At 38.2% G+C, this 144179-nt stretch overlaps 1 protein-coding gene across 2 annotated transcripts; it reads left to right on the plus strand.

The window, feature by feature from the left end:
• The first annotated feature begins 48072 nt into the window (after window positions 1-48072).
• LOC114659193 (protein BCAP-like) lies at window positions 48073-112388 on the plus strand. 2 transcript variants are annotated; one of them, XM_028811516.2, is made up of 20 exons: window positions 48073-48209; window positions 49421-49511; window positions 50749-50859; window positions 54634-54774; window positions 55197-55333; window positions 56177-56306; window positions 58308-58439; window positions 59622-59696; window positions 62178-62249; window positions 64153-64269; window positions 66940-67125; window positions 74234-74343; window positions 76742-76877; window positions 77752-77862; window positions 80627-80731; window positions 92949-93107; window positions 93874-93974; window positions 94083-94245; window positions 103470-103595; window positions 111957-112388. In XM_028811516.2, exons 1-20 carry the CDS (start codon window positions 48184-48186, stop codon window positions 112116-112118), a joined length of 2391 nt encoding a protein of 796 aa, XP_028667349.1. In that variant the 5' UTR covers window positions 48073-48183; the 3' UTR covers window positions 112119-112388. The 2 variants fall into 2 exon arrangements, with proteins under 2 accessions (XP_028667349.1, XP_028667351.1); XM_028811518.2 differs by lacking the exon at window positions 92949-93107.
• The last annotated feature ends 31791 nt before the right edge of the window (window positions 112389-144179 follow it).

Below are 144179 nucleotides of genomic sequence, written 5' to 3' on the forward strand. Positions count from 1 at the left end.
TCCAAAACAGTCCTAATAAACAAAGAATGGTCAAAAGACAGAATAAAAGTTTCCAAAATCCAGTTATCACAAAATATCAAAAGACGGAGATGGGCAGGTGGCCCTGCCTCATGGGGGACCACCCACAGACAACAAACCATAAAAGAAGATACACAGGTGTACAGAAATTAAATGACCAACAATATTAACACAAACAAAGAAATCAAAAATCTGGAGTAGTCTCCCCTAGACATTCTTGTATACTCAGATAATGGGTTGGATATTTGAGGAGTAAACTGCAAGACAATGATTATATTTTTTTATTATGTACATTAAAGAACCATCAACAACAAATTAAATTAAATTAGTAATATATTGAACAATTATTATAAAAGTAAAGTTGAATAAATCGGACTCTGCAGCTGCATGAATAAAAGGTAAAGTACCATTTCCAGTTAACAAGAAATCTACATTTCATACCTAATACTTTGTGAGACTTGCCCGGACACCACCAGTCGGAGACCACATCTTTATAAAAAGACACACGTTTATTTCTCCCAAATAAACAGGATTTAAGTCCCGAACACCACACAATGCACACAGCAATTAATCACCAAAATAAATCTCTTCTTTTCCTCAGTCCTTGGCCACCTGCCTCCTCCTGGGAGCTTTGTCCTACTCCCACTCCCGACTCAAGCTCTCCAATTGTATGAAGGCGGCGCCTTTTATTCCCACCCAGATGTGCTCCAGGTGGCTGATGACGACCTTCCGGCAGCCTTCCTGGTGTGGTGGAAGTGCTGCCCTTTGCAACGGAAGCACTCCGGGCGTCCCTGGCAGGTTCATCCACCATCTTGCCTGGTGTGGTGGAAGTGACAGCTCTCCAGGTCCCACGAGGCTTGAGACGCCCCCTGGCAGTGGCCACGGGTCCCAACAGGCCAGAACCTCTTTGTTCCTCTCCCATGGTCCTCTCTTAGTCCAGGGCAGTTGCCCCCTCGTGACCCGGATGCTATTCATGTCCCTTTCTGGTCCTTCCAGGCATCCAGGCCAGGTAAGAACCCCAGAAATCTGCCACAACTTGTATGCAAAGTTTGGTTGACCTAAGTGAAAGCATACTTAAGTTATCGTGTTTACATATACACAATGTGAAGCCCAGGGGCGCATACAGCTTCCCTAACCCGAAACAGACAGACAGGACAAGACGTTGTCACACAGCACACATTTTATGTACTGTTGGGGAATGCTTTTCTTTCGTTCCCCTCAGCACAATACAGCCCAATGCGCTGATAATCAAACACAGTTCTTTTCCTTTCCTTCTTCCTCCACCTCCACTCCTCCCCAGGCAAGCTTTGACCACCTCCTCCCAACTCTGGCTCCTCGAATGGAGTGAGGCAGCTCCTTTTATTCAGCACCTGGGAGTGCTCCAGGTGGTTCATCAGGATTACCTGGAATCACTCCCAGGTGTGGTGGAAATGCAGTGAATGGCTCTGCAGCTCCCCCTGGTGGCCCCCATGAAACCCAACAGGGCTTCACCAAACTCCAGCTCCCAGCATGCCCTGTGGGAAACCATGGTGCCATAGCTGCCCAGAAGGGCTGCCATATAGGGTCCCAGTAGAGGTATTGTCTTAGCGATCTTCTCTCCCCTGGCTCTTCCATTCCATTGGTATCCCGGTTACATAATGGCCGAGGCCGTCCGTCACAGCACACACAGACAGACACAAAGACATAATTCCAAAAATGGTATTTTCAGACTCAGGGAGGTTTAAATGCTGAGATTCATCAAAATCTTGAAATGGAATTTTTGGAGGATTCCAATACTTTCCCTATACTTTGTATACAAGAAAGTAAAAACGAACAAGAAAGACATAAAAGAGCATTGGAATCCTAGCCAGGGGAGGAACCCCGGCTGAAATACAACACTCTTCTTATGTTAAACCTCTTACAATGCATACAAAATGTCATTCATTGTGGAAAAAGCCCACACTTTTTATTTGATGCACACTGATGTTTAAATACAGAAGTAAAATTTACCTGAATTAATCGTTGTACATGTGACTTTATACCTAATTTACACTAATGGTAAGATTTCTGACTGGAGTGACGTGATTTTAGGAAATAATTCACAAGATACTAAAATACAGTAAATATTTTAAATCTATTTGGTCTATTTAGAGGTTCTGAGACTGACTGTTTGAAGGGTGTAAGAAATCACTAGTTGAAGTTGCTATCATTTTAAACAAATAAATCATGGTAAATAAATTTAAAATTAAGAAATTCACAAAGTTGGTCAAGTAAGTCAAGACCAAAGTTTGCTAGCTACAATCAGTCCTTACTTTTCTGATTGCAGAAAGTTATTGAGCTTAGGAGCAAGCAGTGAGGGAATGAATAAAGCAGCAAGTGTCATGTTCTGATATTAGGAGACCTTTCCTTTTATAATCAGGCTGTATTGGGTGGATGTGGGACCAATTTAAAGGCACTTGTCCATTGTCATTTATTCCCCAAAAGCAGATTCTCTACTTGACCCTGCAGAGAAAGGTGTTTTACATGAACATGTGCATGTGATTTATGTGAAAAGTGAACCAAAACATGTTTATCTTCTTGTTTATCTTTTAAGATGTTTGATATTAAACCTCTGCTTTTACTAGACTTGATGCTCAACTTGTCTTAGAGGTAACTCAGCAATAGTAATTCTACATTTCTACTGTACATCTGCTGCTCTAAAAAGAGAGAAATTGAAGGTATGGATTAGAAGCCAGTCCATCACATGAACATGCCCAAGCAGACCCATCATTTACCCATTTACTGTACAGTACATTTGCCTGGAAGCCTAAGTGCATTTGTACAGTAGATGTACACCAACAGGAAAACTTTACAGAGAGGACACCCAGCCAGGGTCCAGCACTCTGCAGCACTCTGTGACGTATGATATTAAAATCAATTCAATCTTCAAAATTCCTCAAAGCTGTGGTAAAAACTGCAAGAAATTTAAAGGTAAAAAATCAAACATGCATTTCTCAATTTTTGAACTCTTAGCTTCTAATACAATGTAATGAGGATTTGGAACCAGTCATGGTCATATTGTGTACTAGGCCAGGATCCATTCATAGACAAGACACCATTTCATCATAGAGATTAATCACACATGACAGGCCAGTTTTGGGCCATCAGTTAAACTAATTTGAATGTCTCTTGGAAGTGGAAGGAAACCCAAGTACCTTGGGAAAATCATTAAAGGTACAGGGAGAAGCACACAACAGACAGAAAATATAAAAAGATTATTTACAATTTTGTGAGGCATGACATAGGTTTTTCAATAGCAACATTTAAACATAACACTGCAACAGGCAGCAAATCTTTAACAAGGTTTAAAAGATAGCCCGGACACATACAGACACTGAGACAGCTAGATGTCCAATAAGAACTCTTTTATTCTTCACAACACAACACAGCACAAACACAGTGCCCAAAATTCACAGTCCTTTTCCACTCCTTTCTCTGTATCGCCTACTCCACTCCACTCCACTCCACTCATCGCAAGCTCCGTCCGCTTCCACCCGACTCCGGCTCCCTGAATGGAGTGAAGCAGCCGCTTTTATAATACACCCGGATGTGCTCCAGGTGCTCCCTGATGATCTCCCTGCAGCACTTCCTGGTGTGGCGGAAGTGCTGCATTGGCACCCGGAAGCATTCTAGGTGTACCTGCTTCCTGGTTCGGCAGCACTTCCTGGTGTGGCTGAAGTGCTGCGGTCCAAGGCTCCTTAGTCCTTTGGGCGCACCCTGGCAGTGGCCATGGATCCCCACAGGGTTGATCCTTCCAGCTCCGTGGCTCCCACACAATCCAGGATGGCTGCCCTCTTGCATATTGGGGAAGGAATTGCCCCTCTCCTGGTCCCCTGCTTCTCCAGGCCTCCCAGTGGGGCAAGGTCCCCAGCCATCCATCACACTGGTTACAATATAAACGAAGTCTTTCAGTGAGTCAAGATAAGAATATGAGCAGAACCCATATTTTCTTCTTGACTGAATACATGCCCACTGTATTAGAATGAAGTAGCATGGTCAATAATGACAGATCTAGCTTTGAATTTTTTATGGCATCCGCAAAATTACAATTACACATTTTCTTGAGAGTATCAAAATTTTGGCAAATACCACTTTGTAGAACATCAGTTGTGATAATTGGTGACCAGTCAAATAAGAGAATGAGAGCAAAGAGTTTAGTTTTGTCAGATTTTTATATCAGATTGCAAGGAACTATCATAGTGTTTGAAACTCTCACTGTGTTTCTGGAAGATATGTGTCCTAACTTATTCTGTGGTCTTTAAATCCATGTCAGAGTTTAATTCCCCACAAGAGAGAGCTTGTTTCAAGGTAAAACACCATCTTGGTTAATAACTTTGCTCCATCAAAAGCAGTTCCAGTTTGTGCTTTATAGAGCCAATACCTGAACACAGTTTAAGGATACTTAATATTGATTTGCTGCTAATCTTAAAGGTGACGGTCTTATTAAATTACTGAACCGGTTTAGAGTTTACCAGTTAACATAGTGCTGTGCTCAACAGGTAGTGCCATACAGCCCCAAACCCCAGATATGCATACAAGTCCCAGGTTCAAAATGTTTATTTTAAAGAAATACCTCTGTACAGCAATAAGATCTTTTCTTCTTATTTCTTCTCTCCTCTACTCCTCCCAGACGTGTGTTGTCTGTCTCCTCTGTCTCCTCTCCTTGCTCTAAAATTGCCTGGAAAAGGCAATGCAGTTCCTTTTATTGAAGACCCTGGATTACTTCCAGTGCCAGGGCATTGCCTGTTGAAAGCACTTCCAGGTCATACGGAAGTCCCATAAAGTAAGGAGTGCATCTCCCTGCAGCACACCCTGGCAGCACCCACAGATCCTATCAGGGTTGTACCACTGGACTACTATTCTCAGCATTCCCTGTGGGTGTCTGAATGGGTTCAGAAGCCCAGGGGTGCTGACATCAGGAGAACATACAGACTTAATAAGGAGCCTTCCCCCGATCTCTCCATTGTGTTGGCCTCCTGTCCAGTTAAGGGTATAGGGCCAGTCCTGGCAAGGATGCCAGCCCATTTGTGTTGTTCATTACAGTGGATATGTTTGTGATATGGTAGGCAAACTGGAGTATCCAAATAAAAGCAATGCAGACAATAGGAAAATACCCAAAATCCATACAGCAGTCAGTTCTAGGATTCAAAACCAGGTTTCAAACAATTAGACATTACACTCCCATGCTGCCCTAAGCACCATCTTTAAGCGCAATTTACAGTGCAGGGTTGGTTTTAAAGAGAAAACATTCAATTTTCTAGAAATGCATTTTTAGACATTAAGGGAAAAGTATGAAAAAAGCATTTGAATATTTCCTTTTAAAAGAACTGCTGGGTAGTCAGTCTGTGGGCTCAGAGGCACTTTTGCTGCTGTGAGGCAGACATTCACCATGCAGCAGAGACTGAACACTTTTGGCCACAGAGGAGGCCCATAATGTCGATGGAATGCTGTAATACAACTAACAATGATTGATGCTGACAGCGCCACTCTCATGTTGCAGTATCCCCCATTCCCAGCTGTGATGAGCAAAGAAAGAGCTCTGTGGAATTCACAACATTTACCCCTATTAATTCCTAGCCATCCTGCTGGGTGTCTTTGAATAGCTTGTACTGGATATTCCTGGCTGTAATGTTATGGACTGCAGCCCCCCTCAGTGAGGAACTGATATAAAGAGTATCTGCCCAGCGTGAAGGACTGTTGTCGCGTCATGATCAGGACCCCGTGGAGAGTGCTGCCTTTGTACAACAACATTTACATTGTCAGCAGGGACCTATAGAAATGTTTTCACAGCAGCAGCAGCTAGGATCTCAAATTAAATCAAGCTTCTGCTTCTCACCACAGTATTTGAGGCCACCAAACAATTTAATTGGGGACTTGCGCCATAGAAATCAAATCCACAGTACACAGAAAGACACCTATTCTTCCTTTGCATCCCAATGGTCATTGTTTGAGGTTCCATGAAACAGGATTTTGTATCTAGCAGTTGTTTAAACAGCAGATATATAAATATCCATCTGGTATTTTTTTCTGATGTTTAATTAGTACTGAAAAAAACTGATTATTGTAAAACAGCTTTCAAAAAAGGATGCAAACAAATCCAGAGACCAGCATAGCTTCAAGAAAAAGAAATTTAACTTAACAATACATAAATCAAAAGCAAATTAATCTGCATGGATTAAATTACTCTATACTAGTTGGGAAACCTCAGTCCATATGGATAATACATATTCATCTTATTTCAATTTAGGACATGGAACTAGACAAGTCTATCCATTATCATCAATGCTGTTTGTGGTTGCTACTGAGCGCTTAGCTATCCATTTCCAGAATAAGATGTGTAATAACATAAGATAAGATAAAGATAAGATGCATCATAAGGAAGGCCTGTATACTGTTTATTGTTTTACTTGAGCAACACAGCATGAAAAAAAGGAGTTCCGGCGTGAAAATAACAAAAACCATAACAAGACTCTGCTAGGTCTGGACCTCAATAGCAGGCCTTATCCTGAGCAGCCTATCCCCAAACTCAAATAGCAAGCTGTATGGACCCAAAATGAGGCTCACGCTTTTAAATTTAAAAATATTCACAAATGTCTGTTAGGAGACAGAATGACCATAAATTTCTGGGTTAAAGGACAAAAACAAACAATATTCCTTTATATAAATAATATATGGAAGTAATCAAAAAGACATACAAATGGAAGGCAGGAAAAAAAGAGCAAAAAAGGCAATCCAAAGCAAACACATCCAGCCTAAAATCCAAAAACAAAATCCCAAAAACAGAAACAAAAATCTGCATTACCCACAATAATGAACCTTTTTCTCCAACAATCAATGACTCGCTGTAGGACACAAGCCTTCAGGCAGAATAAATAGGCTGGGGCAGCCTTACAGGAATGATACCATGGTGGGTCCACCTCTTGGGTTTCATCCACCGAGCACAAGGGATGCAGCAAAGAAACATATACAGTGGAACCTCGATTATCCGGTCTTCAATTAACCGTGCATTTGGTTATCCGGGATCGCCTAGAAAAAAAGTGTGAGACATCACAAGACCGCCAAGATTTCCCCACCAAGAATTCCGACTACAGCAATGTACACTACGTGTGTCACAGTTTAAGTTTTCTTTGTCGATGGGTTTCTGAGAATTATTCTAAAAGGATTGAAAGTACAGTATAGCATCTGTGCACCAGCCAGGCGATCCCCTGCTATGAAAAACCATTAGACTTAATCCGATGCAGAGGACTCATTCCGAACACTCTCCCTCCCCTTTAAACAAATTCAGATGACTGCCATTCGTCAATAAGTTTTGTATGGGTCGCACGGTCCGTGTAGGCGACGCCTTGTTTCGGGTTCACTCAGTTGGCGTCCACACCTCGAGGTTAGAAAGCGGTTTTGCGTAAGTTCTTGCCGAAATGTTGGGGTCCAGTGCGGGAGCAAAAAGAAAAAGAGTTGTTTTGTCAATTGCTACAAAACTGCAAATTGTTGAACGTACTGAAAAGGGGGAATCAATTGCTAAGCTTTCATCAGAATTTAACATAGGAAATCAAACAGTGCGTGATATTGTTCGGAAGAAAGATGAACTCTACAGGTTCGTAACTTCATCCAATACATTTAACGGGACGAGTGCGCGCAAGACAACAAGGGGTTCAAAATTTGACGATCTGGATAGAGCTGTGTTCGAATGGTTCAAGCAAAAACACGCCAAGGGATGTCCTGTATCCGGGCCATTGCTGCTCGAAAAAGCGATATGGTTTCACTGTGAGATGAAGATTCCTGAACCATTTTCTGCGTCTCAAGGATGGATGCAATGTTTCAAATCTCGCCACGGAATTAGACAGTTGGATATCCAAGGTGAGAAACTAAGCGGTGATTCTGATGCTGCAGCACTATACGTAATGGAATTTAAACGTGTTGTCGAGGCTTTCTTGAGCAGGAAGCGGATTCAAATTTTAGTGAAATCCTAACACTTCGCAAGCTCCGCACGTCAATAAAACTGAAGCGCTGCAAGAACACAAAGCAGCATCTCCTGTCTGATTTTGTCAAGAAAACTTCATAAACAACACAAGAAAGGTAAGAATTTCACTGTACAGCACCTATTCTAGCATTTGCAAATTTTTATAATTATTTTCGATTATCCGTGATTTTTGATTATCCAGATGACGGGCGCCAGTCATTAAACCGGTTGTACTGTATATATATATATATATATATATATATATATATATATATATATATATATATTGTGGAGTATGACCCGGACACAGACAGGCAGACACATTTAAATTACCCCACACACGTTTATTGTGGTCTTCCATTACAATTACTCAATCAAACCCCAATACCCCAAAGTTCTGGCCAACACACAATGGCTTTTCTTCAGACCACCTCCTTCTCTCCTCCAGAGACCTCGTCCTCTCTTCTCTCCCGACTCAAGTCATCCTCCAGGTGTGTTCCCAGCAATCTCCTACCGACACGCCCCAGTGTGGCGGAAGTGCCGGCTGTATCCCTGGAAGCAATCCGGGTGTCCCTGTTCGTCTTCCCCCCAGCATTTCCGGGTGTGGCAGAAGTGTTGAGGTCCAGGGTCCTCCAGGTATTGGGGTGCCCCCTGGCGGTGACCACGGGCCCCTACAGGGTCGAGCTTCCCAGCTCTGTACCTGTGGCCGCCAGGGCAGTTGCCCCCTCGTGGTCTGGAGGAGGCACAAGCCTTCCTCTGATCTTCTTGGGGGTCCCGGCTGGGTACCACCCCCATCCGGGTACCACAATATATATATATATATATTACATAAATACTAAGTGATTTATGTATGTATATTATGTACGTATATTATGTGTGTATATATATATATATATATATATATATATATATATATATATATATATATATATATACAGTATATATATATATTTTTTTTTAAACATTAAATACAAAAATTACAAAACTATAAAAATATGTAAAGTAAAAATCCAAAAACAACAGAAATGATCAAAGGGAAAGCACCTTTAATTAAGAGATTGGCCCCTGGCTAAAACATATCAATGTTAGGATGTTCTACATCTTAGTCTCATACTCGCCTTTGCCATTAGTACTGCATTTGCTATGAGCAGTTCATAAGATTAATGGAATCAAAATTAATTTGAACAAGGGTGTGCTTTTTAAAGTTAATTCTCTTGCATGCCAGATCAAGCTAGATCTTGTATCAGAACAGTTTAACCTCCTTAGCGTTATATTTGTTCTCAAAAAATATGTAAAATGCGTTGCATTTTTTGGCTTGAAAAATGACATATTTATTAAATCTCATCTTTCTACTGTAAAATGTGCAATACTATGTAGAAAGTATAATAATAATAATAATAATAATAATGCAAATACAGAGTGTCACTTGTGTGGTATATCTTGAATCATGGTGATATACACAATCCAACGTCACAGTTGGGACAATAGAAGCATGATTCCTTTCAGATTTTCTTTCCAGACTGATCAGCTTTTGAACAGCACACTGCACATTTGCGAGTGACACACTTTCGATTTCACTGTCCATTTCAATTTCACTTCCTGAAGACAAATTCACTTTGTCATCATTACTCGTATCACTGTCAAGAGCATGCAACACCTAGGCTGCTGAAAAATGTTTCTGCACCAGTTGCCTGAGTAATCCTTAGGCCAGTCGCTTACACAAGACACACCTATACTGTTTCTGGAACAACACTTGGCACTAGTGCTGTTGGCACTTTTACAGCCAGAGTAATCCTCAGGTCTAATGCATACGCAAAACACATCTATACAGTTGCCCGAGTTACACAAATGCTTTTAACACTGGTTTTATAGCCCAAGTGATGCTCAGGTCTAACGCTAACGAGGTTAAATATCGGGGAATCATTATTATGAGAAAATAAAAAAAATCTATTAAAACATGATTACTGTATCATGAGAGTGTTAGTACGGGGAAGTACCTCCATCTAACTTTAGATGGGAGAGATAATATCATCAAAATGAATATTCTCACAAGGCTTTTATACCTTTTTCAGTACATCCTGTCACACACGGGTGACTAGAAGGAAGCTAAGTGGACCAAGTGGAGGTAATTACCTGCCAGGCCAGGGGGTGACAGGGTGCACTAAACCTACCTCTGTTATCTCTGCAGGCCAAATATGGGAAAACCTGCCTGATCCAACATCACTTCCAGTTTCAGTGCTCAGACTGATGTCACTTCCGCTTTTCAGCTTATAAAACTGCCACCTTTTCTTAACCTCATCAGTTCAGTTCAGGACTCGAAAAAATGCACATGAGTGCTCTTTCAAAACCTTTTTCCAGTCAGGGACAATATATGGGTGGCTGCCCCAAACCTTTTTGTGTGTGTTGAGGCTGTTCATTTCAAAATCCATATCTATTATATTTTTTAAAAGCCAGGCTCAATAGTAAACAAATTAATCTGGAATTCAAAACAGAAATGCGTCAAAAAGGCAACTCTACATTGATCTAAAGCTGAAGGTGACATGCATTGCCTAACATTTAGTTCTATTGCTATAAATGTGTCTTGGACTTAGAACAACAACAACATTTATTTCTATAGCACATTTTCATACAAATAATGCAGCTCAAAGTGCTTTACATGATGAAGAAAGAGAAAAAAGACAAAATAAATAAAAATTAGAATAAGGGAACACTAATTAACAGAAAAAAAGTAAGGTCTGATGGCTAGAGAGGACAGAAAAACAAAAAAAACTCCAGACGGCTGGAGAAAAAAAAAAAACTCTGCAGGGGTTCCAGGCCACGAGACCACCCAGCCCCCTCTAGGCATTCTACCTAACATAAATGACCTCAATCAGTCCTCATGGTATTCAGGAATCTCATGGAAGAACTTGATGATGACGACGGTCATGTGGACTTCTGGCCTTTAATCCATCAATGTAGGGACATCACAGTGCTTTGATCAAGTGGTGGTGGCGCAGGTCGCCACCCCAAAAACCCGGAAAAAGAACAGAAGAGAAAGTAGGGGTTATTACGGATTTTGGAGCCACCATGAATAATCATGATAATTAACTGAATATACAGAGCATCAGGATTAAACTAAGCCATGTTAAAGTAATATGTTTTCAGCAGTGTTTTAAAGTGCTCCACTGTATTAGCCTGGCAAATTCCTATTGGCAAGCTATTCCAGATTTTAAATGCATAACGGCAGAAGGCCGCCTCACCACTTCTTTTAAGTTTAGCTCTTGGAATTCTAAGTAAACACTCATTTGAAGATCAAAGGTTACGATTTGGAGTGTAAGGTGTAAGACATTCCGAAATATAAGATGGAGCGAGATTATTTAAGGCTTTGTAAACTATAAGCAGGATTTTAAAGTCAATTCTAAATGACACAGGTAACCACTGTAGTGACATCAAAACTGGAGAGATGTACTCGGATTTTCTTTTCCTAGTTAAGATTCTAGCAGCTGCATTCTGCACTCGTTGCAATTGATTTATGTCTTTTTTGGGTAGTCCTGAGAGGAGAGCGTTGCAGTAACCTAGTCGACTGAAAACAAAAGCGTGGATTAATTTCTCAGCATCTTGCAATGTTATAAGGGGTCTAACTTTTGCTATATTTCTTAAGTGGAAAAATGCTGTCCTAGTAATCTGATTAATATGTGATTTAAAATTCAGGTCAAAGTCAATAGTTGCCCCTAAATTCCTTACCTCTGTTTTGACTTTTAATCCTAATGCATCAAGTTTATTTCTAATAACCTCATTATATCCATTATTGCCAATCACTAAAATTTCTGTTTTTTCTTTATTTAGTTTGAGAAAATTACTAATCATCCATTCAGAAACACAAGTAAGACATTGTGTCAGTGAATCAAGAGAGTCGGGGTCGTCAGGCGCTATTGATAAGTACAGTTGTGTGTCATCAGCATAGCTGTGGTAGCTCACGTTATGCCCCGAGATAATCTGACCTAACGAAAGCATGTAAATCGAAAAGAGCAGCGGACTCAGGATAGAGCCTTCTGGAACACCATATAGAATATCATATGTCTTTGAAGTATAATTAGAACAACTTACAAAGAATTTTGTACCTGCCAGGTAGGATTCAAACCAATTTAAGACACTGCCAGAGAGGCCCACCCATTGACTAAGGCGATTTCTAAGAATGTTGTGATCAATGGTATCGAATGCAGCATTCAGATCTAAGAGGATGAGAACAGATAAACGGCCTCTGTTTGCATTTACCCACAAGTCATTTACTACTTTAATGAGTGCAATTTCTGTGCTGTGATTTGTTCTGAAACACGACTGAAAGTTATCAAGAATAGCATGTTTCTTGAGGTGGTCATTTAGCTGCATAATGACTGCCCTCTCTAGAATTTTACTTAAGAAAGGCAGGTTAGAAATAAGTCTAAAATTTTCAAAAGCAGAGGAGTCAAGATTATTTTTCTTGAGCAGGGGTTTAACTACAGCAGCCTTAAGACAGTCTTGGAAGACCCCCGTATCTAATGACGAGTTTACTATGTCAAGAATACTATCAATTAGCATGCCCGATAAATTATTTTATATAAATCAAGTAAATCTATCCTGGTGAAAGAATTTAATTTGTTTAAAATGGAGTACCGGGGTTTAAGTGGTGTAGTACTGGGGAGATGTACTATATTATATCTAATATCATAAATTTTTTGATTAAAAAATACAGCAAAAGCCTCACAAGTTTCACTGGAAGAATTTTGGAGGCATTCCATCGAGTGACCTGGATTTAGAAGACGATCAATCGTAGAGAATAAGACTCTGGGATTACTAGCATTGTTATTTATAATTCTAGAGAAATAACAGCGCCTCTCAAGACGGACTATATTGTTGTATTCTGTTATTTTAACCTTCAATATTTCATAATGGACAATCAGTTTAGTTTTTCTCCTTTTACGCTCAGCTCTCTGGCATGTTCTCTTAAGATCAGACACTCTTTGGGTCTTCCACGGTATAACAATACTAGAAGATTTTTTAACTATCGTTTCAGGTAGAAGGCCCAAAGCCCATAAAGTCCCAAAAAGTTCCAAAATCACTTTCAGAAATGCACACTAGAGGGTGATATCATCATCAAACCCTGGATAGTAATAGGGGTAAGGACTGAATCTTTATTAAATCAAAAGTTTATTTTCACAAAAAAAGAAATTTACAAAGAACACCAAGGCAATCCAATGCAAACAAATTTCAAAACAGTAATCCAGAAACATAGTCAAACATAACATATGAAGATCAAAATTTTGATGCCATAAGCACAGCACAAAACACAAGTAAACTCACCACTTCCAGGCATGCCAGGAACTGTGGGATACAATCCAGGCTTATAGAGTAGAGGGCAGTTCCTGGCAGTGATTAGCAGGTGACCCCGTCTCTTGAGGAAAATAAACAATAACGTGCATAAACAACATAAATCAATGAATCAAAAATTAACAAAAAAAGACATTAAACATGAATTTGAACCTTGAGACATGACAAAATGTTTGTACACTAAAACAGTGGAAAGTGGGCAGAAATCCACTAAACCACACTTGGGGACATTGAGAGCCAAAGCAGGGCCCAGGGAAAAGGTTTTTACAGGGCCCTCAATATAAATAAATAAAGCAATTATTTGTATACTTTAGTGTTTTATTACAGTCAGAATAATTGAAAAAAGTATCAGACTCAAAGAATCAAAATAAAAATTATACACAACAATTTTCTTTGAGTCTTTTCATTATAACTCATAAAGTAAACTTATTTATAAATTTTTGCTCACTTTTTGTGTTAGCGGTATTGAAGAACTGGCAAAAACAAAAAAAAATTATAGAGATGTCAAAATATAACATTATTTGAATAATGAAGAATAATAATAATGCACTAACTAAGGAAACATTTAGAATGAAAACCTGCAACCACTGCAGCCCTCAAGGATTGGAGGTGAAATCCTCTGGTGTAAATCCAGAGGCAACCGTAATAAGGCTTCATTATGAGACACACATCTGCAAGAATAGCTATTGTGTCCTGCACAAGTGTTACATAGCAAATTTGCTAAATCTGGATCAAGATGATCCATTTGAGAGAACAACACAGATAAAGAGCTGAGGTACCCCCAAAGGTAATGCAGTGCAATAAAGTACTTTCCTTTGTAAAGAAAAAAAAAATGAAACAAAAATAGAATGACTGATGGTCCAAGAGCATCGTGCTTCTTTCTGAAGTTTTCTTTTAAGGATGAGGTATATCTTCATTGGGAGTAGAGTCCAAAGTTAACATTGACGTCTGGTGGATACTTTCCTAAAACAAGGTTCAGACAAGAAAGAGCAGGAATAACAGAGACAGAGCAAAAATGACATGATGGTTCATCTGCATTTTCTTTCTCCATTTTAAGGGAAAAGAGGTACAAGCAGTTATCAGTTATGTTTCATTCTTACCTACCCACATGTGTCCTACCTAGCCATGGTCAGTAAAACATCCCCATTGATTTTCCATTTTGCTGTTCACGTGGTCTCTCTGATTATTCTGGCTTTGACACCTTTTTCTCCCTTGCTATGTTTAGCTGTATGTTTTCATCTCCTGAGTACCTATTTTCTTCTCATAAAAATACCTGGAGCCAAACTGTTTACCACACTCTCTCTCTCTCTATGTATATACAGTACTGTTCTATGATTAATCAGCACTCTAAAGTTCAATAATGGCAAAAAAGGAAAAATACACAAATATACTCCCACGTTAATATTAAAGTTTTTTTGTTTTTTTTATGACAACTTCTGAGATTAAAATAAGACTGTTACATGCATCATAACCTAGGAGAAGTCCTCACTGGTTTTAAAATGTGATCAGTTTTGAAACATAATGGACCATTCCTCAAAAATTGTCCTTTATTTTTGTGGATGAGCTCTCTTAAATTAACAGCAGTTTTGTGAACAGAATGAACATGAGCTTTAGGTCTGATGTGCTAGCTCTACAGATGGTGCATGGAGCTTCCTACTTCCTTCCTATCTGTAAATGTACACCTTTTCCTCAGTGCCTACTAATTCACTTTCACATGTATGATGTTATCTCCTATTGTAGATTCTGAAGTTTTAAAAATCCACCTAGGCTTTTTGGCAGAAGCAGGCAGAAATGGAATAAAATTTTGTTGGTCGCGACAAGTAACAGTATAAACCTTTGTTGGGAGCAGGATCAAAAAATCAGTGCAGTGCAGACATCTGCTATAAAGCTCTCCTAGGCTCGATCTGATGGGAAAACCAATTAATCCATGTACAGTAATTATCTCCAGCTATAAGTTATAAGTAGTGAGTTTTTTTTTTCTTTGGTCTGTCTTTCACAATCATAATTTATTTCTTGGTATAATTATTATAATGATTGAACTATTCATTTAACATCTATGATTATCATTTATCTGATGACGTTTATTATGACTTTATTTTGTTTTCTAAAAGGAGACCCTTTCTTATTTAATGACTACGACCCCCATTTATTTTATCTTGAGTTTAGGAACAGGAAAATCTTTAACAATCTCTTGTAAATGAAGAACTAGCTAATTGCTATATTCAATCTTTGTCCCTTTTGCTTGTTTGCCCTCCCATACTACAAATCCCTGCCTGTTGTTATACAACATGGAAGAGTCTAGGAGAACTGAGGAAAACTGAGAAAGGCATGTGTCCCCATTATTCTTACCAATTTGTAAAGAATCTCTAGGTAGCTGTTATACAGTAGGGAGCGCTAGCTCCTTGGATGGATCAGGCGCAGTACTTAGAATCACATCGTGGAGAGGTCATTCAATTTACATTGCTGCCTCAAAGCCACAAAAGTGACGAAATAACTACACCAACAAGACAAATCAATCACTTCACAAATAGTAATTTTATCTTTTAGCATGCAAACCCACAGTCAGGCACTGAAGGGATACCCAAGATAAAAGTCAAAAGAGATGACTGACACAGTCAGCTGAGGTGCTGTTGGTGCTCTGACTGTTATCTTATCCAGGTGCTGTAAAATTGTGCAGATGTTTGGAGTGTGGAAAGTTATGGAGGGAAGCAATTCATATCAACTGCTATGGGGTTTCAAAATGCCAGGGTGTTGTAACACTTTTCATAAATTTAAGATATTTTTGGTACAATAAATCAATTGGTGTCTAACTAGGAGTTTTACTACTCCCTTTCTAGAGGTCTTTGAAAAGCAAACAACCTTCTCTGTCTTTCTGCTAGCAGAGCCCAATGAGTACTTTCTCACAGAGCAAAAGAATGAAATCAAAGGCAAGCAATGCATAATAAAAAGGAAAGTTGAGTATTGTAACATAGTGATAACAGAAATAATCAGAACAAAAGTGCATGTAAGCAATCCATGTACAGTATATACTACAAAGCTTAATAAATATACACACCTTTTCTGCCTACAGTAGCAGTAAGTGAGCTTTAGCTGTGTGGCACTTAGGTAATGACATACATGTCATTGTCATACATGTTGTACACTTTTACATCATTACTGCTGTCCCTTTTCTTTGGTGTGATGCCATCACAAGATAAGTAAAAGCTTGTGCTATAGGTGGCACAATGTTGCTGTGATTAACCTTGCTGCCTCATGGATCCAACATTCTGGCTGTTGTTGTCTTTGTGGAGTTTGTACATTCGCTACTTGTCTGAGTAAGATTCTCTGTTGGTTTTCTAATTTTCATCTCACACTACTAAACATTAATTGATTATTCTGAATAGGCCATGTAGGTGCCTGTGAGAGCAGGCCCTGAAGTACACTGTCCCCCTATCCAGGACTAGTTCTTGATTCACACCCAGTACTGCTGGTGTAGGGTGTGGCTCCCATGACCCTAAGTTAAATTAAGCAGTTTTGAGAATGTTATGCTATGGCACAGACTAATCATTTTCTCAAGAAAGAAAAATACATTATATTTCTATAAACCTTTCACAACCACAAAATCATTTTATAAACTTTTTATACACATTAATGCCTATTGTGTACAAGTATAATGTTACCCTTAAGGTGCATCAGTTCTGCTCACCTCCCTGCCAGTAATATCTAGCACCTCAAGTCTCTAGAGCCCTGGATTTCAGTTACTGACAATCACTGACCATTTTGAATTTGTACGTTCTCCCCTGATATGTCAGTTTCTTCTTACCACACCTTAAAAACACAAATGTTAGGCTGATTGGTAACACAAAATTGTCCCAGTAGGAGTGAGTGTTGGCAGGTGTGTGAATGTTCATTTGAATGGACTGATTGACATTATGCGTTGGTCCCTGACTTTCATTAAATGCTGCCACTATAGACTTTGGCCCTCTGTGGTTCTGCTGTGACAGAAGAGAATTGGGAAAATTAATTCCAAATAAATTACAAAAAAGATATAATCATAAGATGTGACGTTAGTGGCAGGCAATGCTAAGCAAGATCAGTGTTAAAGAGGCTAGTGAATACAAAAGTGGTTTTCCTCAAAGAAACATGGGAACGATTCTTGTGGAAAAGAACTGTTTATGGAAGGAAACATTTTTAAATGTTTTTGCAAAAAATGACTCACATTCAGGTTTTGAAAAGTTTTCCAGTAAGATTTTCTTGTTTTCAATATAAGTATGAGTCATTAGTGAAGTTAGTGGGGGAAAAAACATCAGAATCTGTCAATCGAGTACACAAATGTTTTTTCTTCTTTTGCAGGGAGAACTGTTTTGAAGTACTAAGAGAGGTCAGAATGGTCATAAACACAAGAATAATTTTCAGGTCATTCAACAATCCAACACTATAGGTTTCTCATCTATACTCCTTTACACACTTGTTGTCAGCTTTATCTTAAGATCGAGTTATTACAAGAGTCTACAGTGGACTGACAGAATCTTTTGGTCCAAGGGTTTGAGTTTTCCTGCCTAAAGAGATGCTAGAATCCAGAGCAACCTCAAAGCTGCTTAACTCTGCATACAATCTTTTAATATTTCTCTTTTGAATGAATGGCCTGTATTATTCTATGATAACACACCTCTTCTGGGACTCTCCAAATAGCAAACAGCCACCATTCTTTAATTCTTTCTTATTCTCAAGAAGGGTTATGGTTGATTGAGTAAAGGTACTTATGGACCTTAGCAGGCATTGCCACATTATAATATTTGTTTGATGCTTTTGGACTAGATGTCCTGATATTTATAGGCCTGCTAGTCTGAGGAAGGCCAAGAGACTTTGCAGGATCAGTGTTTTAGTACTGCCTAAACTTAAATTAGAAGAGGCAGAGGTTGAAATACATTATACCTGATACACAGATAAAATGGTCAGAACAAAAGAGAAGGAAAAATATATTCTGAGATCTTGAGAACAGAGCACATCAAGTCACATATCTTATTTGCTAAAACAGAGAAAAAATCATGCACAGCTAATTTTTATTGTAAAATTAACTAATTGTGCTAAAAAAAACGTTAAAATTGTTTCTATAGAAAGAGTGTCTCCATATACAGTACAGTATATGCTTTAAATGCTGATTAAAAAATAATAATCTTATAGTATATTTAAATAGGACATGCTGGAGGGACTATGTCTCTCGACTGGCCTGGGAACACCTTGGGATTCTCCTGGAAGAGCTAGAAGAAGTGGCCGGGGAGAGGGAAGTCTGGGCATCTCTGCTCAAGCTGCTGCCCCCGCGACCCGATCTCAGATAAGCGGAAGAGGATGGATGGATGGATGGATGGATATATCTAATTAAAATGGCACTAAGCAGTAAACAGAGATGGTTTGCCTCTGTGCAGGTGACACAGCAGTTGATGAAACACTCCATTCCTACATTTAGCACAGGCTACAACTGTGGTCTTTTTTGTTAAAGTATTCAAATATATTTACAATTCTCAAATGTTCTCTAAAAAGATTTCAAAACTCTTTCCTGGTATATTCAGATTGTTTTGAGCTGATTTGTTCTTGATGTCACCCAATATTTTTGTATAACATTTACTTAAAGGTTACTAAAGCCTGAGAAAACTAGATGTTTATTTATCTTCTGTCCTGGAGACTCTGAGCTCATGATCATAGATCACTGAGTTTAATTACATGCATTCCAGAGCATCTACCATAGGAGACAGTAGTCAAGTGAATATCCTTGAGCATTAAAATATGATTTTCAATTAGTGACGATATTGTTTAAACTGTCAGCATCATATTTTATAATACTGTCTTGTTTTTCTAAGTTACAAATTTTGATCAGCAAACCAGGATACAAATTCATTAGATTTTAATCCAAATATGTTAGCGCTGTTCACTGCTTAATTTCTTATTCTACAGAGCACATTCTGTGATTCCAGTTAATAGAACTGGACTTCTTGCTAAGAAATAAAAACAGTAGTCTTATCAAGTGTAGAGAGTCCATTACATTCAGGTACATTTTCCATTGTGCCCCTCCTAATGCAATTTGGTTTCCTTCTTAAAAGAGAGAAATAGGCTCTAACACATATAGATTTTTCAGTCCCCTTTCTGGAGCCTTTTTGTGTGCTCTAAGTGGAGGAGGTTTAAAGTGTGATGACATATATATACAGTATATATTCCAGCATGAACAATAACAACTGGATCCACGTTCGCTCCAGCCAAGAGCCTATCCACCCTTCCAGGGAGGTGCCATTGGACCTGGAAAGTAACACACTGTACAAGAATCTCTGTCTCTGTAACAAATCTGCATCTCAGTCTGCCTAATGAATGAACCCCACTAATTCATTAAGCAGATTGTACTTCTTTATTAGTGGTACTTCTTTCTTTCTGGTTTCTCGTTTTGAGGTGTCCTGTTGGGACTCCCCATTCCTACCTATCACCTCAGAATTATCAGAACAATTGTCCAGCTCCACAAGACCCTAAAAATGAAATCACAGACTCTGAGGCTGATGCCCACAAACAGTGTGTACATGTTGTTTTGCACTTATGTCTGACCATGACCCACTTATTTTTACCTCTGTGATCTAGGTTCTCCTCCAACACTGCTTTGGGTGTGCACATTTTCTCCCTAAAGGCTTTTTGAGCATGATCTGCCAGCTCCTTGCTGCAACTCAGGCTAGCCATCTCCTTCTCAAGTGACACTGATTTTGAGGAGTTAGATCAGCTGTCATCTCTGTCAGATATAAGAATACAGCAAGCAGACTTTGTTAAAGCCAGCTTCCAAAAGATCCACCGTCATACTTGACATGCATTATACTGGTCTCATGATTAAAATTTGCTTGGGCAACAGTAAAAACCTTTCTTCACTTCTTCCTTCTTTTTTTAACCAGCACAACTATAAATACTATAACTGTTAATCATCATCCTTTTTATCACCACGCTTCTTTTAACTTCACCTGTTTGTTGTCTGGTACAAATCTTGTAATCGATATTTAACCCACTTCCTATTGTCCAAATGACTTGAAATTTTGCACACTTACTCACTTCTGATGACAATACATGAATCAATAACCATAAATAAAATAAAAGCATGGAGGCTTTTCATCAATCAACATTCAAAAAACACTTCTTAAAATCTTAGCAAAAGCTCCCACCTTTTATATTATGAGTAATGTATGAGAGACTTATTTTTTACTTTTTAGTACACTTTTTAACTTAATATAAGCGTGGTTTTTAAAAAGCATTTTTTTGTATATATTAAATGTGCACATTTCCTTCCTTCTAGCAGCAATGCTCACTGGCTTGTGCTTCACATACTTGAGTTAACTTGTAATCTTTTATTTCCTTCTTTACTGGGAAACCTACTTGCTTACTTACTTTTAACAGATACGAAGCAGGCTAATTATTTAATTACTGCCTATCAATGAAGTTTATTTCCCGCATGGTGCTGTTGAGATGCAACGCCCCAAACACACTCACATTTGTGTTTGCTGTGTGGTAGTTTAAAGAAATACCAAATACACAAAAAAACTTTCTAAAGGGTAAAAATCTGAAAAAAGATCTACCTGGCCCCCTTTGGGTGACCAGAAACAAAGTTTTATGACCTAACACTAGATTTTAATCAAGTTTTACTCGCAGGTGGAACATAGCAACACTCAGTACAATCCACCATTAGGAATGATGGCAGCACATAGTACATGCTCTGTACGTCAGCTCCATATGTTTAGTTGCTGTTGTACTGGGTTTTCCTCCAAAAACATGAATCACAGTGTTGAGAAATGCTGATCCATCTTCCTGTATGTCAGTCCATTAAATGACAGATGTACTCTCATAGAAAAACTAGGCAGAGGTTTATGTAAGATGAAGCATAATTTGAATATGTGCCAACATTCATTATAAAAGTAACTATTACTGAAATAACTATATTAATATTGTGGTCAAAGTTTCAAAAGAACTCAGTTGATAGGAATACTCAATATTGTTACATGCCTACTAGGCCTTGTTTTGAATCTACAACCTTGGGTAACCAGGAACTGCACTGTGATGGCTTACATACTTTCACAAAAAAGATGCCACGCACAGGATATCGTCTGTAGCGGCAACTTGACAATAATCAGTAAATTAATAAAAAATGGAAGTGCCCAATAAAAAACACAATAACACCGTAGGTTATAGTTAAAGTAAACCACTAACCATAACAGGAGTTTAAACTACAGAATAAATTAAAGAAATTGATTCTGTATGGTAAAAATTAACCAACAGAAAGAAGGCAAATGCTTCAGAGAACAAATGGAGAAGCATGAAAAAAATATTAAAACAAATAAATTTAAGCAGACTTACAGTACATTGTCATTGGAAAAAAAGTGTTCAGAGGCAGGAGGCACCGTTCTTTATCTCAGATATTTTCTTCTCAATTGAGGGTGGAAGAGGAAAATATGCAGCTAGTCATGTTACACCTAAATCCTTTGCATTGATGCCAGTGATGTCCCAGACACTGCTTGTCTCTGTGGATGACAACTTTAAATGGAGTAAGATACGAAAATGTGTGGCCTCTCTACTGAAACAGAGAAAAAATAGAATTAAAATCCACTTAGGCAAAAGGAATGTTGCTTTAGTTCAACTCCTAATGCCTTGTGCTTGCTTATCATCCAATGGATGAACAGATTATATCTTAAATGTTAGTTCAGTCATACTGCAGTCTTTTCATTTTTATAAAAGTAAATCTCAGCCTGATGAACCCAGTAAAACAACTTACAGGTCAAAGTCAAAACTGCAGTTTAATTAATTGATATGTTCATGTATCCTATAAGTATCTTATGGGTATTTACCTTCAGAGAGAACACATATACGCTGAACCTTATGATTTGTACCTGCTGGAAATCCTGGGCTCTATTGAACAAAATTTTTTTATTCTAATCTGAATAAAAAAAAAAACTATTGCTAGAATAGTTTGAATCCCCCTTCTACCACTTTAGCTCCATATAGGGCTACTGCTATGACAAGTTTGAAGGGGAACTTCTCACTAGAGGTTTTAGTTCTGAAATCCCCATTCTTGAGCACAGAATAAAGAAAAACTCCTTTGGTTATTGCACCTGGGATTTTCATTCCTGTTTATGTTACTTACTGTTTTTACAATATTTCAAATGGTGACTCAGTACCTTGTGGCTGCCTTTGAACAAATTCTGATACACCTTTTTAGGTGCCCTGAACACACGTTTTTTAACCCTACACCTACTTTATATTGATTGACTATCTTAACCTGTAGTACTGATGATCCTAAGTTTTAAAACAGATGAGATTCAAGATATTTTATAGGTTTTAAACAAATAACATTCCCTATATGAAAATACATTGAAGTACATGGTGGGTCAAAATTGACCTGAAGTACATGGCAGTGTCCAAAATGCATAGAAATGTGGTAAAATGTGAATATTGGAAACTTTTTTTGTAATTCATAAAGTTAGTGCACCTTATTAAAAGCCGTTACATTTTTTAGCTGAAAAGATGACATTTAGGATGTTTTTATTGGTTGTGAACAAACAAAATACCCTAAATGCAGTGGAAAATCCACAGAATTCAGTGATGGGTCTGTTCTAAACTGACCTAAAGACAGGTCAAGCTAAACATTTTTAGAAACTGCATAAACCGTAGGTTGTTTAATTTGTTTTACTGTTCATTAATCGGGGGAATGTATGAAAATCACTTTTTATTTCCTGAACAAATGAAAGTTAGGATTGACAGATTTAAAATTCAGAAGAAGCACAATTGATGTAAGGGTTAATGGGGTCGCACAACTGTTCCTGGGAATTTATCATTACATTTTGTTACATGTGAACACTATTCCTATTCCAGTTTTTTGTTTTATTGTTTATTTTACCAAACTATAGTTATGTTTAAAATAAATTATAATTGATGACTATTATCTCTAAACATTTATTGTATTATATTTTGGTAAAGTCATCATCCAATGATTAGTAATATACCTTGATGATTTCCTAAAATTATTTGTGTGAAATGTCATAAATAAATAATTTAGTACAGTTGCATGTAACAAAAGAAAAGAGGAAAAAAAAGTAATATAGCAGTAAGGAACAAAAAGACACAGAATTCTTGCTTTAGGACACTATTTAAACATAAAAGGTATGGAGGAAAATACTGTACATTAGTATTTACAGCAAAGAGTGAGTAGCCTGCCACCCTGTGGACTACCTTTGTAGTTGCATAATGTCAATCCAATCTAATGTGAAGTGCTACACTATTACAGCCTGTTTATGGGGAAAAGGTTTATACAATGACAGATTGTTGAGCTTGGTAGTCTGGTCAGTCCCGTAAACACACTTTAGATTTATTTATGCAGTCAATTACAAAGAGACAAACAAACAAACAAAGTGAGGGGGAAAATGGAACTCTAATCAACCTAAAGAACCACAGAGTTTCAGGTCAAAGCTACCCAAAACGCACTGCATTGTCACAAGCAGTTAACAATACCATAAAAGATTCAATATACAAAAAGCAAGGACATTCATCTTGGACTAAAGTAATATACCCAAAGGGGTGAGGCCTTTATTTCTTATATAAAGATTTCAACTTTAAAAAAAAAAGCAACTAGATTAAGCATAGACTTTCTAGTTGACTTTTATAAAGGGATGATAGAGCTTGGCAAAACATTGGTAATTAATCTACATTGAATATACTATATGTGTAAAAATAATCCAGAATAATAAACATGAATGTTATTTTTTAAAACTTGTTTATGTAAATCAACAATGGCATTTCAGTGATTTTAATCACTAAAAATTCATAAATTCATTGTCCTTTCCTTTATATTTTGTGAACTTTAAAACTTGCAAACATCACAGAACTCACCAGACATTTAGATAATAATAATGCTTCAAATGATTTTATTGAACTAGAAACAATCCCTCATATACTATTGCACAATTAACTGAAACAGATACTGATAAGTGACATTTCAAGTGCAGTTAGAGTTATACTAAATAGCTTACTATTATATAAGTCATACATGTGAAAGGAGTGGAGACTGGTGGGTTTACTGAAAGTTTACAGGCTACTTTGGGCATAGCATTAGCCGGACACATTTATATACCCTGATCGTGTGACCAGTGAGTGTGCCTTTTTTGTAAAACAGAATGAGTCTCTAGTATATCTTTATATTTATTTTCTTTTATAAATGTTATTTTAAGTTTTATGTTATTACCGTAATCATGTTTTGGTCCTTATGTTTTGTTTAGTTATGTGCCTTGTCCCCTTAAAACTGAATTTTAGAGGGTGGTGAACAGCTCTCTGCCTATATATTTCAAGGTTAAGGCTCAGGTCTGTTAGAATAGCATTGAGTTTTGTAGTGGAATCATTGTTTGTAAGTACTTCTGTGGATATTTCTGGTTTTTTGCTTTTACTTATTCATATTCACTTTGTTTTGACACTACACTTTCCACTTTTTGTGTGTGCATAGACCAAAGCCTACTCAAAGTTTGCGGGAATGCCTACTCTGAATCCTAGGCCTCAGCCAGCCTGGGGCTAGGTTTGAGAGGGAAATCCCACATTTTTGATATTTTTATTAATACGACAATATTCAGGGGTCAATTGAGAGAGCAAATGTCTGTTAAAGTCTTGAAAGCTTATCAAGACCCATAACCCAGAATGTCCACCACAAGGGTAATGTATCATCTGGTCACATGTGTCAGGATGACATAAATGAGGAGTGGGACCTTAACAAGGCTGGCTGTACCATGTAAGCTAACTACACATCGCCTACAACAGAAAAATTTGGGGAACAACATTTGTTAAAATAATACAGACTCTACTTGCAAACACTTGGATGCAATACTGTCTGACTCCCATTAATCCTATTCTATCATCACAAGAAGACAGAAGAATTAAGCACACATACACACACAGACCCCATGCAGGATGTGCATGTTTTACCCTCAGATAGTTGGGCGTAGTATCAGGTGAAAAAGTAAGTACACCCCAAGAAAATTATTGACCTTTTCAACATTTTTGAACAGGCAAACATTATATCTTTATGCAAATAGCACCTACAGATAAAGGTGATATACATAAACAAATAACATATGAAATTGTTGTGGTGTGTTCATTCTCATGATCTAAATTAATATTAAGTGCAGATTTGTCACATGAAAAAAATAAGTACAACCATACAGTTATCACCACCAATCCTTAAAACTAGAGTCAGATGTTCTAGATTAGGTACCAATGATTAGAACCTCCTTAGGAAATATGCAGGTAAACCTTGTCTTATTTTGTCCATAGATGTTGAGGGTCTGGTGTTCTCTTTGCTACTGAAGTGTGTGGTGTCATCATGCCAAGATCAAAAGAGCTCACTGAAGCCCTCAGAAAGAAGGTTGTTGATGCCTACAAATGTGAAGGAATTTAAAAAGAATATCAAATTATTAAAAATCAATCATTCCACTGTAAGGAAAATCATCTACAAGCAGCACAGACTTCAAGCCACTGCTTATTTGTATAGGACTGGCATGCCAAGCAAATTCAGCCCAAGAGGTGACCATCTGATACTAAAAGAAGTCTCCAGGAACCGCAAAATTTAATTGCAGGATCTGAAAGTAATACTTGCATAAGCTGGTGTCAAAGTGCATGCATCTATGATCAGAAAGAGATTGAACAAATTTGACCTGCATGCAAGATTTGCCAGGAAAGAGCCTTTGCTGTTAAAAAAGAACATTAAAGCAAGGCTACAGCTTGCCGTTGAATATAAAGACCAGGGGCCTAATGTATAAATGGTGCATACACACAAAACATTGCATATGCCTGTTTCCATACTCAGTTCGAGGTGAATAAAAACTAAACTTGGCGTAAAGCCACACACATTTTAAGGGCAGGGTCCCCCCTTTGCATACACACTTTTCTGCTCGCTTTTGCAATCTGGCAATACCCAGCATCAAAGCAGTGCTACCATTTTTGTGGTCTACTTTTCTTTTTTAGATTCACATCTATGATACAGGTTTTATCAAATACACTGAAATTAATTGCATATCATTTACAAATTTAATTCACTTGATTGTAATCATTCTGTAACAATAAAATGGTGCACGGAATGACCAAACTATTCCAACTTCCATGGCTGCTTTAGCATTGTTAGAAGACATTGCAAATGGAAGAATGAGATGACAGCGCATATTTATAGATAATGATGACTGGCTTCTAAGTCGATTTCGATTTCCAATAGCTGTGCACTGAACTGGTGCTGGCTTTACAAAGGCAGACTTTGAGGAATTGTGCTCTACCTGCTCCTTTACAAGTTCTGTCCACTCTCAGGTTTTTAGCTGCAGGAGCTTTTCAACTGGAACTTGCTGACCGATCAGGTATTTCACAATCATTACTGAGTCACTCCATCCAGCTATATAGGATGGTATTATCCACATGTCATCCACACATATAATATTTCCTTACACTGTGGTTGAACTGGCAAACATAAAAGCTCAATTCACAGCAACGTAATGTAATCGGAGTGATCAACTGCACGTACATTGCTATTGCAGTGACACTGGACAAGTTACATCAACCTCTAATGAATCACCAAAAGAATGTGCTGACATTACATCATATATAGCTTGAAAACCCATAGAAACGTCAGCTCGGCATAATCCCAGGTGTTTTATTCAACTAATGCAGCAAAAGGCAAGCAGTCCTTTTAAGGATAGTGAGTCACCTCAAAGTAAAGAGCAGAGAATCAGTCCGTTGTGACACTTGGTGCCATCACTGCGCTATAAAGGCACCTTCAGAGAATGAATTTGCTTATGTAAATAAAAAGCATTTCCACTCTATTAATGTGCAGCTCTATAGTGCACAGAAAGTGTGTCGCATTGTGCAGGCATTTATCTGAAGAGATGCGTTATGATGAACCTGGCCTTGACCCACCAAATGATCTGCCAGAACTGCATTATAACTTTGTTAGAATGTAATTAGCAGAATGTAAAAACAGATAATTAGATGCAGCACTTATTTTTTAACCAATTCATTTAGTTTGTGGTCAGTATCACATAGTACAGCCCTTATGATCCGAAGCAACTCCACCAAGGAGTGGCTGAAATAGAAGAAATGGAAGTTTGTAGACGGGCTTAGTCAAAGTTCTGATTTGAATCCCATTGAAATGTTGTGAAGGGATTTGAAATGTGCAGTTCACACAAGAAAACCCACAATTTTCATACAAATAAAGGCATTTTGCATGGAGAAGTGATCCAAAATTTCACTGACTCAATGTCAGAGACTGGAGGGCAGTTATGTAAACACCTACAAGAAGTCATTTCTGCTAAAGGAAGCAATACCAGCTTCTGAGGTCAAGGGTGTGCTTACTGTTTCCCAACTAGACCATATCATCTATTGATATTTTTGTTCATATATGATTGAAAATGCACATTTTCCGGATGTTTTCATTCAAGAATATCATCTTTATCTGTAGACACTGTTTTTATGAAGAGCTACTGTTTGCCTGTTCAGATTTGTTGAAAAAGTAAACAGTTTCCATGGGTTGTACTTACTTTTAAATGAGTATATTCATTTACTAATACCTCAATACAGAACAAGCAGATCACTAAACTTCCCTTCTGTTAGGGGCCACAGGAAACACCACACAAAACAACAAATAAACTGCTCAACATTGGGGCAAGTCACATTTCACTTTATGGAGTCCCCATTGCACTCACATTTCTCTGTGCTGTTCTTAAATTTCACCAACATCTGGTTACCTCTTCATGATATTTTTTCCTACACATGAATTATCAGGGCATATGACTCTTGTCTCCTTGACAGCTTACCACATGCAAGATCCTTCAGCTCCTCCATTTAGCTCCTGTTTTCCACCAGGAAGTGTTCTCCTCATTCAGTCTGCTCCTCACTATTATCTTTGAGAAATGCAGATCCCCTGATCCTTTTGGCACTCATTAAAAAGTTTGTAGTGAAGAGTGGTGAAATCCAGCAGAGGGTTTTTTTCGAAAAAACTCACACAATTCCTTTAGTCTGTGCACTTTACACTATGTGTTAAAGTGCTGCGTTTATCATTCTGATATAGAATGTTTGCATTTCCAATTAGACAGTTATAGATGCGCAGTCAGAACTTTGAAACTGTGCAGACTTCTACGGTGTCATTAAGCAAATGTATTCTTTTGGATGTCGTCAACTCCCTTAATAGCAGTCCTCTGTACCTCCTTTTGAATGCTTATCGTGCAATTCACATTTTCATGAACACTGCCAGTTCTTTCAACTTTATGTTGCCTCCTATGCAAGCATCATAAGTTCTTCAACCAAAGAGCGTGCTCAGTGCCTGCAACAACATATCATTCACTTTTACCACAAGTCCATTGATGTCTTCAAATGCCAATGTACAGGATAATCTGATGTTACAGAAGGGTTTTTTCCTTGCAACAGGTTATGTTTATTTTTAACACGTGGAATGTGGTCTCTGTAGATGTGTCATACATTTATATATTTAAAAGGGGTCTTTTAGGACTCTTTTTAACTGTAGACAGTTCACTGTAATCAGAACCTTGCTCTCTGTCAGATAAGGTTAACAACAGTACTGTTATGCATTGTAGCACAAAATCATCGGCCCTATTTTGAGCACTGCCTTCACGAGGAATTAGATTGGTTTAGAAATGTGATACTCAGTGAGCCATCTAATTGACCCCATCCAGTTTTAAACAAAATTCACTCATGGTTGTCCCCAAATGTACAGTATATATTATAATGCTGTCTCAGTGAGACTACCCAGCTTCTGGACAGCACTCCCTGGAATGCAATGAAACAGACAAGGTGTTTCTAGTTAGACTGCTGTCAATCAGGAGGCTCGCTCCACATCATCTAAAAGTGCTGTACCCCTGCACTAAACGTGTATTTAATTGGCCCCATGTGATTGATAAGTGCTTCAGTCAGCTGGCTGCTACAGTATTATTTTATATTCTGCCTACTAGTGATGTTTGGTCTTAGCATCTGATGGCCTACAACAGCCTTTTACAAGATGTCTTCCAAAACACCAGGATGCTCCACCATACTCACCTTTACAGTGGCACTCCTTAAACTGAACACCCTTGATTCTTTATTTTCTTTAGACACAGAGTTGCAGTTTTAGTTTTGTTTTAGTACTGTTTACCTCTTGGCATGTTTGTTGTTTTATCTTATTTTTCATCCTTAGATTTTTATTTCCACTTCTTCCCTTATTTTGCAAGCACAGTGAGTTACCATTGTGAGCAGTTTTAAAAGGATTGTTTATGTGCCTGTTATGAATATTAACAATGTTTAATTTACTAATATACTCCAAGGCTGGTATTTTCCCTAATCACTGAACTCATCAGGATACATTTAACAACCTAGGAATATCTTAAACTGCATATTTAATACTATGTATGTTTTGTTTATATTACTATAATTATTATTATCACTGTATATTAGTATTAATATGAATAATTTATTAAATTAGTAAAGATTTTAGAGAAGCCCAATCATACAATGCATATACAGTATATGCAGTTGTGAATGTGTTTTGTGACCTGTAGGGGGCACCACTGAGCCCCCAAACCCCAAAACACACCAACACCAATAGAAGTCCTGGGTTCAAAATAAAGATTTTATTATTAACGAATACCTCTCACCGGCTTCTCCTATCAGTTGTTCAAACACAAATACATAAAATATTCTTCCTTTACTCTGTCTTTCCTCTCCTTATCACCAGGTGAGTTTCATCCTCTGCCATCCAACTCTGACTCTTGAAATGGAAGTGAGGTGACTTCTTTCATGCAAGACCTGGAGTACTTCCAGTGTCAGGGCATAGCCCATGGGAAGCACTTCTGGGTTAGGCTGAAGCTCCCAAAATAAAGAGAGCTTATTTTGGCAGCGCCCTCTGGTAGCACCCAGGGACTGCAATACAATTGTCTCAGGACTATAGGTCCCATGATACCCTGTGGGTGCTCAAACCAGTAGCCGATCGGAGAATCAACACCACATCCCATGTTGGGGAATAAACTGTCCCAGTCCATTCGTTACATTCCAACTGCCCTAAATGGGACAGGAATCATCAGCCATCCTTGTCCAGGTTGCTTCTTCCATTATACTGTCGATCTATTATGGCCTACTAGCCATGTAAGACATCTGTCTCTACAGCCCAGTTGGAATACTGGTCCTTCCATGTCACCATTCCCAGTATGTATATGCCATGGATGTGTGTAATGGTATATAAATATACTGTAGAACATGCTAGGGTTCCATACTTGTAAAGCAACTGTTTTTTTTTTTCTATAGAAAGATAGTATATAAAGTTTTGCATTTTATAGCAATGTGACATTGTTTCAATGGCATCACCACTGACTGCCCCATTAACTTCTAAAATTGTCACTGTGTCTCCTTTCATTATCCTATTTCCCAGATGCATTGCCTCATTAGCTATATTATTTCCACTGTTGTGAATATACACTACACCAGTAGTTCCTACGTCTGGCGATGGGGTCCCCTATGGCTACAAGTTCATGCTCCAGTCAAGTTAACAAATCAGTCATTTAGTACTGCTTTTAATTGAATTGGTTATTTAATTGGCTGGAATTCTGCTTTGTATTTTATAAGCAGAAGGATATTATTGTGTGTAATTTATATTTATATAAGGTCAGAAAGATAAGTATTTACTGCCATAGTTTGGAATTGTAGGTTTCTTTTTCATTGTTATCTGTTTAGTTTATTTTTTAGAGTGGGTTTTGCTCAATTAGTTGTATTCAAATACAGTTGTATTCAAATACAGTCAATTAACAAAGAGTGGAAATGAATGAGTGTGAGCAATGCTGAGTGCTACAGGGAAGTTGCTGCTTCCTTGTCACATTCATATGTGTGCTCATTAGTAAGCAAGATCTTAAATAAACATAAAATTGAGAAAATGAAAGAAAAATATTGATTGAAGGAAAACACTAATTCCTTTTAAAAGCACATTCATACAAAAATTAACAACCCTTTTTTAAATTTTTGAATTGATGCAAAAAAATAGTAACTCATGTCACACACATGCGAGCAGGAGAAAACTAAAGGGTCTGAATAATGGTAATTCCACATCTGACCATGCACTGTCTTTCTCAATCCCTTGCAGACCTTTCTCTGGAAATCCCGCTGGGTTCCAGCTCCTCTGATGAAGTCCCTTCCAGTTCCGGCACCACTGATGATGTCACTTCCGGTTCCGGAACCTCTGATGACAAAATAAAGACACCATCTTTACTGACAAGAATCAGTTCAGTTGTGGACTCCAATCTGTAAAGATCTGCGAAATACCATAACCTTTTCCAGCCAGAACATAATATATGGGTGGCTGCCCCAAAACGTCTTGATGTCTTTGTGTGCTCTTTGTGACACTGAAAAGTAACAATATCCTTAATTACGACAGAATTCTAGGAAAAGCAGAAGTTAATTTCAATCAAAACCTGCAACCACATTTTTCAGATGTCTCAGGACTAAGCGCAACCTAAAAAATTATTTGTTCCAACAGCAGATGATAATAAAGATGATGTAAAGTCAGTCTAACCAAGAACAGCCAACAGAACCAAACTACTAGCTACATGTTTATCCTTGGAGGTTAACATTAGATGTTTGGAAAGAGCCCAGAATCTATGAGAAATTTGGATTTAGCCATTAATTTTATAAGACAGAAAGTCCTGTTTTAGTTGTACTTTTATAACCTTACTGCTATTTTTTCTTTTGAATTATGTTTCTTTTCTTGCTTTTACTAAGTAATTCTTTTTAAGTTTTATTTGTCTTCATTGTTTAGTAGCTGTTATTTATGTAATCTTTTGTCAACTTCATTATTTTTTCTTTGTTACTTGTTAATTGTGATATTTTGAAGTATGACATGGAGTAGAAAGACCCCTGGTTAGCTAATAGGCCAGAGGTGCTTTTATTATTTTTTTTCGCAGCACCTGAGAACTAAATAAGCGTTGGTTAGTCACTGTGTCTCTGTAGTGGCAATAGTGAGTTCTAGTTGTATTCTTCTGTTCCCCTTTCGCACTCTTCTTGTTATGATGTGGGAGTTCTTCCTAAGAAAAATCTACAGAGACCTCCACACTGGCTGGGGAGAAGGTCTGGCTCTTTATTGGTACACCTAGCAGAGGCACACTTCTCAGGGGAGACCTGCTGACTGCAGGGGGTGCAGGCCTTCAAAAACAGATACTGACCACAACAACCAATACATCCCAAAATAATATTACCTATGACTGCAAAAGAGAGAGAGTAATTGTCAACCTTTAGCTGCTTATAATGAAGAATCTTTATAAAAATAGATTTATTTTCCAAAAGCTCATTGACAACAAATTGCTATAAACCACGCAAAAAAGGCATAAAGTATATGCTGAAATGGCAAACCAAAAAACAAAGTCCCAATACAAAATCCAATAATCATGGTCAAAAACTGAGCAGAGGTCAGAAATCCACAGAATCAAATATACAGTAATATTACAGTAAATACAAACTTGCCAAAACCAAACAAACAACAATGGATCACATTAGAATTGGGTGTGTCTCAATCTTTATAGGGCCAGGGGCCTGTTCAAACATGAAGACAGACAGGGGGCCCTGCCTCTTGAGGGACCACCCACAAAGTATAAGGGATCTGAACCACACATTGAAACATGACTACTCAATAATGAAAAATGGTGCACATTACATAATATAATAAACATATAGAAAATATTTGAAATTAAACAAAGAAACAAAAAAAGGAACTTAAAACAGAGAATATAAAACATAAACAAGGAGAACCATGACACATTCTTTGTAGTTTATCAGTCTTTTGATTATTTCATTTTGCTATAGTAGTTTATTAAATTTTCTTTTTTCTTGTTTTTTTAGGATTTGGATTATGTTTTTTTTGGCTTGTTCAATTAATGAAACGTTTTCATTTATTTTTGCTTTTTTCTAGTTCTTGAATTTCTTTTTTTGTCATCTTAATTAAATTAAATCTACTTTAAAAATGATTTAGTTTCGTAATGGCTTTCAACAGTTTACTTCTCATGTTGGTTCCACCTCATATCTCTGAGGGATTTTCTGTAGGTATTCCTGTTTTCTCCCACATTCCAAAAGATTTACATATTACTTTAATTAGTGGTTCTAAATTGGCCTCATGGCTGTAGCTGTGAATTTGCTGCCCTGTGATGGACTAGTACCTGGTCTAGGTCTGATCGTACCTTGTGCCCAGTGCTGCAAGTATGGGCTCCAGCCCCCTGTAACTTACAAGTATGGTAGCAAGAGACATATTAAAAGAAGTCTGTCATGCAGATTTCTTGCTTCCAGTAAATGTATGCCTTCTAAAACATAACATAAGGTTTTTAATACTTGGAGATTACAAATCTTAGCTCAGAGTCTCTTGCCATCTTATAGATGATGTTTAAGTTTGCTGCTTTTCCAACTTAGTTATCCTTTTCTCACTATTTATTAAACACATTTTACGAATAAACCAAAGCACTTAAGTCCCTATATGTTTTAAAAGCACTTCCAAAAATGCCCACTAATGGTGGAAATATCCATCAATCACTGGGTAGTAATAAGGGCAAACACAGAGTCTTCATAAATAAAAATATTTATTAACACAAAAATGCACTGTCTCACCAAGAAGCTCTGAAGACCACAAAAGGCATAAATGAGTTGCCAGCAACCCCTGATGAAAAATGTTCCAAAACCAAAGCAAGAAGTCAAAGAATTCATAATCACAGAAAGCACAGCTAAGCACAAATAAACTCACCACACCCAGGCACATTCTAAATGAACTGCCAAGAACTGTGGGAGACCCCCTAGATTTATAAGGCGGAGAGCAGTTCCAGGTGGTGATTGGGAGGTGGCCCCGCCTCTGGAGGGATCACCCACAAAGCACAAGGAACATACATAGACAAAATCAAAAACAAATAATAATACATATAATGAACAAAAGTAACATTAACATAATCAGCATAAATCAAAGAATCAAAAATGAACAAAAGAGACATAATACATGAATTTTAAACTGAACATGACAATAATCCCATTATCTGGTATATAAAAATAATAAATGTGATGCAGTCTTGAAGTAATAAAAGACCAAAACCAAATTTACCATTTTAAACAGTGAATGTGGAATGATAAGACAAGAATGATCTGAACATTTCATTCATGTGAAGATAGGATAGTGCATTGGATTTATAAATACTGTATATATAAATGTATTTAGAAAAAAAACACAAGATACAGGACTCTGACTCTGAGAAATACTGTCAGGCATTCCCCTAGCATAAACATATAATGTGATGAAGTTACCTGCTCCTTCAGCCTCCTGTTGAATGGAGATTATAAATAGGAAATCCAGTAAATAGTGGTGAGCGAAACAGCTGACAGAATACAGTTAGTTTCATAAAATTGGTCCAAACATTTGTTTTGTATGTAATGTTGCAATTGCAAGATACACAACTCACTAAAAGCGTGGTGGTTGTTGATGTTAAAGTTTAAACATGGAATTTTGTAACTTATTCCACTAAATTTGGAGCTATCCCGTGGCTAAAACTACTGCTTTAATTTTTTTTTTTGGCTATTAAGAATCCACTGGTAAGAATTTTTTTGTGTTTTATTTAGTAATTTAATAGTTTAAATATTTTCATGTCTTTCAGGAGCTTATATTGTTGGTGCCGCTCTCTTGTTGTCATTGCCAAAGCATTACTAGGTTTGGATAACCTAGTGCATGGTGTCTGATGTTCATCCTGTGATGGTATAAAGGTCAATGCTGTGTGCTTCATGGTTATTTGCAAGTGCAGATGAAAACAAACAAATTCTCTTAGTTGGTGTGTACTTAAACATCTGGACTCTTTGCTTGTATTTATGACTTTGATTTTTGGTTAGCATCATGATTTGTGAAAAAAGCAGAATGGAGTTCACATTGCTGCTATCTTTATTCTCTGCCTTCTTGTGATCGCATGACACCACATAGTTCCAGGTACCCTCTTCTCCTTGAGCACTACCTGCCATGCACATTCACATTACTTGCTCTGACTCACACCACTCATTTGGGGTTAAAGGTAACACCACCTGTGCTCATTTCACCCAAATTCCATAAGGCATATATACCAGCCAATTGATTTTATCAATGGAGAAGCACCGCTGAAGTGCTTGCAGGTAAAGTGCTTTTTTAACAGCTCCCACCTTTCCATGTTTCCATGTAATAATTCAACACCACACCATGAGACTATGTTGAGGTTAAAAATGTCTAAACAGTACTGTGTGCTTCTAGACAACACTAGACCATTTTCTCTGGTATGGCTTAAAGAAGACTACCTAACATAACAAGGTGATTAGACGTTTTTGATATAACATTGTCTGTGGCAGTGGCTCTTAATTGCTTTTTCATTATCATGGCTACATCATAAGTTTAAATGAGAAAATTAAAATAGGCAATCAAATTCAAAACTCTCAGAAATTAATTCATTTCATAGGTAATATTACTCACTGAATATTTTATGTAGAATTCTTCTGTTGTTATGGCTGGCCCCAAGCAAATCTGTAATGCTCCCCATACTTTGCTAGGTTAGGTTATAGAGGACCACTGCCTTTCACCTTATTGAGATAGTGGCCGTAGCATTAGTCTTGCTGAGCCAAATGTATACTACTGTATATACATCTGGAGACAATCATGAGTGGATTTTACTTAAAATTGTGTGGAGACAGTTAGATGGCCCTCGGTGTCTTATTTTGAAACCAATCCAATGCCAAGGTAATGCTCCAAGCAGGGGCAATGATGTCGAGCTGCAAATGATCATGTCAACTAAAGTCTCCTAAAAGGTCACTATTAAACCTATAAATGAATGTTGAATCCTTGGAGTGCATATTACATGTGTTTAAAATGAACAAAACCTGTTCCGGGAAAAATCTTTCTGTAACATCAGATTATATACAGTATTTGAAGACATCAATAGACTAGTGGTAGAACTAAATGATAAATTGCCACTGGTACTGTGTGTGCAATCTGTTATTCAGTTACAGTGATAATATAGAAGTCAAAAGTAAGGCTGATAGAACTGGCAGCTATGTGCGTGAAAATATGAATTGCAAGATATACATTCAAAGTAAATGGTGTGTCCCACCACGTCAAAAAGCAGTAAAGAGGACTACCGTTAAGACAGCTGATAACGAAGAGCCACAGGAGATATAGATTTCAGTACTCAAAAGACCCAAGTCGATAAATGTGCTTAATGTCACAAGTACAAGGCTGCACAACATCCACCTTCTGACTGCACGTCTAAATGAATAACTAAAGGAAGTTAACATTGGTAAATTCTAGATTTCTAATTAGGGGAGTAGTGGCTCTGAGGCTAGGGATCTGCACTGGCAATTGGAAGTTTGCCAGTTCGAATCCCGTAAATGCCAATAGGGACTCTGCTCTGTTGGGCCCTTGAGCAAGGCCCTTAACCTGCAATTGCTAAGTGCTTTGAGTAGTGAGAAAAGTGCTATATAAATACAAAAAATTATTATTATTATGAATTGGAAATGCAAAAGTGCCATGCCAGAATATAGACACAGTGTTTTAACACACAGGACATACATTGACCACAATGCTTTACCTAAACTCTGGTTGCTGTCTTTATGCAGTATAGTGATGTAATAGTCAAAATGATAGATATCATAGCAGACAGAAACACTTCTCAGAGACATGGAGCTAAGTAGCTGTATTGGCCTATATGTTTGTGTCTGTCTCTTCTGTTGCCACACTTATTACAATGTACAAATTAATCATTAAATGCAGTTACCTTGTGCTACTGTGCCCTTGAATGGATTACAATAATTTCAGCATTTAATTTTATCTCAGTAGCAAGTCTTTTGTTTGGTTTTTGTTCCTGCCCTGAAACCTCTACAGTTTAAAGTGCATGCATTAGAGGAATTAGGCCTGAGTCTTTTAGAAAAAGGCCCTGTTGGAGTAGCTTTGTAGTGGTGGATTTCCCTAAAAACCTCTTAACAAGTAGTCCCCAAATGTGTACAGTCATGTGCCTAATTACAGCTGAACAAATTGAGGCCATTTGTGTTTAATGGGCAATATTACCTCTAATTTTTTCACTGATCTGTGGGTGTGAATAATAGAAGAGTTGATACTTTCCTTTTATGACTGATTTCTTCAGTCCCAGTACACTACAACATGAAGTATTGATTAATTGCCGTGAAGCACCAACACATGGACAATGAGCAGCTTCCCTGTGGAGTTTTGGGAGCACAACTACATGGCACTTTCCAGTAGCTGCATGAGAGGGGAGTAATCATATCAGCTAGATAGTCAAATGACATAGAATGTGGATTGTGAAAATTTGGTCTTAGATTCTCTGTAAAGTCTTGGCTAGGAACCTTTTCATTTTGTATTATGAGATTACAACATGTATTTTTTCAGGTTTTTTTTTTTGTCTCCTGGTATTGACTATAGCCTGCTTTCTGATGCCCTCAGTTTGCCTTTACATTTCCTGGTCCACTTATTCTTATTCTTCTAGGCACCTTCATTCTTTTGACTAAAGTGTGTGGAGTTAATGAAAAAAATCACCAATATAGATAAACAGTCAGGCAGGCAGAATACAAATATAGTCTGAAAAAGTAAGGATGGTGGACAAGTCTGTACTGCCTTTAAAGAAGGGACAGGAGGACAAGAGGTGATTGACAATGACAAAGAAATGAAAGTTAAAAGTCAGAATCTTAAAAAATACAAAGGTCAAAGCCTGGAAATTAAAAAGAAACCAAGACACCTAACCAAAACACTAAGCAGAAATCAAAGTCAAAAGTCCAAAGCCTGAAAATTCATTACCCTAAAGTCTTTCAGAAATGATAATGTACCACGAATAAGTTTGAATTATCCACAATCATGATAAAGTTTGACTCACAATATCATTTTAAATAATGTTGAGTTGATGACATCACACAAGGCAACTACTGAGAGCATGAGCCTAGCAACGCATGTCAGAGTCTTAGTGATGGATACACAAAATGGTAATGTTTATTAAAAAACAAGAAAGCGTTGTAGTAACCAAAATTATAATGATAAAATAAAACTACAAGTCCAGAACAAACAAAATCATTAAACAAACATAAAAACGAAATTCAGCGTAGTTTAGAACCTAGCAAAAAATACAAAGTATCAAAGGAAAATGTATTATAACATGGGAAAGAATTACAAACACAAATCAAATAGCACGAATAAACTAAAGTCCTAAATATGGTATAAATGCAGAAAACCTCTAGATCATGGCAAAATCAGTCAAAAACCTACCCAAAGTGCAAAGTAAAAAGTCATAGTTAAAAATCATGAATAAGAGGTCAACAAACTTGAAAAGAACTACTAAATAAAGCTGTACTATGACTTAAGAGTTTTACATAACTATAACATTCAAGTTAATAATTCATTCTAAGGTACCAGGACCCACAACCAGTTGCTGAATTTGAGGCTATTGCTGTTCTAAGGAATACAGTTGGGATTAATAAAGTATCTATCTATCTATCTATCTATCTATCTATCTATCTATCTATCTATCTATCTATCTATCTATCTATCTATCTATCTATCTATCTATCTATCTATCTATCTATCTATCTATCTATCTATCTATCTATCTATCTATCTATCTATCTATCTATCTATCTATCTATCTATCTATCTATTTATCTATCCATCTAAAGCATTATATGCTGTAGTTCCTTGTTCCAGTCCTGATGATGGACTTGACATAACTTAATAGAGCTCAGGTTCATAATGTACCAGTCATGGTATGATAAAAAGTATCAGTATCGTCAAGTGTACAGAGTACAGTGAAATTCTTACTTGCATGTCTGACCAACATGCAACATGTACTGTAGATGTGGTCATCTATATCTAGACTAACAGCTAAAACAGGATGTCTTTCTGTCAACAGCATGTAGGAAAGACATAGGAAATTTTTCTAGTAATGCCTTTTTTAATATGTCATTGGTTGGAAACAACAACATTCATAATGAGGTGGGATTCTTGTGCATAACTTCATATTATTTTATGTAGAACTGCAAACATTATAGTTAAGATTCTCCATGCATTTTCTCCGTTTTTCATCATAAAAACAGTCTACAAGAATTTCATTTCCATTATAGAGCAATATCTGGTACTAAATCTCTGATGTGCATAGGAAGATAACAAAGGTAGAATCTGTAGAGAGGTAGGAGACTGCTAAGAGAGGAAGATGACATGTATAAATTCATTGAATGGATTCAGAAAGGAGAGAATGACACAAAAGTGTTAAAAGTGTCACATATTAACCAGAAACAGGAATGTAAGTATTCAAATAATCAATGCAAAAGCATGATCCATGCACATCTTATCAAATTCCATTTCTACTCCATTTCTACTCCAATTAACCCTAGATTACATTTATGGAGCACTGTTTGCCTTAAAATTTTTTGAAGCATTCATGTCCTGACAGCCATGGCTAAAAGCTGCAATATTAAAGGTAGACCCTGTTCTTAAAACTGTAGTCCTAAGAGACATTCATGAAGTCACCACAAACCCTAGTGTATTCATACATTAGATCTTAGCTTACTACATGGCAGCTCACATTTCACTGGGGACACTTTCTTAACAAAATGTTCACTAAAGTCACATCAATTACTTTAGCAAGAAGATGATACTGTAGATTTCTCTGTCTACTTGCCATTAGTCAGCCTTCAATTACTTGATGCACTTACCTCATGTTCAACTAGGGAATCCCATTACTTACATTTAAGTTTGTTCTGGTCTCTAGACGTAAGACAGAAGCTGTGCAGATAGAGGTAGAGGTCTGCATTTCATGGAAATCCTGTGAAACCCACGGGACCCAACTCAAGGTTTTATGGTGCGGGCCTAAAATTTAGGGGTTGTGAGCGGACATGGGAGGTTTAGACTTTATTCTTGTGGTTCCAAGTGGGCAGTCAGAGCATAGATGAATGTCTAAGAAAATTTCTGAAAAAAAAAATATTGTTTCACTGTAAAATTGCATTCAGTCATTAAAGAAGAAAAGAGAGCATGTGCATCTTCCATGTGGTGGTCTCTCTTTTTTTAACTGAGTTTTTAAATTAATCACTGTAGTCATTGTGGTGCATATACACAGGTGGGATTAAGCATATGGGCAATTGGTCAAGTGCCCAGGGGCACCAAAACCTTGGGGGGGGGGGGGGGGGCATAGGCATCAAACAACCAAAACACAAAACACTAGAGTTACGCTGTGCGTTTTTCACAAGCATCTCACAGTGGTGTCTACACATCTGCATTATTGCAATCACAAAGTCCTTACTAAAAACAAAAATACAAACTGTTATGTTCACTTGTAGGTGCTGGATTTTTATGCACCCGCTTTCAGTACGACTTGTGGTGGCACCAAGTAAGAAAACAAAACAGACAGACAGCATATGGCTGGCATATGCTATGAGATTTTCTCACATGTTATGATATTGAGTGTTTGTGTGCCCTTTCACACTTAAAAACTCATTTGTGTTGATAGCTGATCAGCAGCAGGCATGGACTGTGCAATTTTAATGGTGTCACAGTTTGAACAGTCTTGTGTGATTGTGTGGTCACAACATTTGGGAAGACTTTATGGTCCTTGTGCAGTTTGCCACTGTGAAAAATTTTGAGCTGTTTCACTGTATCTTTGCTTTTACAGTAGTCTAAGTGTAGCAATGTTTGCTGTCCATATTGGCTTCATTAGCTTTTGACGAGCAGGCTCAGAGGTGCTCGTACCCAAGGGCACCTTAGAGTCTTAACCCAGCCCTGCATATGATTAACAATTTGGAAGGCAGAGCACAACAGGGACTACTGATTCTGTACTGTTTTTTTAAGGGAAACTAAATTTTAGCTTTCAAAGAAAATGACCATCAAGGGATATATTGAAACTTGACACAGGCCTCTATGTATAGTAAAATGAACCTTTATTAATTTTTCTAATTTGATTAATTTAAAAATCTTAGTTTAAATTCAATTTCTGAGTTAGCATTTTAACATGGTGTCTATTTCTATTCTATAACAGCAAACAAGGAAAAACAAAAAATAGAACTACATTTTTTTTTAGCACAATAGAAGTCTTAATGTCTGAGGTAAAAGTGACGACAGCTGCAGTTCATGCACCATAACTTAGGAGATGCCCTCATTGGTCAGTTTTGATCAGGAATATTTTGAAACATTGTGTAACAGGTCTCCCCAAATAGTTTATCACTTCTGTTGAAGTTGGCGTTGAACAGTAATGTGGATTTGCCCATGCAGACTGTATTGTGAAAAATCAAAAATAGTCATAAACAGATTTACTCACATCTACAGTATATGATTTTCTTCTCCTTCTAGCTTCTGATGTTTTGGGACCTAAGAAGATGTGATATGCCTTATATGATCTCATCAGAAGAGAAAACGCCGCTCAGTCTCAGCTCCACTTCACCTATGTGTTGGCAGGTTGATATTAAGCAGTGTAGCTCTTCCCAAGGTTGTGGTAACCAGCCCCTTTGGCAGATTGGGTTGGTGAACTGATGAGAGAAAGGGGGTCCTGTCAGGTCAGCCTGGGGGTAAACCTAGATGCTGACTTGGACTGCATCAGCAACAGGTTGCATCACCTACTATGGCAAGGGAAGAACTGATGAATCAGTCCACAGTGGTATACAGAGACCAAGCAAGCTTTACGTTGAATGGGAAAAGAGACTCCGACACTCAGCCATAGTGAAGGCAACTCTCTAGGGGAAGTACACCCCAAAATCAAAGTTGCTGGTCCTCCAGGTTGGGGTTTGAGCACAGGGCTTACAACCTGGTATCAGAAACAAATTAATATAGTGAAGGAAAATTAGGTTGTTTTTAGCAACATAGGATGTGAGAAGCCTCTACAAAGCATAAGCAATAAGAAACTTAAAAGCCAAATTGAATAAATATAAAGTGGGTATAGCTCCATTGTAGGAAATCAGAACCCTTATGATACTAATGAATAGTAACACATGAGGCAGTAGAAGTGTTGGACAATCAGGAAAGCCATGACTGAAGGAAGTGGAGGCTGATCTGATGAAAATTCAAGGAGAAGAAAAGCAACAAACAGAAAACAAAGGGGCAGCACCTTTAAGGCAGCCAAGGCTCATTGTAGGCTTTAGCACTACTAGCATTAGATTTAGATTCTGCTGTTTTAAGAGTACACTTAGACTATACGCCAAATTCGAATGCCTTTTAGAGAGGAAAAAACGGGAATGAGGTTGGGAATGGAATGGAAGCAGGAGAAAGGTGATGGGAGTGGGCACAAATATGAAGGAATTTTCTCAGGAGAGAGTAGGAGCAGCCAGGAGTGTGATGACATTTTACTAGGAGAAGCAGGAAACAGGATACATGTTTGTGGGGAACAGTTGGGATAGAAGTTTAAAAAGCAGTTCCACACAAATCTCTACTTTGATACTCTCTCATATTGAACGTGCCTGCTCCCATGACAGCTGTGCAGTGTTCAGCAACACATAAGCCTCCATTGTGTCTTGTGCCTTTAAAGGATTGCCCACAATGGGAGGACTTAGCTGTGTTTATTAGCCAGCAAAGATGCACTTCACAGCACAAAAAAGCTCTTCTACTGATTTGAAACAAGCCAGAAATCTAGTACTCTGAGAGGGGATTACTTGCTGTTTCGATGCTCTTGTACTTTTAGACAGAAGATCCTGCCAATGGTATGAATGTCAGCTCACAGCACACAAACATTCCCTGACGGTGTCGAACTCATTGCCCCAGCGACTAAGCCATTTCAACAGCTGTGTTGTTGCTGGAGTGCAGCCAAAGTCGTTTGGGAAGAGTATTCATTTCTGTCCTTGTGTGAATAAGCTTTATTGCACCGAGAGGATATTGGACTCCTATTTACAGTTTGTTACCTCTTATCCATCAGTTCTTAACAACTATTGGGATCAGAAATCCTGCATTCAAAAGCTCAGCAGTTTGCTAAAAGAGGAAGTATCCTGTGCTCCTTGACATTTAAGTTCATCCGCTGTGGTTGAAGCAAAACATAGCTTGTGTCCTTTTGAAATACTGTACATGTTTTAAGGTACTTGAATGCTTTGTCAGATAATCTTTCCATTAAAATGAATGGACTGCACTGTGACTGCTGAATCACAAAGCTGCTAAGACAGTAAAGGTGTTTTGATTAACACGATTATGGAACTATAACAAACAAGGCTGTATTACAAATGTAGAACAGAAGACTGGTACATTGAAAATCAAACACCAGCACAGGCATAGGACATAGAAAGATTCAGAACATTGTAAAATGGAAGAGTGAGAAGAGGCAAAGGCAATGCTTCAAAGGGCAGGCAGGACCTCAAATATGTGTGTGCTGTCGAATCAGCTCTCTGGTAAAGTACATTAATAGAAATATTTATGAGCTCAGTATCATTATGGGTTTTAAGAAGTATCTGCCAGGCAGTGAATTTGAAAAGGACTGGAGGAGTGACATGCATTACTTATCTTTTGTATGTGTGGAGATATACATACAGGATGTGAAAACAGAGGTAAAATTGCTCCTTATGAGTTTAGTGAGGGTCACAATGGACTCACTACTATACCAAATCACCCAGAAAAGGCAAAGAGGATCAGAGTACACGTCTGCAGAAGCTAAACATTAAATGTGTAATGAACTTGTGAAGCCACATTTTGAATACTGAGAGAGGTTTAGGTCTTCAAATGATAAAATGGTATGTGTTATTATTAGTAAAACTCCTTGAAAGGATTTAAGTTTAAATTTAAAAATGTAATAGGAGGCGTCACAGAATAATTTCAGATCAGAAGAAGGACACAAACTACTGAAAAGAGATTCTTCTTTTAAAACATTTTTAATATACTATTTCTTTGTTAAAAAAATAATATGTGAATCTTAATGAAGCAGGCTTCCAGTTAAAAAAAAAAAAAACAGAACCTCTGCGTCAAACTATAAATTTGAGACATTTTGTGGTAACAGGTAAATTCTCAAAACTGTCCCTTAAATTTTGCTCCTACTGTACCAACGGTAGAATATGTAGAATAAACATTTGCTATTCATCAATGTCTAAAGATCTGCAGAGAATGTGGATAGGATGACTGTATTAGCAAATATAGCCTTTTTAAAATACATCTTTAAACTCAACAGCAACCACCCGGTAAATTGCAAAATACTATTACCTGTAGAAAAGCAGCATAAACTGAGAAATAAAGCATAATCCTCCAACCGAAGACCTTTTTATTTGTGAATATATTCCTGAAGTGTGCATACCATCTCTGTCTGTCACACATGCAGTAGTTCTGTGTTCAAACATGTAGCACATGCACAAGACTCATTAGGTTCTGTAGCATTGTAGGTCAAGTATCAGCAAGCTTCTGGTGTGATCCTGACACTGGATCTGCTCACAGAGCCAGGCAAAAGTGTGGCAGTTTTTTGTTGCCACTGACCCCAGATGAGCATTGTGAGGCAGAGCCAGGACTATGCAGGCACAGGCTCAGGGGGAGGCAGCTGGAAGCACACTGAGCTGCAAAAATCAAAGTGTCTGAAGATAGACAGTAAGTGTGGCTGGAAACTCCACACTGATCCTTTTAAGGCCCAGCTACTGCCAGTGCTGTCAGAGTACTAAGTCCATTCCTTTATCTCTCACATGATTTCCCTAAACTTCATCTTTAACAGAATACTGTATGCATTGTATGTCTGCCTCAGCCAACATACAGCAAACTGGTTTTGCCGCAGTTAAATTATAAGACATGTATCATTGCCTAAAGATAACATTTTCCTTTGTAAATCCATTATCAGCTTCAGGTTTTCATTTTAGAAAATGAAGACCATTTTATGAACATCCTGTGATTTAGAGCCCCCTGGTGGCACATATTCATCACTAAGCCACTCACTGGTTTGTCACATTATTTCCTGAGCACGTAGAAAGTCTAATGGTGATTTTTGTTAGCATGGATGAACTTCTATGAAAGACTGTTTCTTTCAGAGAAAGAAAGTAAATAAACTGTCTAACAATTATGGCTTAGTATCTAAAATAATATGATTTTGTTATTTTTTTTGTACATTTCTATCCAGTTTGGATTCCTGTCCAAATAATGCTTGTAATGGAATGAAAGACTTCAGATAATGGATGTGGACATTCCTCTATGCACAAATAGAGAATCCTATTCTGTGTTAATGCTGTATTCATAAAATCATTCACAATAACATTCACTAGTATCAGATTAACTCCATTAGTGTTAAAATTACCTTTGAAAGCATATATATGGAATACATATCATGTGGTAACTTAAAACTGTCAATTTTGCTGTGTTTACTGGTTTATTTTTTAATTTAAACATTATAATGACAAGTTCACAGTCAGCTATGGTGGAGTGTTGGACTCATTGTGGGACTCACTACGCCTGCCTGGACTGAATGCCTGTCTATCACAGTACATAATATTACTCTGCCTTACTCTTTACCAGTTTAAGTTTAATAGTAGGAAAAGTAGCTAAACCTGTGAAATATTCTAAATCATACATTTATGGATATGGTGGTGCTGCTGCCTTGCAGTTAGGAGACCCAGGTTCGCTTCCTGGGTCTTCCCTGCGTGGAGTTTGCATGTTCTCCCTGTGTCTGCGTGGGTTTCCTCCCACAGTCCAAAGACATGCAGGTTAGGTGGATTGGTGATTCTAAATTGGCCCTAGTTTGTGTGTGTCCTGCGGTGGGTTGGCACCCTGCCTGGGATTGGTTCCTGCCCTGTGTTGGCTGGGATTGGCTCCAGCAGTCCCCTGTGTTCGGATTCAGCGGGTTGGAAAATGGATGGATGGACATTTATGGATGACTTTCTGGTTAAACTTTACTGGTTTTGCATTGGTAAACTTTTTACAATTCAGAAAAATAAGAACGACCAACCAATCAGATCTTGGCAAAAAAAAATTAAAATGATCAGAATGTAAAGCTGTTCTTGTTATACTGGAGGAGTGGATGGCACTGCTACCTCACAGCTCTAAAGTCCTTGGTTTCAATTCTAGCCCAGCATCTGTCTGTGTGAAGTGTGCATGTTCTCCTTGTTTCAATGCTCCAGCTTTATCAAACATCCCAAAGACATGTAGCATAGTCTAACGGATGGCTGTAGGACGTCCTGAATGAATGTGTTAATGAGCGGTGCAGTTTGTTGGGCTGAATGGCCTGTTCTCTTTAAAAGTATTCAAATGTTCAAAAAGACTGTTCTTGAACTGCATCTTGTCAGTGAAGTGGCAGTAGCAATTAGAGCACTGAGTGCACTGTACGGTATTGTTACATATTCACAGGCAAGTGGTCCACCTGTATACACTACACAGGACACAAGTTCTCCATTTGTGACCCAGGATGTTCTTTACAATAGCTGTGGGCCGCTGCTGTGCTACAGTAGAGTTAGAGTTCTATGTAGTACAACTAACACCTAACTTTTTTCTCTTTAATTCAAAGAGCATTTCAACATAATATATAATGTAGCAATTAAAGAAGATGCAAAACATGAGTGGGTTCTATACTGCAGTTCTGGGGCACCACTGCTTACAATAATTAGTCACTCCTACAGTTTGTTAGGGGCAGGTACAAGAATATACAAGAATACTTTGAGGAGATCATACCGCTCATTATTTAACCTTTTTTGTCAGGCCTAACGGGTGCCATTTTCCTGCACATCAGTGTCTGGCAGGACTTAGCACCCACCTCCAAGAGATGCCAGTCTTAGCAGCACCTTTTCCTGGCCTGCCAATTTTCAGGACCTGTTTATGAATGAACACATGTGTCAATGAGCTACAGGCAAAGGCTGAACTGGCAGTTTCTTTTGTCCTACCCATACACCACACTGCCTGCATTAGTAGCATGAGGCATCACCAACCATGGAACTTTTATCCATTTTTGATATTGACCACATGTATTCCCGTGTTATTTTACACTGATTTTGTAATATTGACATGTGTGCATGTCACCCGTTCAGGATGACATTTTTAAAGAACATCGTCAGTCAAAATATACCCAAAAAATAAAAGGATTAAGTAGATAAATCCTGGGACACTCAGAGAAGAAAAGACATGAAATAAATGCCACAAGAGTGTGAAGGTCTGGATCCTATTAATACATAATCTTATAGGTAAAATAACTTTGGGTGGACAGAGTGTATATGTGATGTGGTACATGCTGTGGTGTGATCATTTTGTGGAAGATTAGATTTCCGCAGAGCCAAGGATACCATTTTAAGGGCCTAGACGCTCGATAACGTTAGACGTGCATAATTATTGTAAATCGGTTAGCTCACTGATTTCTTTATAAGCTGGTGCGATTTGATGGCACTGTATTAATAAAACAGTGCCAAAGGAGCAGTAAGAGGTAGACGAATTTGGCGTTGCGGTACTTGCCTAGGAGCACACAACCTACACACACACACACAAAATTCATCCATTAAAATAAGTTTCCTAACGAAGAGCCGTGTAGTTTATCTTTACACCATGAATTGTCAGTTCACAACTTTATCCCCGCGAACCTAGGGTGAAAAAGCGGGTACTGAAAGCAGATTAGGCAAATACCGCCGAAGAAAGCGGCTGCAGGTTGAGGAAGGCGTCTTAGCAACACATAGCAACTGCTCTGGGGTGTATAATTTTCCGCTCTACGTTCAACGTGACGAATTAAATATAAGAATTTGCGGCGCTGTTTAAAAGAATAACCAATCAGCTCGTGAGGCTCCTCTCAATTAACCGGAAGAAGACACTGGCACATTTGCAGCGTTTAGTACCGAATGCTTTTAATCGCTTATGCTTTGAAGAGATTTAGTTCGGCGAATTTTAGTTTCGAAATGGATTCTGTTCTGTTCGATCTGCAATGATAATCAAGACCTACGCGAGCAGGTATATTCCAGCTCATTTTCGCTGCTTCTCTTTTTATTTATATAAATCTATGTAGTCATTATGCAGTATTTATATTGATAATAAACAAAACGTACTCTTGGGTTACTTTATATATTTCATCATATTCATCTCATAAAGCTGTAGTTATTATGTTAAATGCTTGATACGCATGTGTGTCAGTGTGCAGCAACTGCATTTTTTTAATGTTGTTTTTTGTCCAAGTATTTAGACGCATCGAAAGTTTTGTTCGCTTGCGGAGAACTGTATGTCATACTATTATCCAAGTACCGTTGGTCGTTTTGTTTTTAATTATCTAAACTCAGTTATGGTTTACAAACTCTGCATTAAATGTTGAATGTCTGACGTGCTTTCCAGATTGTACCAAATCAGAGAGTATTTAGGACTTAAAACAAAGGAGCCAATCAGTAGACGAGGCTGTTCATAAAACTTTCACAAATTATCACTCGAATCACTTTCTCTCTTACGTATAATATAATTGCGCTGCTAGAATGTTTTACCCATTAACTATGAGTATTAGGAATATTGAGAACCCCCTTAAAACTGGAGCCGTCTCAGAACCCTTGAAAATCCTTAGCAGCCTTAGGGTCATACCAGTTCTGATGTGATAATTGGTATGCAGTGTATTGAAATAATACTAATAAAAATGTAAAAGGTCTATTGTCACTAAATAGGTTTATAAATAGCATGCGCATAATCCTTCAGTTAATTTAGTTTCAGTTAAGTTAATTGTATATGTAGGCATGTCTTTGTGTTTTTTAACATATTTAGGGACAGTTTCGTTTATGTGTATTAATTGCTGTGCTGTGTATTGCCAGAAAATATGTTGTAGCTGAAATATTTATGCATGTTACTCTATTTTATTTCATCCTTATTTTATTGTTTTAAGAAGCGTTCATAGCAGTGCCCATGGTGGTTAACAAGTTTGTCTTTCAATTAAACAGTTCTATACTGTATTATTAAATGCATATAGTTTTCATTTTTATTAAAATTTAGTGATTTGCTTGTTTTATGCTGCCGTTCTGCCTTACTTCAAAAGTAATAATCTTTTGAAATCGAATCTCAGGGAGAGTGAGTCAAAAAAGTAGTTTAATGCTTTACCTGCATAAGGCAAGCACTACATTGCAGAAATGTGATAATAAAATTACTTTGATTAAAAGGGATGTTAACAAAAAGTACGTTTACTTCCTCAGAATGAAGACTTGGTGCTCTTCATTTTTTGATGTGCCTGCAGGAAAATCTGATAGTGTGCAAGAAGGCAAACAGTTGCCTGCTGCAATGAAGGTGAGCGTTGTATTGTATTGTAGAGACTGTACGGTGTATCAGAAAGTTGCATTTGTGTTTAACCTGAACTAGGGCTATATGTAGTATTTGACTTAATTGAACTCATTATCTTTGTTGGAATTATATGCAAGAAAATAAATGTAAGTTTTTTTTGTTTTTTTTTTACAACTTTGATTAATTTATAGCACAAATAACATAATATGCTAGTGCTGGATTTTGTAACAGCTTGAAATTCTCATTAAAAATAATTAAACACATTTTTTTTATTTAATCTAAATGAACTAGAGTAGACCCAGAGAGTACTTTGGCGTAATTGGAATATAAAAACTTCGGACTTATTATGTAACTCAGAATAACATTTCATTTTAGGACCAGGCATGCTTAAATAATTTCTTTGTTCATCATATTTTAGAAGGAAATATTTACTGTATGACATTATTAAGTCATTATTTGAATGTGCATAAACAGTACACATCCTAATTTTAGCAGTTTTGTTTGCCTTTCTGTCAAAATAATGGTGTATTAACATCACAAGCTTTTTTTTTTGCATGGTCTAGTAAATATATGAATTTGTTTTATTAGTATGAAGTAAATGACTAATTACATGTTAGTTGTATTTTTTTTTATGATTGTGAGATAGTATATTGGTTCTCAGTGAATCTGAAATGGAATAAATAGATAAAGAAGAGGATGGAAAGTAATATGGAAAAGAAGTGAAGTTTTCAATAATTGTACAGTATATAGAATTATTAGACTTAGCTATTACATACAAATCCAAATTTCTGTATTTTTTTTATAATATACTGTAAACGAATAAAGCAACTGAAGTAGCTGCAGTTAAAATATATGGTATACAATTGCTTTAACTCTTGATTATTTTTGCAGTCCTTTTAGTTTATACAGTACAGGTTAATTTTTGGTTTTCTAATAGAGCTGTTTTGCCAGGTTGAACGTTTAGATTATGCTGCACTACATTTGTGTGACCGCTGGAAAAGAAGCTCTACATGGCCTTTTAAGATAAAGAAATGCATACAGTTTTTGTCTCTCCTCAGAAGGTTTTTAAGCTATATTTAAGCACTGATGGTCTTTAGCTTTTTCTTTCAAATATTTAGAAACATATTCATTTTGCATTTAATTAGTTGTTAAATAAGCATAACATAAAAGAAAATTGTATAATTTTTTTTGATGAATAGTTTCAAAAACCTATTTTTAACTTTTACAATTATTTCTCTTACAGAAAGCTCACCAAGTTACAGTGTCTGTCAGAGATCCAGAAACAGTTACTAAAAAAAATGTAAAGAAGACAGTTGTTAAGGATGGAGTAAGCAATAAAAAACAACAATGGAAGGTAACACTTTTTTCAATTCTAGATAGTTCTGTTTTTTCAGTTCCAGATAAGTTCAGTTTGTTAACCTTAACTTAAATGGGAGTAGGTAAAATTATATTATTAGGTGATATGTATGTGGTTTGTTTCAATGATTTAACAGCAGGGTAAGAGAGATAATAAAAAATAAGTGCTGCTTAACTTACAGAAGTGCATCAAAAATAAATGATTTCCAAAATTAGCCATTAATACTTGACTCTCTGTGATTGATAACTTTCTTATGAAGGGTATATGTTTTACATTTGATGGTTGGTTGGGAAACTCAAGCCCATAAATGAAAACATTTGTTAAAAAGAAAAGACAGCTAATTGTTCAGTGAGGAAGGAATATTTTTTTATTTAGTTTTAATTGTCCTTGGGTTTTTAAAGGTGTAAAATATACTGTACAAATCCCAAACACTCCACTAAGTGCTAGCCTTATAGTTACAGAGGGTAATCCACTCTTCCTTTCTCGCTGTTGAAATATCTGTTGATCCTGCATAAATCATACAGTATAATATAATCACTAAGTTTTCATTATATTATGCAAACTGTGCCAAAACGCATAGGAAATGACTTCCAATCTTCAAAATATTTCAGTTCAAATTTAATGAAATTTTCACATTCAAGTGATTTGTCCTGCCTATGCGCTGTGACTTCAAAAGGACTGTCAATACCTATTTTCTAATTACAATGAATTATTCTTGTACTAGCTGTGCTACCCATCTAAGATGGGTTAAAATCTAAATAATCAATGTAGACTTCGGTGTTAATGTTTACAGTGCACCATACAATGCCTAGGTGTCTGTTTATATGCCATGGGATTAATAAAAGCACTGTTAATGTTTGTGATACACCATATATTAGAATGAAAGAGACATAGCAACTGAAAGCATGCACTGACAGAGACAGACGGACACTTATCCTTTTATTAAGGTGAGTGTGGATGTGTAAATGAATGCCTCATTATTAAAGTAACACATTTTATTTACATACCCAAAATTTATTTTAAGGAATAAAAACAAACAATAGTTTAATTTCAAAACCGTGCTGTAATAGACATGTATATAAAAGCCCAGGTCAATCTGTTGGTGTAATAATCTGTCAGTTACAGCAACAGGCGTGGTGCTATTACACATGCCATCGGAATCCTGTAGAACAAAACAACATTACTTGAGCAGGTGCTCACTTATCTCTGTTTGTCTTACAATAGCAGGAGTGGTAAACTGAGAGTATGATGCCAGTCTTCCAAAACACAGTGCAGTACAACACAAGGTCAAACTGAAACAAATTCTTCTCAATCTGTTTATACATGCCCTTACCTTATCTTGACCCACGAGTGGGTGGGCAAGACTCTGGAGGGTGTCCACATTTCTACTCCATTAACTTAACTGGATTTTTCTGTAGTGAAGTAATAGTGGAAGCCACCTTCTCAGTCAAGTGTGAATGCCATTCAAAAAAGTGATGACAGTGAGCAGGTGCTGCAGAGTGTGCAATGGCAGCATGAGTGACAGTAATGTTCAGTTTGGACCATGGCAGCAGTTATGGGTCGCTGTCTATTTGCTAATTGTTGACAGCATGGGAAAGCAGGACTGCAAGTGTGAGTGTGATTTGTGAGTTGTACATGGTGCAGTCAGGTTTCTACAGCAGGTTGGCCTGTAGTTTCTTGCTGCCAAATAATCAAAAGAAGTTTTATGATGAAAATAAAGGTATTTACCTACTTAAAGTTGCTGCAGGTGGTATCTGTGTGGTCTGCTATCTGATATTGTAAGTAAATGCTTAACCCATTAACTGCCGCGATCCCCATTTGGGGATCATGTACTTTAAACCGGGAGGAAATCCTTCTCCAAACCAGCCAAGAGTTGTGTTCCTGTTGATATCAGAACCTCTGGAACTGGTCACTACATTGAACGCACAGAAATGGGCAAACAAAGGAAGTGTGCAGTGTGTAAGACTAACGCAAGAAAACAGTGCTGCAAATGTAATGTTGGACTACATGTTGAGTGTTTTGCAGTATGGCACCAAAACTAGGTAGTATGTGTCATGATCTCCATTTGGGGATGGCCAAAATTTTGAAATGTTGGAAAAAGTACAAATGTTGAGATTCAAAATATATGTTTTCCTTATTAAGCAGATGTTAATCTATAACAATAAAGCGAAAATATTTGGGGAAAAAAAATTTGGCAGTTAATGTTAAAGAGCTCACCTGGGAAAATACTAAAAAAATACCCAATCGCTAAGAGGTAACTAAATAGCAGTCTTAAGTAAAGCAGTGTATTTACTCTAACCCACTTGCTTTTTCCCTATAATAAGATGGGCTATAGCTAGTTTAACCAACCAGCTTTCTGTATCTTTTTTTTGTAATGCAGTCAATTGGTAATCTGCATAGAGTAAATACATTTAAGATAAACAGAAAAAGTCTATTCATGGCAGTGTAGAGTGGGTGACTGTAATCCTGGTCTTCGCTGATGTGTATCAAGGGTGTTTATGAAATGGGTACCAGCTGTACTTGGCACAAAACTTTATTTCTTACTATTGCCTATAAGTGGACAATGGTTATCCCTGACATTCCATAAGCGCTTTCAATTGGATTGAAATCTGGGTTTGACTGAACTATTGAAAGACATTCAATTCTATATCCCTGAGCTACTCAAAGGTTACTATGGTTTTGTGTTTGGGATTTTTTCCAACTAACAGATTAAGTTTTTCCCAAATTTCAGCAGACTGAAAGATTTTCTCCTGCAGCATTTTATTACTTTATAACAGTCATTAGATGCTCAGTTCATGATGATGAAAAGCCTGCCCCACATCGTAATGTTACTACCACCATAATTCACTATAGGTAAGGTGGTTTTAAGGTGTGGGATGTTAGATTTGTGCTGTAAATATCTCTTTGAAGTTCATCTAGAAGCCCTTATCATGGATGATCTGACTTCTGAACCTTTTAGCAGTTCACAGCTGGGTCCCCCTCATGTTTTACTGCAAACTCCAGATGTGGTTTTCATGCGAGTCTTTCTGAATAATGGCTTCTTTTTTGGCAGCCTCCCATATGGGCCAGTGCCCTACAGAGCTGTTGACTGATGCACCTTTAATCCAATCACCAATACTAAACTTTAGCACTAATTTGGGATGATTGTTGGCCTGTCTGTAGCTTCACTTACAAGTCACCTTTTTTTAAGGGAAAGCTTTTTTAGGCAACATTGGGTGTTTTTGTGTAGTTTTCAGTTCCTCATGATCAGATGAGCATCCACTGGGATGTTCAAGCCTTTACTGTTTTGTGCAGTTTTTCTAATTTATGCACGTATCTTTACATTCTGTTGAATACTCTGTATCCTTCATTTCCATAGCTGCCCTTCAGATTCACAGCCTGAACTTGAGGATTTTATTCAGTCAACGTGGCAGTTGTTTTGATTCACTGTTGGAAACCGATTGTAATGCAGTTATGTCCTCCTTAGGCAGGTTTTTTCACATGTGTCAATCTTTTACTTCCAAAACACAAAGGAGACATACTTATGCAAACCAAATATTGCCTTTTCCCTTTTTTTTCTTTCTTTCTCTAACATCACAGAGCACAAAATTTCATTGTTAGAATTGTTTTTCAGTAAAATTGGAGAGTTTGTCAAGTGATTGAATACTGTTACAAGGCACTGTAGATTTGTGCTTCTTAGCAAGTACTGTTTTAAATGAAGTATGTACCTATAAAATGGCAATGATAAAAGGTATTTTTGAGGATATTAATCTATTTTCCTCTCTTTAAAAGAGTCCCACCCCAAGACTCTCAATTCCCACGCAAACAGAAAAGCCTGTGATCGAAATTAGTAACTTTGGTCTTGAGGATAACTGCATGCACCATTTGCAAATTGACAGTTTTGAAATTGAACATCACGGTCTTGAGAATCAAGTAAGATTTATGTCTTCTTATATGTTTAGTTTCACAATTTGAGAAATTGAGAATTGTATATACTAAGATGTCCCTAAACCTTTAGGTTATTGTATGATTTGTGAAAAAAATTAACGTTAATGTAAGAAATTAGATTTTTTTTATTTTACAGATTTATTGCTAAAATTCTGTTAAAGTAGAAAGCTACTATAAATAAGATGATAAAAAAATTCAAAATTTTCTTTGTAGAGTGGTCTTGCTGATATCCTGCAGCCTTTTTATTTAATTAATAAGTGGCCAGTAGACTTTATGATACCAATAAATTTGTTCAGTGATGCTGCAAATCATAATGTGATTTGCTCAGTCTGTTTTTATTTATTTATATATGCATGTGTGCCTATGTATCAAATGCATATTGTAAATGAGTGGGTTTTTATTTTAAGGGTTCAGAGTGCAAACTGGCACCATTAGCAGAACAAGACCTAGAAGTCCCTGTGGAAAGACAATTATCTCATTCTGTCAAAAATGAAAACATCCCGCAAGAAAATGCTGATATGTTGCAAAGTCCAGAACCAGGCAGGTAAACATCTTATGAAATTTTACTCTTTAATTCTTTGATGTGTATTTTATTAATTTAGAATCTTTATTTTATGCATTATCCACTTTACTTTTGACATTGAACACTGAGTTGGACTCCTAGCTAGCATCCAGTCCTACTAGATTAGGCTCTAACCTCCACTACCCTGAACTATATTAAACACGTATATGAATATTATCTTATGTATGCTCACAATTCTTATTATATTGTTGCTGCCAAATTCCTTTAAATATAACCACATGATATTTTAAAAATATTACTTTTAGTTTATGTCTCTGTTATCAGTTGTCCGTTATTTGTACTTGCCATAGCTGTAATTTTGGTCTGCTTTAATCTTGATCAGTTATGGATGTCTTAGAAGAGAAATCTGTCAAAGGCTGATCTTAAAATACAATATGAAGTTGTGTTCTGTTGTTCATTACTAGTGTGAAAAACTGAGCCAGTGCTATATTTTAATTCATTAGTCATATCTTTTATTTTTCTCTCAAATTATCAGTAAGCAATCTGAAAAAATAAGTTTGTTACTGACATTTCATATAAATATAAGCATTAGATATGTGTTAATAAATGCTGACATAGAATATACAAGGAAGACTCTATTGAAATTAGCATTAATAATAACTAGCATGAGTAAATGTTTTAAATTTCGTAAGATTCTTATATTTTTAAATAATGAACTAGGAATGAAGTGTAAGATTTTTAGTGAAGTATATGTTTTTAATGGTTTAATTTTTGTGAATGTGTCTGTCAACTAAAAGGATTACATGGTCTTCTCTATCAGTTATATTTTACGTGCATATTTGATATTGATTTATCTAATTCTAGGCTGGAGAAAGAGGGTAATGACTTCAATAAGAGTGGTTTACTAAAATTACTGATCGAAGTTGAAATTGCTGCTAATTCTGCAGAAGTTCAACTAGTTTCCTTTAAGGACTCTTTTACTGGCATTTCCAATGTAAGTTTTTTTGCCTTCTCAGCCCCAGAAGAAATTCCTTGCTGTTATTTAATGTATTTAAAGTTTTGGGTTTTTTTTTTTTCATCTTTTTTTGCCCTATATTCTGTTGTTTTAGCTCTTATGAACTAAACATGTAGGTGGGAAATTCATGTAGATATCATGCCAGATGCCTACAGTGACCAGTTTGTACTTCAGAATTCTTAGCTGAAATAGGTTTGTTAGGAGGAGGGGGTCAGAATTTTGAAGACATGGGTTATCTATTGCTCAACTGAGAAAAATGTTTTATAGTTGTAGGGTGGAAATGTATATATTAATCGCACCATATTTAAAGTTACACAGCAAATTAATAAAACACTAATTTTACATTTCTGTATTTTAAATAAGATGCTAAAGGGCTGTCAAGGGAAATTTTCACTGTACCTAATATACTGTTTATTAGCTTAAGTATCTCTAATAGGATTTACTTGCATATTATAAAACTATTAATGTACAGTAGCAACATTTATTTTATATTTAATGGTGCTAGTGATAGTATTTTATTTTGCTGCTCTAAATGTGTGGTGTGTATATATAAGTGTGACATTTGTGATAAGGTCTGTGCTGTCAGCAGGTTAAACTGTGCAAATAGCGCCTCATTTTTTCCCGACAATAATTGCTGGTACCAAAGTTGTTTTATAGATATAACTCCTCCAACTTTTTATTTAGTGTACTACTAAATCTCCAGGTTGTACCATCCACTCTAGCACCACCTAATCTGTCTCTTCAAAGTGAATTGAACATTTCTGTTACACTGTAGCTGCCAAAATTTCCCCTAACACTCATGCCATTTTGGGGTTGTTCATAAGCCAGGAGTTCACTGTGTTATTGTATTTTAATAATTTCTCCCAGGATCAAGTAACCCCTTAGAGCCTTGCAGTTTCAGAGTTACCTTTTCATTCACAGTATTCTGCTTAGGAGGGTATAACTAGCTGGTTAAAAAATAGCTTAAAATGGTCTCACAAACTCTGTCATGTTGAGTGTTCCCTAATTTTACTAACACTCTGACAAAGCAACATTCTACCTACTAGCCCTGAATCATCAAACAGCTTGCCAGATCTTGTTTAATATTGCTTTTCCAAGCTGCTTCCACAAATTCAACTACTGCTGTCTTGATTTTTGTCGGATCTGAACACCCGTCTGGTACAGGCTAGTGAAAAATCCTAGTTTTGAGGTCACATTTCCTTGCATCCAAATTGATGATTTTCTTTAGCATGGTACAATTCAGACTGTCATTTCCCTGATCTTCACCAAAAGAGGAAAATATTGTATGGGTAGAATTCAAAATACTTCCCAGATAGATATTAGGTTTATTTGCTGCCCACTCACTTTGTATTTGGAGCTCCCAGGTCTGCCCAACTGGTGTTTAATTCGTGCCTTGACATAAGGATGTTATGTCACTTTGGGCAGGGCTCCACTGATCTAGAATGACTGCATTCCTTCTTAGCTAATACAGTATCCTTGTGCTACGCTCCTCTGGAATTTGTGAGTCTTTTCAATCTTTGTCATCATGGCAAATTAATCTAGGGGAGTAATAATTACAAAAACAGTTCTACAAATTAAAACTGAAAGAAAACTTTAAAATTTAATAGGTATTGATTTGTACTTAATAATTGTATGTGCTTCACCTCTAAATATATAAGCACACTTTTATTAATTAGCCTTTTCTATTAACAGATGTAGTTTGTACTACTTAAACTGTACATTTTTAACATTCTGAGCATGTAACTCACTGCAGGCTCATACAAGAGAGAAGGGTCACACTCACACCTGTGAAACTGTTCTTTCATGTCATCACAATATCAGAGCAATTTCATCTCTATAATGCACACATCACAGCCAAATGCTTTAATTTTTTTAATAGATTCTTTTATTTGTGTAAGTTTGTGTTTAGTTGTCCTATGTAAGAGTCTTGCCCTTTGATTTGTGATTAATGTAAGGAATTTTTATTTTTTGTTTTTTTAGGATGTAGTTCTTTCATCTTCTGATATAACAAGAATGTCAAGACAGAAAAAAATTTTGCTTGAGAAATTAGAGAAGTTTAAAACTTTAAATAAAACACTGCAGCAATTACTAAAAGATATGCAGAGCCAAGAAGTGAGTATGAGTGTAAATAATTATTGTCTTGTTAACATTTAAAAGCCAGTTTTATTTGAATTATATTTGGAGACTCTAAAAGTATTTGAGCTTAACTGTAAACTGATTTGTTTACTCTTTGTTCCTACAACTATTAGGACCTGTTTAGGTGCAAAAATTGAGGTTTTTCCACTTTTTTCTTCCCCAGATTGTCCCAGAAAGTATTGCTTTATTTTGCATTGTGGGGAAGAACTTTGATTTTAACTAAGAATAGTATAAATAATTGGGAAATAAGTTACAGAAGATCTTCAAATTCCACATTTTTTCAATACATTGATACTACAGTTGATTGCCTTTTAGAGTAACCCTTGCATAGGGATTCCTCTGCAAGGTGTTTTGTATTTGCTTAATTTTAAAAAGATATGTGAAGTACCAATCTCATACACTTTAGTTTGTTGGCTGTTTTATAAAAAAAATGCACCTTATTTATTTTTTGAAATTCATGACAGAACTGCGGTACTGTATCTGTGTAAGTGGATAATTTTAACATATTCATTCAGCAAGTTGTTGAATTCATTGGCTTTATTATTCAAAGTCCTGCATAGATAGAACTGACAGGTCTGCTATTTCCCATTATTTCCGATTACCAGCTATAGTTGCTAAGCTCCACAGACATAATGTGTAATGTATTTTAAAATTCACCAAGAAAAATATTCTTGCTGGTTATAGTGTATGAATTTTATGATCGAATAATCAGGATTGCTAATGTTATCAGTGAAAAAATAAATTATTTTGCTATGAAATGGACAAAAATAAGTGCTACGACTGATGTGGCCGTTACTTCAAATAGATGTCAACATGCTCTTTCAAGATTGGCCTTTAAGTAGTCTGACTCATGAAAAGTTTCCTGAAAGTATTTCAGTGTACTGAAAAAAATTAGAAACAAATTTTAATCCATGTGATGAAACATTACTGAATCAGATTAGTAATTAAATTATAATTAAATTAATATTTTAAGTTATTTTCTTTTGTGAATCAGTTACTACTGATTATAAGAAAACTTGCATAAATCATTCCTGAATAGTTGGAGTAGAGTTGTTAAATACTGCATGATTTTGTCTGACTAAAGTTAGCGATCATGTTGGTATATAGCTCTTGATTTTAATGAAATCTAAAGTTTTACATTATTAATCTCTCTATAAGAAAACCTATCTGCAAGCTGAAAAGCACATTGATGTACTCCTTAAGAAACTGTCTGAAACCGAGAATGAAAACATGGTGAGTTTAACTGTGTTTTTTTTTTTTTTTCCCCTTTGCCTCTTTTCACCATTTTCATTAGCCATTTAAAATAAAGTAGGCTCTTTTACTGGTTAGGTACACTGAATATGTAACTAATTAGTATAAAAAATACTTTTACACTCCTTCAAGGTACATTATTTATTATAGATAATTAATACAAACAAAAAGAGAAATACAATAATAAATCATTTTTACTTTTTCACTCCGTTTTTAGGGTCCTACATTCTCGAAAGATCACATTGTAGGTGGTTTAGGGTTACTTCACTTGACACCTCTTCATTTCATGTTTTGTCTCAGCCACAAAATTGTGCCTGTGGATATTGTATATGGTGAGGAGAAAAACATAAGAGGTCTGAAAATTGAGTAGAGACCATGAGCTAATAGCAAAGCTATCCCAATATCTCATCCACATACTTTTAAGTTGACATGATTTCTGCTATACTTGTCTGAACAAGTAGTTTATTCCAGATATCCAAATTTGTATTGATGTGGTGGATAGTTTTGATGACCCTGTATTTGATCACCATGCAGGCTTTTATTTTTGAAAATAAAGGTATTTTATCCGATACAAATATCAGATTAAGAAATCAATTTTTCCATTTAGTCATGGGTTGAATGCACTTGGTTGCTGCTCTCTACACAGCTGCAGTGTCTTTCTTGTAGCATGGCAAACAGAACTGTGCACAGTACTCCAGATGTGGTCTAACTGGTACATTATAAAGTAAGAACATAATGTCCCTTTCTACTTATTCAACAGATTTTACAATAAAACCCAACATTTTACTTGCCACTAAAATATAGCCTGTACTATGTGGTGGTATCTCTGTACCTGTACACTGTATGTTTGTATTCCAGTCAACTCATACAAGATGCAGCCTATGCTGGTAAGAAAGGATGCACTAGAATTCATCTTTCAGTCCTCACTCCCCACTCATATTGAAAAAATTACCACAGGCAATGATTAAGCTGAGGTATTAAAATTAAATACTCCAAAAAACATAGTGAGTGAGTAAGTTGAGTTTTTTCCTAGCTATTAAAATAGACTTGGCAGATTATCTCTCTATTATAAAAGGAAATCCTGAGACGAGAGTTTTTCAAAGAGATAATTTCAAGTCCCGCGAGACAAGACTTTGGCCATGAGGTTTTTTTTCAAGTCAAGCCCTCCTGTCAACCATATTCGACCACGCGCATGGCCCTCTCACCTCTCATTCATGTGAATGCTTTTGTCAGACACAGTTCCTGCGCTCTCAGCTCTTATAAATTTTTACATTTTCCTCACTTTAAGTTCCCAATAAAAGACTTATTATGTCCAAGTCTTATTGAAGAATTTCATCCTGAAGGGTTATCAACAGAAGAAATGAGTACACGGGCAATCCTAGCACCGAGAAACAAAGTCAAACGAATTAACGCAAAAATTGTTGGTCAGTTACACGGCAAATTGGTTAAATGTGTATCAGTAGACTGTGCTGAAACAGTTGGTGGTGATCATGCGGAAGATGAAAACATCAGTTTACAATATCCAGTAGAATATCTACAACTGTTAACATCGTCCGCCCATCCGGTCTTCTACCACCCGAATTACTGTTGAAAGAAGGATGTTTCCAAGAAAGGTTATGTAGTACATCTCCCGCGGATAACATTAGACACCAAAGAAAATCTTGATATGACCTTTGTATTAAAACCCTAACAGTTTCCCGTTAGAATAGCTTTTGCAAAGACAATTAACAAATACCAGAGACAAACATTCGAAAAAGTCGGTTTATTTATTAGAGAGAAAGAAACGCAATTCACTCACGTGCAATTATATGTTGTCACAATGCAAGTCCAAACACAAAATCAAAATTCAATGCAATACTGATGAAAATGTAATGCAAAAAATTGTTTTTACTGAAGTTTTACAGTAAAAGTGTAAGTTTTAAGAAGTATTTGCTTGTTAATTGCAAATCCAAACCAATGAAATCATATAACGCAACAAGTAACTCTTAACACAACATGAAACATAATTTTCTTTCAATTTATTATGTTTTACTATTTTTGAATATGGTTAATTACTCGCTGTAATGTAAAATAGTTAGTTCTATTATGCATATGTAACAATTCCCATGAAAATAACAATCTGTTTAAATTGTACATCTGTATACACGAGCAGATGAACCACAAAGTGGCTAGCTCTTAGCGCTGGCCTGGGGGTTGGCGAGCGAAGCGAGCAGGGGGCAAATGTTGTAACATTTATTATTAGTATCCAAGCAGAACTTAGTTATCCTAGTATTTGTACTGTTTTGTTCACCATGTGATTATTTTTTCTGTGGTTTGTGCATCTTCCTTACAATATATTAATAAGACTAAACAATACTTAATGTATATTTCTGACACAGTTTGATCAGTTTGATTTAGATAATATAACCAGGCATGACTGAAATATTCTAGTAATTCTTGTATTTTATTATAAATATTTTACAGGTTTTAAAAAGAAAAATGCAGGAAAAACAAATTGTTATTGAGGAGTTGACAGAACTTAGGAAGAAGGATAAGGTAAGTCTTCATGAACCAGTTTTACAGTGGGCAAATTGTCTTCCTTTCATTTTTATAAGGTTTTACAGTCTTGGTAATGTAAGTCTAAGATGGAAAACACTTTGTTTTATGTCATCAGCCATCACGTCCATCCACATCATCATCTTCAACCTCCCTATTTGTCATTTCCCATTAATGCATATTATTATTCAAAACCCCTTAACCTGTTCTTACCACAAGATTTATCTGCTCCATCAAATCCTTTATGTCAATTTTACCTTCTTGTTTTAATTTTATAACACCAACACATGATGTAAAATGTAGAAATGTAAACGGCTCAAAAAAATTAATGGAACATTTTTTTAATCAGAGTATAGCATCAAGTCAGTGAAACATCTGGGGTATTGATCTGGTCAGTTAAGTAGCAGAAGGGGTTGTTAATCAGTTTCAGCTGCTGTGGTGTTTAATGAAATTACTAACAGTTGCACTAAAGGGTCAATAATGAGACGAGTCCTAAAACAAGAATGGTTCAACAGGTGGAGGCCACGGACATTTTTACCTCCTTATCTTTTCTGATTGTTTGTTCACTAGTTTTGCATTTGGCTATGGTCAGTGTCACTACTGGTACAATGAGGTGACACTTGGACCCTACAGAGGTTGCACAGGTAGTCCAACTTCTCCTGGATGGCACATCAATATGTGCCATTGCCAGAAGTTTTGCTGTTTAACCAAGCACAGTCTCAAGGGCATGGAGATTCCAGGAGACAGGCAGTTACTCTAGGAGAGCTGGACAGAGCCGTAGAAGGTCCTTAACCCATCAGCAGGACCGGTGTTTGCTCCTTTGGGCAATGAGGAACAGGATGAGCACTGCCAGAGCCCTACAAAATGACCTCCAGCAGGCCACTTGTGTGAATGTCTGTGACCAAACAATCAGAAACAGACTTCATGATGGTGGCCTGAGGGCCCAACGTCCTCTGGTGGGCCCTTTGCTCACTGCCTGGCACCATGGAGCTCGATTGGCATTTGCCATAGAATACCAGAATTGGCAGGTCCACCAATGGCACCCTTTGCTTTTCACAGATGAGAGCAGGTTCATCCTGAGCACATGTGACAGAAGTGAAAGGGTCTGGAGAAGCCAAGGAGAACATTATGCTGCCTGTAACGTTGTTCAGCATGACTGGTTTGGTGATGAGTCAGTGATGGTCTGGAGGCATATCCATGGAAGGACGCACAGACCTTTACAGGCTAGACAATGGCACCTTGACTGCCATTAGGTATCGGGATGAAATCCTTGGACCCATTGTCAGACCCTATGCTGGTGCAGTGGGTCATGGGTTCCTCCTGGTGCACGACAATGCCCGGCCTCATGTGGTAAGAGTATGCAGGCAGTTCCTGGAGGATGAAGGAATTGATACCATTGACTGGCCCCCACGCTTGCCTGACCTAAATCCAATAGAACACTTCTGGGACTTTATGTTTTGGTCCATCCGCAAGGTTGCACCTCAGACTGTCCAGGAGCTCAGTGATGCTGTGGTTCAGATCTGGGAAGAGATACCCCCACCCAGGACACCATCCATAGTCTCATTAGGAGCATGCACCAATATTGTCAGGCTTGCATACAAGCACACGGGTGGCCATACAAAATACTGAGCATGATTTGGAGATTTGGAGTTGCTGAATTTTGGCAAAATGGACTAGCCTGCAGCGTCATTTTTTTCGGGGTTTCTTTGAATTCAGCCCCCTGTAGGTGAATCATTTTCATTTCCATTAAATGACGTGGCATCCTTTCCTTTCTAACACATTACCCAGTCCATATCAATATAGATATCCAGCATGATTTTTTTTCCCCATTGAGATCTGATGTGTTTTCAAAGTGTTCCTTAAATTTTTTTGAGAAGTATATTTTAAAAATCCTTTCTTACAGGATGATGTTGACATAGCTAGTAAACTTTTTAAGTCAGTAGAAGAAACTCGAGCTCACTTACAAGGGCAGCTTCGCATCAAGGAATCTGAAAATAACAGGATAACCGTGCAATTACGGGTAAGTAGATTACTTTGCAAAAACTACCATTGTTAGTCTTTTAATGAAGAAACTTTGACATTCGGTACATTGTTGTGTCTTAGGTCAGATGCATTTTGGGAATCTGTTTTTCCTTCACATTTGTATTTGTAATGCTACATGGGCAAGTAGATCTGTCTCCCAGTTTGACTAGTAACCAACAGTTGGAAATTGTGGCCATACAATTAATGCCATGGGTTCCCAGTTGTACAATTCTTGTGCAATAAAGCAGGTAGTAGGCAACATTTATTTATTTTAAGACAAGGTAGTCTGTTTCCTGCACAGAATGTTTGTGTTATTGTCTCTGTGATTCATTTAACCATGTTTTGTGCTGTTTGCTATTCAGATTCTAAGCACATACTGCAATGACTTACTGATTCTGTATTTGTTTTAACTAGGCTTGCATAGATATAGAGTGAAAGCTTAATAGTATAATTTTTTTTGTTCAGCTATTTTTAAAACTTAAGTTCATTTGCATTGGTAGACAATGAAAGCCAGTTGGAGGCTACTAAAATCCTAGATATCATGATGTTCATTCTTAATGTTTGCTGTATAGTCTCTACTGTTAAACAATTTTTTATGAGACATCTATCACAAGATACACACACATATCCCAGATAACAACTGAAATTAACATTATAGCTTGTTGTTCAACTGTGGGAGAAAAGACACATGAAACATGATTAAGATCTGCTGTACTACAGATACAAATTGGGCTAGAGTGTAAGTGTGATGAGAGAACCGTGCTACTAACTGCAACACTGCATTGCTGCTGCCTTCTAACAGGCTGACCTATTTTCCTGCCTGAATGGCAATTGAGAAACACCATAGTTGTGAGTCTGACACAACTCCATGAAACCGCAGAAGAGCAAGAAAGGTTTAATGTTTCAATTTAATCCCAGTGGATACTAATACATTGGTGTAATGTTCACAGAGCTTTTCTGTACCAGTTAGATAAAGCTTTCTGTCCTTCTTGTGCATCTGTTCTTGTATAGTTTACTTGACACTTTCATTTTTGCCATAACACATCTCAAAGTGGTGGCTCTTCAGATGAGAGAACCAGTGGCAGTTGCATGGTGATGGGTGTTGAAAATGGGTTGTAGGTTTTGAATCCACTGGTTCACATAGCAGCTTTGTAAGTCATTCGTGACTGGAGCCTTTGTCATGAAGCACTATGGGGATGTGTAACAGTTTTACTGCTGTTCACTTAGTGACTGCCTCAAATACCAAAGAAAATCTGCATTATATTGACCATTTACAGTACATCATGTGGGTCTTTTAAGACTTACAATCAATAATTACTCCACCATCAGCTTCATAACAAATGGAGCACATGATCTTGCTGGTACTAACTTTGTATTTCTTTGCTGTTGCAGAATCCCATGCTGCTGTTGGTTCAGTTGTCATTTAGACATATTTGGGTTATAGTGATTTATTCAAGTTTCATCCCCAGTTATAAAAAGCTTACTAAATTTCTTCAAGTATCAATTCAATAAATTAAGCTTTCCTTTGAACTTTGGATCCAATGATGCTTCATTTCAGAAGTCCATATTGTGGGCTTTTAGCACGGACAGACCTAGCTAATACTTAGTTGTTCTTGAAGAATGGATTCAACTGACTCATAGCTAAACCATATATTGTTTTATGTGTTATATCCTGCTTCTTTGGTTCTCCATTATGATTTTCTCCATAGTGACTGCATATTCTGTTATCAGTGTCGAAAGCTAGCCAATCATTGTGTCCTCAACTAAAGTCCTCTTGTCACAGTGGACTTATGTAGCCCATATCTTCACTGTGGCATACTGGAGGTACTGATTTTCGTACATGTTGACAGAAGAGGGTCATAACTAGATGAGGCAAACATAAATGAGAAATGATTCTCCCTTTGCTGACTCCGGTAAGCAAATTAAATTGATTATAATTCATGAAAAGAATGCAAATATAATCCTTGCTGTGCAAATACAGCAACCTCCAGCACAGAATAGTGGTTCTGTAATGCCATACTTTTGTCCAAAGATTGCCCTATATAAGTACCTAATATGCTTCAACAGATTTCAAAGCATACTTTTTTTTCCCCTTTTTAACCTTTTTAACTTAAATTTTATTGTTCAGTGATACACACTTGGTAATCAGATTGGGGTGGCACAATGATAGTGCTGCTGCTTCGCTAAGGGACTAGTTTTAATGTCCCAGGTACCCCCTGGATGTTCTCCCCTTATGTTCTCCGTGTGTTCATGTGCGTTTCCTTCCACCGTCCAAAGACATGCAGGTTAGGTGGATTGGTGGGGTGTGTGTGTCCATCCAGGAACTGTTTCTGCATTGCGCCTGATATTTGCTGGGATGGGATCCCACTTCTCCTAACCCTACTCTGAATAAGCAAGTTTAGGAAATGGATACATTTATATGGATAGATTCAGACTGATCTAGGCAAAGTTTTAATAATATGAAATTGGAAAAATAACAGGAAATAATATGTAAATTCATACTGATAACAGTGGCACACAGTAAGCTTTAGATAACTGAGAAAAATCTGTTAAAACCAATAGTATTATTAGTGTGCGAACATATGGATCCTTATGCTACATATTTCTTTTTTTCTTAAAGCATCTTGAGCTCATTATAGTTAAAACAGTGGAACTTGTATTTTTTTAGGGCATGGAAAGAAAAATTACAGAACAAAAACTTGAGATTGAAAGTCTAAGAAGTCAGATTTCAATTTTGAAAGAAAAGTCCCATGATGAGAAAGAAGCCCTTAAAAAAGCCACAAAAGCACAGAAACAAAGAGCAGAGTATCTTGAGTTGGCTGTGGACAAATGTCGTATTCAAATTGAAGAAAAGGTATGCTGTTTTCTTTGGCAATAAATGGTTATTTAATCAAGATATGAACCGAAAACAAATCATAAGTGGAAACAACTGCATAGACAGTCTTGGGTATAACTGCTTTTGTTATCCTTCCACTATGCTTGTTAATTTTAGTTTCTGAAAAGCAGCTTTAAATATTAACGTATATATTTGTCTGTATGAGTCACAAGCAAAACAAAGTTTTCATGCATTCTTTTACGTGACTATCATTCTTTATGAATAGATCACCCAGAATTCTAATTTTACAGTTGTCCATAGGTTGGAAGAATTAATTGTTCAGTCCAGATAATTATTTTGTATATTTTGTACTGGGACCTCTAAAGTACCTATTATAAAAATAAATGGCGCTAAATTAGATGCTGCGAATCAAATAGATGAGTGTACCTTATATATAGCACCTTCAAAGTCAAGCCATTCTGCAGCATAGCAACCACACAAATTTATGCATACCCAAAAATGACAGTGCAGGTGGTGGTGTTTTTCTTTAATTTTTTATAGTTTTTTTTCAATCTCTAGTTGACGCCATTTTGAGCCTGGGAGCACATGAACGCTACAGGTGTTGCTCCATCGAACGTCCATGAGCCCATAGAAGGCGTGGCAGTTTCAAGTGTTCAATGAAACTCATTGCTAATATACTGTAAGTAAACAAGGAAATATTTGATTATGACGAGGTAGATGCTTGTTTTTTATGTAAAGGCAGCTTTTGTACTTAGTTAAGTATACTGATTAGGAGATTAAATCAGCTGGATGAAGACAAATACTCTCATGATATTTGTAGGAACTAAATAATTTGAATATTTCCTCCAAAGCCACCTTAGGGCAGCCTGGGTATATTAAATAGCTTCCCATCCCTAATGTATGATGAACGTACCACAGAAGTGCAAAAATACAGAGTTAGTCCACTCAGCCATACTTTTAACACATTCTTTATCATTGTCATGTAAAGAAGTGGTATAATAGAAATAGTGGCTTAATAACATTATGCTACTGTTGTTTAAAACGTTTTTTGCTCAAGAACATAATCAGCTTAAACACTAAGCCAACAGAAGACTTTTTGCGTAAGAAAAATCGGGAAATGTCATTTACACTGACAACAAAGAAAATTAAAATATTATTATGAAGGTTAGTAGTCAGACTTTAAATGGTTTTTCTTACTAATGAACGCTTTGTTCCCCTGAGATGGCTGTAGATGTAAGGGCCCACAAAGTGATGTTAGTAATTCTGTTTCTTCATCTGAACTGTAAATGACCATGTAAAACACTCTTGCTAAATAGGAAGACTGATCACATGTTTGTGATAAATGATTTGGAAATCTGTTTTTTTTCCCTCTCTCTCTCTCTCTCTCTCTCCCCCCCCCCCCCCCATTCCCAACTACCCACTTCACTGTAAATGACTTGCACCTCGTTCCTAAGTTGACACCTCGATTTTTTGTGTCATAATATATAATTTTTTCCACTGAGTACCAGTTTTCTTAACACATCTCCAAAAGTGCTTGTGGTAGGGTGTTTGATGATTTTTGGCTTCTGTAATAGGTTAAGCAGGTATAAAGTATGTACAGTGAATTCATGAAGTATTCAGACCCCCTGACTTTCTGCACACTTTATTGTGTTGTAGATTTAATTGTAATCTTTGGCATTTTGCCCACCGGTCTACAGTCAATAACTCATAATGAGAAAGTGAGAAAGGTTTGCAAATTTTATTTAAAATCAAAAGCTGAAATCTCTCATTCATATAGAATTATTCAGACCCTTTAACTCAGGACTTTGTAAAAGTCCCTTTTACACCAATTACATCTTCAAGTCTTCTTGGTAAGTCTAGTCAAGCTTTGCACACCTGATGTGAACACTTTATCCCATTCTTCCTGGCAGATCCTTTTGAGCGCCTTTAGATTAGATGGGTAGCATCTGTAAACTGTCATCCATCCATCCATCCATCCATGTTCCAACCCGCTGAATCCAAACACAGGGTCACGGGGGTCTGCTGGAGCCAATCCCAGCCAACACAGGGCACAAGGCAGGGAAACAATCCCGGTCAGGGTGCCAACCCACCACAGTGTAAACTGTCATGTTCATGTTTTTCCACAAATGTTCTGTGGGGTTTTTTCAGTCTGTTCTTTGGCTAGGTTGCTCAAGAACAGTCAGAGGATTGCCCTGAAGCCATTTCTGCATTGCTTTGGCTCTTTGTTTCGGGTCATTTAATGGTGAACAGTCAACCAAGTCTTGTGCACTCTGGAGCAGGTGTTTTTTTTTTGTTTTTTTTTTTTTATAAAAGCCTCTCTGTAATTGGCTCCATTCTTACCAGTCTCCATGTCTCTTCTGTAGGAAAGCACCCCATAACATGATGCTGTCATCATCAGGGATGTTATTAGGCAGATGATGAGCAGTGCCTGGTCTTCACCCGACATAATGCTTGGAGTTCTGCCCAAAGACTTCAATTTTTGTCTTACCAGACCAGGCAATCTTTTTCCTCATGTTGTCGGACACTTTTAAACTGTCATATGCCTTTTACTTGATAGTGGCATCCTTCTAGTCACTGTACCATAATTGCCTGATTGATAAAGTGCTCCTCCCAACAAGCTGTCCATCTCAGCAGAGGACTGCACCTCCTTGACCAAGGCCCTTCTTGACCAGTTACCCGGTTTAACCTAACTCAAGGCTTCATCACAATTTTATTTTAGATTAGATTAGATAATTTTGGTATTCAGTAGAGTTTCTTGGAATTCTTGGCTTGGCTTTTGTTCTGAAATGCAGTGTAAATTGTGGGACTTTATATACATAGGTATGTACCTCTCTGAACTATGTCCAATCAATTCACTTTGACACAGGTGAACTCCAATCAAGGTGTAGACACAGCTCCAGGATAATTAAAACAAATAAGATACAACTGACCACAATTTGGAGTGCAACAGCAAAGGGTCTGAATACTTATAAATGAGAGATCTGCAGACTTTTCTGAAAACATATTTTCTCTTTGTCATTATGGGTCATTGAAGTTAGATTGACAGGCAGAAAGTACTGGGCTCTGAATGCTTTCTGAATCTATTGTATATACACCTATCTGAACATGCAATGGTCTAATTTGTAGTTTTGTGAAACAGAAGTGTACATTTCACCCATATGTTTATTAAAATGTATGTTGGGTTGAAAATGCAAAACATTACAAGCTCGCTGTATCAAATTCAGGGTAGTGGTAGGGTGGAGCCTATGCAGGCACAAATCGGCCCTTGGCAGAACACTAATCCATCACAGAGCTTATTCACATCCTCTCACTCTCACTTGCAGAGGGCAAATTTGGACCATCACGTCTGTGCTGTTGTGTGAGGGAAACCGGGTTTCCCAAAGACATCTCATGCAGACATCGCACAAATGACAAATGGGTGTGAGAATCGAACCCAGGGTTTTGTATCCTTGAAGCAACACTGCTAACCACTATGTCATAATGCTAAACTGAAAATGCATAGCATAAGAAAGTATTTTTTCTCCGTTTCAGAATTATGATGAGTTCAGCAGCCACATTTTCTAAACTCTTAATTTTCTGCTACTGCTTTTTCAAAAATGCAAGTCTATATATAGACACATTTTTACATATAATGAGCCAAAACAGAGTGCTAGTTCCTCCTATGATATATTTTTGTCTTTGGGATAATATACAGATCCTAAAAAGAAATCCGTATGAGACCCCATATGAAATCAAATGGCGCTATAGAAATTATAAGGCAGCAGTGTTATACAAAAGATAAGAAACTTAGATAAAAATTTCAATAATTAATTAAGTTTATTTGCTCTGATAAGATTAAATTACAGATACGCGGTTTGGTAGAGGAAGGACTTGGCATCATGATGAATCATGAACAGAAACTATACTTTTTTTTTTTTTTTTTTTTTCAGTTGTATTTTTAAATTGTCTTTATATTAGTGTATTGTCATTAGTGTATTAACCTGCACAAATTCTCATGGATTTACATAGCTGAAAGACTTGACTTTGAAGTTCGCTGTCTGAATATTTCGTTATTCTTTTAAGAGTGTCCCACAACAGACCATTTAGTGTTATAAATCACTAGAGGTTCATAATCAGAATAATTTGACATCAAATTGCAATTTTCCTTTCCTACTGGATTTTTTGAGGTAATTGTAAAATTTTGAAATTTGGGTGAATTAAATCTTTAAAACTTATAATTGTATAAATCAGTAACATTTACTGTTTTATATAGTTTACTGCAGTCACTTTGGAGTCTTGGGTATAACGTCAGACTGCATATGGCCCTGAAAACCGTCCTCCAACTTCCAGGGAAAACTTGGGGGTTGGTGGCAGGATTGGAACTCTAGCCATCATAAAAATTTCATGTAGCTCAAATGGCAGACAAGACTCCTTTCTGTTCTCTGCTGGAGTAGCTCTGCTGCAGCCACCCATAGGAAGGCTGCTCATATTATGATGGGGTTGCCCGCATTGTTGGACTTGGTACTCCAATACTGGTAATGCTGTGAAGGAGATTGACCACATCCTTGTGGGCAGACGCTGGAGGCTTCTACAAAACTGCATGGTCCACAGAAGTGCCCAGTTTGTGAATTCTGACCACAGTCGTCTTGTTGCTACTCTGAAGATCCAGCTTAAGTGCAGTAGGCTCCCACCTACTAGGAAATAGAGGCTGGACCTGGCCGGACTCCAAGATCAGACTGTTTCTAATGAGTTTGCATGCAGTTTGTGTGAGGAACTTGCAGACTTGGGTGCAACTGCCAAACCTAATGTGATGTGGAAGACCACCCGTGACAAGACCCTGTAGGTTAAGATTTTGCTGGTGTTGCTCATGTTCCCAGAATGAGGTATTTCATCTTGCAGGGCACCCTGGATATCATCAAGAGGAGTCGCAACACATGGCTTGATGGTAACTCTGGTTTGTACCGTTAACTGAGAAGGATGGCTGCGAAGGCTCTGAGGGCAGATTGTTAGAGATATAAGTCAGCAAGTGACACACCATTTGTGGTCTGGTGACCCACGTCCTGGCTACAGAGGAAAAGCATTCTGCACATCTGAATCTGTTCTTTGGGGAATCAAGTCGCGGCAGGCGATGTAACGGTTCTTACGGATGACCCTGCAGTTGTTACCCCAGCTGGGTTGGCTACTTTGATCAGCTGTTTAAAGATGATCCACTGGGTAGGACATTGGACATCTCTGGATCCACGGCTCTTGTGGCTGATCCTTCAATAACCTATCAACCACACAACCACCCAACCTGGTGAGATTGCACCGGTGGTGAACCAGCTGATGGTAGGGAAGGCTGCAAGGATCTGTGGTGTCTGGAGTGAACTTCTCCAGGTTGGTGGCAAGGTTGTCCTCCTGGCATTGCAAGCAATCTTTGCTTCCATCTGGGAGAAGGGCATCATCCCAACTAACTGGAAAACGTGACTTGTCGTCCCTATCTAGAAAGGGAAGGGTGAAAGCCTAGATTGTGGTAGTGGGGATAACACTTTTCTTAGTGCCAGGTAAGGTCCTTGCTAGGGTCATCCTCAATAGGATCTGTGATCACTTGCTCACCTACAAGTGTCCGGAGCAGTCTGGTTTTACACCTAAGAAGTCTTAACATCGACTGCATCCTGGCACTAAGGGTTCGGATGGAGTGCAAACACAAATATATACAGAGTTTCTTTGCAGCCCTTGTCGATTTATTTTTTTTTCGTAAAGCATTCAATTCAGTTGATGGAGCTGCCTTGTGAAACATCCTGAGACTTCATGGGATCCTCCCTGAAGTTGCTGGATGTCATGGCCAGCCTGTACAGTGGTACTGTGAGTGCTGTGCTGAGTGGAGGCAGAACCTCTGCATTTTTTCCCAGTTGATTCTGGGGTTCGTCAGAGGTGTGTTCTTGCTCCTACCCTGTTCAATCCGTGCATGGACTAGGTGTTTGGCAGAGGCATAGGGTCTGGTGGCCATGGGTCATCTGTTGGTGAAGAAAGATTTACTCATCTTGACTTTGCTGACGATGCTATGATCTTTGTGGAGTCAATGGAGGTTCTGATCGGGGTTCTTGAGACTGAGTGAGGAGTTTGAGTGTTTGCAAAAGAACAAAGGTCCAAATCTTTAGAGTCCTGGTGCTTCCTGTTTTGCTATGTTTGTGAGACATGGATGTTATCCAGTGACCTGAGTCGAAGACTAGACTCCTTTGGTTCTATACTCTTCAGAGAATCCTTGGGTACTACTGGTTTGATTTTGTGTCGAACGAGTGGTTGCTTGCAGAGTCCTGAATGGGACACATTGCCTACATTGTGAGAGAGCATCAGTCATGGCACTACAGCCTTTTGGCGAGATTCCCTGAGGCTGTTCTGGCTCTGAGCATACTCATTGCTGAGGACCTAAGCGGCTGGACCAGGCCAAGAGGACACCCACGTAACACCTGGCTGTGGCAGATAGATGGTCATTTCCGGAGAGTGAGAATGGACCACATGTCTGCCGGGGCATTTGCCAACCAGAATCTCTAGCTGTTTCATTGTGTGATGGGTGCAGCACCGCACTGTACCAGTGCATGCTCCCTGACCTAACCTGACCTTGGGAGTAACTAAAAGCATAATGGAAAAATTTTGTGTTTTTGTGCAGTTTTCCCCCAGTAATCACAATTTGAAATTAAAAATAGATGGAAATATACAAACGAGCATAATATAGCATCTCTCATTTTTTTTTCAGATGCAATGAGTTGCTGGGGGAATTTTGTTTTATGGATTTCAAATAAAGTTCATAATGAGCATAATGTATTTATGCAATGATGAGGGTAGTGCTAAGATAATCAATTACGTTTATAATTTATAATCTATAATAGTTGAACTTTTGTTAAATGATATGAAAAGGTTTTGAAAAGTTGAAAATATTATTTGGTACTTGGCATGTAATTTCATAATCACTGCATTTTTAATATAGTGCTCCTTTGCAGACATTAAAACAATACATACAATGTAAAATTAGACAATATATGCTGCCTTGATACCATAATAACTTAGAATGTATTTATCTGATTTAAAAATACTAAAATTAATATTGCTTGATTTTCTTGGAGATCTCCATAAACCACTCTAAACAGTCTCTTGTTTTTATATGAAGGATGTTTTGCTTAGTGAAGCACTGTCAGCGGCTAACAAATGGAAAAGCAATCACGCACAAACAGCAGCGGAAAAATTCCAACTAGAAGGCAAAATTGGAACTCTAGAATAGTAAGTAGAGTAAAAAGAAATTTCCTGAGGTGGGAGAGGAAACAAAACGAAAAAATGTCTAGACAGAGTTGATTTATGTTATTTTTAATAAATTAAACTGTGTTTTTTGTCACAGATACTGTATTACACACATAATTAATAATTGCTTATTTATTAGTAGACAGTTCTCAGATTTCCATTCAGTACTGTAATGTCAGTTGTATGCAGCCTAGAAGCCATTCTTATAGAATGGCAACAATATGCGGGACTGACTGTAGTAAACTGTCATGTCCTTGTCTGAACATGGTGATGACTATGTCCTGTCCTATGATGGATTGCAGCCAGTGTTGTAAGGCAGGGATACTCTCATGTACAAATGTACATTTGTATTTAGCATGTCAACAAGATTTGTTAATTATCATTTAAATGAAAAATTGCTGATGTTCTGGCCCCAGTATAACAAAAAAAATTGACTGGATGTACCGTACTTGGTATCAGTCAGGTTTATTTTGCATTTTAACGGAGAAGTTATTGAGATTAAGGGTAAAGCCAGTGTCTGTTATATGTCTTACGTCAAAAAGAAAACGGTCATCTAGATTTTAAAAAATGTCAAACAAAACTCCACAGCTGTTTCACAATTCACATGATAAGCAATCCTGTGTAAGGGATCTAGTCAAAATTAAATAAATTGATAGCTGAGAAATATGAACCGATTGTCATTCATTTTACTGTACCAAGAGGAAAATGTGATCTTGGTAAAAACATAATCTTTCAGCAGATGACATCCCAAAAAACACTGAGAACAAAATTAAGACATAGATTCATAAAATAATGGTACATTAATGGCACTATTTGGTTCTTTATTGGATTGTGTGGTTACTCGTAGAACAATTGGTTGACAAAGCACCATTTCATTCCGGGAAGATCTCTTTGCATATGAAGACTGTTCTTAGAAAAACTTCCTAATAACAAAATCTTTAATGTATAGTAGGTTACCTAGCAGGACACTAATAGATTAAGAAAACCTGTACTTTAGTCTATGTTACCGTATGCGGCAAGAGTCTTTTTAAAATCATCACTTATTGGTATTACACAACCATGTTGTCATCCATTCATGGTTATTTACTGTATGAAGCCTGTTACGAATGTGAATAAATAAAGGTTCTTTCAGGACCTTCCATGTGGATGGGTCTTTTTGGGAGCTACAAATGGTTCCCCAGTGGCATCGCTGTGAAGAACCAATCTGCACCTTTATTTTTAAGACTTCATGCAGAGTAAAAGTCTACAAATGCATCACTTATTGGTCACCTCAGATAACTGACATCACAATCAATAAAGCTGTATGGGATCACTTGGACAGGGAAAGGAAAACCTGCCAAAAAAGAATTCTGGCAAATTCTGCAAGAAGCTTGGGAGAATTCATCCTAAGCCTATCTGGGGAAAAATCATGTACCAGTGTACTTAAAAGAATTGCTTCAGTTTTGTAATCTAAGAGAGGCCATATAAAACAAACACTTGTTTTAAAGACAAAAATCATCCATCCGTCCATTATCCAACCCGCTATATCCCAACTACAGGGTCACGGGGGTCTGCTGGAGCCAATCCCAGCCAACACAGGGTGCAAGGCAGGAAACAAAGCCTGGGCAGGGCGCCAGCCCATCACAGGACGTGCACACACACCAGGCACAATTTGGGATCACCAATGCACCTAACCTGCATGTCTTTGGACTGTGGGAGGAAACTGGAGTACCCGGAGGAAACCCACGCAGACACAGGGAGAACATGCAAACTCCACGCAGGGAGGACCTGGGAAGCGAACCCGGGTCTCCTAACTGCGAGGCAGCACCGCTACCCACTGTGCCACCATGCCGCCCGACAAAAATCATTCTTGTCAATATTTTTTATTAATAGTTACATTTATTCTAATGTTCTGCAGTGTTTTATAAGCAGGTTAATTTGCATTTCTAGATTAGCCTACCAAGGGGTGATTGTACCTGGGTATCTTGAGTGCACATGTTAATTGACTGGGCTCCCATCTAGATATAGTTCCAGGTTTACGCATCCATGCTTTTACTGGAAAATGGAATATTTTATGTTTAGATAAATAAATAGATACATGCTGTTTTTATTTATTAGAAAAAAAGTATTTTAATATAATAAATATTTTAACCTAAAAGCAACAAAAGGTCATCACAGTAAAGAAATTAAATATTTTTTCCACATTTACAGTACAATGCCTTTTAAGTCTCACATAAAAGAGGGGTATTAGGAAAACTATGCTACTTTTTTTTACCAGCTTTTACTGTAATGAGCAGTGTAATGCTTCACAAAGCCTTTTTAGCTTTATAGCTCATGTACATGCTTAAAATGGTCTACTATCTTGTTACAAATGTACATTTATTTCCTTTTATTGTTAAAGCCAGTTTGCAGACTTGAATCAACAGCTGCAGAAAGCAAGTGATGGTGCCAGAACTTCAGATGAAGAAATGTTACAGAAAATGTCAGTTCTTAAATCAGAAAATACAAAACTTAATGTTGAAAATTCAAGACTTAAGGTATGCCATAGAGTACTTCAATATTGACTAAAGCACAACTTTGCTAAAAGTTTTGTTCAAAGAAAAATTTAAATGTTCTGTTATTGCCAGCTATACTACTTAGATTACATTAGATAAAACTTCATTAATTCCATGGGGATGTTCAAATGCATACAGCAGCAAAAACATAAACAAGAATACAGACTTCCGGGACAAATAATACAGCCGATTGATCAATCAGTCGATCAAATAAGTAAGTAAATAAACTTAATGGGTACATCAGGTGGAAGCTCTGAATTGCAGTGGGCAATAAAGATACCTAGATGCACTTCATAGCACACCGTGTTGCAATGACACTGTGGCTAAAAGTGCTCCAAGGGAGCATTTTTCACAATGGCATCCATATTTGCCACCATTCACTTTTCCCTATCAGCTTCCAGTGTGTCCGGGTTTCACCCTGTGATGAAGCAGGCTTTCCTGTTAAGTTTGTTCAGGCGTCGTGCTCCTTTTGTGCTTGGGTTACTTCTTCAGGCGACCACAGCACACTGGCTGCTATGGACTACACACATCAAAAGACTTTGACTATTAGATAAAAAACACATGTCTAGTTACATAGCATGATTTCTGTTCTTTCTCCAGTTTTCTGACCTTAAAAACCTAAACAGCATAAAGTTCAGTGAGCCTTTTTTTAAAATAAAGTAATGATGAATATTTCCTTAAGGTTTTTCAGATGAAAATATTCTTGTAAAGAATGTAAAATGAACCTTTGCTGGCTTCCTTCTAATGTTAGTTTGAAAGGTTATTGTGAATTACTGTTGAAGATGTAAAATAATAAGTTCTGTTGCCACTTTTTATTTTTGGATCTCATGTTTGTCTTTCTTATCATTAATTGCAGGTAACATTAGCAACTTTAGAGGGAAAAGTGGCTCAGTCTGAAGCTGAAGTTGAACTACAAAAAGAAGAAGCTAAAAAATATAAAGATCTTGTTGAACAATATAAAATGCAGGTAAGAATAAATAATTTTTAATTGTCTTATACAGACATTGTATTATAAATGTGATGCATCTTTCTATTAAGTACTAACTAATGTTGATCAGTGAAGCTCGTCAAAACATTTTTTACAGCAAATATGTTGTGTTTGCCGGTGACCATGTTCGCTGAATGTTTTCCTAGAAATTTGCCTTGCAGCTGGCTGAGGCAAACATATATTTATTTATCTCCCCCCAAAAAGTGTTCCATGATGCTTTGCAAGGCCAGTGTGTCATCACAAAGCTGTAGCAGCCATATGCAGGACTTTGCATGCCCACTGTACTGCCAGACATACACAATGAAATTTTTAGAAATCGTGGGCAAGCAATTACTTACACTGATATTTAGATTTTTGAAATAAAAAATGTGAAAATGAGCTTGACAATAGCAGTACTCAATATTCGATATATACTGTGATTGGTTCATTGCCTATTTGGCCATCACTGGGTCAGAAGCACACAAGGGAAAAACCAATGCTGTTTTAGGTGCTGAAATGCACTGAATCCACTAACCCCTGACTACCAAAGCTTTTGATGCTGCTGGGAGGTAACTAACTGCACCCATTTCACAAAGGGGAAACCTTGCACTTCCACTTATAGTCATTTCACATTCCCTAACCTTTTAGGGTGTGTTTGCTGTATGTCGGTCATCAATGAAAATAAAAACGTAAAAATGGATCCCAATGCCACAAAGGTTGAGGAACACTGCCAGATTTCCATCCTATATGCATTTAAAATTTTTTTAACAAAAATCTTTTATAAGTATTGTCATTTGAGGGGCACATTAGCTGACTGTAATGCAAATATTGTTTACTGCACTAAATACGTAACTCTGATCCGTGTGCCCTGGTAGAAGAGCACTGCATGCGTAATTATTTATGCAAGTAAGCCATGTGTGTAGCTGTGATTCCAAAAACAAGCCTGAAAGGAGCCCACCTTCTTTCCCTATTCAAAAAACAAAGGACATGCTATAAAATAAAAAAGACTAAAATTATAATTCATAAGGTGTTTTTTCTTTTTGTTGGAAAATGAAACTGCAAAGCATCTGCACAGACACATGGGAACAAAAGATGTTCCCGCTGCACCCAGAGCCGCAACTTCAAACAATGGAATCAGCCAGTTCCAATCTGCTGCTTTGTTAAACAGCAAATTTGTGCCCCAAGAATGGAACTCTATGAACGCAATGATCTAAATTTTATTTACTTAATGCTAGTTTGTGGCCATTTTGTTTGTGGTATTTGTTATGTCTATGTGTGTTCTTGTCTGTGGCATGGTGGGCCAGTGCTTAGCACTGCTGTCTCAGCACAGATTACATACCGTATTTGGCCACAATAATTGGTCCAGCATAGTTGACAGACTTTCCCTTGCCCCCAGGGACACTTAAAATACCACTGCACTATTATAATCCACTCAGAACTAGTTCAGTTCCTCTTTCCCCATTGGCATTAATGCATTCCACTGAGTTCGCCTAATATCACAAACACATTCACAGTGAAATCTGCGATGTTTGTTTATCACTAGTACTGACTACCTGTAAGTATCACAAGGGACAATTGGAATGTATGCAAGTTTTCTTATTATGTGATTGTGAATATTGGTAATTTGCAATTGTTTAAACATTTTTTTATAAATTTATTATAAATTATTTTATAATTTTTTTTTAAACACTTGCAACATAAGCATTAAAATGCAGTAATAACAGTAGAGTAAAAATGAAATGAACAGCAAAATGTGCATAGTTTATTTTTGATTCCATTTTGTTCATATTTTTTTTAATACTCACTAAATGTCAACACAATGTATTCAATACAATGTTTAATGAAAATGCACCTATACACTGTAAATGTAATGTATACGTAACAGTTTTGCAAACCTTGCATTGGTCCTTGGTGACACCTAAATTCTCTAAAACAGCTTTTGGTTGTTGCTCGATCTACCTCCACATCCTCACCTTTGGTCACAACTTCTGGATTACAACTGAAACAATACAATTGCAAGTACAGGCAGCTAAAATTACTTTTCTGAGTAGAGTTGCTTGACCCATTATCTGTCCAGGGTGAGGGGGGTTAGGAGCACTACAATACAGAATATTCTCAGAGTTCAACCATTACTTGTCTAGATCAAGGTGAGACTTTTGATACAGGTTGGGAATGAGGATGTCTCTGAGGGGTACTTTGAAGATCTGGTAGAAGACATACTATAAAAATTTCTTTTTTTTTCGGCCTGGTTTGAGAGTACCTGGAAATTCCCAGAGAGGCACTGGAGTCCAGTTGTTGAGTGAAGAGTTTCATGGTCCAAAGAACTTGAAGTGTTACCACCACAATACAAACCAGAACAACCTCATAAAAAAATGAAGTGGTTTCTAAAAAAAAAAAATCAAAATCTGTTTGTGTCCAAGTGACGTTTTATTGTGTTTTTAGTGTTCGTACATTTAGGTAATGACTCTGCTGCAGTCAGAATTTACAAAATATTGCTTGTTTTTGTCTTTAAGTTTTATTAAGAGTGGACAAGTGTGAAAATGTTTTTGGTTTTTATTTCACTAGTTTGCCAATATTCAAGTAAAATCTCCATAGTTTTTTACTTTGTGAAGGTTAATGTATTATACATTTCTTTTGAAATTAACCTTCCCAAATTGCCATGGCAAGCAATAGGTACTTTTTCATCATTTATATGTCCTTTATATTTACAGTACTGCAATGAAAAAAAACATTTTTCAAAATGATGTTTTTTCCCTACATCTAGATAAAAAATATGCAGGAAGAAGCAGAAGAGTTGAAAATAAGATGTGAAAAAATATTTAGAGGAAATTCACTATCAAAAGAAAAACAGAATACAGATTTAACAAAGGTAAGTCCCATCCTGTTTTTAGCTCAACATTTTCTTGGTTTTTTAGCCTTAACTTTGTAACAGTATTTACTTGCTGACCCCCAAAAAGTTGTAAGTTCTCTTTTCAAGCTTTAGTGCTTAGTGCTGGTGCATCTGAAGTTCTGGGAAAGCCCACATAGCATTAAAAATCATTCATATTTGTCCATATAAAAAAAGTTAACAATCTCAAAGACATGACACAACCCTGCATAACGACAACACTGCACAGGTTAATTGACATACAATATGCATCACAGTAGGAAAAGTGCCACAGGAGGTAGGCTAGAGTCCACATCCTCTATCAGTGATACACAGCACAATATTCATTTTCTGCACATTCTCTCCAAGTTTAGATATAGATGACCTCCATCAAAATTGTGTGACATCTTTTCAAAAGGAAAAAAGAAATACTGACATTTGTATTTCCACAAATATCAAGCAAAACAGAAAATCTGCATAATTTTAGAACTGCACTAACCAAAAAAATCCAATTTATTTACCAGTTTGCAAAACACTCTACATATGAGCACTGTACATTCTTGAGAAATGCAGCTACAGCAGTTTGGTTCCACACCAGTGGAGATCAGTCCCATTTGTATTTATCATTTGTTAAATTTCATCTACAGATAGAGGTGTTTTTTGGGCACACAACATACTTGCTTGCTTGTTTAGCTGATTAGCTGAATGAAAAGCCAACAGAAACACTTAAAACCGACTTCTAACTGAGGAACATTTAAATGCTCATCTTGCTTATGCAAAATAAGAAGTAGCTGTGGTGCCACAAAGTCTTTCCATATAGCTTCTAAGAAAGGCTGATGCTAAATGGATTTGATGGGAAATCAGTCTTTGGATTTCAGTTAACTAAGGCTATTTTAGCAGAATCGAAGTGAAGCTGAGCTGGTACCTCCTACAACAATATATAGATGTAACTTAAACCTGCAATTATATGTAATTGTGAACTTGGGGAGTTGTGGACCTTGCCTTTTATTTTAGTAAGTAACTTAGTTTTTCTTCTCCACAAGAGGAGCAAGAATAGTGAATTTGCAAGTTTCAGAGTGTGATGCCCTGTAATATCAATTGATATCATGCCTAGTATGTCTAACTAAGGTAAGAAGTAGAAGTTAATACAGTAAAGGTCACATTGTCCTGCAGTGACACAGGTAATAATTAAACACACTTCTAGATTTAGAATACTAAACTTGTGCACATTCTAGATCCAGACAAATAATGTAATGCTGTTTTTACTTCTGTCCAGGTCAATTCTGCTTCTAGTTTTATGTGCACTACTTTGTGCTCTGTAAGTGAAAGTGGAAGTTCACAGTTTGCTTGTTTCCTGCTAGATATATGGAATCTGCGCCATCCTGGGAACCAGCAATTCATTTCAGAGTATTATCAGCTAGACATGTCTGTAGTGGTTGTTGTGAGGGTTTTATTTTGCTTAAAATTTTGCCAGAAGTGCTCTAGAACAGTATGTGGTAGCATTTCAGTTTTAACTCATGCCCATATGTCTTGGAAGAATCTATTTGTAAGAAGAAAATGTATTCAAAAATATGGATCTCAATGTCAAATAGTCTTCAGAACAAAAGCAAAATAAAATCAGAAGTAACAAAATGCAACAACAGTAAATTCCTCCATTTTTCATGATTATGTAGGTATTTATTGTTTAAATTTCACATAATAAATGTTTAAGTAGTGATTCCCAACAAAAATAAAAACCTGGTTTCAGGTTTGGTGATATGAGCAGTGATGAAGTGAATTTGTCATCAAGCAGTGAAATCAAAAGTGATTCTGATGAATCCAAAAGTGATGCTCATGTCAATCGCACATGTGCAGTGTGCTGTTCAAAAGAAAATCTGCAAGGAATCATGCTACTATTGTCCCATCTGTGACACTGGGCTATGTATTTCACTGTGCATCAAAATGTACCACACACACACATTTTGACAGTGTATAGTATACAGTATTAGCATTTTTTATTATTTGTTTTTAGCATTATACTTTCTACATTTCTGATTTTTAGTGTTTTGCACATTTTACAGTAGAAAGATCAGATTTAATAAAATGTAATTTTTCAAGCCAAAAAAATGCAATGCTTTTTACATGTTTTTTCAAGAACGCTAAGGAGATTAATACTGTGTATCACCCCCTTTAGTATCGATGATGGCATGCAGTCTTTTGTGATAGTTGTGGATGAGGTCCTTGATTTTTCTCTAGTGGTAGAGCTGCCTATTCTTCTTGGGTTGTCTTGCATGAACTGCATGTTTGAGATCTCCCCAAAGTGGTTCAATGAAATTGAGGTCAGGAGACTGTGATGACCACTCCAGCACCTTCACTTTTTTTTTTCTGCTGTAGCCACAGAAGGGTCAACTTGGCCTTGTGTTTTGGGTCATTGCCATGTTGGAAGATCCCAGTGTGCCCCATGTGCAGCTTTCAGGCTGATGGATGCAAGTCGTCCTCCAATATTTTCTGTTAACATGCCACATTCATCTTGCCATCAGTTTTCACCAAGTTACCTGTGCTGCTGTAGCTCTCATACCCCCCAGAATATCAGAGATCCACCTCCATGCCTCACATTAGGGATGGTGTGCGTTTCATCACAGGCCTTGTTGCATACTCTGAAACCATAACATTTATGGCTGTGACCATAAATTTCAATTTTGGTCTCATTATTCCTAATGTCTTTGTTCCAGAGGTTTTGAGGCCTGTCTAAATGCTGTTTAGCATATTGTAAGTGGGCTGTTTTGTAGTGTTGACACAGTAAAGGTTTTTTTCTTGCAACTCAACCATGCAGTCCGTTTTTGTTTCAAGTACACCTCCTTATTGTGCATCTTGAAACGGCATCACCACATGTTTTCAGACAAGTCTGTATCTCCGCCAAAGTTGCATGTGGGTTTTTCTTGGCAGATCAACAAACGATCTTGGCAGTAGTGGCTCCAATCTTGGTTGGTCTACCTGACCATGGATTGGTAACAACAGAACTCTTTAACTTTCCACTTTTTTTTTTTTTTTTTTTTTTTTATCAGAGTCTGAACAGTACTGACAGGCATTTTCAGATCTCCAGATATCTTTTTATATCATTTTCCTGATATACACAATTCAACAACCTTTTCTCACAGCTCGTTTGTCAGTTCTTTTGCTTACCCCCATGGTTCATTACCTGATAAAGTCAATACAGCTCTGCATAAATTTAAATTGACTGTTTATACACAGACACTGATTACAAACAAAGATGTTGCAGGTAGGGACACTCTCCTTTAATTACTCTTAATTTAAACCTGGACATGTCAACTTGTGTGTGAACGTTGCGCCACGGCGTGTGGTTCGTTTATTTGACAGCATGTAGATCGGGGTAATTACATTCACGGCATTCGAAGTCTGTGTCACAATCTGATAGTGTGGGTGGTTACCTACCAGGTAACGCTTTGTGGTTGGCCAGCAATCTGCTAACATCCGCCACGGTGCCCTCAGTTTGTGAAGAGCAGATCATAGAATGGTTGAAAATAGTTTACCGTCAAATAAATACAAAGAGTACACGACACGTATTTCGCCCTCATTCTGGGCTCATCAGGTGTACACACTCCACTGCACTCCCTCTCGGGAATCGAACCTCGGACGTCAGCGTCAGAGGCGATGCCCCTAACGTTGCGCCACGGCGTGTGGTTCGTTTATTTGACAGCATGTAGATCGGGGTAATTACATTCACGGCATTCGAAGTCTGTGTATGTTAGCAGATTGCTGGCCAACCACAAAGCGTTACCTGGTAGGTAACCACCCACACTATCAGATTGTGACACAGACTTCGAATGCCGTGAATATAAATATATAATATTTAGGTAACCACCCATACAATCAGATTGTGACACAGACTACGAATGCCGTGAATGTAATTACCCCGATCTACATGCTGTCAAATAAACGAACCACACGCCGTGGCGCAACGTTAGGGGCATCGCCTCTGATGCTGACGTCCGAGGTTCGATTCCCGAGAGGGAGTGCAGTGAGTGTGTACACCTGATGAGCCCAGAATGAGGGCGAAACACGTGTCGTGTACTCTTTGCATTTATTTGACAGTAAACTATTTCAACCATTCTATGATCTACTCCTCACAAACTGAGGGCACCGTGGCAGATGTTAGCAGATTGCTGGCCAACCACAAGCGTTACCTGGTAGGTAACCACCCATACAATCAGATTGTGACACAGACTACGAATGCCGTGAATATATATATTAGTGAAATACAGTAGTCCCTCGCTTTATCGCGCTTCGCCTTTCGCGGCTTCACTCCATCGCGGATTTTATATGTAAGCATATTTAAATATATCGCGGATTTTTCGCTGCTTCGCGGGTTTCTGCGGACAATGGGTCTTTTAATTTCTGGTACATGCTTCCTCAGTTGGTTTGCCCAGTTGATTTCATACAAGGGACGCTATTGGCAGATGGCTGAGAAGCTACCCAACTTACTTTTCTCTTTCTCTTGCACTGACTTTCTCTGATCCTGACGTAGGGGGATTGAGCAGGGGGGCTGTTCACACACCTAGACGATACGGACGCTAGTCTAAAAATGCTGAAAGATTATCTTCACGTTGCTATCTTTTGTGCAGCTGCTTCCTGAAACGACATGCTGCACAGTGCTTCGCATACTTAAAAGCTCGAAGGGCACGTATTGATTTTTGCTTGCTTGTTTTTCTCTGTCTCTCTCTCTCTTTCTGTGCTCTTGACGGAGGGGATGTGAGCTGCCGCCTTCAACAGCTTTGTGCCGCGGTGCTTCGCATACTTAAAAGCCAAACAGCCCTATTGATTTTCCTCTGCCTTTATGACAGTCTCTGCTCCTGACTCCTTTGAAGAGGAAGATATGTTTGCATTCTTTTAATTGTGAGACGGAACTGTCATCTCTGTCTTGTCATGGAGCACAGTTTTAAACTTTTGAAAAAGAGACAAATGTTTGTTTGCAGTGTTTGAATAACGTTCCTGTCTCTCTACAACCTCCTATGTTTCTGCGCAAATCTGTGACCCAAGCATGACAATATAAAAATAACCATATAAACATATGGTTTCTACTTCGCGGATTTTCTTATTTCGCGGGTGGCTCTGGAACGCAACCCCCGCGATGGAGGAGGGATTACTGTATAGAGGCACTGTTGTCCCCTTGAACCCTCAGATCAGACACCAGATAAAAATCCAATTATTATTTATTTTATAATAATAATGTGCACCAAGCACCCTTCTCTCCACAATACTCATAAATAAATCAATAATCAATACAATAAACCAATCCTCCTCTCCCAGACGTGTTGCCACCCTTCCACCCAGCTCAGCTCGCCGTCTGGGATCTCCCACAATCCTTTTATAGTCCGTGACCCGGAAGTGTTTCTGTCCCTCAGTCCATGTGACTTTTTATCACTTCCGGGTCAGGTAAAAACTTCTTTTCTTCATCAGCCCGGAAGCACTTTATTTCTTCCAACCATTTGACTAGGATTTACTTCCGGGCTGTATGGAAAATAAACTTGTCTGTGTCTCCCTGCAGCGTCCCCTGGTGGCCCAGACGTTATCCAGCAAGGCTGTGTATTAAAACTCCGTAGTCCATGATGCCCTGCTGGAATTCGGGGCATCTCCACATTGCAAGGAGGGCTCCATCTAGAGGCCTGGGGGTATTGGCCGGGATAAATGGCCGGCCATATCCCACAAAATATATATATATATAATATATATATATATATATATATATACACAAGTAAACCCAGCGATTCGCTAGCGAATCGGAAATCCTAAAATGTAAATCAGTTTCTGTTCCGTCTGATATGTGGATGGATGACATATCATGGAGGGCGTGTGCGTCTGGGGAAATGTCATATAATCCAATAGGCATATCTGTACTAAAGCGGTTTCGTTTTCTGGAGACGTGAGTCTGTTGCCTTCGCTGACACCGACCGCTTGAACAGGTTGTGTTGTTTGGGGGCCACCTACTGACTCTGGGAGGCCGCTGCGTGTGACTGTGGGGCGAGCGCCACAGCGCAATATGCGCCTCGGTGGGAAGCCGCTGCGTGAAGACATATCATGGAGGGTATATGCGGTGGTGTGGGCGGTCGTGTCCGGGCAGCCGTATAACCTGGCGTGCACACTTTACCTCAGGTGTAGTTCACAGGTCGTAGTCTCGTTTCTGAGCCGTGACTCCTTTCGCAAGCGCGTTGTAGGTGCGCGCGGCAGTCGCCACAGCGTTTTGGGACGCCGCTGCGTTTGACTCTGGACTCTGGGGCGGGCGCCAAACTGAATGACCGTTATGTGATCTACATTACTGGCACAGTGGATTAGAGCAAGTGTAGTTTACAGGTGGCGGGCTCGTTGCAGTGCGGCAGTGCGCGTGACATAACTCCTTTCGTAAGCGCGTTGTAGGCGCGCGTGCGTGACATCCGGTTTACAACCTTCTCGTTTTTCTGTGTTTTCTGTGCAGTGCAGCAGTGCGCGTGCGCCTCGATGTGCCCAGCGCCCTGCGTCCATATCCGGTTTACAACCTTCGGTTAGTAAGATGGATATATATATATATATATATATATATAATATAATTTCAAAATCCCCGCGCTTTGCAGCGGCGAAGTACTGCTTTTAAATTTTTATTAAGAAGAAAAGAAAACCTTTTTAAACTGAGGGAAAATATACCAATAACAATTTGTTAAGGATCTGTTTTTTTGTGAAGCTGTCTTTACACAGCTTCTCCGCTGTTTTATAAACGAACGCCATATAAGTCCGTCCTTTCTGCTTGCTTCGTGGTTCTGTAGTGGTTTATTGTTCGTCTATTACGATTGTTTTTATAAACGAACGCCATATAAGGCCATCCTTTTTCCTTGCTTTGCCAAGGAAGCAGCCTTTTTATTTAATGGACGGGTTGTCCGTTGTTTCATTGTTCGTTTATTACGATTGTTATAGTTGTCTTTGTATACCACGTTGTTAGTTCAGCACTCCAGTTGTAATATGACCAAGCCGTGGAAGCTTACTGTTGAGAATGCAACGTATAGTTGTACAGGAGAAAAATGGCAATCTTTTGTAGGTCTATGAACTTAATTTATGCCTGTATGCGTCAGTTGCTTCATATTCTTTTCGTACCTTATCAATCGTGTAATGTGTTTTTTGAACAGTTTTGATTCATCAAAGTGATCACTCATGCTGTGTTCAGTCAGTTCACGTGAGCCACTCTCTTGTGTGATGTTGCGATTTCCACGGCTTTATTTAATGTTAGCTAAGACCCGGCACTTAAAAGTTTCTTGCTACAGCAATTTTAACTCTGTTTCAAAGTGATCCAAAGTCTCGTTTATACCTCGTGTCTTCTCATTAAACTTGTATCTCGCAACTATGGTATTGGAAACGGCAGAGGGAGCATTTCTATAAACTTAATTTAAACTTACGGTTTACACCGTGCTTTTATGCGTTACTCGCTTGCTTCTTATTGTTTCACTGCCTTCTCAATTGTGTAATGAATGTTTTCTTCACGCTCTTTGTGGCTGTTCCTTGTTTTCAGTTCACGTGATTACGTAGGAGGTGTGATGACGCAATACGCGACTCCGCCTCCCATGGCCATCGAGCTGCACTCCATTACAGTATATGGACAAAAAAGAGGTTCCAGTTATGACCATTACGTGTACAATTTCGAAATGAAACCTGCCTAACTTTTGTATGTAAGCTGTAAGGAATGAGCCTGCCAAATTTCAGCCTTCCACCTACACGGGAAGTTGGAGAATTAGTAGTGAGTGAGTGAGTGAGTGAGTGAGTGAGTGAGTGAGTGAGTGAGTGAGTGAGTGAGTGAGTGAGTGAGTGAGTGAGTGAGTGAGTGAGTGAGTGAGGGCTTTGCCTTTTATTAGTATAGATGTGTGTGTGTGTTGTGATGGATGGCCGGCTAAATATTCCGGCCCACCCCTCCAGGCCGCCAGGTGGAGCTCTCCCAACAGCATGGAGGTTCCCCGAATTCCAGCAGGGCCTCATGGACCTTGTAGTTTGTATGCGCAGCCCTACTGGATACCATGGGGGCCACCGGGAGTCGCTGTAGGGGGGCTGTCAGACCGTTATGTGCCCTATAACCTGGAAGTACGTCCTGGTCACATGAACAGGAGAAATGACGTACTTCCAGGTTGAAGAAAAGGACTTTTACCCTAACCCGGAAGTAATAAGGACTTGTGGATTGTTGGACAGGAACACCTCCGGGTCAGGGGGTATAAAAGGACTCTGGGAAAGCCCAGACACTGAGCTGAGCTGGGAGAAAGGGTGGCGAAGTGTATGGGAGAGGAGAATTGGTATTTGTAGTGATTATTGATTATTGTATGTGCAGTGTGGAGTGGAGGGTGCTTTGTGCATGTAATTATTATAAAATAAGTAAGTCTCGGACTCTTACCTGGTGTTTAGCGTGGTACCTGAGGGTTCAAGAGGTCGATAAAAGCCTCTACTGCTACAGTGTATGTATGTATGTATGTATGTATGTATGTATATGTATATGTATATATATATATATATATATATATATATATATATATATATATATATATATATATATATATATATATATATATAAATAATATAATATTAGTGTGTGTGTGTGTGTGTATATATAATATATATGTTATTATTATATTCTTATCAAATGACATTATTTATGGCATCCTACATAATCAAAATAAAGTAAAATTGTTAACATTGTTTTTAGCTAAACAGAGGGAGGTTTAGCCTTTTGCTCAGGTTCACAAACATTGGACCCATTAACTTTTTGATTAGGTCCAGTGCATTAGCCACTACACCACACATATACGTGTTAATTGCCATCCAAAGTGCAATAGATTTTTTTTTTTAAAGATTGGTAGATTTGTTTCAGCCTTGCATTAGTGACTGTGTGAGTAAGTGTGGTCTTTGAAGGACTGGTGCTCCATTCATGTCTTGGCTTTTGACCCTGCTGATATACAGTAGGCGCTGGTCTCCTCCCACTTTCCACAGCATTAATCTTGTACATTTATAAACACATAATTGATATTTATAAAAAATGAGAGAAGTTAACTTGTGTCTCTTCATCAAGCATTTATAAGTGTTCTGTGTTTTACTGTTTTTACAGTATCGCATGTCTGATTTTTCTTTTGGTACTATAAAAACTTCAAAGTCAAAATTTTATACAACTCTTTTAGTGTTAGCAATGATCATATTAGCTATCTGAATTAAAATGCAATCTGCATCCTAAGTGGATGGTGACTTAATACATATTGCCTAAAACAAAGGCATAATAAACATAAATGGAAAGGTGCTCTGTGAGACATTTGTGCCGTAACTGTAAGGAGTAAAACAAGAGACCATGAGCTTAGATCTGTATGTTATTCTTTGATCGCCTGCCTCTGCCAATCGCATGTTGTAAAATGTTGTTGTTGGTTTTTTTTTTTTTTTTTTTACTCGGATTGCATCTAACATGTTTTGAGCAATACCTAGCAATTTTGTTGGGATTTCTGTTTGTGAACTGTGCTGCATTCTCTTTTCTACTTGATCACATTGCTTTGTGTACACAGTGAATTCAAATTTTATGAAAGGCAGTATTTTTAAGTGTCCTATTAAGTTTTCACCCACTTGTTTTTTGCAAGAGTTCACAAGTCATAAGCATGTTAAGCTTTACACTGCAAGTAAAAAACTAAAAATATAAATGGTAAGTATTTTAAAAAGCACATATGGTATAAATGTATATGCACCACCCAGAATGTTTTAAGCTACATTTTAAATATTTTCCAAATACGTACTTATATTTTAATATATTTGAAACTTACTTTGGGCTAATTTGCTAGCCCTACTGCAGATTTGTTTGTACTATATTGAAATTGGAGTTTGAAAATTTAAAACCGATTAGATCTTTACCTTCTTGCAACACCTCTCAACCTGTGCAGCAAATTTGAAAAGCTAGATGATTTGGGAGTGGAAAAACATTTTTGGAATGTCTTAAGTTGCCATCATGTATAGTGTGACAGACAAGCAGTTATTCATATTGCCAGGAAATATTCAAAATAAATACCTGATCTCATAAGTATTAAATTAAAAAAAATACATTTGAAAAACACAAATCCTACTTATCTGGTGCATGGCCACAAAAATAAACCAACTGTCTCCTTTGACAAATTAATTCTATAAAGACACAGATAAGTTTTTATAGCACAGAATGTTTTCCTTGAGCACTCCTGCCAAATTAATCGTGTTTAACATTTGAAAATCTGGTTCCTGTTATGATATTCCTTTATTAGAACATACATATCTTTTCAGTTTTACACCATATGTAGTTGTCACATCAGTGCTTTTCTTGTACATTTCTTAATAAAACTAATAACAAAAGAGACAGCTTTTTAATTCTAGAAATAGGATAAATTCTTCAAATGCTAAGTGCTAAACTGATAATGTAAAGTCCAATCAATTAGTGTTCCTGCTTCTTGAAGTAATAGATTTATTGTGAAATTTTATAATCTTGTTTTGTAAAATTGCTTTTTAATATTTGTTGCCAGGCGGCACGGTGGCGCAGTGGGTAGCGCTGCTGCCTCACAGTTGGGAGACCTGGGGACCTGGGTTCGCTTCCCAGGTCCTCCCTGCGTGGAGTTTGCATGTTCTCCCCGTGTCTGCGTGGGTTTCCTCCGGGCGCTCTGGTTTCCTCCCACAGTCCAAAGACATGCAGGTTAGGTGGATTGGCGATTCTAAAAAATTGGCCCTAGTGTGTGCTTGGTGTGTGGGTGTGTTTGTGTGTGTCCTGCGGTGGGTTGGCACCCTGCCCTGGATTGGTTCCTGCCTTGTGCCCTGTGTTGGCTGGGATTGGCTCCAGCAGACCCCCGTGACCCTGTGTTTGGATTCAGCGGGTTGGAAAATGGATGGATGGATGGATGGATGGATTTTTTGCCACCTGCACAGAAAAGCATATCTGTTATTTCATATATAGTACAACTCTAATGTTAAAATCATAAATCAGGTTTATCTATCTATCTATCTATCTATCAGGGGTTTCTTATTTTATTGTGATGCATAAACATTACCTGTTAATGTATTTAGAAATTATATGCATAATGAACACCCTTTCAGATCCATTGTGTTTGTGAGCATATACACAATTATGTGCATACATATTTTTTTTCTTGACATTCTTTTGTTTTAACATGGTTTGTATTTATTTCATACTATATTTAATATACAGCACACCAGGGTTATAAGTGGAAGAGTACTTAGAATTAACAGAAAAAATCCTTTTCAATATACTGTATGTCTTGTGACATATGTATATGTTTTATAGTTTTTAATAACACCAAGATGTTACATTGGATTAAGTTGTCCCTCCAAAATGGATGACAATGCAATAGAAAGTACAGTCTGAGAATCCACTAAGATTTCAGTGGCAACTCTGAAGGCTGTTACAGGCCTTTTATATTAAAGACACTTTGAATGTATGGTTCTAAAAACAAATGCCCAACTCCAGATATACAAGGCCGGAGGGTAGTATTAGTGAGAAGAAAGTCACAGCTCACAGGGGTGGTCTAAAATCTCTTGATATACACAACAATATTGCAGACTCGGAAGCCTTGGTCTAATGAAAATCAATGCACCTATTAAACTTATTAATGGATAGATACTTCAGCCAAGCACTGGTCTGAGTAGAAAAATGTAGGAACAGATTCTGTCAAGGAATTTTGTCTTTCAGTGAAAGAGTGATCATACATTCACACAGGCAGAGGAATTGTGAAGTGGCTATATAAAACAGTTGCCCTTACCTAAATCCAAATAAAAACAAAAACCTTGCAGAATACAGTCCAGCAGTCACTTTACAATTTCAGCTGGATCAGTCCTATATGGGGAAAATTGAGAAAGAATTACTAAATTGCAAGGTTGTTCTATATATTTTTTCTGTTTTATTAGTGTGCATGTTGATTTTTCTCTGGTATGAAGCGTATGTTTCTCACCCAGATGTGGTGTGTTAATAATTCATAAAAATCCTTCTTACCCTCAGTTTGTTAGGCTGAAGAATCTGAAAAGGTCTATAGATTTTCCATAAACACTTTGTGTTAGAGCTGAACTACTTATGCTTATATCTGAAATTATAACAAAACTTTGCTCGTTGGCTTAATTAAATACAGTGCTTTAGCCATCACTGTATGTATTTTCAAAATAAGTTGCAATTTAACCATATTTTGCCAAAACTTTTATTCATATTCTGGAACAGGAGAAAAATCCTCTGGAGGCGCGAATGATGGAGCTAGAAGTTTTTCCTGATTTGCTGAAGGCAGCTGAACAAAGATTGTGTGACTGCCAAGACAGCCTAATGAGCTACGAGAGAAGATTTACAGAAAATTCAAATACTATTAGTCAGCTGCAGGTTAAGGTGCATATCTGTTGGCAATTGTAAATGGTAGATTTTCCTCCATGTTGGAAAATTCCATTTACAGTTCATTGCCACCTGGTGGTAGTAATGCTCTTTCATGGACTAAAAGCAGCTTCATTTTTTTTCTCCTTGGATGTTATGAGCTTATTAGTTACATTTGTTTTCATTAAAGTAGTTTTTGGGATATTATACTTTTGAAATGTATGATGGGGGCTTATTAAGTGTGAACTTTATAAATCATTGGTTTTGGTTTTCTTTTTGTTTCCATCACTGCTTATTCATTAGAATGAGCAAGCTTTTATGTTAAGTATTTAAAATGTTGGGGGGTTTTTTTTGGTTTTTTTTTTAGTGGAAGGTTTACATCTGAAAAACATGGGTTAATATTAGATTAGTTTTAAATTTAACATGATAATTTATAATTTGCTTGAGTTTGTGGTCATCATCATAAAACAAGATCTGTTTTTAAACTGAAATACTGAAGTTGGGTGCTTTTGGTAGGCAGAAATTGAGCCAGAAAATGAACTGCTTTTGTCCTCAATGTGTTTACTGTTCTTTTGAAATTCAATTTCATTAGTAAGTTTGTAAAAGTGTAGTTTCTTAGTTACTGCTAAGTGTTTAAATCATATCTGCATTATAAGCAATACATGTTTAAACGATTAATGCTATTAAACTGGTAAAATGTGAAATGTCAATCTATTTTCTGTCCTTGGATTTTTGTGTTTGCTTGGTATAATAGTTTTATATAGTAAATATTTCCTTTTTGCAGCTGGAAAATCAAACTCAATCCCTAAATTCGTCACTTCGAATGGTAGAGTCTCTGCAAGAAGAAAAAGATTCATTAGGATTTCAGTTTGTCACATTGCGTAGGTAAGTGTAAAAGCAAATTTACTTTAAAAACATTTTTCTTTTTTAAAATGTTGAAGCATTAAAGTGAAGAGAGGATCATTAAAAACAATCTCTCTATGTATTTTAAAGGCAGATAGAGGATGTCCAGTCGGAAAATCGAGATCTAGTACGGAAACTGTCAAGTCAGGAGGAAGCCCTCCTTTACAGTGAAAAACAGCTGGAAGAAAGATCAGCTGAATGTCTGGCTCTTACTCGGCAGCTTGAAGCAGCATTAACAGATGTTAGAAAGCAGGTATTGTAGAACTGATGCTGTTTGAAGAACACATATCCACTACTTTGTAATTCTACAGAAGAAGTACATTTTGGCCCACCTTTTAGGTCACATGTTTCTTGATCCACAGTACTGCACTGTCAGATAAATTAATTTTGCTTTGAGCTTTTGGCAAAAGCCACCATCATTCTTAGATATCATTTCCTGATTGATTTAAAAGCTTTCTTCAGAGTTTTCTTGCCAATTTTTGTTAACCTCTAGTCACATTTTGCAATATTCTTTATTGCTTTTCCTGCAGCACATCAGTCTTGACAGTTTTGATTCAGCAAGGTAGGTTGCAGAGAAGCTGGTCTGCATTTTAATAGATCCCCATAATTTTGTCTTTGATCTTTGCTTCTTGCTGCATATTTTTGATAGTGGCAGATTTAGCTCATTATGAATTAAATGTGCAGTGTAATTAAACAGTTTTTTTTTATAGCTTTGGAAGTAATGCGTCAGCAGAGCCTAAAGCAAACTGACAGCTGGGAAAGCTTTTTGCCTGTGTAGTTTATTGCGTGCCTGTTTGATTAGGATTGTGTTTTTTTACCAGTATGTTAATGTGTGGCAGAAAATCATTTTCGTATGACCTGTTTACACCTTTCTTAATTTTATTTTTTAGTAATTTATTTAGATGAGATGAAATCTGCTGTGCTTAGCATTGTTGCCTTGTCTTCCATCTACAAAGTCCAGTATTTAGACTGTGTGTGTGTGTAGTGTTTACATGTTCTCCAATCTCCACATGTGTGCATGAGTGTTCTTTGGATATTCAGCTCCCCCTTTTTTTCCACATACTTAAGAAATGCATGTCATGCATTAGCAACTCGAAGCTGTCCTATTTGGTCAAGTGTGGGGTTGCGCAGGAGATTGTCATGTGATGCATAACCCTATAAATGGATGCAAAGATGGATGTTTGCAGCAAGCTAGGTAATTTATTTTGGAAAAATGCACTATGATAATTGGAAACCATTTTTTCTATGTTGCTTTACATTTCTTTGAAAGGTATATACATTTTTTGAATACTGATCCGTAATGCTCCAAAATCCAAAACATTTTGAGCACCGACATGACAGCAGTAAGTAATTAATTCTACACCATGGGTATCTTTTTTTATAAAGATATACTTTGATCTACCATGAAAATATGCTAACATCAAAAACTGGATGTGAATTAACATGTGCAAATTCAAAACTGATGAGGTGATGTGATGGGCGTGAGTCCCCTGTAAAGCATCAAGCACCACTAACCAGCAAAACAGTTGATGAGCTTTTTCCCTAGTGAAGCAACATAATCATACCTGCAGAGCATCATTACAATTGTAAATGACTTATGCATTAATGACTGCTTGCGGTTAACAAAAGTAGCTTCATACTGGTTAGGTGCTCTTATTGCAATATTAGTTCAGTAAATTGCTCCAATTAGATTGGGTAAACCAGACACCACTGCAAGTTGTTCTTTTATGTTGGCAAAAAACATGTTATGTTTTATATACTGTATGTACACCCCCAAAATACAAAAACTGAATATAGCGACTCGTTGGTCAGTTAATAACTTTCAGCACTGCAGGCATGATTGCATAAAGATTGGTTGAGATATAATCCTGACCTGTTGGCCACTGCCCTGAGAAGTGACAACAGGTTGCTGATATAAACTGATGAAAAAACAAAAAGATTATTCAGTGTAAATACACATTGTTGGCCTTCTTAAAAGGGTACTAAAATAAAGTCTGTGCATCATATTCATACCTGTTGAGATTTAATACATGTGTCCCGTCAATGCTCATTCTAATAATGACTCGGTGATATGAATTATACACAGGAGTTGTCATTTAGCTGGTTTGGCCACATTTCCCTACTTGATCAAGGGTGTCCCCAAGATGTCTCATTACATATATGCAGATATTCAGAAATCTGAAAATATTGGTATGTGAAATACTTCTAGTCCCAGACATTTCTGATCAGAGATTCTCAACCTGCATTAACCCTTTGCATAAACAAGTTACTGGTTGTTTATATATACACACAAATAAAAATTAATATGCACATCAAAGTTCTACTTCTCTTAAGACAAAATTTGCAGTGCAATTGAAATATTTTGCCTAATTCATGTAGCATTTTCTTCAGTATAAATTTGCATTACTGTTCAAGACAAATGTTCTTTTTGGTCTCATATGCATACCATAAACAGCCATTGAGACCAACCCATCTGTAACTAGTAAATTTGGTTCTTTTCTTGATTTAGTATAACCAGTTTCCTCACATATCTTTTCACATCAATACTACAGAACTTTCATTTTTTTAACCAATTAATGCATTTTTGTAATTAACAATATAGTTGAAAATATAAGACTGGGTATTAAATTACCTTGTCCTATTTTGCCACATCACTGCAAAACTATTCTCATGGATAATTTCTATAGTCAGAGATTCGAAGTGTACAGAATATTGGCAACTGCTGAAAATTTAATCTTTTTAACAGATTGTGCTTCCCTATCCTATAATTATCCTTGCAGTTTAGTTACTTTAACAACATTTAGTGGAAATAACATATAAAATATAAATGAAATGTTGGAAAAGAATTGTGGAAAAGCATGTGAGAGTAGATTACATGGTGGTCTTACATAGAGGAATAAGTTAGGTTGAAGATTGATGCTGGTCACATAAAAGATAGGCCTAACTAACAGAGTGAGCCAGAAAGGTGAAAAAAAAAAATATATATATATAATATATATAATATTACAGATAAATAATATACAGTACATTTGTAATTTAAAGTGTAAAGTATCAACATAAACAACATTAATTGAAAGAAGTTGGTGTTTATATAAATACTTCTAACTGGGGGCTCTGCCCCCTGCTGTCTTCACTCGCCAACCCCTGTGTGGACCCTACACTCTAGTCATTTCCTGGATCTGCCGCTTGCAACAAATTGTGGTGTGCTTTTGGATAAACACGAATATCAACTCTGTCTTTGATCTTTGCATCTTTCGAAACTAATATCACTGGCAATTCGTCACATGTTGGTTTATTATATATGTGAGCTTGATCTTTCAGATTCATATAGAAATCCAAGAAAACTTCTTTGTCCGTGTTTTTCAGATAAGTTTTGTGTAAAGTGCGATACTTTTGGACGTATGGATTTGTATCCATTATTGGCTGTAGAATTTCTAATACGTCTGATCATTTAACTCTTTCGATTCTATGTTGCATTGCTACTCCATGATCATAAATATAAACCTGACCAAATTGTGGTTTCTCTGCAATTAAACTTGTAGCTTTAATTGTTGCAGGGCCACACGTTCTCATAGTGTATGGTCCTGAATTGTATAAATCTATGTTTTTCAGCATTGATTGATGTGAATGCGAACAGATTATTGTAGATTCGGATATTTTGCCTGTAGTGTTTGTGGATTTCACTTTCACCAAATAACAAATCTTTTATTTCTTGCGGATACGCCTCTTCATTGGGAAGAAACACTACTTTTTCCTGATGGCAACACAAATTAGACAATCTACAAGTCTCTGACTTAAACTTTAAAGGCGAACAATATGTTCATGCTTCTGTCATATCACCTATGTCCATATATTTGATCTCTTTTTGCTGTTCTGTTATTTCACCTGGTAATTTCCATTTGTTTGTGCTAATGCGATTTTTACTATCAGTTTTTTGAGACTTTCGAATTTTAGTACTTTCATAATCTCTAACCTGGTCTGCACGTGTATTGCGCCAACGTTTTTGAACCTCTTTATGACATTCTACTTTGTCTTCTACTCTTTCTTTTCTTCTTCTACTGTTTGTCTTTTATTTCCACCCCTGCTTGGACCTGTTAGGTTTTCAATTCATCTCTTGGCCCAAAGTCTCGTCTCACAGGACTTGAAATTATCTCTCTGAAAATGTCTCGTCTCTCTGAAAAAGTCTCATCTCATCCCAAGATTGTTTTATATAAAAGAGAGATATCTGTACTCCTAACCACATGTCAGCAGCATGATTGAATTTGTACTGAACTAGCTGTTTAAACAAATTTAGGCAAGTCAATAGGAGCTGAATATTGAAATAAATGGTGTTCATGGCTAATTATGTAATGAAAGAGTCCCAGAGTTTGTGTAGAGAATGGGAGCAGAAGAATGTTTGGGAAAGAGTGATAGTTTTAAGCTGCATTTAAACTTGGTAGGGCAAACTGTAAAGAATTCCTCAAGCTGTTATAACCTCAGTAGTTTTCTGTTCTTAACCTGAACTCTTGTGATTGTAACATTCTTGCTTTTCTCATTATATGCTCGTGACATTCGTGCTATCCTGTTATTACAGTGTGAGCCCTTGTACCCTCTAGGGCAGGGGTGGGCAATGTCGGTCCTGGAGGGCCGCAGTGGGTGCAGGTTTTCTTTCCAACCCATTTGCTTGATTTGAAACCAATCCTTGCCAATCTCAGACCTTATTTAAGTTTATGGCTTATTAGTCTGCAATGTTAGGTTCCTATAATGGAGATTTTTTCCTTTCCAAGGATATCATTCAAATGATTTGAAGCCTAAAATGCATATTTTTCCATCTGTCAAATTTTTCTCTTAAGTGTTTTATTAAACCAAATAGTGCATGTTGAATACACACAGGTTTAAATGGAAAGAAGCTAGGCGGAGAAGTGCTGGCTCCTTTGTTATTTGCATCTTCTTGTTAATAAGTAGCCATTAAAAACCGTAAATGTAGCTTTTTAAGACTGTAATAAGCAATTAAGGATGGGGAACCTTAACAAGACCGTTAAAATGAACCATGAAAATGTCATTTGAGTAATAAGTGCTTTGTTAGCAATAATTGACTTCTCATTAAGAAATTGGGTTGATACAAAAACCTGCAGCCACTGTGGCCCTCCAGGATTGAGATTACCCAACACTGCTGAACCAAGAGCTGACTTGATTTCATCCTAATGTGAAAAAGTATATTTAACATATGTACTTGTGGCACTTGTGTCAAAGGATGTATTTCTTGTAGTTGTGATATTATTGGACTCCAAATTAAACTAAAAGCTGAATATTCATTTTTGCTGAAATGACTCGGTTTAACTCTGCGATATACACCACCTAGTCAGTGCTGAAGGAATGTCATAAGCAATTTGTTTAGTCATTCCTCATTTTTGCACTGTGTTGTATAAATTAAGGTTTTGTTTTAGTATTATTTAAATTTTTTTTATTGCCTCTCCTTTTGTAAGATGCACTGAGCAATGATATATTGCACGAGGAAAGACACAACACAAAATATTAAATCACTGTGAAAAACACTAAAATAAAGTGTAAACTATTGCAACCATGCAAGACCAATAACTATAACCACTATACACTCTATTTAATGTATAGTGCCTTTAAATAAATATTTTCCCAATATCAATTTGCCTGTTATAGCTGACAAGAGTTAAGATGGGCATGGTGAGAAAAGGCATTATACAAGCTGATGGCTGTGAGCAGAACAGGGTCCCATGAGTGTCTTCACAAACAGTAATGAAATGAACTTGTCTGAAAGGCAAAGTTAAGTTGTCAGGAAGACGGACTCCAATGCTGCCCTCCATGGAGTGAAGCATTGTAGGTAGTAGGAAAAGAAGACAAAATTGTGCTTGTTTTCATGTGTTTAACATGTTAGTTTGCCTTTTCTCATGTAGTAAAATTGAATAGCATGTTTACAAATAATATGCATCAAATGAAACAACTTTTAACTAAAATGTATGGTTTAAGTAAAATGTTGGTATAATAATGTTAGTGCCAATGAGTACTCTCTGTTGAAGTTAAATGTATAAAACATAAGTGAGGGTACTAGATTTTTGAGAAATATAATCATGGTACAGTTCATTAAGCTAAGAATATTTAATGTGTTAATGTTTATAATGGATAAATTCGAATTTCATTAAATCTTGTAGGTCACTGTTTAATAGTATGTGTTGTAACTGTAGTGTCATTTAGTTACCATTTTCAGTGTTAAACCGAAAATGATTAGCAACGTCTTTCTTTGAAGTGTTGAGTTAGAGTATTAATAATAGTTTTCTTTATTGTAGACCAGACAAACATACATATATACAAGTTCATATTCATCTGTTTAACTGCCTGATACAGAAGACTTCAGTTCTAATGTGCTGTGGATTAACTTCATTTTAAATTCTGGAACTGGATTTACCTTCCAAGTGTCTAAATTAATACACCACCACAAGTACCAAAGATTTCTGCACAACCAGTCAACGTCATTTAGATTACTCTCCTTCACTGTGGTCCTTCAAACCAGAAAGTGGTATTTACAGTGGGCCAGATGTTTCATTTTCAAGCAAGCAGTATTTTAAACCATCCACAGCAGATGATCCACCAGCATGCTTATTTAGAAGACTGTGAAGTGTATTACCCTAGCTAAGAATTATCTGTAGCACAGAACATAAGCCATCAAGTGGAGACCACAAATAAGAGTTACCCTGTAAGCAAGCAACAACATACAAGCCAGATCATAAACCCAAGTACTGCTCTTATTGAAAGAATACCGAACATTACCGGAGTCAAAGTCCTGCTTTGGAGAAATTAAATAAAGAAGAAATGATACATTGGATTCAAACAAACAAGCACTGTTGGAAATGTAGCAGACCTTATCAGGTTATACAGGCCATGCAATTTGTGCAAAGGAAAATGCAGAGCAAGTGCTTCTTGAAGTTAACAGTGCACCAAAGCCTACTACTTTTGCTAAAGGTGATCAGAATTTTGCTTTGGCAAAGATGTCAAACTTTGCACATTTAGGCAGTCCTTAATGATGGGTCAGAGCAAACTATCCAACTTTCAGGCGTAATTGAGAAATTAGGTTTTCAATGAAAAGAAGAACTTTTTTACTTAAAAACTGTTAGGTAGGACTATAAAGAACTGACTGCTGTCATCAGCACCTGTAGTTAATTTAGACATTGTGACATATCATAAGGTATCCTTTGTGGAATTTAATGTAACATATACCACTCCAAATGCCTCAGAACTGAAAGCATGGTAGGAAGTAATGGAAGCTATTTCTTGTCCAGAGCACAAAGTGGCAGATATAAATAATAGTCCTCCAGCTAAAGATTATCAGAATACACAGCTTTGTATCTTCCAGGCAGCTCAACCTGACAGCTTCCCCAAAGTATACCACTTATTAAAGGTCATAAACCCAGTTCCACCCAATAATATCTACAGAGATAAACTCTAGCCACTGAGTTTAACAAATCCAGTGAGCCCATTGGAGTTGGAGATGTCTGCAGCAATTCAAAAATGTGAAGTTATTCAGAAGTGTTGAAAAGTTCATCTCTGGTTCAGGCTTATTTTGGTTTTATATAAAACTAACTGTGCTACCCAGTACAAGATAATGGGCTTGGCTTTTGTTGATGGTCATTGCAAAATACAGTTTTACAGGAAAGTGAGTTATTTTGAATTGATAAGGGATAATCTGCTATGTTTCCTTTAAGCTGTGCTTTGCTGCCTCTTGAACTGCTCTGCTCCCGTGCAGCAGTTTGAACACACTGTGTAGCTGTTATCGTGCCTTGCACCCTTTGGAAATGCACCCACGACTCCCGAAACTTCACTGGTCAACCCGGCCCCCAGTTCATCATTTATGTGTTGGTACTTGGTGGCATGCAACACTTCATGAGGCACAAACCAGACTCCCCATGCATACACCATCCCCACACTTCATTCAGTGCTCAATGCTTCATGCATCTTTCAAGCCTCACTCTGCTCATCAATCGTGTAAGAGTGCTCTAGTACACTACCCTGTCTTCAGTCATCCGTCCACCCGATTTGTTAGTGGTGCATTTTGTGTGCTCCATCAATCACTTCCGCTGCATCTTTCATTCACATACAGCACGCTGTCAGTGTAGTGCAGAGCATGTAAATTAACATAATATTAAATATCGACAAATTTACAAAAAACTGTTGGCAAATATTTTTTTTCCTTAATGTCGTCATAAAATTTTTATCAAATCTGTCAAAGCATTTTTGAGATTTTTGCGATATTTAGTTTTCCTGTTGGAGGTGGGGTAGTGCTTTTTACCCCCTAATATTGATACATGGCAATGTCCTTTCTTGGAGAATACCAAGTGCCCTTGATGTTCCATAATACCAAATTTCACCTTTTTAACTAAATGGAAAACAGTGTTTTTGTTGGTGGGTGAGTGAGTCAGACAAATTTGTATTTTTTGCTTCTATTTATTTATTTGTCTGTACTATAATATAATGGTTGTCATAAGGAAAAGATACTGTGGAAGATGACCCGGACACAGACAGGCGGACACGTTCAACTCACCCAACGCACATTTATTTAGAGTCCATATTTACAAGTGCACACAAACCCCTTAAGTCCCCACAAGTCCAGGCCCTCAACTACATGCCTTTCCTTCTTCAGGCTGCCTCCTTGCCTCCTCCCAGACCTTGTCCTTCTTCCACCCGACTCAAGCCCCTGAATGGAGGGAGGCGGCCCCTTTTATCCACACCTGGATGTGCTCCAGGTGTCTTCCGATGAGTTTCCGCTGGCACTCCCCAGTGTGACGGAAGTACCGGATCTGCACCTGGAAGCACTCCAGGTGTCCCCGATCGTCTTCCCCCCAGCAATTCTGGGTGTGGCGGAAGTGCTGAGGTCCAGGGCTCCCAAGGCATTGGACCGCCCCCTGGCGGTGACCACGGGCCCCTACAGGGTTGAGCTTCAAAGCTCTGTCCCCTTGGTCCCCATAGCCGCCAGGGTGGTCACCCTCACGTGGTCTGGGGGAGGCGTAAGCCTTACTCCGGTCCTCCGGGGCCTCCCAGCCAGGTCGCCCCCTCCAGCCACCTGCGACAATACAAAATAATAAAAAGAACACACAATAAATAATAAATAAATAATAATAATACAAGAATAAACTTGTATTTTGCCCACTCCTCTGTATACTATATACACAGAAGACCTAACATTTTAAGAAAATATTTTTTTCCAAGTGAATATTAGTGGAGTTTATTTTTTTCATTGATTTAGTTGGGCAGTTGTCAACCATGTTAAATTTCAGATTTATTACATTAAGGAAATGCCTATTTCAGCAAGAGACAAACAGAATTAGGAAAATGGATATGGTTTTTAACAATAATATGATTGATTTCAGTTTAATACTCTGTGCTTTTAACTGCTCTTAATGTCATTGCTTCTAATTATTATGTCATAATATACAATGATTATTTTGTTTTTTTTTTCTTTTACATTTATAGGTTCCTGAACTAAAAGACATGGCATCAAGTCGAGAAACTGCACTTCAAAGCAAAATACTTGAGTTAGAATCTGATAACAGCCGAAAGCAGAAAGAGTTAAAACATCTCAAACAAGCTAAACAAACTGTAAGTTCAAAATCTTTTGTATGTATACCCATATAAAATGTATTAATGTAATATGCTAGTTTATAACCCAATTATATCTTGGGAAAACCATAGTGTTGTGGCAGAGGGAAAGAAATGTGAAAATTGCCTAATTATGCATTTCATATTTTATTTTCCCCAAACCTAACCTAAAGAACCCCTCCACAATAAATAATTTTTTCAGGGATTTCCAGTCACATACTTCCTCTATATGATCTTATAGCTGGGGACAGTTGGGGGCAGTCATGTAATTTGACATACTCAACAACTTAGTCAGACTGGTCTGCTACTCAGTACAAATAAGTTAAACAGATTGATTTTTGTCTTAAATTATAGGGTCAGCTGACAACCAATTAGATATCGCCTGGAATTGCAATACATAGAATGCAGCCACTAGGAATAAGAAATATGTGTATATTCCTTAAGAACAGAGAAGAAGCATCTGTCTGATATCTCGTGTTTATGATGTCATTGGCATAATTTGCCATACTAGAAAAGTTTATGTTCAGGCAGCAGAGCTGTTAGACAAAATGTCGATTGGATGCAAGCATGTAGCAGGCTTTCAGTACTTTGGAAATTTAGAACTGGAAGTTGACACACAATTGAGTAATTTTTTTATTCTCCGTTATTTCTGGTTGTGTAACCTGACATCCTCAGGCAATGAGAATTAGCAATTTAAGTTGTTAAATTTGACAAGCCCTCTGACTAAAAGTCATGTAATGTGATGTCCGCTTAAGGGATATATGTATTCATGCCCTTGCTCCCAAGGTATATATGAGAAGATCATTTGTTTTTTATCATGTGTGCCTTAAACTTGTTAAGTAAAGTTATTGCAAGGGGTCATCTGGAAGATGTACCACTGGATAAAAGAATATGAATGTGGTAAAGTGAAGTATCTTTTATTTCCCCGTATGTACTGTATTTTGTATGTTTGAAATGAAGTTTAGCACAAGAAAATGAAGAGAATTGCCTGATAAAAAGGTCACTGGGATATGCCTTTATAGAAGATTATTTTCTGGATGAATAACTGTAAATAGGGAAAAACAAAACAAAAACAACTTCTATTGGGTTGGGAAATAACATCACTTACCATCAAAATAACCTTAACCCCTCTCCCAACCGTGATGCGAAACATGGCTTAGTACCAATCCCCAAACCCCCCACAGAGATACAAATGACTTGCTGTCATTGAGGGAACTATTCTGTGGTAAAACCTTGTCTCCTCTGTTCATGAATTCAAGTTCACCTGCAAATTAATCTTTAGTCTGGGAGTGACCTTAAATACTCCTTGAAATCCATGGAACAATCAATTAAAAGATTTTTTTTTTGTGCTTTAAAATGAGCAAATGAATGTCCAGAGCTAAGCATCACAAACACGTAACAAGTCTTGAAGCAAAATGTCCATGGAGGGCAGCCAACTACTTTTGAATAGGTTAAATGGTTATATAAGAACTAATGGGAAAATATCCTTGAAACAGATGTAAGAATGATGCTGTCATAGTGGCTGAAAAATGTGCCACTGCTTATTAAATTTAAATGATACCATACTTTTGCACACAGCTGGTTCTGTTATGTAAATTTCTTTTACTTTACATACATAACATTTGTGTAATTATTTGTTGAGAATTTTTATTAAAGTAGAGACTTCAGAAGATTTTTTTTGTTGAAAGATGTGGTAAAATGTGAAAAATGAAGAACCATTCTTATTATGGCTGATATGTAAGTCATTGTGTGTGTTGTTTTCTGTAAGAAGCAATTGTCAGTCCAGCAACAAAGAGCAATACAATGCAATCAACTTAAAAACAGAGATAAGAAGTATTTTTAGACAGTTACTGGCCTACTGCATCCATCAGGTTGCTAGGTAGTTCCGCTTACAATGCCACCTCAAAGGTGGCAAAATCAGTCACACCATAAATAATAATTTTATACGTCACTTGTATTGAATAATCATTAAATATACAATGCACTTCAAACCCAGTTGTCAGAAAGTGCAGCAGTTATGGAGGTCTGCAATTCAAAAGTCCTGGAGTTAAGCAGGGCAGCAGCTGTGCTGCTCTAACATCTGTAGCTTTAAGATAATATTGTTTTGGTACAATAAACAAATCAGTGTTTACCTAGGAGCTTGGCTAGAAATCTCTGAAAACAAAAGCATTTCTCCTAGTAAAGCATCAAAAAATACTTTTCTCACAGACGTAATAGTGAAAGCAAAAATCAAGAATGCATAATCAAAATGAAGAAAAATAAATGTACCATTATAATCCTAAATAGAAATAAAATGTGCATTTTATGTGAAAACATAATATTTTACAAGCTGGTTATGTATATGACTGAAAGTCTTATTAACTACACAAATCCCAATGACACAGTGAATATTAATTGCTCTGCATCACTGCCTATACCCACTATATCACAATAGCTTTCTTTTTAGCTTGGAATACAATAGCCCCTGATATTAGCTCCAGAATCTTATGGAAACCCATCATCTACATCATTTTGACCATGTGCATTATGTAAAAAATATTTTTTTGCTTACTCTTCCAGCTCAAAGAATCCCACTGCTTTAGGCCCCCCATGCTTTGATTTTGTTGGAGGGCATTATCGCCCTCTTCAAAAGCTTATTACAGCTTATCTACCCATACAAAATGAACTTTCTTTCTTACACATCATGGATTTGTCTTAACACCAGTCCTGACTGTGGGGTGAACCTTTTCAAAATCCCAGGATTTTTCCTCCTTACCCTTTGGGAAAGAAACCTTTTAGATGGCCCTGCGTCATTTTTTGTGGAATTTTCCAGTCTGGCTCCACTTCAGTTCTAGAGCAGGATCTTCTATTTCTGCACTATTAATTGCCCATTCTTTTTTTCCACAGATATAACATTAGATTTTTCAGTGTCTTTGTTATTTCATTTCCATTTACTTTAACCATGATGTCATCAACACAGTGGTAATGCACTTTGTTTTGCATCCTGTGAAGTTTCTAGCAACTCATGGCAGAGCCTGAGGCTCTTGAGTGGCTTGGTGCAGAGGTAGTCTGCATCCTAATCTTGTAACCTGCATGACAGATGTTGCTCTCCTAACACCCTACCCCTTCTATCCTAGTGGCAAAATATACAAAATCATAGGATACTGACTATGAGTATTTACTAAGAACAGCAAGTACTTTCATTTATCAGTAAATGAAGGAAGCTCACGACAATGGACCCAACAGTCACACCTTCAGTGGCTTTGTAAGCTGTTGCCTTTGTCAGCTCAAGGAAGTTTTGCTCCATGTATATCAGGTGCCTACATTCTCTCAGGTTATCTGTAGGTGCGTTTTTCATGCACTGGGTCCCTTGACCTCCATAATACAATTCACTCACTTATCTTCATTGTTATTACGATTTGGCTAGCATCTTTATCCAAGAGGACATGGAATACCAGAATACATTACAAGTTACAGGTAGTTTAAGTGTCTTGTACAGGGTCACACAGTAAGGAGGAGGGTGGGACTGAACATGCAGATATTTGGTTTAAGGTCCAGTGCCTTAGTCACTACACCACACTATCTTCAGTAATCTTCACCACAAGTTGTTTTCCTCCCCCTAATTGGCTATAGTATAGTTCTTGGGTGCTTTAGTAGCTTTCACGGCTTTGTGCAGTCTTGCTTGGCTGAGGTTTTGGCAAACTAAAAGTTGCTGGTTACTCTCATGGCCATGCCAGTTTGCACAGCACGCATCACATCACGTGTCAGTCATGTCCCAGTGGTTAATTTCCTGCAGTTTATCATGCACACCATAGACTCTAATTGTGATCTCTGTGGTTTGCTTTGCTGTGCCACTTTGCTCCGTGAACAGATGTTTTACACACACATGTATCTGCCAGTATTGGTTTTGTAGTTAACTGGAAGAGGTACATTTTTTTTATTTTTTTTTTTGTTTAGTTTTTTTTGGTAATATGGCTCTTAACAGCCTCAACACAGCCATGTATGGGCTCACATATGCCATTTGGTGGCAGGTCTGTGGATCAGATCTAGTTTGAAAGAGTTAAAAGTCACGCTTATATATGGAATGCTTTATATTGTGTAATGAATTGAAGTTAAGAAGATGGGCTACATTCTGATGTCTTACTTTTAATGTTTGCCATATTAAAGAATTTGCAAGTATGGAAAATTAAGAGAAAACTTTGCATATTTTTTCTTGTTTATTTCTAAGTTTTTCAAGCAACCACAGACATCATTACTAAAACATTAAATGGAAAGTATTGTACAACCTGATTATTTGGAGGAGGAATAAAGCAAGGCTCTCTCTCGCTCCCTCTCTCTCTCATACACTCACTCTCATATGGGGAAAATTTAGAGTCTCTGGTTAATTTAACATGTAGCATGAGAAGAAAACTGAAGTACCTGTACAAAAACTCGTAAAGACTTGAGGGGAATGTACAAACTCCACACATTCATTACCCAATTTGAGATGTTAATCCCCATCTCTGGAGAGGAAAGGCAGCAGCTGCAACCTATGCTTTATCCTGCCATATTTTGAAAATATGCTGTTTTTTTTTATCTTTTTCATCTCAACTGCCTTATCAGTTCAAAGTAAAAAAGAATATCTATATCTACATGTCCTCATGTTATTTTAGTCAGTGTTGTTTTGGTCTCCAGGCTACAAAAAGGACATAGCATCACTAGAAAAAGTCCAGAGAAGAGCAACTATGCTGATTCCAGGGCTACAAGAGATGAATTATGAAGAAAGATTAAAAGAGCTGAGCCTTTTCAGTTTAAGAAAAAGAAGTTTAAGGTGTGACATGATTGAAGTGTTTAAAATCATGAAGGGGATTAGTACAGTGGATCAAGGCTGTTACTTGAAAATGACTTCATCAAGAGCACAGGGACACAGTTAGAAACTTGTTAAGGGTAAATAACATTAGGAAGATTTTCTTTACTATAGTTTAGTTTAATGGAAATGGAAACTGTGTGAATATCTGTTCCACTTCTCTTACCATTCCCCAGTGTGAAATGAAATTAGCCACTTACTATACTTGGTGTTTTATTAAGCTAAAGTTAGCTTTCAATGGACCTTTGACCCAAGGCCATTAAGAAAAGACAAGCCAATGTATACCTAACCTAGATGAGTAAGGCCAACTGGCAGCCCAGCCCATTTCTGGGTGTCTCTCATTGCAACTTGAGAGGAATACTTTGAAGATCTGCTGATGTGTCTGAAGTCTCTGGTCGTGCTCTGTGGTCAAAGTCAGTCTAATGTCAGGCGCCTCCAAGAATCATTAGATCTCCACAATGCACCAGTTTTTGGTTTATCTGTTTTAGGGAATTTCATTTTATTTAACACACATGAACATGTTCATTTAGTCTTAATTGAGTAAGAATAAATGTAATTTCCAATGTAAGGCAAGGCCATTTAGAAAATACAACATAAAACCTAGTTTGTATGTGCTGTTTTGTAGGCCATTGTGCTTCTACACCATTAGTCACTGCTGACTCTGGTTTAGTTTAATGCTTCTGTCCTCCAGGCAAACTGTCTGCATCACTTTAGCAAAGCATGGCAGGCTTCTAATAGCCAGAACTTGTGCAGCTGGTAACCATTGAGCCTCATTCCTGTATTCTTATCAGTGTTTCCCACTGTATTAGATCACTCTCCACTTTGAGACAATTTAGTCAGCAGTGGGCATTCTCATTTCAGTTATTATGGGAATGATCTGCTGAAATATTTTTAATGGGAAGGAGTTTTGCCGTGAAGTTACTTTTAATGAAACTTTGCCGACTATAATGTTCACGTACATCACATGTATAAACTTTGCTGACTGTAATATTTTTCACTTCTGTCTTTTTAAATACACTCCATGCTGTACATCGAGGATGGTATTATTTTTTGGATTTAAACCTGCTTGATGTCCGACTTAAAACCAATGTGCCCTGGCTCATGTCGGACAAACCTGTTATTGGAACAGAGCTCTGCTCCTCTGAGGATTTTTTTTTCTTTTTCTTTTAAACATGTCTTAGGAAGGTTATTAATAATATTAAGCTAGTCAACATCCACCTCTAACACTTGTGTGTCTGCTGCCGTCTGGTAAACGTTATTGAAGCATTAAAGCATGCACTCCCTGATTATGAGATGGCTTCTTTCCGCAAGATGTCAGAGTTCGACCTTGTCAGTCTCTGCTACTGGTTCACCATGATTTATGTGTGTGCCAGTTTTATTGTAATTGCTGTCAGTTTTTATTGTGGTTGTTTCTGTTCACTATTATTTATTGGTCTCTTTCTTTTTGGTCTGTGTTATTTAAGTGGTATGTGTTCATACACGAGAGGTGCTGTGGTTGAGCAGTGGTTAGTGCTGCTGTCTTATAGCTTCAAGCCCTTGGCTCATATTTTGGCCTAGTCTTCCTTTGTGTGGAGTTTGCATGTTCTTTCCGTGCCTGTTTAAGGTGGCTACTCCAGTTTAGTCCTAATGTCTACTTAACAGTCCCAAATGCATCTTGAGGTAGACTGACGTCCCATCAGGGCTTGGTTTCTACTTTGTATATAACGAAACCAGGACTAGGCCCTATAGACTTGAGCATGCAAGTATTTTGTTGCACTTGACTAAAGTTTTCTTTTTTAGTTTTCTTCCTTTTGACAGCAGTTTAAGCTGTTGTAGTAATTCACTCTTTTAAAAAACTGAACTCCAGATAAAGGGTGGTTGCATCTGATTGAAAAATTGGTTGAAAAGTGATTTGAAAATAAAGTATTATTACCTAAATTAAATGTTTACCATACTAAACAATAAGTCAAGAGCGCTTGTCCAGTTTCTTTTTTTGTTTTTCTGCCCTAAATAAGCCACAAGTCTCAGTTGCTACTGTCAGTGGAGTTCCAGGATGTGTAAAGCTTAAACATTTTATTTTGCAGTTTACGGCATACAGGTAGGCAATGAGGAGCAATCATTAACTCATCAGTTACCATCCGTTATTTTAAGAAGGTACTTTTCAAGCAGACCAGTGTATTTTTTGTCCTTTATGGTATGGTAAGTGTTCTGTTTTTGTGTGGACTCTGCACATTTTCCCAGTAAGCATGGCTCTTCTATTATAACACTAAACTGCTGTACAAATCTCCTGTGACAAGTCGACTGCGCTGTGATCTGCTGTTTCTTGTTTTAAGCGTTTACCGCTTTCCTGCAGCTTCATTTGGCCGCCATTTTATTAACGCAGTAAGCCCAGCTGCCACGTGCACATGCACTTACTTGTAGAGGCCATCGACAGATCGCCTTTCTCTCTGCCCCAGCTTTGAGCACATGAAGGTGCTTTGCAAGGTGAACTTCCATTTGTGGAATGCTTTGTTTCCAGAAGTTGATTCTAAACATTTCAAAACACTAGTGTCTTAGCAAAACTAATCAAACATCCAGGAAAATTGTGTTTTAAGGTACACAGTAATAATTAAAGCAGTGGTTGTGTTGCAGCTCCTTCTATTAAAGAAAGTGTAATTTATGCTCATGGATCACTAAAACTGACATTATTTGTTTATTTCACTGTGAGTAAAATACGTATTGCAGGAATTGTTACATTTATTGGAAGAGCTGCACCTAAAAAGCTTTACTGCTGAAGTCCCAATTGTAATAGTGATGGCTTAAGTTGCAATAAGAGCCAGGAAGGAAGCGCAGGCGCACACCTGCATCGGCGTATTGTTACAGTGGAAAGTCCATTTATCTGTAGCTTAAGCTGTAACAACAGGAGGGCCCAGGTAACAAAAGGCAATGTCAACATACATTTTAAAGAAACGCTAGCGTGTTTTAATTGCATTACATCTGGGCACTGCCTGTGTACATTTTTCCTTATTAGTATTTATTGCTTTAGAAAATGAAATGCACCAAAGTAGCTGGATTGAATGATGAATCGTAGTTTGACATTTGATTCAGAGATCACAGGAAATAACATCCCTGACAAGTAGGGGCCTGACTTTGATACACTCGCTGAAGGCAATTTCCAACTCATGCAGTAAAAGGGGGGCCAAAATACAACATTTTTGTTAATGTTATGTAAATATTTAATCTTGTCAGGTAAGTGCATTGAGTGACTTTTCAGAATATTTTCAGTATACACAGTTCAACACAAAATTACCAAGATCATTTTTAATAAGGTGGATCTCTAAAACCCACATTATATATAAAAAAAAAAAGAAAATAGCTTCAGAAGAAAATTAAATAGACTTTAATAAAGTTTATTAACCAGAAGGTTAGCAACTGCCATTGTGGGTACATAAAATCCACAGCAGACTCTGAGGCCCCAGGACCTTAAATTGGATTAAGTGGCTTTGGAAATGGATGCTGGATGAAGGGAGGCACATTTTTGAAAAATGAATTTCTTTGCTCATATCCCTTTTTTGCAGGCAGAAAACCTGTATGAAATGCGTTTGAAAGAAATGCAGAAGAATCTGGAAGAATCTGAAAACCACAAGCAGAGCATACAAAACTATGTGGATTTTTTGAAAAAGTCCTACTCCACCATGTTTGGAGAAGGCTTCTCTCCTGGTTTTGCACCATCCTTTTAGGTAGCAAAGCCTCTTTTTGCATTCATTATCATTTTTTTATGGTGATTTGATGTACCTTATATGCATTAATCAGGTCTTTTTACGTCTTCACTAAAGGCAATTTGTGAAATAATTTAAAAATGTTAATCCAGAAGTGTAATGCATCCACTGATGAGATTTGCAGCATTTCAGCACACACGGACTTTCCTATATTTTATATTTTTGTATTATGGATGTTAATTTATTAAAACGATTTTTATTAAAGAAATAAAATATTTTGTTCACAATATATATTGTATTTTTTTCCATTGTTAATTAATGTTCTATTTCAGCATTCTTACTAAATACAGCAAATGGCTATAGGTTAAAAGCCGCCGTGCATGGCTTTACAGTTATTATTTAGTAAAATGTATTACAGCATGTAGGTAGTAATGTGGGCGGTGTCATATGTTAGCCTTTTTCATGCACTAATCATAACTACAAGGAGCTTTCATTTTTCTTTCTTTCCATTTTGAGGTGAAATTCAAATCTTGTGTATTTTCCTGGCACTCGGACAGCTGGCAGGGCTCGTGTAACATGACTTTTCTTGTATTTTCCTGCTTCCACCTGCCATTTACTCCGTGCTTCACTGACTCTTAGTTTATTTTTAAAAATCTCATGCAGCTGACTGATTTATATATCCATACACCTACAGTGAAGCAATTGCAGCTCATCCTGAGGAGCACAAAGGATCTCCAAGTCCTCACAGTTCTACCCCAGCGGTGCCTCTGCTGCCACATCACCACTCTTGTCTGTCTGCAATGTGAACTCCTGTTAAGCACCATTTTTATTTTAAGGTGGGCTAAACACACCAGTTGGGTCCCACAATGGAAACGCACTTACTGGGCTTCTCAAAAAATGGATCACCATTAGAATTGTAAAAGCAGTTCTCTTCATTGCTGTTGTATGCAAAGAGTCTGATTGCTGATCCCTAAGTGCTTCCTCTGGAATATGGCAGGATAGAAAAGGCAGTAAGAGTAACGGTAGTGTACTTGAAGGGCAAGAGGAATGCGTTTTAATTGTGAAAGTTGTAGAGAGATGGGACTAGCAAAGTGAACCAGTGTTGCGTTGACTGAGAGAAAAGGCTCATTACAGTTTAACAGTCCAGGACATTTATTAACTTAACACATGTCCTGTCAGGCTGGATGGACGGCCCAGCTTTACTTTCTCGTGATTTAAGGGTTTTGTATATTCATTAATTGTTATTAATTGATTAAAACAATTCATTTTTATGACATTTACATGACACCATGTTGTTTTTCAGTTGCGGCAGCCACTTTTTTTTTTTGTTTGCTTTTTTAACTGGTGGTGGTCATGTGGTTGTGGTTTGTGGATATTATTTAAAGACCAAAGAAATCCTTTGAGGCTTTTGGGTAGCATTTTAAGATTAGGTGCTTGGGTTTAGTAATGATCTTCTGGCTTGAGACTACTTTTGGTTCTGATCCTGTTGCTCTTCTCAGCTAGACTTTGTTTGATTAATGTCCGTCATTCAGTTCCCAGGCCTGATGCATTTATTTCCCACAAAACAAGAAAGGCCACAACAGGTAACTGCAAAGAAGCTTGTGCAGTAGTAAGATATTGTCTGCAATGCTACAAAGTGCTAATCAAACACCTTTCTGGAAATGAACTCTTTTCTGACATGCCGGAACATTCTTAAACCTCAGCCAGCAACTGAACTTTCACAGCGTAAAGAGCTAAGTTTATTTTAAGATTGGTAACACCATTAGTATTTCATGAGCGACAGGGCTCTGCCATTGTGGAGCTGTTTATCTAGTGTCAACTGTCAACACTCAGTAGGACTGCAGGTGGTCCATAGTGACCCAAGCATGAATGTGAACAATATCACAAATAAGATGGACTGCCTGCTCACGTTTTTTCCTGCTGCCAGAAATGTTGTCCCATTTTGAAAGCTGCAGTGTATAGATGACAATAAAGTAAAAATATAAAAGAAAATCATATATGCTTGAGTTCCTGAAAATCAAGAAGGCCATAATGTGAGGATACATGTTTAGAAAGGCCTGCATGAGCTCATCATGTCAAAAGGACACTTGTGTGTTCACGTAGCTTTGGAGGATTTCTCCCCTAACCTTAACCTTTGCCTCAGTTAATTAGACATAAAATCTACAGTGCTGCTTGAAAGCTAGTGAACTTTTGAAAATTTGCATAAATATGCATAATAATGACTTCAAACATCATTAGATTTTCACACAAGTCCTAGAAGTAGATGAAGAGAACACAATTGAACAAATAAGACTAAAATATCACACTTGGTCAGTTATTTATTGAGGACTATCACCCAGTATTACATATCCGTGATTGGCCAAAGTATGTGAACCTTTGCTTTTAGTATTTGATATGACCCCCTTTTGCAGCAATAACTGCAACTAAACGTTTCCAGTAAGTTGTAAACAGTCCTTCACATTGGCTTGGAGGAATTTTAGCCCATTTCTCCATACAGAGTTGCCTCAACTCAAAGATGTTGCTGGGTTTTCTCAGATCAACTACACACTTTGGGTCCTTCCACATCAGTTCTATTGTGTTAAGGCCATTGCTGCATCACCCAGTTTCTCTTCAGATGTAGTCCACGGACAGATGTCTTGACATTTTCCTTTAGACTTCACTGGTATAATTCAGAATTCATTTTCGCGTCCACAATGGCAAGCGGTCCTGGCCCAGCTGCAAACAGGCCCAGAGCATGATAACTACAGCCACCACGTTTCACCGATGGGATGAGCTTCTCATGCTGGAATGTAGTGTTTTTCTTTCTCCAAACATGATACTTCTTATTTGAACCATCTGTCCATAAAACATTACTCCATCAGCTTTGATGATGATGTTTTAAGTCATAGTTATGCAGAAATAGGGAAAATTATGAAAGGGTTCACTAAATATTGTCGTATGAAATAAAATGATATTCAAATTTGGAGACAAATGATACTTTCTTGCCTAAAACAATCTAAACCTATCCGAAAAATCCTCAACTTTGAAGCGATGCAAACAGGCACATGTAGATTATGTGATGCGACGATAGTGAGGCTGTGAAGTTGTTAAAAGATGCATTTATCCTTTTTGGTTCAGTAGCTACCTAATGCTATGTCTCATTTCTCCATGGTCCACCCTGGCGTTTTATTCCCAGTGAGGCTGCCATCTGAGTGAGGTTTGCTTGTTGAATTTCCCTTCAGGTACTCCCAACATCCCAATGATGTGCATGTTTTGAATTGTTTGGCACCTCTGGGTTTGCTTGCCGTGGGTATTTATGGGGTGTGACATGTGATGAATAGGCTCTTCGATCCTGGGCTAGCACCTGCCTCGGGCACCACCTGACCCTGTGACCTGTAAATGGATGCCTGTTGTATTTTAGCCATTAAACAGTGCTCTGCTGTTCTACAGGATCCTAATGAATTGCCAATGTTCATTGCTGCTTTCCACAATTTGTAAATGCACATTCAGAACATCCAGTGGAAAACAACAAACACAGAAAACTAACCAATTTAGTTCAAAATTTTCTTTATGGGAAACATTTTGGAACATCACTTCACTTTGCTGCTGTTTAAGAGATATTCAAAGGCACAGCGAAGCTGTCCACATTCTTCTACTGATGTTCTGCTGGGCCGAGTGCTTATTTTAAAAGCACAGCATATCACAAGATCATATGGAACAGTGAAATGTAGAGACAAGGAGTTTCCTTTACTTGTCCCAGATTTAGTTATCATGTTTTACTTTCCTTTTCTGTTGGATAATTGCTTTAATATACAGTGATCTGTTATGGTATTGACTATCAAGTAAATATGCAGAAAACAAGTCGAGTACAGCCCAATAGCCGTATTGGTTGTTCCAGTTGTATTTCTTTTTATCCTACTAGGGGGCTTCACCCCCTGGCCTGTGCTACACACCAGCCACTTCGTGTCTCTGCCGCTTGCGTATGTGGATTTCACTTTCACCAAACAACAAATCTTTTTAGTCTTGCAGATATGCTTCTTCATTGGGAAGAAACACTACTTTTCCCTGATGGCAACACGAATTAGATGATCTACAAGTCTCTGACTTAAAGTTTAAATCTAAACAATATATTCGATCTCTTTCCGCTGCTGCGTTATTTCACCAAGTAATAATTTCCGATTGTTTGCCCTAATGCAATCTTTACTATCATTTTTTGAGACTTTAGAATTTTAGTACTTTCGTTATCTCTAACTTGCTCTACATGTGTATCGCGGCAACGTTTTTGAATTCTTTACGATGTTTTAGTTTGTCATCTGCACTTTTGTCTTTTATTTCCGGCCCCGGGCGTGGTTAAATCTCTTGGCACAAAGCCTTGTCTTGCGGGACGTGAAAGTATCTCTCTGAAAAAGTCACGTCTCGTCCCAGGCTAAAAAGTCTTGTCTCGTCCCACAGATTTTTTTATTATAATACAGAGATATCCACACTACTGCGTTTACTTTTACAAATTTAATTTTTAAATGAAACAATCTCAGTCCATGCTAACTTTTCCTTACATTGTTTATTACAGTATCTCTGTCCATGCTAAAATGACCAAAAAAATGTATATGACAAAGATGTTCACCCACACTGTGTATGTGCACATTTACAGAAAACATTGACAGCCATGGGTTTTATTGCAAAACTGTGACTGGTAATTTTCCTTTTGTGCATGTATGCAGCATTCAGACTGTTCAAATCACAATTTAGATGCAGATAAGCAACACAACAAGCGCCATGGAATGCAATGCTATATGGGAATCTGAGTTTCTTCGTGAAAGGTGACCAGTCAGGGAATGAAACATTGTAATGAGCAGGATCCAGTCAGGGAAGGGGTGTATAATAAGTAGTTTTTAAAAGTCTACATCTTCACACGTCCACATTGCAATGTCAAGCAGGCATTTTTAGAAGGATTTGGTTCTGGAGAGCATTTTCAAAAGTCTCCGTATTTGGGAGTTTAAAATGTTGGGGTAGAGTGGATGAAAGGCAACTGTGGAGACTGATGTCTGCGTTTTTAGGTAAAAAGGTAGTAGTGTGGACGGGGCCTAAGATCAATTCCCTAATAATCATGGCGCACTGATAAAACAGACTTAATATTAAATGGCTTGTTTTTAATTAAAATTAGTTAAAAGTCAATGTGGGTCTGTGACATCACACGCCATTACAAGTGAGAATTCATCTAAAAAAGAATAATCAAGAAGGATGAGGGAAAGGAACATGAGCAAGAGAGACCCCAAAAGCAGTGTTCTATGGACAGCTTCTAAGTCTGATAATAAAGCAATGATCAAAATGACAAAAAATGAGTGAATAAAAATAAAAACCACAAGATGAGGAAAGACAGGAGTATAACGTGCCATTTGTTTGACTCGATTTCCAACTTAAAGGCTTTACTGGCTGTGTCTTCTGTTGCTGTGTCTGCTTGAAGTCGAATGAGGCTGAATGAAATCTCAGCACAAGTACGTAGTCGCTAACGGAACAGATGGAATGAAGGTCAGGCCCACCTTGTGAACTATCTGGAGCAAATAACACCTCGCTTTCGGTATCAGACTTTATACTCCCGCAGTAAGTACGCCGTGCAGATTTACTTTAGCAGAAAATAAATAACATCCGAGGCTGAATTCTTCTGAACCAAAGCACAATAGCCAGGTACTGTAGAGGTCTCATCCTTAAACGTTACAGCAGCAACTACAAACTTCACATACGCTGGGCCTTGATGCCCCTGGACTTCACAAATTACAGCGTGAGAGGATTCTTCAAGTCTTATCAGGTATTTCTTCTTTGGTGTGTTTTAATTTTGGATATGTTTGTTTATTTTTAACATTTGCTAAGATGCACATGTACTTCATTTTTGCTATGTAGTTGTTTCTTCTACTCTGAACTCTGTGCTGCCCCTGTAGCCTCAGATCTGCTCCTAATAGTTTACTTATATGCAGTACATTTGTTACACTTGTTACTACTGTTGTGTTTTATTATTAATTATTGTTTTTATGTATTTATATATTGCTGTTTATGTCAAATTGTTAATTTCTATTCACGTCCCTTTTATGTATTTATTTATCTCCTTTTTTATAGGCTAACCTAGTGGCATGTGGATGTCCCCCTGCTGTCTCATCCATTTATCTGCCAGGTGTGATCTTCACAGGCTTAGTTTGATTTAAGGCCTTTGTTTTGCAAATTGTCCTCTGGGCTGAAGTTGCCCAGTGTAGGTAGGGAGAAACACTTGGAAACTGAACTCCAGCTTAGAACTGATGAGGTAAAGTAAACTGGCAAGAATTTCCATTCAGGATGGCTTCCCACAGGGATCAGCTGGACTTCAGTACCCTTCTGTTAATGTTCAACAGACATTACTGTGATGTTGCATCTTGCTTGTTCAGCCAGTCTTCATTATTAGTGCATGCTGACATTTGGCATCATGAGCGAGGAAAGCTTTATTGTTCTCCAGCATTAGAAACTCAATGGTAGTACGTTGCTTGATTTTGAGTTTTTTCATCTTCCATGTTGATTTGGCTCTCAAGCAAAAATTCTACACTAGAAACCTGTGTAATCGGCACACACTAGCCAAGCTTTATAAATTCAGCTCTGTGCAATAGATGTCACAGGTTCAGGCCCCAAACAGTTTCACCCTCCTCATATTTATACATCCTCTAGCTTAAGTGCCCAGTGCTGCCAGGTATGCTTGTTTTGTGAATTAGGGTGAGACACTAAATGGAGGTGGTTTTAAATGTTACCCCTCTTGTCAATGCTGCCTGAAATGCAGTTGTGTCATCTGTCTTCTACACCACCTCTCTGATAACGATCGATGTCTCTTCTCAGAGTCGAGAATTTGTTGGATTACATGCTTCCAATTCCTTGCTGCACTGAATCCATGAATGCTGCTTCTTTGTATTTCCTGCCTAACTGTGATTTTACAAATAGATGTTATTTGCACATTAATAAGCTAAGTGGCTTGTTGAATCCCTGGACCACAAAAAACATGTACATTTGGGGGCACCGAGGGATGATCGGAGTTCACAGACACTGCTGCAGGTTCCATATTCCTACAGGAGTGAGGACCAGTGGTGACATTCGAAAACATTATAAAAATGACTCAATGGATTCAACGTTGATTTAAAATTGTGGTAAATCGCAATGCTGTATTGGCATCAAAGCCTAAAATGATGAGGGCCTCATTATAAAATGGACTTTAGTGAATGTCTACCATTGAGAAATTGTAAAAGTTACCAACACTGTTTTCGGTTGTTCTCGGTCTATCACATTCTGAACAGTGACTTGGCATGTGCCAAAATTCTGTTTAATTATGGAATCTCTCTGTCTCACTTACTAACGATATGTAGGTGAATGATGGAGTTGGCTTTGTCAAAGATTAAAGGTTTTGCAGGAATTTCATTGTCATGTGGACACGGTGCAGTGAAATTCCTGCCTGCATGTTTGACTAACATGGAAAAGGCCGCCATTGTTCTTGTCAAGCGCTCAGTTGGTTATCTATAATGTAACATTGCAAAATAATACGAAATGGTGCACAAAAATGGTTGAGCTTTTGTTTGTATACAGTTTTCTGAAATTGATGAATGTGATTTTGCAAAACTCAAAACTCAATAAAAAGCATGGTATTGAGTTTTTTGCCCCTTAAGGGTTTGGCAACACCATACGCCTCTTTAGGACCTGTGTATTTCTCAGAAAGGGTCTGGATGAAAATAAATGGGGGGCAGGTGACTGTCTTTTGAAAATAATGTGGCTAAATACCACCCATGATCTGATATTTGCTTAGACAAAAGCAGACAATGATCCATTTATCCAAATCAATTAAGAAGACGAGAATGGCATACGTGCTGTCTTAGATGTGGTCCCGCTTTGGTTGGTACAAAACTATATGTACACTGCCTTCCATCAGACCTAGCACTCCTGCTGCCTGATGGGAAAAAAAACAAACCCAAGAGCAGGCCCTCCGATAAAAGATGCCATTAAATACTGAAAACCATTAGTAACGAGCCTGTCGCCCATCAACCAAGCCCACAGAAACATCAAAGAACAACACCTCAATCCAAAGATAGAGAAGACAGGAGTGTTAACCTGACAAAAGTTACTTATCTTCCTCACGTAACACCTGAGTGATTTTTTTTTAATTCCATGTTCCTGTTGTTCAATTGAGGGTCGACATACAAGGCCAACTTCATCTTCTGGCTTTTTTGAGATAACGTGTAGCTTAGTCAACAAGTAAAACATTCTCAAATGTGCTGAATCCAGGCCAGCGTTACAAGACGCCTCAGCCCATCCTGACAGCATCAGAAACAGAGTGGGAACCAGTACTCCCTGGGATGTCCATTTCTCAAATGGCAACTCACGCTCCAGGGGGGCTGAATTATACTGCCCAATTGATTCAAGGTGCAAATGGAATGAGAACCTAAAGGACAACCAATGTGCAGGTGTGAAGAAGGTCCAGACTTCTCACAGACTGGCCATAGGGTTTAAACTCAGGAGGCTGGGCTAACCGCCACACCACCATTACACATTCAACAGGCTTCACCCTAGAAAATCAACATTTTCATGCACAAAGAAATCAAAAATATATTCTACCAGTTCAAATCAGAGAAATTTACGCACCCAAATGACATGCAGTCGCTCAAGTGAAAATTTGAAGGGTTGCTGACTTACAAGTAATTATTTGCCAAAAAGGAAAATTCTGATCTACTGTATTTTTTCGACAAGCTAATTATCCCCGGACTCTTTGTAGCTGAATTCACATGTACTTGAAATAAACTCTTATTAACCTTTTAATCTAATTTTCTGTGTCATTAGGAATGATTACTGAACTGAGCGATTTGGAAAGCCTGCCCGACAAAGCTAATAACCTACAACATGGTCTCCAGCTGTGAATTTGCAGAAAAAGATTAAAAGTTTCAAGAGTAGCACAATTACAGAAGGACAAAAAGGTTTTCAAAGATTTTAATTGAGAGATGTGGGCAGTTCCTGGGATGAAAGCTGTTGTTGTGAGAGGGCAGTGGTAGTGCACGTTCTCATATAGAGGTCTGCCAACGTGGCGGCCATGACGCCCAGGTATCTGAACGCTTTCTGCTTGGAGCAACCGGCTGGGAGTTCCTTCTGCATGTCAGTCACATATGTAGTAGTGTTAGAGGTATCTTTGGTACCTTCCAGTGTTTGAAAAATGATTTAATATTTTATCCTGTTGGATTTCTTTAGATTTTCTAGATTTTGATGTATTTCTTTAGTGAACTACTTCAGCTGGAAATCTTGACGAATCCAATGGTGATGTGTATTAGTTACTGTTCTAGGCTCCTAGTATGGCCACGGTCTGTGTGATGTTTGCATGTCCTCCCCATGTTGGTGTTGTGTTGTGCTGTGGGCTCATCATTATCAACTGCCAGAGTGTGTTCAGAAGCCATTAAGAAGGCTAACATAGTGTTAGGTTATATAGCGCCCTGATAGTGTGCACCGAATGGCCACACTGTTCCAAATGCCATAGCCACTTTAGCGTTGTTACTATCAGTGTTCCATTCGGAGTATTTTAACCCACTGTATCTGAGTGTGGAATCACAGCTCTACAGCAGCTGATTGGAAAGCTCTACCGCAGATTTAGTCAAGAGTGGGAAGAAATATCGGGATACAGTTTCTAGCACATGCTGCCTCAGCCTTGCACACAGTCTATTTGAACTTCTCCCATTTGGCAAACGCTTCAGAGCCTCTCCTGTACGGACCTTGCAGTTCAGAAACAGTTTCATCCCAAGAGCTCTAAACGCACTTAATCAGTCCGTCAAGTGCTCCCGGTAGAACTGTTTGTATTTATAAGTACAACTGCCTCACTGTAAATTTGCATTACAGTTGTAATATTGCACAACCTGAGCCACTTATGCTTTCATATTGTATATTTTTCACAGTTTTTTTTCCCTATTATTATTTTTGTTGTTATTTTACCATTTTATAGGAGAAATAAGTTTATGAAAGATTTTCATATTGAATCTTATTGTACCATACAATAACAATAAAGGAATTCAATTGAAATCTTGTATTTACAGATGATGATGACTGGCTTCTAAGTCGATTTAGATTTCCAGGCGCTACCTTCGTGGAGCTCTTGATATCATTTTAAAGATGAAATGCATTAAAGTATATATATTACATTATACAGATACATTTTTAACTTCATTTAAATAATGTATATTGTTAATGATTAAATATGTGAAGACTCGGTTCAGGGATTGTTCCTGTCTAGCTCTGTATGCTAGCTGGGGTTGGCACAATCCTGGATGGATAGATAGATGGGATGGAATAATTAAACATGTACTACGAAGATATTTCAATGTTCCTTAAAAGTTTTGAAGAATTGACATTCTAAGCTTACAGATGGCTTGACATTTATTAAAGAGCTGATTTTGTGGCGATTGGTTATTTGAAGAAAGAAAAGGAAGGACAGAAATTGGGGGTTAGTACATTTGAAAGAGACAGTACTGCTGCAATAAATTATTTTACTGGGGGTCATGCACAGGGCAGCAAGCATCTTGTGGGAGGCAGGAACAATTTCTGGAAGGGGCACCAGCTTGTCGTTACCACTGCTCCAACGTGCCTCAATGTTTTATACAGGCTTTAATTCCTATCATCATGAAAATGATATCATGTATACATGTTAGTATTTAAATTGTTCAGAGAGCTGTAACATCATGAATGTAATTTATTCTGTGTCCTGTCTGCGTAAGAGAAAGCCTGTTTATGAAGCACGTACTGATTCACACACATAAGAGTACATAGAATACAAAGCATTTAATGTGCCACTTTAGTTACGATGGGATTTGAGAAACTATTAAACGGTTTTAAGATGAAGTTTATGACGTTCTACTTTAATGACAAAATAAACTACGTGATTAAAGTGGAAATTTTGACTTTTTTCACACTATCCCTATTTTTTTTTCTTTTCTCTGTACCCTAATATGCTTCCATACTCAGATGGTGGGCTACGACTCACCTTTTCACGGTGACTTTGATAGCTGACCACTTCTTTTTTATTTCGAGCACTGTGTGACTTTCTGAACTTGAACTTTCGAGTTTCTCCGCCACTCTGTCACTCGATCAACTTCCTTTTGTTGTTTATATCACTGCTTAAACGGAGCGGAGGATGCCATCATCTACATGCTACACCGATCCCTCTCCCACTTGGACAGAGGCAGTGGTGCTGTAAGAATTATGTTTCTGGACTTCTCTAGCGCCTTCAACACCATCCAACCTCTGCTCCTTAGGGACAAGCTGACAGAGATGGGAGTAGATTCATACCTGGTAGCATGGATCGTGGACTATCTTACAAATAGACCTCAGTATGTGCGTCTCGGGAATTGCAGGTCTGGCATTGTGGTCAGCAACACAGGAGCGCCACAGGGGACTGTACTTTCTCCGGTCCTGTTCAGCCTATATACATCGGATTTACAATACAACTCGGAGTTCTGCCATGTGCAAAAGTTCGCTGACGACACTGCTATCGTGGGCTGCATCAGGAGTGGGCAGGAGGAGGAATATAGGAACCTCATCAAGGACTTTGTTAAATGGTGCGACTCAAACCACCTACACTTGAACACCAGCAAAACCAAGGAGCTAGTGGTGGATTTTAGGAGGCCTAGACCCCTCCTGGACCCCGTGATCATCAGAGGTGACTGCGTGCAGAGGGTACAGACCTATAAATACTTGGGAGTGCAGCTGGATGATAAATTGGACTGGACTGCCAATACTGATTCTCTGTGGAAGAGAGGACAGAGCCGGCTATACTTCCTTAGAAGACTGGCGTCCTTCAACATCTGCAATAAGATGCTGCAGATGTTCTATCAGATGGTTGTGGCGAGTGCCCTCTTCTACGCCGTGGTGTGCTGGGGAGGCATCATTAAGAAAAAGGACGCCTCATGCCTGGACAAACTGGTGAGGAAAGCAGGCTCTATTGTAGACATGGAGCTGGACAGTTTGACATCCATGGCAGAGCGAAGGGCGCTCAAAAGGCTCCTATCAATTATGGAGAATCCAATGCATCCACTAAACAGCTGTTGTCACTGTCCTGCTCCACTGGCAGACTGAGAAGATCGTTCCTCCCCCAAACTATGCCACTCTTCAGTTCCACCCGGGAGAGAGTAAACGTTAACATTATTCAAAGTTATTGTCTGTTATACCTGCATTTTTATTACTCTTTAATATTGTTTTTGTATCGGTATGCTGCTGCTGGAGTATGTGAATTTCCCCTTGGGATTAATAAAGTATCTCTATCTATCTATCTATCTATCTATCTATCTATCTATCTATCTATCTATCTATCTATCTATCTATCTATCTATCTATCTATCTATCTATCTATCTATCTATCTATCTATCTATCTAAACCAACAAATAGTATGTTCTTCCTTGCCTCAACTTGGTATTCGCTGAAATTCTTCTTTTTCCCTGTGCATTTGCCATTGTCTTTTCACAGAACACAAAACATAAGGGGCTATTTATATTGATTTGCATATTCAAAGAGGCATAATTCTAGGAGGAGTCGGGTTTTCCACAGGCACATGCACAAGCGTTACTTTTCACGCTGACTGGGATTTTTTGGAGCATGAGGCCCCTGGTCCTTGACACTCATTATAAATCATTACTGCCGTACCCTTAAGTACACCCACCAAACAGTGTTCATTAAATGTATCACCTGACTTTATAATCGATTTATTAACTTTGAAGAGAAAACTTTTATTTGAATTTCATCTCTAATTAACTTCTGGGCAGACCCCTGCAATCTTTGCTGTGTCAGGGTTGGCCCTCTAAACTGTCGGCAGAACCTTTGATAACCCTTTGTGTACTCTTTAGGAATGCTGCACACCACTTGAACCTCTGCTGTTGCTCATCTGTTCACCAGAGCTATTACAGAGTTCACTTTTGGCACACTAAATTCTGCAGTTCTCAGGATGACCTTTTCTTGTGACATTGGTGTGTTCAAGTGTTCCATGGTGGTCAGCGTATGTTTTCCTGTTTCTCTGTCTACTTGTCTGAATTGTTCAAACATGCCCCTTGTTTCAATGGTAGCCTCTCATCACTACCAGCACAGCATTTACAGTGGGCATCTGACAAAGGGCTGCCCACCAGTGACCCTTACTCTATGGTACTTGGACAACCCTTTGTCTTATGGTACATCCTGTTTATTGTCCAGAAACTGAAACACCTTGTGCTGTAAGGCATTCTTTGTACATGCAGTCAATTCGCAGGTTGTCTTCTTTAGGTGGGGATCTTCAGGTTAGCTTCCGAAGTGCTCTGTCTCTGATTAGCACAGCAGCGGTGAGAGTTTATGAGTGATACCCCTGAGGAGTGAGGCCTTGTGGGGCCACAGGGTGATGTCTTCATTTTTATTGCTCTTTGTGTTCATCCCTCCTTTGCTTCTGAGTTTTGAAATCTCCCAAGTGACCCTTTGGCTTGTTTATTCTTGGCTGGAGTGGCCCTCTGTGGTGCTCCTTATTGCAATAGGTCCTAATTATTCCTTCGGTTCCTTTGCCCATCTGCTGGCCTTGTGTGCTTCCTATGCATTCCCTGTCTTGACTTTTAACACAGAGCCTTTCTTATATTAAAAAAGAACAAATGCTTGTAAAAATATAACACAACTTTGTTTTGGTATATGTTCCATATGTGCTTCAGTGATTGAGAAGGAGATGAGTAATACTTTTAGGACAGACAGAACTTATTTTTTCTACTCATTCAGCTGGGTTGTGATTTGTTCCACATGCCCCTAGAGGGCAAAAATGACTGCAGATGATTTTGGTGTGATGGCGCTATGAGTTCTGCATACAACACGCTATACGTACATCAGGGTTTCTTTCATTATTAATTTCCCTTGCAATGGAGAATAGTCAGATCAGATTTGCACTTTAGGATGTGGTAGAATTACATTATTTGTGTGTATTATGCTACACGTGAAAAAGAGAGAAAAGCGTGGTGAGAGATGATTGCACAGATAGTCAAATGTCACTCGTCTCATTTGGACATTCTCCGGCCATTGGGAGTCATCAGTGCAGCTCATAATACTGTCCCATTGCTTCTAACTCTTGTTGTGCATCCAAACTCTTCTCTAAGTGGAAGTGAAGTGAATTGTGGCAGAAAATCATCAAAGGTTTGTAATGCTAGAGGCCGTCAGCATCAACTCACTATAATCAGAAAACAGGCTCTGGTTCTTCAAGTTGGAAAATTAAAGAGCTTCTGCAGAAAAAAGCAAGCGACTATACATGTTTACATCTTTTCTGCGTCACAACAAGTCGGCAGTGCTTCCATTCCACAGAAGCTGAATGTGTATATAAGTGCTCAGGCCTTAACTTAGACCAGCGTTTCTCAGCCTTTAAGTTTTCATAACAGTTTTAATCGCACCCCCCTAATGTTTTTTTGAAACCCTAATAAAATTTATTCCTATATTTTTTGCTGTCAATACACCGCTACAAGTTAAAAATTTCCCTACGAATACCGAAATTACGCCACATATGGTAACATTTGCGCCACCTTTTTTGTCCCGCGCCTCACAGTTTCAGAACCGCTGACTTAGACCATGTAAATAACACCAACATTGGATTGGATTTCTTCACCATTTACAATTCAGGTATTGAGACCTAAATGACTCTGTGGTAGTCTCTCTAACCTTAATTTTTTAGTGGGCTGCTGTAGCACCTCCTGGAAGGAGCCATTGGAAAGGTATCCTGCCCCAAAGGATGAAACACACCATTACAGCCTGAAAGAAGGGGCCTGAGTTGCCTCGAAAGCTTGCATATTGTAATCTTTTTAGTTAGCTAATAAGAGGTGTCATTCTGCTTGACTTCTCATTGCATCTAATGGCTAACATGGTACAACACCCTAGTACTATATCACTTTGGGTAAGACTATCGGTTAAATATAAAAACATACTGTTAATATTAAAAGGCCATCACTTCAAATGAAAATGGAGACAAAATAGCAGTTCAGTAAGATAATAAAATGAATAACTACTAAAATAATGACAGGAGAAAAATCCCAAAGTGTACTAACATAAAACAGGACATTCCAAAATGGGATGAGATCCTGAACACAGCCAAGAGGTCTTTAAACATCTTGCCAGTCCTTTGTGCCCTCTCTCTCTCTCTCTCTCTCATACCAGCTGGGTCACCTGCCCCTAGAGGATGGGAGGAATCTTCTCAGACCCCTACCGAGCTGCTAAGCTTTCTCTCTCTCTTTTCTGCCCTTGCCTACTGTTTCATTAGAACAGAGTCTGGCAGGGTCTAACAGTCTCCAAGGCCACTACTGATGAATTATACTCTTCACATCAAATTTTAAATTGGATCAGGTTCAAAAATCTTTCTGGACCACATTTGTCTTCTTGAATCTTTAGATATTGTGGCAGAGCTCAAGTGAAATGCACCTTCTACAGAGAGGAATCTTTGGTAGTCCAGCTTTCTTCTTTGGCTCGGTTGTAAATGACATAAGAACAACTGCAACAAGGCCATTTAGCCCAAGACGCTTGTGCATCCTACTCATATTCACCTAGACTGTCCAAAATACATCAAGATTTGAAGGTCCTAAAGTCCTGACCTCCATAATGCTACTTGGTAATTTATTCCATGTGTCTATGGTTCTTTGCGGAAAAATTTTCTGTCATTTGTGCAAAAATTAACAGCTGCTTCCATTAATTTACCTGTGACAAACATTACGCTTATTGATATGTTGTTCATCTCCATCTACGTAAAGGCAAGACCTGAATTCCTGATGTCCCAGGTTCCCAACAGAAACAATCCACCTGAGAGTCGCCTGGAGGAAAACAGAGGAAAAACATTACACCGCATTCACTCCTGCTTGGACTAATTTCTTTGGATTGCTGTGATGCTCAAAGGTGGACCCTCTTACCAGTTTTAGTCTGCTTCTTTTAGTAGTCTCTTTCTTCTTGTTATCCATTCAAATGGCCCAGAACCATGGAAAGCTTGGAATATGGTGGATGGACACACACATACTTGGCAGTCTTTGATCCATGGTGGCAGTAGATTCTGAAGATTTTTCTCATTATGGAAAATATTTTGAGTTAGGAAAAGGCTTGATGATTCTTTATGCCTTCTGTATTTTATACATCTGTTCTTTGTGAATGTTCCCTTTGATGCTGCCTGTGCTTTCTGTTTTTTTTCAGTGTCACTTATCAAGACTGTTAAAGAGCAATTAAAATGGTGATGGCATGTAACACACTACTTCAGTCCATGAGACTCACACACCCCCAAGTCTAGAGTCGGAAGAGGCCAGACTAGAATGATCGTTTGTAAAGTTACTCCTTCAAAGCATCTGGATGGGTAAGTGTAAGAGAACCATGTACTTGAAACTGCCTGCCTGTTTAACTAAGACATCCTGACATTTGTACCAACATATTCAAATTAGAAAATAAGATTACATATAACATTTAACTCTATATTATTTTCTATGATAACAGCTTACATGTAAAAAGTCTTATTTCTTTTCATCGGGTACTCCCATGATTCTTAATGATTACCTATTTTAGGACTTTACATAATACTTAAGGTAGACTTGTGGTTCTGGACTATACCATTTATCTGTATGCTGATTGGTTTGTTTGAAATAATTTGTAGTCATCATATGTAAAAGAGCCCAGCTGATTACAGGACATGTTCTGTTAGATTTCTTCTGTCTGCCATGCTGCATTAAAAGGAGCATGTAGGACTCCACCTATAGGTGTAAATGAAGGTCGTTCATGTTAGAGTTCATTTAAAATGATAGGGCAAGGCATTTTTTTATTTTCTTAGTATTTTCTGCAACAGTAAGCAAAGTCTCCCTTCCATCACAACTAAAGCGTCAAGCAGTTGGTCCTGAAATCCACAGCCACCTTGATGGATAAATCCCAAGAAGAACATCCTTTTCTGTGTGCTCACTGGTCGGACATTGTACAGTAATATGGGGCACCATTACATGGATTTCCTTGAACGTCAGTTCTACTAAGACCCTTGTTAAAGAGAGAGTGGCCATCAAGCTGCATTGATTTTTATGTCCTAGCTCTTTAATTGCCTATCATTTTTCACGGACTTTGTGAAATGTAATTTGATTTTGATTTGTTTTAGCTTTTCATCTAGTATTGCTGGAGTAGACGTTGGCACCCCAAAGGCCTGAACTGCATGAGCTGGGTCAGTAAATGAATGGAGGACTATTGAATATCCATCCATCTATCCATTTTTCCCTCTATGTTCTGATACTTTCATTTTGTATGCAGGGTGGTTTATAATAAGGTGTGTTTGGGCACCAACTCCCCCTTCAAATATTTTAAAAAGTCTGCTTAAATTATATTAAGTAATGTGAAATAATCATGAAATAACTTTATTTGCACAAAAGCACATTGGTGCCGACTTGTATTTGTTTAATTTATGTGTGAATAAAAAAAAAACTATATTTGTGAATACAGTGATCCCTCGCTATATCGCGCTTCGCCTTTCGCGGCTTCACTCCATCGCGGATTTTATATGTAAGCATATTTAAATATATATCGCGCATTTTTTGCTGGTTCGCGGATTTCTGCGGACAATGGGTCTTTTAATTTCTGGTACATGCTTCCTCAGTTGGTTTGCCCAGTTGATTTCATACAAGGGACGCTATTGGCAGATGGCTGAGAAGCTACCCAGCTTACTTTTCTCTCTCTCTTGCGCTGACTTTCTCTGATCCTGACATAGGGGGATTGAGCAGGGGGGCTGTTCGCACACCTAGACGATACGGATGCTCGTCTAAAAATGCTGAAAGATTATCTTCACGTTGCTATCTTTTGTGCAGCTGCTTCCTGAAACGACATGCTGCACGGTGCTTCGCATACTTAAAAGCTCGAAGGGCACGTATTGATTTTTGATTGAAAAACAAACTCTGTCTCTCTCTCTCTCTCTCTCTCTCTCTCTCTCTCTCTCTCTCTCTCTCTCTCTCTCCCTGCTCCTAATGGAGGGGGTGCGAGCTGCCGCCTTCAACAGCTTTGTGCCGCGGTGCTTCGCATACTTAAAAGCCAAACAGCCCTATTGATTTGTTTGCTTTTCTCTATCTATGTGACATTCTGTGCTCCTGACGCGCACTCCTTTGAAGAGGAAGATATGTTTGCATTCTTTTAATTGTGAGATGGAACTGTCAACTCTGTCTTATCATGGAGCACAGTTTAAACTTTTGAAAAAGAGACAAATGTTTGTTTGCAGTGTTTGAATAACGTTCCTGTCTCTCTACAACCTCCTGTGTTTCTGCGCAAATCTGTGACCCAAGCATGACAATATAAAAATAACCATATAAACATATGGTTTCTACTTCGCGGATTTTCTTATTTCGCGGGTGGCTCTGGAACGCAACCCCCGCGATGAAGGAGGGATTACTGTAGCCATATTTCTGGAGTGAAGGATGCCTGTCAAATGAGAGTTTATGTAAGTCCTTGATATTTTGGCAAGCAGGTGACCTGAGGCTGCCCTTTAATTGGTTGTTTCAGATTTTTCCAGGGGCCCAGCTCTGTGTACCCCAAACACTTTGTGGACGCTAGGGGTCGCTGTTGCCCCGTTGAACCCACCAGACAGACGGCCAGGACACACGTTAAAAGCACCAAGAAGATTCTTTAATAATATTCTTCAATTATAGTGCACAAAGCACCGCACACTCCACAATTCTCCAATAATACAATAATAATAATCAATAATCACAAAAACACTAATCCTCCACTCCCAACAGGTCTGTTCCTCTACCACCCAACTCCGGCTCGGCTTGCTGGTATTCCCAGAGTCCTTTTATAGTCCATGATCCGGAAGTATTTCTTCTCTGGGTCAAACACCACATCCTCCTTCTTCAAGTATCCCGGAAGTACTGCACGCTTCCGTCCTCGTGACTTCGAAGTACTTCCGGGTTAGTGTAACAGGAATAGTCCCCAGGTTCTTAGTGAGCTTCCCCTGGCATCCAACAGGGCTGAAGAAACGGACTCCATGTCCCATGTTGCCCTGAGGGAATCCGGGGAACCATTTCCGTCCAGGGGAACTGCCATCTAGCGTCCCGGAGGATGTAGTGCCCTGAAAAGGCTGCTTTTCTTCCTTTTCTCTGTTGAGAGATGTCTCAGCTAGGCTGAAACACCTGCCGTTCATCACAACTTCCACATTTATTGGCTGCAAATTGTTTTGTTTTAGTTTTTTTTAATCCAATGTGATTGGACAGTCGTGGACGCCCTGTTTCAAGTTCACGTCAATGGTTTACAGTTCACACCTGCCGTTAACATAACCACAGATGATCGAGTGCAATTTTAGGGAGATGGCAACTCCAAGTGGAGCTTCAGAAATCAAAGAGAATTCAGTTAAAGAAACATCACTTTATAAATCACTCACTTGAAGAAAAAAAGAAGATGAGCTTAGACACTGACTTTTTCTCGCTCTTGTTATGACAAATGGTGTTGGCTAACTGGATATGGTGTAAGTACAGTAATGCCTTTTTTTTCTTTCCCCGTTTGCTGTTTCAAAGTACTGAAGCGTTGTGGACTACGTCCGGGGTACGGGATCTAAAGCATCTTTCTGAAAAAAGCAAGTGGCATGAAACACTAGACAAGCGTTTTTCAACCAAAGTGCAAAGATTGGGAAAGAGTGATCTAGACAATTACATGAGGCTAAATTATTTTTGCAGGCTTAGTGAAATGACTCAATTTTGGTGGAAAGTAATTGAGAAATTTTCAGAACTGAAGGAAAGGAAGGCAAAATATATGTTCAAGGAAATGTAAGTATCTTGATCATGAAGACAGAATAAGATTTAGGCTGGACTTGTGTGGATATAGTACAAGACAGGTTGGGGGGCGAGTTATGTTTTAAGATGTGGGGGTCTGTGGATCTTACAATGTGAGTTTGTGCCCAGGTGCCCTGGCAAACCTGCAAAGGACTGGGCAGACTGGCAGCAAATGTAGAATAAAATTAAGGTGGGACTGACTATGTGGGTGTGCTAAATGATAAAATGGGATGCAAGACTTGAGAAAAAACAGAGGACTAGTGATTGTATGATGTGGATTTATGGAATAGAGTGGGACCGGCCAAGGACTGGGCGCTCTATTAGTGGAGGCAGAATAAAATTTGAATTGACTTATGCTATGGATGTGTTATAGGACTGATGGAAGTCCACATTATTGGAAGATTACAGAGGTGGAGATGCATACATTATGGCCTGGGTTTTGGTAGAATGGGGAACTGGGCAAGTTGGCAGAGGATTTGGGCAGTTTAGAGACAGATGTAGTATGAAATGTGGGTGGCAGGTTCACCTGTTCCTTTCCACATCTATAGGGCATATTACACGGTTCTACAAAAAAATATTTTTTGTTTGCTACTTCCGACCAGCTCTTTATTAAGTTTTTTACACTGATTTCATATGTGAAATCGGAATTAAGCTAGCACGTCAGGTTTTTGACATACACATCATTGACTTTTTGACATTTTTGAATATCAATATATCAAGACAATATCTGGAGTTTGAACTCTGTCCCACCAAAATTGTTTTGATGTGTTTATTCTGAAAACAAACCAGAAGACGATACCAGCATGTTCTCCACAAGCTCAGCATAATTCTCTGCTCTGTGACTGCCAAGAAAATTCTGGACAACCTCCACAAATGCTTCCCATGCTACTGATTCAGTTGGCTTCAGTTCCCTTTTCAACTCATCGTCAAGCATCAGTTCATGGATATCAGGACCAACAAAAACACCTTCCTTAATTTTGGCTTCACTTTTCTCGAGACCAAACTTATTTCTTAAATGCATTGCCGTTTCTGTCCATCTCAAAGTAATGGTGAATCTAATGAACAAAATGTCCTGAAATGCAGAGTTATGTTAAGGAAACAATAAAACCAACTACCTACTGCAGCGTCAAGTCTGAGTTGTGTCATTATGCTTAAGAGTCATATAAGACTTGGTAATCAGTAACAAATATTTTTACAGCTAATTAAAAATGAATAATTTTTAAATAAAATTAATAATGACAAGGTAAACAACTCACAGCTGTTAGTAGTATATGGCATCCCTAGTAGAATTACCAGTATTTTATCAAAATGGTTATCCATCTTTACTGTCCAGTCACCCTAGTTGTCCAAGACCTGGAACATCAAAACTAAAAACTGTGACGTGCTGAATGAAAATGGTTTTCAGATTTGCACTCAGCAAGTGAAATTTGTTAAAGAACAGGTGAAAGAATCCCAGTAGCGAAATGCTTGTTGACCAGTGTTATTGGAAGATTAAGGGGACTGCAGATGTCACAGACTGTAATTTCGGAGCACAGTAAAAATGGGAAAGCTGGCATCAGATTGGGCAGCATGGTGGACAGGGTATGATACATTTTAGCCTGGATTTGTCTTATAAGTCTGGTACTGGACAGGTGAAAAAGTGCATTGACAATATGATGAGGACCACGGGAGCATGTGGAATGACCAGATAGGCAGATAAATGTGAAGGGCACTATATAATAGATATGTGCTGCTTTAGTTTGTCCCCCCAAAAACTACACCCCCGCTCACATTTGTTTTTACCAGCCACCACTGTTTGTATGGTGTGGTTGCAGTTTGTTAAATATCTCATCGTCTGGAAGGATTCATCTCTTTCTGTCCTTTATTCTCTGTCATGATTCTGTCCACCCACATGCTCTTCGTCTTCTGTTGCTCAGACGTTGCTGAAGCGGATGCTCTTCTTTCTCTTAATGATGCAGGCGCGATTAGCTGGCACAGTGTTTGAATGAGCGGACCTTGGCACCATGTATGGGGTTAACTCTCGTCGTACACCAAATGTTGCCGGGATACAAAATGAATGGATGGACAAATGATTCACTGCCGCATTATGTAGGGTCTTATCTTTTTCTCCGTTCCTCTTTCAGACTTAAGATCTGCTCCATGTCATCAGTTGCAAAGTCCAGTTTTCTTTATTTTGAGGACATTTAATGCACTCCTGTCTCCTGTGTACACACTCTAGTGTGTTTGAGTCATTGAGTCTAGTTTGATTGAGGTCATGTATGTTAGGTAGAATGCCCAGTGGGGGCTGGGTGGTCTCGTGGTCTTGGAACCCCTGCAGATTTTGTTTTTTTTTTCTCCAGCTGTCTGGAGTTTTTCTGTTTTATTTTTTCTGTTCTCCCTGGCCATCGGACCTTACTGTTATTTTATGTTAATTAGTATTGCCTAATCTTATTTTTAAATGTTGTCTTTTTTCTCTTTCTTCATTCTGTAAAGCACTTTGAGCTACATCATTTGTATGAAAATGTGCTATAGAAATAAATGTTGTTGTTGTTGTAGTTGTGCCTGTAGTGTCATCATAACCTGCGCCTGCTACATTAAAATCTCATCCAGAGCACAGATATTTTGCTTTATTTTATGCTATGCAAGTCACGAATGCTCAAAGCAGCTCAACAGAGCTGCAGCACAGACTCACTCCGCCTGCCTTTTTACTGCATCCTCCATCCATCCATGTGTCCATGTTTTCATTGAAGCCATTTTAGCACCATGGCGTCCAGAGCCAATCCCAGAAGCATAAGATACAAAGTAGGAAACAGCTCTGGATGAGGCACCTGCACCTTCTAGATGGCCACCATTTACAGGCCCTCTGTAAAAATCTTTCTTAAATTAACAGCACACTGGTGTCAGGCTGAGACTCCATTACTTTTAATTCATTTAGGCTACCTGCTTCCCTTGATGAGTTCCTCCCAGATGTCCCAGTTTAAGGTGAGCAGACATTTTTCTCTTTCCCTTTCAGACTGAAGACCCTCGTGGGCTCATTTAATTCTTCACTGTGCATTTATTAAGGTGATACACACCTGCCTGGTTTGTTTTTTAATTCTCCCCCTTCTTACACCACTGCTTTCATACCATCAGAGATAAGAGGTTGCATTTCTGAAAGTTTAAATGATCATTGATTGAAGTGCTAATTAATTTCATTTGACAAGTTATTAAAAATCTTTCCAGCAGAAAGTAGCTCTTCAGCTTGTCTTTCATTTATTTTTGGCCCTGATCTTCGCCCAAGAATTCCTGCGGGATTCCAGCTGTCAATGTGTCTATTTTATTTCTGCTTTCCACTTGCAATGAGCTGTTTAAAACGATTACTGTGGAGTTTGTTCTATCATAGGGCCATCAAGGAAAGAGCAGCAGGGATTTTCAGTGTGTAATAAAATAATAACTTGATGCAAGTCACTATAAAATATATAAAAAAATAACTCTGAAATATAGGGTGAGTAAAACCTCCATTCATGCTCTTACTTCCTGAGTCCACATTATTTAGCCTGGAACCAAGTCTGCAGGGGAAGCCAGTCCCCACAAAAAGAGATGTAGGGCTTGGGAACCTCGACGATGAAATGCGGCCCACTTAATTAGAAGAAGAAAAAGACTTTATTGTCTTTTCACAGCATACAACGAAATTTCAGTATCCATCTCCCTTAAAAGTGCACCTATGTAAATAATAAAAATAGAAACCTGGAAATATAGTAAAACAGTAAAAAGAACACATCATAGGATAAAACTGTAGTAAATAAATTATATTATAACTTAAAATAAATCAGTATTGCACATGAGACATGTATTGCACAGCATGGTTCCCCACGGGTCTTATGATCGCACGCGTGTGTAATGATCGATTCAACCGCTGCACTGCACAAGGATAAAAACTGTTCTTAAGCTGCACTGTGCAGGTCTCCATTGCTCTGTAGCGCCTCCCAGAGAGCTGACAGGTAAACAGATCAGTGTGAGAAGGATCCTTTAAAATATTTGATGCTCTGTTCAAACAGTGGATGTAATATGGTTTCCATCTAAACATATTTATGAAATTTGCCTTTAAACTTGTAATAGTAGAGCGCCCCCTGGTGTCTCTTCAAGCCCATAAACATTATTTATAACTCAGGCATGATTATACAGAAAGTGCTGAGTAACCAAAGAAAACGGTAAGACAAAAGAATTGTGCTGTTTCCGTCCAGACATGACCTGAAATCTTCCATGTCCGTCTCTCCCTCTCTCGAAGTGTCGGCTTCTTTTCGCTCTTGTCAGCGAGTCTTTGCTCTGTTCCTTTTTCAGCTCTACACCTGATTATCCTCTTGCAATATGTTAGCTTTCATAGAGTGACTTGCAGAGCAAGCCCCAGATTGAATTCCAGCGATAGGGATAGACGTCTAGGCTTATAAAAACCGCCTTGTAAGAGCACCTACTGGTGATGCCTAATGTTCTGCTGAGGGTGGTCAGAGCTTCCAAACCCATCTACTCTTTAATCTTTAATAACCTCTGAGGTTTCACCTTTACATTGTGCAGGGTGCTTACCCTATGGTGGTCACTGTCCCCTCACTCTGAACTGTGGAGTTGCTCTTATTTTAAGAAAGTGGGGATTGCTTTTCTACCCACAGAACATGCTTGGCGGTCCCCCTGCCAGTGCCACCCTGGTCAGCAATGATTAATGTAATTTTAAGAAGCAGCCCATAAATAGATGAGAAATCTCCTGCTTGCCATTGAAATAAAGAAGATGGATGACGTGAACCTCCAGCGGCTATTCTATCATATCCCTCCTGGCAGGTCTTACTGTATGCCTCACAAACCTCCGTTCTGATGGGTTTGTTTTGTTGCTCAGTTTCCATCACGTTTTAAATTCCCAGCTCAGTTTGTCCCAGACTTGATGTAGCTAAGGCTAACTTCTTCTTGGCTACTTTGTAGCTCTTTCTCTCAAACTCTGTGTGGCTTAGAAGAGTCAATTCAGTCTGTATGGGCTTCGGGGGGGGGGGGGGGGGGGGGGGGGCGGGGAATACAAATCAAAGGGGTCTTGTGGCTTTTCGATTGCAGGCTTTTAGTGCTGAAAACTATAATGACTGTTTTGAGGTACTTTTCTGCTTTGCTGGAGGCCATGTCATGTAAGCCAGGTTCTAAGATGCCAGCTGTCAGAGGGATTGTCCTTAGCGGGTGGATCTTCTCAGTTTTCTATTTTTAATCAGTGTGTGTAATGGAGGAGGACAGCTGCTCGCCACAAACGGTTTCCAAAGTTAGGCACTATATTTTTAAACCTCACATGAAACACTTCTAAACAGCATGGTATTTACCTCTGTTAATCCTTACTTGATGCAGCCATACCAATCATTAAAGTTTTCTGACTCTTTTTTTTTAGGGTGGCATAGTCGTTGGCACATGACCTCGCAACTCCAGAGTCCCGGAGTCAAATTCCAACCCAGTCACTGACAGGTGGAATTTGCGTCTTCTCCCCATGTCTATAAAAAATGATGTTTACATTGAGGAATCAGAGGTAGAGTAAAGAACATGGCCTGCTGTTTACGGCGTACTGGTTATGTTTCAGGTTAAAATGCCTTCTGATGGAGCATTTGCTTAATGATTATATACACTAAAAAAGGAAAATGTCTTTCTGTACATTAAAAATAAGATTCAGGAGAGAGCTGAAACTTAGTCAGTGTGTCTGCATGTGCCCCTCTTAAATGTCTAATATAAAATAGCAATTGACCGGTTGATTGGTGGGACAGCATTGTGGGCAGTCTTTCCAGGAGACAGGCTTCTGATCGGCCTCAGTGGTGTTTGCACACTCTCCCCGTGTCTACACGCAGTGCTCACGTGTCACTCAGGTTGATCGGTGACTCTACAAAGTGGCCCAGTATAAGTGAGTGAGTGTCGATGTGTGACCTGAGCTGTTCGGCTCTTCTTTCAGGACGGGCTTCTCCACACAGTCTGAGGACAGGCAAGTGTAGGAAATGAATGAAATCACCCATAAGACATACAAAGCATGATTAGGTTCCAGTTGCGATGTTACTCCGTTATTGAAGCAGGCTGAAATTTAGGTCTCTCCAAGCCCCCTCCATTGACCTCTGCAAATGCGCCTCCAGCGTTCATGTTTGGCCAGGTGTGACTCCCAACCCCCACAACAACCTTTAGTGTATGTCTTAAGGCGCTATCCACTTTCTCTTTCATTTTTCATGTCCCCCTCTCTTGTACAACAACAGCTAGCATTGACTACTCTTGTTCTACGTTCTTTATGGGGGCTTTTATCTCGATGAGCAGGTTACTTGACTACATAGCACAGGATCTTGTACGGGTTAGCTTCTCTTTGTGGATAAGAGCTCCTCATTCGTCTCTCTTCTTGATTCCCAGGAGGCCCAGATGATCAGCCCACAGAATTCATCGAAGTACAGATCTTCGAGTGCAGGGACGCCATCTAACATTAAAAACAAAACAGGACCTTCAAGTGCCCTGCAGCTACAAGTCCCTCGGTACTCACAGTTAGCTGTTTGTGGTGGACATCATAATCAATCCTGCAAGGACGACAAATGTCTAACCATCCTCATTTGAGTTTTAATTCCATCCCAAATTCAGGCTTCAAAATTTTTCCCCAAATGACCTTAGTAGGAATGAAAGAATGAGACACATTGAGTCCAGAATCCACTAATTGTGATGGCATCACCTTATCCATACAAGATTACATCACTGTTTGGCCATTGGACACAGTGAGTGGCAGGCCAACCAATCTCTGGACAAGAAACGCCAGCCCAGCAGTCTCAAAAAATATGCTCCGGGCTTTTTCTACATTTTTCTAGAGAAAACCACATCCAGAGATGACCGTTTATACAGTAGATATCAGAAGCCCTAGATGTCATTTTATATGTCAGGTATGTGTGCAAGTGGTGTCCCACCTGTAGATGGCTCATGCTTTGGTAACACTTTAGTTTAGATACTGCAAAAATGCCTCAATTACACATTTACTGTCATGTAACAAGAACTTAACAAAGTCTTTGGGCTTCAAAACACTTATTAAACATCAGTAAAGTAGTTATTCATCTCTGACCTAATAAAATAACCGTTCAAAGTGGCTTAAGTGAGACGTGTCTCTTGATATTGCATTCTTCATTATATGGCCTGTGAATCCTTCATATTAACAAGTCATTTTACCAGCATATCAGAGGCCGCACTCCACTTTCCTGATACATTATATCTGTGAGCAAGACTAAAAGAAGCCTTTGTTAAGGTCTTGCTACATAAGAGTAAACGAGTAATAGATGCATTATTGCCGTACCTAAGCTAAAGATTTTCCTACGCCCTGATTACTTCTCGGACAGCCTAAGTCTCCTGGAAACCAGCATCCCCACCCAAAATCTTGTCTCCCAGAGATCACTACCCCTCCTCCATGGATGGCCATCAAAACTTAAAACCCCCAAGGGAACCCCACCCCAAGAGTGCCCATCATACTCGAAACCAGCAATTCTTAGAAATACCCCTGCATACAGCCCCCTGGTCCCTGTTTCTGCACCCATGCCATTCATCCAAACCTCCCTATGATCAGTTCTGCAAGGGTGGGATCTCTGAGCTCTGCCGGCCTACAGCCTAAAATGAGTGGGTTTGCAAAATGGCTAAGTGTAACTCAACATGCAGGCCACTCCATTGTCATCTTACCAGCTCCTCCACACCCCTACTCAGACCCCCATGGCCTCTGGTCCAAACAATGGTTAGCAGTAAAACATCACCCAAGATAAGGACGTATCTCAGAGGAAGCCATGCTGCCTCCAGCATCACAAACAGCAGAGGTTCCATACCGCTGTGCTGCGTTTTCTAATCTTCACGTGGAGGCCTGAGAGGTGTGTGCATCATACTGTCAGGGGAACGGTCAGCCGTTATTCTCACAGGCATCGCTGAGAGCTGCTATTTGACCCGGCCTGCACCCAACCCAAAGACCTAACCTCCTGACCTTGCCCGGCCACCCTGCACCAGATGCCTTCCAGGCAGCCCTTCCTCGTGGATTTTTCCAGTGCGTTTGGAGGTAGAGGCTTGCATGGCAAACCTGTTCTGATGACGTTTTTTATCTTCCACGCTCTTTCAACTGACACAATGATGTATTTCCCTGCATGACTATTTATTCTGGAATGAGAGGCTCTCCTTGACATTCTTAGTAAAGCTCAAATGTCGGAGCAGTGCTTCTTTTTTTTTTTTTTTTTTTTTTTTTGGCAGACAGTAAAAGAATAAAGAATTAGGAACTGCCGGCTGTTTACCTGATCTGCTGCTGCTTCAAAGCGGAGCGTTTGGTGAAGTAATTAGAGGATCGGACAATCTCACAAGGCCTCCTTGTCACCGGTCACTTGAAAGTGCTGACCGCCCAACTATTTAATGAAAATGAATGTTTTTAAAATCCAGGCTTTTGCTTGTGCAGCCATTTTAGGATATGCCTGCTTTACACAATCCACCTGAGGGCCTGGAGGTCATCCTCGGTTTCAAATATCTGAGATGTACAATACGCACAAACAGCAACGGGAAACCCCAGCCATTAATAAAATGCTTTTACAGAACTATAAAACAAGGCTTTAACTTACAGGGCTGAAGTTTACCAAAGGCCATAAAACTTCAATCACAATAAAGTCTTGGCTGCCCCACACCATCCTCACTGTCCCTGCAGTCACCCTGCCCAATTTCCTAAAATATCCACCCCCCCTTATAAAAGACCACCTCCCCCGCTGTCTCAGCCCTCCACCCCCAACCCCCCAACTCCCCAGCTCCCCTCTTGGAGCCATGCAATTAGGCTGGCCAGACATTTCTCTGTAGGCCTTTACAGTGCTGCCATCTCAACAATCCATGGTGTAAAAGTCAGGCAGACCCCATGACGATTGCGCTACCAGTTGTGTGTGCCTCATCCTCCGTGTTCCTGCTTTGCCAGCAAGTGAAATGAACAGTTCTGTTTAAGGTCCTTCCCTTATCACTGTACTCAACAGGAATCCATTTCTTTGATGCAGCTGGACAGCCACCCCCTCTTGGCAGGACACTTGTCTCCGCCTGTATGACCCTCTCACATGTGCACGTAGGGTGTGCTCCTCTTTGTCCTTCTCTTCAGCAGCTGGCTGTGTTAGTAACATTTTCAAGAAAAAGCTGCAATGTGGAAAACCAAAATCCATCTGAGTGAGGGTCATGGCTTGTAAATGGGGCGTCTAGGAGGACTGGCAGTGTTTGTTAGACATGTTTGGTTGGCACATTTCCCCAGTCAAGTCCCTGCATTCTTAGTTAGCACACACATTCTGTTGTTTCCAAAAACCCCCAGTTTTCTAATCATTGGCAGTTCTCAAGTCTTTGTAGAAAAAGCAATCCACTTATTGGCCAAAAAGCTATTTTCATTGTCTGAGGAGATTTCAAACCTCATGTCATGTGGTGCACAGGCCTGTCTTACTGTAGCAAGGATGAGGCAGGAATCGGCCCCAAATGGAGGACAAATTTAGAGCTACCAATCAGTCTTAACTTCATGTCTTTGGCATGATGCCGGTAGTCCATGCTAACACAACAAACAGCAGCACACACGGCAGGACTCGGACCAGGACCTGCCGCGGACTGAGATGGCAGTGATATCTGCTGTGGCATCATCCTGGTCTCTACACAGAATAGCAAAAACCAAGTTCTGATCATTTAACCAGATGTTCCACTCGAGATGCGTCAGTGGTGGGCCTGCCTTTCTTACAGCCCTGCCACTCACGACACAGCACATCGCCAGATCCCACACTCTCACATTTGCTGGAAGTCAGGAAGCCACACGACAAGGCATTTCAAATATTTTCTCTGCTGGGCACAATGCTTGTTAGGAGGGACATTAGACAAAAATAACTGTGCTGCATTTCTTAGGGATAACATCATGGAGCATTATTTAGTGCAACTGCATTTGTTGTTCCTGTCTTTCAAAGCAGTTAGCCTCACTCCGGTGGTCTCCTTCCTTTGTGTGTGACATTCTTCTTCTGCTGTTTAAGACAAGGATATTAAAGTTTGGGAAAATCTGTTATTTACATATCCCGTTGTGTGAGACTGTAAAGTCTACAAAGATGTATTGAAGAAGAGGAGCGTCATGTCATTATCTTACTGGGGACCACAGCTACTGGAGGGGTGACTGGAGCCTATCCCAGATAGCACAGGAACAAACCCTGGTCAGGCCACCAGTCCATCACAAGGTGAAGACACACACACACACACACACCAGGGACAGTTTAGTATTACAAATTCACCATGTTTTTGGGCTTTGGGAGGAAACCCACACAGACAACGGGAGAACATGAAAACTCCAAGCAGTGAGGACTCAGGACATGAACCCTGGTCTCCTAACTGCCAGGCAGCAATGATACTGTACCTCCTGAGTGGGAGCGTCCAAGTTGTAAATTACACAAGTCATGTTCATTATGTTCACTGAGCTAAAGGCAAAAAGCAGAACGTCTGACAGACACAAGAAGGCTATTCAGCTGTTCAGTCTCATCCAGATACTTTTCTGTCCTCCCTGGCCATTGGACCTTACTTTTATTCTATGTTAATTAATATTGCCTAATTTTATTTTGTAATATATTTTGTCTTTTTTCTCTTTCTTCATCCTGTAAAGCACTTTGAGCTACATCATTTGTATGAAGATGTGCTATAGAAATAAATGTTGTTGTTGTTGTTGTTGTGAAAAGCTGCTGCCGTTTCCAACCCAACTGTATGACTAGATAGTTTGCTCCTGATTCAATTGAACAAGCTCTTCTTGGCTTCCCTCTTGAATTCTCTCTCACTTATTCATTTTTAGTCGGCTTTTCCTGGTGACAATCAGGGTTTTGACGTGTCCAGCAGGCTCACCTCAGCAGGACTCTGTAGCTCCTCCTGAGAGGTTTCCAAACTCTCCAAGGTGTTATGTCTTAGTAATCTTTGCAAAATGTTGAATACATTTTTATAACATTTTTATATCGGACAGTCTTCTACAATTATTGTTAATATGAACTATTTTAAGTTGAAACTTTTTCATTTTTATTAACATTTTCTTTGGAATTTCCCACAACTTCACTTTGTTTTCTGTGGTCGATGCAACTTTGGTGATCCATTGCCATTGGATGGCCTGTTGCACGGGGTGTGGACCCTGAAATTGGGTGACGTCATGATTAAAAAAGCTGGTGGTGTGTGGTTAGATGCTTCTGAGACTGCAGACTATTTCTCTGAAGTATTTTGGGGAGTGTTAGATAGATAGATAGATAGATAGATAGATAGATAGATAGATAGATAGATAGATAGATAGATAGATAGATAGATAGATAGATAGATAGATAGATAGATAGATAGATAGATAGATAGATAGATAGATAGATAGATAGATAGATAGATACTTTATTAATCCCAAGGGGAAATTCACATACTCCAGCAGCACCTTACTGATACAAAAAACAATATTAAATTAAAGATTGATAATAATGCAGGTAAAAAACAAACAATATCTTTGTATAATGTTAATGTTTACCCCCAGGGTGGAACTGAAGAGTTGCATAGTTTGGGGGAGGAACGATCTCCTCAGTCTGTCAGTGGAGAAGGACAGTGACAGCAGTCTGTCGTTGAAGCTGCTCTTCTGTCTGGAGATGACACTGTTCAGTGGATGCAGTGGATTCTCCATGATTGATAGTGCTTCTGAAAAAGTGTTAATGAATTAGGACAAGTTTTTATGACTGCAGTCTCCAGTTAACATTTTGGAAGTGTTGTTTAGTTAGAGCAAGTCTCCTGGCTTTTGACGCCTGCTTAATTTCTGTCTTAAGTCTCATTTCTGGTTCATCATTTTCTTCAGAACACAAAGCCATTCCTGAGTTAAAGTTGTAAATGCTTTAGAATTTGTTTAATTTTGCTGGACCAGCTGCATTAGTGCCTTTGAGAATTTGGAGGACCTCAGGGTGCTCCACGAAGCACGCTGTGCAAGTGAGCCTCACTTAAATCTGAAATGCCACACTTATCTGAGCTGGTTTGGGTTCCACCAAAGAGGATTAGGGCAAGTTGAGCTTGCTAACCGAAGCAGGAAAGAGTCGCATCTTAGCCTGGTCTGTACCAGCTCCATACAGAGGAGTGTTGTGGATTGAGAGTTCATGAAATTGCCATTCAACAAGTAGCAAAACCACGGAGAAAGTCTTTGGGGATCATTTTAGCATATGTAACGTTGCTGAATTCTCTTTTAAATTAATCTTACATATTCATTACAATAAGGTAAAGCATTATAAAATAAAGTACCCATTGAAAATAAATGATATTTAAATGATGTCATTCATTACCACTTTTTGTCAGTGACAGCATTTTGTAGCATATTTAATGTTGCTGCCTTCTTAGTTA

The sequence above is a fragment of the Erpetoichthys calabaricus genome, chromosome 10 (genome assembly GCF_900747795.2).
Source record: "Erpetoichthys calabaricus chromosome 10, fErpCal1.3, whole genome shotgun sequence".
Taxonomy (NCBI): Eukaryota; Metazoa; Chordata; class Cladistia; order Polypteriformes; family Polypteridae; genus Erpetoichthys; species Erpetoichthys calabaricus.

Coding starts and splice junctions, on each gene's coding strand:
- LOC114659193 (XM_028811516.2), top strand. CDS start 48,184: ATGATAATCAAGACCTACGCGAGCAG. Junction 67,126..74,233: donor GTATTCAAATTGAAGAAAAG/GTATGCTGTTTT, acceptor TTTTATATGAAG/GATGTTTTGCTTAGTGAAGC. Junction 93,975..94,082: donor CAGTTTGTCACATTGCGTAG/GTAAGTGTAAAA, acceptor TGTATTTTAAAG/GCAGATAGAGGATGTCCAGT.